The sequence below is a fragment of the Dufourea novaeangliae genome, unplaced genomic scaffold (genome assembly GCF_001272555.1).
Source record: "Dufourea novaeangliae isolate 0120121106 unplaced genomic scaffold, ASM127255v1 scaffold89, whole genome shotgun sequence".
NCBI lineage: Eukaryota > Metazoa > Arthropoda > Insecta > Hymenoptera > Halictidae > Dufourea > Dufourea novaeangliae.
In genome coordinates this window covers 1,467,557-1,586,023 of record NW_015373988.1, presented here as the reverse complement: position 1 = coordinate 1,586,023, position 118,467 = coordinate 1,467,557, and the positions used below count along the sequence as shown (strand labels likewise).

Sequence of the window (118,467 nt, the reverse complement as noted above, 5' to 3'; positions counted from 1 at the left end):
TTTTCTTCCAATTACAATAGACTAAACCTTTAAACACTGATTTATGCTTAATACCTATGTTAATAACATACACTCTAAAAACACTTCACTTCATACACTGTTCTTCCTTACATACGCATGGGTTATATATACCCAGGACTGCTGATTCAGCAGTACAGTAAAACCTGTTTTTATGCGGTAGATAGAAACCGCACAAAAAAATATTCGGAAATTTCATAAATACTACATATAATAAACAACTTTGTACGACATACTACAGAAATTTTTTTTTATGCGGCGGAGAGGGACCGCATAAAAAAAGTCGCACTTAGAAAATACGTCAATTATTTACGAAATACATGAGAAAGTGCTTCCAAACAAAATAAATAATTAAATTACACATTATAAAAGCATTTAATTTTTCATTGTATACATGGAGAAGTTTTCAAAATGCACATTACATAATTCACTGCTAGTCGTCGTAATCCTTAACGCGCATCTTCTTGTGATGAATTGGTTCACCATCTGCTAGTCTATTTAATATTAGATTTTTTGTTTCTAATGGAATTGTCTTTCTTTTCACTTTTGTTTGGCTACAATTATTCATTCTAAGGGAGTACATATGTTTAAAAATAAAATGAAAATCATAAAAACTATATACAAATAGAAACAAAAGTAATTAATTTATTTACCTTTAATCTCACTATAAAATGAATCCTTAATCACGTGAGTCGTGGATAAAACTCGGAATACAAAGCGTATGCTGCTAGCGCGTCGAGCGAAAATAATTGAATGTACATTGTCGGGAAACTGTTTAAACCAAATGAACACAGCGTCTTGAAGTGTATATTTATATGTACACTGAGAGAAAACATTACAGTAATGCCAACGCCGTTGAAATTCATATACCGCATAAAAAAAAATCGCACAAAAAAAATCGCACAAAAATAAAATCGCACAAAACAAATCGCATAAAAATAAAATCATATAAAAAAGGACCGCACAAAAACAGGTTTTACTGTACATGCTATTTTTGTAACAAGTGACGAAAACGTGGATCGAGTAATATAGCATTATCATACATTTGATTTCGTTCAATATCGCAAAAATATTTATCTAATTTCGTGATTAATTGTAAACGGAGTTGTTGTACGTCATTTTCTTCAGGGATGCTATATAAGAAAGTAGTTATTTGTTTTCTAATCATATACATGTAATAACATAAAGAAAAGATTACCGTTCTGCAAATATCTTTTATTCTGTATGATAATTTTAAGTTTGGAAATAAAATCAGATACAAATTAATGGAAATTTAACATTATTTTTCAAGAGAATCGTTGCATTCTGACCCATTGAGTGTTCCTCCCACAACTTTAATCCCCACGATGACTAGTATACGATGCAGTGAACAAAAAATTTTACCTTGAAATTCAAAGTCAAGGTCAGTTTTATGGCACCTTTCTTCCTTCAATCTCCACCAAACCAAAGTCTAGAATCCTTGTATGATAGCCGCAATATGTAATTTCTTGATACCTTGTACATGCACATTCTACATACGTACACTATCGTCCAGAAGTTGCCTGGTACTTCCTCATTTTCGACAAAAATATAATATCGTGTTTCCTAGTACCGTGGAATCATAATTACAGGAACAGCCACATACCACGAATCGAACTTGCAGACAATATAAAAAAGAACATATTTAGTCCATTTTCCAATCTTCCTTAATCATGTCTGCAGCCTTTTCAGCTATCATAATAGTCGGCGCATTCGTGTTTCCAGCAGAGATTTTCGGCATGATCGAAGCATCGACCACCCGTAGTCTAGAAATTCCGTGAACCCTTAATCTAGGATCGACGACAGCCATTGGGTCTTTCGCAGGTCCCATTTTACATGTCCCACTTGGATGGTAAATCGTCATTGAATAATGTTGAGCGAAACATTTCCAATAATCCTCCGATGGAAATGGGAATACCGAGCATCTTGGAATAAGGTTCGGGTTCGGTCGTGTGTTCAGCAGCTTCATTGTCGGGGTCTGACTCAGTTCGTAAATGAACTTTGCTGCATCAGCCTGCGTCAAATTAGAAAATCATTAGTGGTTTCTGATTTCTTAAATTATTAATACGTATATCTATTGGGTGTAGCACAAATCGAAATAAAACAGAAACATAAATATCTTGAAAAAGTCGACCTATGTCGGTACTAAACAGAATCGATAAAGCTTTCTCACCAGAACATTAAGATCCTGAGGATCCTTAAAATAATTGGGAACGATGATCGGGTGCTGATGTACGTCCTTGGAACGGAGTTTAATGTATCCTCTGCTTCGAGGTTTTAGTAGAAGTGGCATGATCTGATATGCATCTTGAAACAGTATATTTTGGTACATTTTTTCATAGAACTCATCGTTCACGTTGCAACCCCTCTTAATAAAAATACCACCGTCTGTGTTATCGGTTATAGTTGACAGGAACAACTGTATATCCGGATAATCTTCCGATTTGTTTGCATACCTGAATTAGGGATTTATTCGTCCAATTAGTAAAAAGTTCTGGCGTGAGACTTGATTAATAACTGCCGACGAAGAACACCTGTCCAGTTACGTGTAGGAAGGTTACAATTTTTCGTTATAGAAGTAACTCGTGAAAGGTATGCATATTAGGTATAATATTAATACAGTAAAGATGCTTTACTGGCTCGAAGCGACTTCCACGCTAACTGTCCCCGAGTCAAACCCACCACTAGGCGGGGCTCATCCCGGAACTGGTCAAACGTATACAGTGGGTAAAAAAAGTATTCGTACACTCTTTAAAACAGAACAACGCTTATAAAGACCACTCTTGCCAGAGATGGATAATTCCACATCGATTAACTTTGTAAAACTTTTAATAACCAATTGAATGTTATTTTTCGTTATCGTTTCGAAAATAAGGCGCTAAGTTACTGTCAGTTGAAAGTACACAAGTACTTAGAGCTTCCGAAATTCTCCACTGGATGATAGTGAACGAAAACTCAAATTCGTCTCTGCAACGATGGTCTGTAGTTAAGGGTTAAAGTACTAACTTGGTATTAATGAAGGCCATCCCTTCACTAAGCGGATACGCATACAGAGGTCCAGTATGATCCTTAGTAAATTCCTTAAAAGCATTCACCGTGATGGTTTTCGGCAGATTAAATGAAAAATGCTCTTTGCCCGTGTAATTCGCTGGTTTATCTATAAGGTAAACCATACCGCCTATCGATATGTGATCCTGAAGATTTTGACCCACACCAGGCGAATCATGCACCAATGGGATTGCCACTTCATTCAGGTGATCTTTTGGGCCAATACCGGACACCATCAGCAATTGTGGTGATTGTATCGAGCCAGCGGATAAAATAATCTCGCGACTCGCTTTTACCTTGTAGAGTTTTGATCCAACACGAAATTGGACGCTATGCGCGGTCTTCGATTCTCCATCTGCGAATCAAGAGAATTAATGAAAGTAAAAGAGTGACTAGCAATTATCGAAGCAAAGCCTGATCAAATTCAATTTCACTTATAAAATGATGGTAGCACGAAGAATATCACGTGCACTTGCCATTGTACACCAAAATCTTTTCTGCAGTCGACTTCAAGCTGACATGTAGATTCTTTCTCTTCGAAACTGATCGAAGAAAAGCTTTGGCAGTGCTACAACGTAGTCCGTCTCTCAAGGTGCCATGGGAAAATGTGAATCCGGTTTGTTTGGGCCCATTCGAGTCCACAACGTCGTATCCCATATCTTGGCCTGCCTTTATCAAATAGTCCGCTAGAGGAGTCCGATGCTTAAAATACTCGACAGTTAGGTATCCACCGGTACTGTGATAAGGGGAATTCTTGTACTCTTCGATTCTCATATCTTCTGACTTCTTGAAGTAGGGTAGCACGCTCTTGTAGTTCCAGCCTGGATTACCTAACCTCTCCCATTCATCGTAGCCGTTCTTGTTGCCACGAATGTACAACATCGCGTTCAACACACTGCTACCACCGAGAGTCTTGAACAATAAATGGAAAATTCAAAGAAATACATAGCATGGTTTCAAGACAGCTTTAATGTGATTATAACAAATTTATTGTGAACTCTTTATTTTTCATGATTTTGTAAGGTCACCTTCAAGTGTTACTTTTTTTTCATCTAGGTCGAGAAAATATTAAAGAAATATTCGAACTGTAATATTACAAAGAGTTTCGTATGCTACGCCATTGTACGCGTTCCGATGTTGAGCTCTTGCCTACTATAGGCTACCGGTCTGAAATGTGTTAACCTCTTGCCTTATGATTTCCTTGATATCTGCAGTCTCCAGAATTACTTTATCATCAATAATTCCCCGGAAACAAAAAGAATTTGTGTACTTATCACAATTGTAATCAGCAAACTAGAATTTAACATTGACTCAGAGAAATCGAATAATATTTTTATTCGTTGAATCCATTTTGATATCGTCACCACGAGTCTGCCTCGATGTTATAAGGCAAGAGGTTAAGACTTAAAGCCCTTTAGAACCTGAAGTAGGACATTTACGAAGTAATACCGGATTACTCGAAGTAAACATAAGGATTCAATTCCTCATACCTTGCCGCGAGGCCAGTTACACTGTCGATTGTTCATCGCTAAGCAATAACGGTTCGATGGTTCAGTTTTAAACTGCCAGTCCACTGGAGACAGCTGAAGAGACGCAAACGCCATAGGTACATCGGATACCTCTGGCTCTTCTCGACCAGCTTCCAGCAGGAGCACCGTCCAATTACCATTCTCTGATAAACGATTAGCGATCACCGAACCGGCTGACCCACCCCCGATTATCACGAAATCGTAACTGCATTGCAAGTCAGCCGAAAGTACTGGTTTCACCCTGGATTCACGGTCCACGATGTCGGGTCGATACAGATCGATCAACACCCGCAAAAGTATCAAGACTAACACATTGATGGCGGGGCTGAACCGTATTAGTATGGCGGCGATACCAGTTAGCGCCATATTTTTCGTTGGCTACCGGAATCACTGTGAGGAGTCCCAACTTGATGGCTATGTCCGTTGGAAATGTATTTGTTTTTACTATAATGTCGCTGAAAAAATGTAGGAATTTTAATATAAAACAGTAGCAATATTATTATCCTCACAGCCTGATACTGGGAATGGTAATTGTAACAATAGGATCATCATTGTCTAACAAGGGAAGTTCGGTAACCCGAAAATTCCGATTTTTTTAAAACTTTGCTGGTTTATAGGGGACTTCAAGAGAAGTATAGCTCAATTTTTGGTTTTGGCCCAATTTTAGTTCTTCTGCTGATCTTTACCCAAAAAATATGCTTAGAAGATGCCAGGCAATTGTAAACAATACGGAGATTGGGCATTGTATTGATATGAAAGCGTCGTAGAGGAAGGGTCGGGCTACCTGTTTTCCCTAGAATTTTTATGATAGCTGCATTCAAGCAAAAATTTTAAGAAGTTTTTTTAATCGAGAATTATACATGCTTAATAAAATGGATCTCATATTCGTCTACTTTACTCTATATGTTGATTGTCCAAGGATAAATGAACGCATTTTACTTATTCAACTTTTCTTCTAATTACAATAGACTAAACCTTTAAGGAATGATTTACGCTTAATACCTATGTTAATAACATACACTCTAAAAAAAAAACACTTCACTTCATACAATGTTCTTCCTTACATACGCATGGGTTATATATACCCACGACTGCTGATTCAGCAGTACTTGCTATTTTTGTAACAAGTCACGAAAACGTGGATCGTGTAATGCAGCATTATCATACATTTGATTTCGTTCAATGTCGCAAAAATATTTATCTAATTTCGTGATTAATTGTAAACGGAGTTGTTGTATATCATTTTCTTCAGGGATGCTATATGTATACCCACGGGTATGCACCATAAAACAATAGAGGTCAACTGATTAAATAAAATACAAGTGACCGGCGTCAGTATTTCAATAGAGCTTGCTATATCAGCTGGTTATGTGTCCACGTGCCCGAATGCATCCTTCGCAGTCATCCTTGCAAAACCGGCGGAAACTTACATGTAACTAAAGTATGTATAATACTACTAACAAGAAAACGGAAAATTCACCTGACCATTAGAATATCTGCCAATTTGACATGGTGATCCAGTTATGGTATACAACATTTCAGGATTGCTTTTATACGTATCCACTTTGAAAATTTGGTACTATACAATTTCTGCAAATATCATTAAACACTTCGATGTACAGAAGTAGGACAGAACTCTTCGATTGTTTCACGTGTTGGTTTCGTTTATTTGATTTTATTTCATTCAAAAATTCAACCAGGCCATCGGTCGATACCGTGTATCAGCTGGTAATCGACTGTTCATCATTTCAACAACTTCGTCATTTTTGATTTTTGTCTTATTTCAGCTTGTATAATCCACCCTACGAAAGTGTCCCACGTTTTTATTAACACTCTATATGTAAGACAAATGACGTTTCAAATAATGCTAAAAAACTAATTTGAAAATAATATTATATTTATCAGCTTGATAAATGAAATGATCCTGAAGCTAAGGAACAATAATTAATCTACCTTTTTCTCAAGAACTATAAATTTCTTCATAAAGACGTCGAAAACAAAAATTATGAGAAGGCAACTGTACAGCAAAGGTAATTAAGGTTCTCGTCCATACAACAGCAACACGCATGAACGAGAATATTCAATTGTCTACATAACTGGTCTGTTTACCCCACATATCTATTACACCTGGCAAAAGACACTTAATCGAACAAAGTATCTGACGTAAGCGTTTCCCATTACTGAATGTAAAACATATTCTTAGTAATAACAAAATGAGTGAACAGAAATAACTATCTTAATTAAGTGAAAGTATTAATATAGAAACAGATATTTTTATTTGTCTACAAAATACAGAGTGATAAGACTGTGTGTATATCACTTCACAAATAAAGTCAGCAAACTTACAAAAATATCATATTACATACGCCCATATAATGTGTCAATTTTATAAAAAAAAAATATGGTAATTATACGGAATAAGGGAGCCACATATTTAACACATTTTCCATTCTTTGGTAATCATATCTGCAGCCTTTTCAGCTATCATAATAGTCGGCGCATTCGTGTTACCAGAAACGATGTTCGGCATAATCGAAGCATCGACCACCCGTAGTCCAGAAATTCCATAAACTTTTAGTCTAGAGTCCACGACAGCCATGGGATCCGCCGCTGGTCCCATTTTGCATGTCCCGCTCTGATGAAAAATCGACATTGAATAAAATCGCACGTAACATCTCCAGTAATCGTCCGATGGAAACGGTAACGACAAACACTGTGGAATACTGTTTAGATCCGCTCGTGCGTTTAACTGCTCCATTGTCGGGGTCTCGCTCATACCATGAATGAACTTCGCTCCTTCTATCTACGACAGTGAAAAATTCATTAGCCTTTTTATATTTAAAAAATCATCAATAAGTATTCGGTGGAGTACAGCATCGAAATACTTTCCATCATTGGAATATTCTAACAGATTTAGAAATATACTTTTCAAGCCTGCATGGATCGAAACATCACACTGATGTTAGCAATATTTGAAGTCTCTGATTTCCAAACTTTAAAGGTTTGCCAAAGTGTGTCTGGTATATAGTCCTTTCGTTACTAACAATAAGGGTGATTTTAGTCACATTGTATTAATAACAGCTATTAAAATTTTGGGTAGCTGGAAATGCTGGTAGTTCCTAACAACAATTCTTGATATCCTCAGGTGTTACTGTCTTTTGTTTAGTTGCCGTAGTAAATGTGTTTATGTAACGGTATGAAAGTCAGTAAGAAAGTAGCAGTCATTACCGGAATGATCGATTATCAGAGCACCAATTTATTAAACCTTCGATTACACGAACATTGTCTATGCAGCAAAGAAAAGAAATTCCAGTACATTTAACTACGTCGTTATTATATCAGAATTTCTACATTAGAAACTGATTTGCCTGAACAAAATCGGTACGATGAAATCGATGATGCGGTTACAAATGCACGCAACTTGCTACGGTGCAGAAATTCTGGTAAACTCGATGCGATCGAATGGCTGAAATATGTCATGATACAAAAAATAACTAACGATGGAATTGATGATGAAAGTAACCATTTTTTTCTAATTGCATGAATTCAATTTTGAATAAAAACTAATTAACTCGTTGGATATCGTACAGATGACATCTCCGACAGTTAGTCGGGAAATACGAAAGCTTAAATATCTCGAAGAAACAAAAAATGACTTTTATCAATATTAAATAGAACAACTTAGTCGATAAAGCTTTTTTACCAGAACATTGAGATCGTGAGGATCCTGAAAGTAATTTGCAACGATTATCGGATGCCGATGCACGTTCCTGGAACGCAATTTAATGTATCCTTTACTTCGAGGTCTTAGCAGATATGAAATAGCCCCATATGCGTCTGCGTACGGTATGATCTCCTTGCCAGGCCTCTTCATAAAGACACCACCGCCCATATGATCGCCTGTAGATGCCAGGGCGATGTGTAAGTCTGGATAATCCGCAGACTCGTCTGCGTACCTGATACAGGAATTTATTCGTTCAATTAGTAAAAAATTCTTGCGTGAAACTTGATCAATAACTGACGACGAAGTATACGTATACAATTGGTATAGGATGTAGCAATTTTATGAAACGCGAAATAGTGCTGAATGGTAGAGACAGAAAAGATAATCGAGATGGCTATTAAAAGCTCACAAAAATGAATGGTTTTATTTAAAATATATATATAAACACTGCATTAAATTAACTTAAGTATTCAAAGTACTTACTTGCTGTTAATGAAACCCATGGCTTCACAGTACGGCATCGAATATAGAGTCCCAGTATGGTTCACAGCGAATTCCGTGATCGTATACGGCGTAATGGTTTGCAGTAAATTAAATGTAAAAGGTTCGTTGTTCATACAATCCTTTGGTGGATCTATCAAGTAATTCATACCGCCTATTATCACGTGATCCTGAAGATTTTCACCCACCCCGGGTGCATCCTGCACCAATGGGATTCCCATTTCCTTCAAATGATCTTTCGGACCAATACCAGACACCATCAGCAATTGTGGCGATTGTATCGCACCAGCGGACAAAATGATCTCGCGATTCGCGTTTACCTTGTGGAGTTTCGATCCAACACGAAATTGGACGCTATGCGCGGTCTTCGATTGTCCATCTACGAATCGAGAGAACAAAATAAATGAGATTAAAAATGACAAATAACTGCAAAAAAAGTTCGAATTTGAAGGAACAGGAGTACAAAAGAAAAATGACGATTCTCATTTCGAAGACTTTTCCAGTTTCCTACAACATACCTTCGTTGATAGATTTGTAAGAAACGTGATAGGGGATAATGGGGGAATAAATTCCATGCAATATCTATAGATCTAAAAATCGTCGATTTCAGAAATCAGAACTTTGTACATGCTACATATACCCCACCTTCTTGTACTAATGTTTCATATTTATTTAAAACGAAATTTTTGATAACACAATTAACAAAATTCACTCGCCTATGCGAACCAGAATCTTCTCTGCAGTTGAGAGCACGCTAACGTGTAGATTCGTTCTCTTAGAAGCTGATCGTAAAAAAGCCTTCGCAGTGCTACAACGTAGCCCGTTTCTTATCGTGGCCTGGGAAAATGTGAATCCGGTTTGAGTAGGTCCGTTGATGTCCACAATGTCGTATCCCATATCTTGGCCTGCCTTTATCAAATAGTTCGTTATAGGAGTCCGGTACCTAAAATGCTCGACGGTCAGGTGTCCACCGGTATTGTGATAGGGAGAATTCTTCAACTCTTCGATCCTTATATCCTCTGACTTCTTGAAATAGGGTAACACGCTTTTGTAGTCCCAACCTGGATTACCTAACTGCTCCCATTCGTCGTAATCCTTCCTGTTGCCGCGGACATACAACATCGCGTTCAACACGCTGCAACCCCCGAGTACCTTGGACATTAAACGGAAAATTCGAAGAAATACGTGTACATGGTAAGTGACAAATGTATTCGGACTCTCTTCATCATTGACACGAACGGATATTTTTGACAGATTTCATGACCCAAATTGTTGGGAATATGCATTGCATTAATTTAAACTCTCGATCGTTTATTTTCGAGACGTTATTATACACATTCGCTTAACACATCACCAATCAACGACGATGTAAGCCTTTGATTCCAAAGCATTCAGAAACAGGACGTTCGCTATGTTCGATGTTATGACGTTCTTTCTTAATAATTTAAGAAGCATCGAATTGTTTGTATAAATTTTATAAAATGTAATCGTTGTAGTTATCATAAAAGAAGTGTTGTAGGCACAGTGATGTCTGGGTCCGTTTGAAACCCTATGGTTCCTTCTCTTTAAAGATATTTCTGATCGCGAATCATTAAATAACACCTGCAGTTTTGTATACGACTAAATATGAAGAACTCCTAGCTTAAATTACATTTCCAAATCGATAAGTTAGATATGATTTATAAACACTCGTTTCCAAACGGACCCGATCACCGTACTCCAAGAATTAAAGCTCCAAAGTGGTTCATTTACGTGGTAATACTGTACCATAAAATTCAGTTCTTTCTACCTTGCCGCGTGGCCAGTTGCACTGTCCATTTTCCATCGCTTGACAATAATCTTCTGATGGTTCCGTCTTAAACTGCCAGTCAAATGGAGTCTGCTGAAGTTCCGGAAACATGGCAGGTACGTCCGATTCGTTTGGTTCGTCTGGGCCGGCTTCCAGCAAGAGCACCGTCCAGTTACCATTTTCTGATAAACGATTAGCAACCACGGAACCGGCTGACCCAGCTCCGATTATCACGAAATCGTAACTACATCGCAAGTTAGCTGGAAGTACTGGTTTCACTCTGGATTCATGGTCCACTATGTCGGGTCTAAACAGCCCGATCAACAGTCTCAGAAGTACTAAGAAACTCAGTTGCGGGCTGTAGGTTAACACTGTTCGGAAAACAGCAAGTTTGCCTCTAATCGCCATCTCTTTCGATGATCACCGGTGCACAGTTAGTAATCTCAACTTGAAAGCTGCGTCCGTTGGGAATATACTTGTTTTTATTATTATATTGGAGAAATGTAGGAAATTTCATATGAAACAATAGCAATATTATTGTCCATACAGCCTGATAGTCAAACCTCGGTTCACGAACGCCTCGGATCATGAACAATTCTGTGTCTGAACTGAACAGTACTGTGTCTCGAGTGACGAAAACGCAAGCCGTCAATATTTAAAAGAACAACATTCAACATTTTAAGACGAAGACAAAAACAAATCACACATCAGTAACATTTTACTTCCTCACCACCTTCCACTTACTCTGTCACCTCTCCTTCATACATGTACGGTAAAACTAAATGAAGTTTTCGTCTATATTTGATCTGCTTAGTGTTCTGTTTATCTTTTTCGGTGATAGATTTAATGGTTTCCATTGATTTTGTGTTAAGAACTTGTGCAAGAATGTACTGTTTTAAAAGTTTATTTAAGCAATCATCTGGGGTCCAGGTACGGATTAATCCATTTTACATTAATTCTTATGGGAAAATAGTTTTGGGTTCACGAACATTTCGATTTACGAACGATCTTCAGGAACAAATTATGTTCGTGGACCGAGGTTTGACTGTATTAATAATGGTAATTACAACAGTAGGATTTTTATTGTCTGGGAGACTAAATAAATATACATAAAAACAATAAAAGAATAAGAAAGAAAAGGAAAATTCAAAGGAAATTTTAAGTTTCAGACTTGAAACTTATGAGTCAGCTAAATTGGAATGTGCTCTACCAAGAAAAGCCAGCAAGAATTAAGTTTGAACAAAATTTTCAATTGAACTTCTTATGTTTCTAGTAATCAAACTTGTAGACTAGACTCAAATTTTGGCTAGTAGAGTTAGGTTTAAGATATAAGTCCATAGGACAATAATTGTGGCGTGTTCTTTTCTAAAAAATGTACTGTGTGTCCTATCTTACTATGATTAGCAGACATTAAGATATTTTCATTTTCGCTAACCCCCCAAACCGCAAGAAATGACGTTCCACGTGACACAAATACGGTTCTTACGTACAAACAAAAAATCATTAGGATAAACTGACATTGGTTTTGAAGTGTTAACATATAAAAGTAATTATACACAAAAAATTAGATTGTTTAAAAATGATCAAGCAACGACATTGAACCACTTCGACTGGAATGGCCCATTAATAAATATACGCTCTAAAAAAACACACTTCACTTTACGCACTGCTTGTGCTTACATACGCTTGATTTCGATAATGCTATGAGGACCCAACTGGTTAAATAAATTCCAGGTGAACGCTGTCGGCCTTTTATAATGCCTTGTATCACATGAAATTTGCAACAATCGCCGAATATTTGTGGAATAAAATCAGAATCGGTCAATTTGACAAACAAATCCAGTTGTGATAGACAACAGTTCAGAAATGCTTTTGTAGTTGTTATCTTTGAAAATTTGATATCGTACAATTTCTTCAAATATCAGAGAACACTTTTTATGTTCTTATTATGGATATATTAGGTGCCTTAATTAATAATCTTAAACTTTCGACCTCGTAGAATACTTAATTTAGGGGAAATTAAAAACCTTAAGAGCCCTAACAGTATTTGCTATATAGGTTTTTCAGTAGGTTCAATTCTGAAGATTAAATAGATGAAAGAAATTCATACAAACACATGTTTAAAAGAGAATTAAATCGTTACACGTAGACTGCAGATTTTATGCATTTGTCGTAAATATGAATGTGTAAACACAATACAGAGTATAAATTTTCGGAATGATAAGTAGAAATTTTACTTTACTTTGAACCTAGCGAAACCTTTAATAAAGAAAACGAATCTCTGATATAATTTCAATTCACTCAATTAATCCTTAAAAATCTGAATTTGTATAAGTCATGCAGTCAAGATAGAAGTAATAAAAGATTTGTTTCCTGTTAAGTAAAGTTGTACAATGCTTCTCGGTTAACAACAAATGACTGTCATCATTGTCAGTTATTATTCGCTGGAATTTGTGAAACATTGTATTATAACAGTTGTTCAAAAGTGTCTCCTTCTGCAATAATACAAATTGTCATTCGACGAAGTAGTGACGGACGGACGTTTTCGAATATTTCTGGCGTTTTAAAGCTCGTTATAAATGCATTCTCCATAACAAGATAATTTTTATAATAACTTAAGAATAAAACGGAATAATCAAATTGTTAATAATCAGGCATCACGATTTTATATACAACATGTGTACACTCAGAAAGAAGCTTCATGTTTACAAACATTGTAATGGAACATAACGTAGGTACTCCGAAACCCTTTGCCGAGAGACCGTTAAACACTAGATGGATAACTTGCTATATAAAACGAAAATGTAACATTACGTTATATAACATTTATCTTTCTGTTTTGCTAACAAGTTTTGTAAGTTTGCTATATAACATGTTATGTTGTATAGTGTAGACGCACCTATTACACTAATTCGGTGTAGTTATATGAAGGTCAGGAAATCTTGCTGGACACTCCAAACCAATTGTTTTTTATCGAAGTAGTCTTTTGCACACTCCGCAATATGGCAAATTGGGTTGTCTCGTTGAAACATAAAATTTTCATCAACAAAATAAAAAGTGTTTATGGTACTATGTTTATTCATCGTTCATTTCTACATATGGTATTTAAGAACAATGATTACTACAATGAAAATACTGAATTGGAATAGATAGTGATTTATGTAATGGTACACACATTACATTGATTCGACGTTCGAAATCGATTATTTGACAAATTATCTCGATGTTTTTTTAAATTTTCATAAACCAGTCTTTTGGTGAGTTATTAATCGCAGAAGCTTCCTGATCATTTCTTTCTATTCTATATTCATGTCGTTACTGGTCAATAATACTGATTCAATAATATTAAGAGTACCTACATAAATACGTATCATTACAATTCAATACAATCTGTCGGTACTGTCAATACACAACCATTATACTTATCGATATTACTGAATATTAAATAAAATTTTTTATTGTAATTGTATCAGGTATGCAAACAAGTCCGCGGATTATCCAGACTTAAGCATCACCTTGGGATCTTCAGGCAATAGTATAGCCGGTGGTGTCTTCAAGCAGAGGGCTAACAAGAAGATCGGACAGTACTCAAACACATACAGGACAACTTCATATCTGCCAAGACCTCGGAGCAGAGGATACATTAAATTGCGTTCCAAGGACGTGCATGAGCATCCGATCATCGTTCCAAATTACTTTCAGGATCCTCACGATCTCGATGTTCTGGTAAAAAAGCTTTATCGATTAAGTTCTTCCGTTTAGTACTGATATTTAATAAACTGTACTCAATAGTACTGTCAGTATTACTAAATGCAGTATTTACTAACATAATAAATTCATAATTTAATAAATATTGAAAGTATGAACCGTGTACAGTACACTTAGATATCACTTTTCTAACTTGTACATCATTCTTCGTATGCACACTAGCACTTAGAAGTGTCCTGGTCCTTCTTTATTTTCGTCCAAATTTAATTTATACGACAGACTGTCATAACCAAGCAATTGGTACATTTTTCGACATTACCTTGAAGTGTGTACATATTTGTCGGTTCCATGGTTTTAGCGTTCAGTGCAACTTATTCTCAGAAAAGAGTGTTTCCTTATGCCATGGGGTAATAATTATAGAAAAAGCGACGTACCACGAATCGTACTCGCAGGTAACATAAAAAGTAACAGAATTATTTATATTTACAATCTTCCTTAATCAGGTCGGCAGCCTTTTCAGCTATCATAATAGTCGGCGCATTAATATTTCCAGATACGATGTTCGGCATAATCGAAGCATCGATCACCCGTAGTCCAGAAATTCCGTGAACCTTTAGTCTAGAATCCACGACAGCCATGGAGTCGTTCGCTGGTCCCATTTTGCATGTCCCGCACGGATGATAAGTCGTCATTGAAAAAAATCGCACGTGACATCTCCAATAATCGTCCGATGGAAACGGTAACGACGAGCACTGTGGAATACTGGTTAGATTCGCTCGTGTGTTCAACTGCTTCATTGTCGGGGTCTCGCTCATTGCGTGAATGAATTTCGCTGCTTCCATCTACGATAATGAAATATCCATTAAGCTTTTTATATTTACATAATCATCAGTAGGTATTGGGTAGAGGACAGCATCGAAATACGCCCCAACATTGGAATATTCTCATCTGTTAGAAGTATACTTTTCAAGCCTGCATGGATCGAAACATCACGCTGATGTTAGCAATATTTGCAGTCTCTGATTTCCAAACTTTCTAGGTTCACCAAAGTGTGTCGGGTATTCAATCGATTCGTTACTAACAATGCGGGTGATTTTAGTCACGTTGTTGTACGAACGATAACTAGAGGCTACTCAGCGCCCGGAGATCACCGTGTATCCTACATAATAACTATTACAATCAACCATTAAAATTTTGCGCTGCTGGCAATGCTGGTCTGGGTTAGGTAACAACACTTCTTGATATCATCGGGTGTAGTTAACTGAGTTTTGTTTCGTTGCCGTAATTAATGTGTATGTAATTGGTAATAGAACCAATTTTTTTCTAATTGCATGAAACCAATTTTGAATAAAAACTAATTAACACGTTCAATATCGTACAGATGACATTTCCAACAATTAGTCGGGAAATACAAAAGCAAAAGTATGTCGAAAGAAGAACAAAATCAGCCTATATCAGTACTAAACGGAAGAACTTAATCGATAAAGCTTTTTTACCAGAACATCGAGATCGTGAGGATCCTGAAAGTAATTTGGAACGATGATCGGATGCTCATGCACGTCCTTGGAACGCAATTTAATGTATCCTCTGCTCCGAGGTCTTGGCAGATATGAAGTTGTCCTGTATGTGTTTGAGTACTGTCCGATCTTCTTGTTAGCCCTCTGCTTGAAGACACCACCGGCTATACTATTGCCTGAAGATCCCAAGGTGATGCTTAAGTCTGGATAATCCGCGGACTTGTTTGCATACCTGATACAATTACAATAAAAAATTTTGGCGTGAATCTTGATGAATAACTGACGACGAAGTATACGTATATAATTGGTATAAAATGTAGTAATTTTATAAAACGCGAAATGGTGCCGAATAGTAGAGACAGAAAGGATAATCAAGGTGGCTATTAAAAGTATTTATGCAGATTACTGAAAGTGGTTTGTTTTGACAGTATCATCTACTTAAGTATTCAAAGTACTTGCTTACTTGCTGTTAATGAAACCCATGGCATCACCAAAGGGCATCGCATACAGGGTCCCAGTACAATTCACAGCGAATTCCGTGATCGTATCCGGCGTAATGGTTTTCACAAAATCATATGTAAAAGGCATGTTGTTCATACAATCCTTTGGTGGATCTACTGAGTAAGTCATACCGTCTATCATCACGTGATCCTGAAGATTTTCACCCACCCCGGGTGCATCCTGCACCAATGGGATTCCCATTTCCTTCAAATGATCTTTCGGACCAATACCAGACACCATCAGCAATTGTGGCGATTGTATCGCACCAGCGGACAAAATGATCTCGCGATTCGCGTTTACCTTGTGGAGTTTCGATCCAACACGAAATTGCACGCCATGCGCGGTCTTCGATTGTCCATCTACGAATCGAGAGAACAAAATAAATGAAATTAAAAATGACAAATAACTGCAAAAAAAGTTCGAATTTGAAGGAACAGGAGTACAAAAGAAAAATGACGATTCTCATTTCGGAGACTTTTCCAGTTTTCTACAACATACCTTCGTTGATAGATTTGTACGAAACGTGATAGGGGATAATGGGGGAATAAATTCCATGCAATATCTATAGATCTAAAAATCGTCGATTTCAGAAATCAGAACTTTGTACATGCTACATATACCCCACCTTCTTGTACTGATGTTTCATATTTATTTAAAACGAAATTTTTGATAACACAATTAACAAAATTCACTTGCCTGTGCGAACCAGAATCTTCTCTGCAGTTGAGAGCACGCTAACGTGTAGATTCGTTCTCTTAGAAGCTGATCGTAAAAAAGCCTTCGCAGTGCTACAACGTAGCCCGTTTCTTATCGTGGCCTGGGAAAATGTGAATCCGGTTTGAGTAGGTCCGTTGATGTCCACAATGTCGTATCCCATATCTTGGCCTGCCTTTATCAAATAGTTCGTTATAGGAGTCCGGTACCTAAAATGCTCGACGGTCAGGTGTCCACCGGTATTGTGATAGGGAGAATTCTTCAACTCTTCGATCCTTATATCCTCTGACTTCTTGAAATAGGGTAACACGCTTTTGTAGTCCCAACCTGGATTACCTAACTGCTCCCAGTGGTCGTAATCCTTCCTATTGCCGCGGACATGCAACATCACGTTCAACACGCTGCTACCCCCGAGTACCTTGGACATTAAACGGAATATTCGAAGAAATACGTGTACATGGTAAGTGACAAATGTATTCGGACTCTCTTCATCATTGACACGAACGGATATTTTTGACAGATTTCATGACCCAAATTGTTGGGAATATGCATTGCATTAATTTAAACTCTCGATCGTTTATTTTCGAGACGTTATTATACACATTCGCTTAACACATCACCAACCAACGGCGATGTAAGCCTTTGATTGCGAACCATTCAGAAGCAGGACGTTCGCTGTGTACGATGTTATGACGTTCTTTCTTAATAATTTAAGAAGCATCGAATTGTTTGTATAAATTTTATAAAATGTAATAATTGTACTTATCATAAAAGAAGTGTACGATGGATATAAAACAACGGCAGATTCAAAAATGGACATTTCTAAATTTCTTATTATAACATATGAAGAACGTCAAAAGACGCTGTTCGCATTCAACGGTTAATAGGAATCTTATTATTTGACCCACGGATCAACAGCCAAGGGCCTATTAATAAACGGTTGAACTGCAGTAGCAAATTAAAATCCTGATAGATATTAACACCTCTTATAACGTTATATAACAACTTATTTTTCAGTCCCTATTTAAAGTTAAATTAATAGGCATCTTATCGACTGGCATCGACATCTAAAAGCTTGTTAAAAGTCTTCCAGTCCCAAATGTGTTAAAACTCGAAGTTCTCGGAGTACTGGCGATTTTAACGTTCGTAGGCACAGTGGTGTTTAGTCCGTTTGAAACCCTATGTTTCCTTCTTTTTAAAGATACTTCTGATCGCGATCATTAAATAACACCTGGTTTTTTGTATACGACAAAATATGAAAAACTCCTAGCTTAAATTACATTTCCAAATCGATAAGTTAGATATGATTTATAAACACTCGGGTCCAAATGGACTCGATCACCGTACTCCAAGAGTTAAAGCCCCAAAGTGGTTGATTTACGTGGTAATACTGTACCATAAGATTCAGTTCTTTATACCTTGCCGCGTGTCCAGTTGCATTGTCCATTTTCCAACGCTTGACAATAATCTTTTGATGGTTCCGTCTTAAACTGCCAGTCAAATGGAGTCTGCTGAAGATCCGGAAACACGGCAGGTACGTCCGATTCGTTTGGTTCGTCTGGGCCGGCTTCCAGCAAGAGCACCGTCCAGTTACCATTCTCTGATAAACGATTAGCAACCACGGAACCGGCTGACCCACCCCCAATTATTACGAAATCGTAACTGCTTTGCAAGTCATCCGGTAGTATTGGTTTCACCCTGGATTCATGGTCCACTATGTCGGGTCTAAACAGCCCGATCAACAGCCGCAGAAGCACTAAGTAGCTCAGTTCCGGATTGTAGGTTAACGCTGTTTGGTTATTTCCAGTCATCGCCACCTCTTTCAATGACTGCCGGAATCACTGTTAGTGTAGTCGCAACTTGACAGCTATGTTGTTGGGTATTCGTTTGTTTCTATTAGAACGTTGTTGGAAAAGGGTAAGGAATTCTATATAAAACAACAGCAATACTGTTATCCACACACCCTGTTACTAATAATGGTTATTATAACAATAGGATCTTTATTGTCCCGTGGAAAAATTAATTTACGTCAAAAAATGGAACGAATTGCTAAAATCTCAAGTGGTATAAAGGCGAAGCTCAGTCTAGCTGCATTTGAGTCGAACGTAATTAACCCTTTCGGTGCTACAATAATCTTGACGAATGGGTCGCGTGTGCGGGGAATATTCTACTGTTTATGGCACTACATACTATTTTTCATGAAATGTCTATACACGTCCATAACACTCGTAGCAGCTAATTCATGAAACGTGTATACACGCTAATTGCACCGAAAGGGTTAATAATTCGTACTGTTTTAATTTAAAACACATGCTTAAGAGAGAATTAAATAGTTGTATGTAGTCTGAAAATTTTATGCATTTGTCGTAAATATGAATGTGTAAACACAATACAGAAGACAAATTTTCAGAATAATGACTAAAAATTTTACTTTACCTTGTACCTAACGAAACCTTTAATAACGAAAATGTATCTCGGATATAATTTCAATTCGCTCAATTAATCTCTAAAAATCTGAATTTTCATAAAGTTATGCAGTCTAGTTAGAAGTCATAAAAGATATATTTTCTGTTAAGTAAAGTTAATGTAACATTTCCAAATTGTTTTGCTTTTTCACACATACCTCTTAATCAATTGTACCCAACAGCTTTCTATTCTACAGATGGCGGGAGAAAACAGAACGTTTCGGCTAGAATAATAGTTCAATATATATATAAGTATACAATGCTTCCTCGTTTGCGAACGGACAGACGTTGTTTTGTGCCACCCGCTCGCCTCGTTCGTCGTTTTTATTTGTTTCTGTGTACTAAGCTGCGTCTACACTGTATAGCAAAACAGTGTTATACGACAAATTTTTGTATAACCTTCCTATACAACAAGTTTTTATAACTTGTCACAAGACTATATTTTCCAGACAAGTCTGTAACAATTTTGTACACTAGACTCCCGTATAACGCGAATTTCTATAACGAGGCAAAAATATTGCGACTACTGTTTTCACATAACGCGAATCCTCGTACAACATGTAACTTTAGATTGTACGTGTTATGCGTGAAAAATTCTTACTCGGATAACATATAACTTGCTATATAATAAGAAAAATGTTATGTAACATCACGTTATATACAATTATTCTTTCTGTTTTTCTAACAAGTTTTATAATTTTGCTGTATAACACCTTATGTTATATAGTGTAGACGTAGCTTTACGCTCGTAGCTTAGCACCTCATCCATGCATATGCACATTATTACACTATGCAATTCGATGAAGTTATCTGAAGGTCAGGAGATTTCGCTGGTCACTTACAACTGTTTTTTTTTTATCAACCTAGGCTGTTGGGTTGTTTTCTTGAAACATAAAATTGTGATCAGCCATTGCGATTTTGAATTTGTTTAATTGGTCATATGTTAAATCAATATAATTTTGACAATTCAATCTTTTATTTATAAATTTTGTGTCTGTTGTTCCGAAATATCCAACTCCGCCCCAAAAAAGACTACTTCGATAAAAAAGGAATGCTTAGAGTGGCCAGCGAGATTCTAATCTTAATATAATAGAAAATTCTTAGGCAATATTTGGTAGAAATGTGCATTACAAAGAAAGGCAATTTTTAAATATTACAAATTTGAAAATTTGCATTCAGCAAAAACGGTCTCAAATCAGTCATAAATATTGTAAAAAATTATATAAATCTTCACCAAAGCGTATGACGAGGGAGGATACATAAAATATTAAAATAATGTTTCATAGATATTTGTAACAATATTTGAATTATGTAATATCATTTTCTTTCACTTATTTTCATTCATTTTGTTATATATTTAAATAACCGGACTTCTTTCAATTTTTTATACTAATAGGTAGTACTGTCCAATAAAATTCCATAAACGACAAATGTGGAGAAATTTATTACATAGAAATTGCAGGAAAATTAAACGGGCGTCCTATGTTTTTGTCGCGTACTTGTATTCACAGAATAAACCTAGTTATAATACACACCTATACCTCAATTCAGTGTAGTATACATATCCTGGTACTTCCTTATTTTCGATAAAATGTAATCTGTGCGATAGTCTGTCAACGACAAGTAACTAGTAAGGTGTTTAGCATTACTTTGAAATGTACGAATCTGTTCCATAGCCCTAGCCCTCAGTCCCACTCACTCTCACAAGAAAAGGTCCCGAGGTTTATAATAAGTGTTAAATAAATATAATTCCTGTTTTCAACTTTAGTGTTTCTACTCTAAACGCAAAATGTACAATAGTTTACAAAATAGAAACTGAGTACAAAAAACAGCTAGTCAACAGACTCTTCGATATTCGAACTCGGGCATAAAAAAACCACTGAATTGGTAGGCAAGCACCTTTCCACCTTCGATATTCACTTACTTGCTAAACATGCCTACGCTAACGTACATACGAGACCCTTAAAACTTTAATGTTAAATATCTTATAAACTATTAACCGTCTAGCCCAAAAGGGGGCATCATTAGCTTCAGTATAACAATCTTTATCGTTATACAAAAACTCATTAAAAACACCTAGGGACCTTTCCTTGTCAGAGTACCCTGTTTCCTGGTACCATGGGGTAATAATTATAGGAAATGCCACGTGCCACGAATCATACTCGCAGGCAGTATAAGAGAAACTATTTTATTTACATTTTCCAAGCTTTCTTAATCATGTCTGCAGCCTTTTCAGCTATCATAATAGTCGGCGCATTCGTGTTTCCAGAAACGATGTTCGGCATAATCGAAGCATCGACCACCCGTAGTCCAGATATTCCGTGAACCTTTAGTGTAGAGTCCACGACAGCCATGGAGTCGTTCGCAGGTCCCATTTTGCATGTCCCTGTCGGATGATAGATCGTCATTGTATAAAATCGTGCGAAACATCTCCAGTAATCGTCCGATGGAAACGGGAACGACGAGCATTCTGGAATACGGTTCGGATTCGCTCGTGCATTCAACTGCTTCATTGTCGGGGTCTCGCTCATTTTATAAACAAACTTCGCTCCTTCTACCTACGACAACGAAAAATTCATTAACCTGTTTATATATAAAAATCATCGCAATAGATATTCTGTCTAAGACAGAATCGAAATAAATTCCATCATTGGCGTTTTCTCGTCTGTTGTAAATGTATTTTCAAAACATCACGCTGATGTTAGCAATGTCTGCAGCATCTAGTTTCCAATGTTTCTAGGTTCACCAGGGTTTACCTGATATTTAGTCCTTTTTTTATAGACAGTAAGAATGATTTTAGTCACGTTGTTGTACGAACAATAATTATAGGTTAACCACCATCCAGCGTTTATCGTGTGTAGTGCATAGTAATTATTGTAATCAACCATTTCAATTTTGCATAGTCTTCAAGTGTAACTGACTCGAGGAAAGATGATTCTCTATCAGTTTATGTACTCAAACAATTTTTAGATAATTTTTTTAAAAACAGCGACATTCAACTAAAACTTTTACAACGTTACTCAGGGTAGTGACCTTGAAAACATATTGAAAAATCACCCACATCATTAAAATTTACCCACATCTCTAACAGTTACCGTGTTAAACAGAACAATTTAATTGATAAAGCTTTTTTACCAGAATATCAAGATCGTGAGGATCATGAAAGTAATTTGGAACGATGGTCGGGTGCTGATGCACGTCCTTGGAACGCAATTTAATGTATCCTTTACTCCGAGGTCTTAGCAGAAGTGGAATGGCCCCATATGCATGTTTGTACAGTATGTTTTCGTACATACGCCCGTAGAACTCGTTATTCACGTTGCAAGTCCTCTTCACAAATAGACCACCGTCGGTGTTATCGGTTATGGCTGCCAGGAAGATTTGTATATCCGGATTATCCGCCGACTTATTTGCGTACCTGATACAGGGATTTATTTGTCCGATTATTAAAAAGTTCTAGCGTAAAATTTTAGTAATAACTGATGACGAAATACACGTATCCAGATGGTATAGAAAGGGGTGATTTCAAGGGTGATTTGAAACAACTTTTTTCCTTAGGCAGGAGATTGGACATATTATCGAGTAAGAGCGTAATAATATTTTAAATATTTTTACAATGCATTTATAAATCCTGTACATTAAAATAGTTTCTTCGTTGATATCAGGAGTACGCTTTTGTGTGATCGTTTGTAAATGTTTCAAGTACTTACTTGCTGTTAACGAAAGCCATAGCTTCGCAAGCTGGCAACGAATATAGGATCCCAGTATGATTCACCGCGAACTCCTTGATCGTATCCGGCGTAATGGATTTCAATAAATTAAATGTAAAGGGCTCCTTGCTCGTGTAATCCTCCGGTGGATCTATGAGGTAAACCATACCGCCCATCGCCACGTGATCCTGAAGATTTTCACCCACCCCGGGTGCATCCTGCACCAATGGGATTCCCATTTCCTTCAGATGTTCTTTCGGGCCAATACCAGACACCATCAGCAATTGTGGCGATTGTATCGAACCAGCGGACAAAATGATCTCGCGATTCACCTTTACCTGGCGGAGTATCGATCCAGCACGAAATTGGACGCCATGCGCGGTCTTCGACTGTCCATCTGCGAATCAACAGTAACAATGAAATTAAGAGTAACGAGCAGTTATCGAAAAAAATTTCGAATTGAATAAACAAAGGTACAGAAGAAAGATGGAGATTTTTTTTTCAGAGATTTTGCCAGGTTTCTTCAATACATCTTCGTTCATAGATTTTTGAGAATCGTGATGTATGTGGAATTAATTAATAATCATTTCTTATGTATGATGGAGTCGGCTGTGACCCGCCGACTTTAACTCTTGGATGAATAACGTGGGTATTTTAAACACACTTGAATATTTATTCTTAGATTTCTTTCTTGTATAATAAAATAATTGCATGTGGCTTCGTGTATTCCTTCCTTGCGAATTCATATATCCAATAATGACTTCTTATGCTTAATAACAGAATAATTAAGGAAATAAGTGGAAACCAAGTTTTATCGCAATTTTCATAAGGTGGCTGTTTTATACCCATCAATTGGTTATGCATACTATAGCCCTGTATAAATTTTGTTTACACATCCAGTGGACATATGTTATTTATTTGTCAATAATGTTTATTATTTGACATTCTTAGATATCCTAGCTTAATTTCTAGTGATGGGATTCCGAGTAGACTAAACATATCCAGAATGTTGTGTTTAAGTCTGCCTCGCGTCATAGAGTACTCCGTTAGATGCAGTGTTGTCAACGAGTAATTTGGAGTAACATAATGGATCTGGCTGAATTAAATAAAAAATAACAAAAATGGGGAAATAAATTGGATATGAAAATCGGAAGTTTCTTATACCGACGTTTTACATTTATTGAAAAAGATATTGTTGATAACACGATCAGCAAAACAGAAAGTCGAAATAACTTTAATTAAAGGTTTAAGAACGGAGAAAAATAGAAAATCCGAAGTAAAACCCATAAAATTCGATTGTATTTATAAAATGATAATAATCCGAAGAAGATCACTTGCCTTCGCGCACCAAAATCTTCTCTGCAGTTGACAGCACGCTAACGTGTAGATTCTTTCTCTTCGAAACTGATCGTAAAAAAGCCTTTGCAGTGCTACAACGTAGTCCGTTTCTTAACGTGCCGTGGGAAAATGTGAATCCGGTTTGAGTAGGTCCATTGATGTCCACCATATCGTATCCCATATCTTGGCCTGACTTCACCAAATAGTTTGTTATAGGAGTCCGGTACCTAAAATGCTCGACTGTCAGATGTCCACCGGTATTGTGATAAGAGGAATTCTGAAACTCTGCGATCCTCATGTCTTCTGACTTCTTGAAATAGGGCAGCACGCTCTCATAGTTCCAACCTGGATTACCTAACTTCTCCCAGTCATCGTAATCCTTCCTGTTGCCGCGGACGTACAGCATCGCGTTCAACACGCTGCTACCCCCGAGTGTCTTGAACATTAAACGAAAAGATCTAAGAGATACGCATGCACATTAAGTCAGAAATTTATTCGGATTCCCTTCGTTGTTGTTCGTGTTCGTATAGTTCTACAACTAGTTTTTGGTTCATGCTTCCCTTATAGGGGGAGATTTGAGTCATTTAATTTTTCTATTGCTTTTGCAGCAGAGTTTGGCAAATTTTATTAATAACGAATAACGATTTTATTCGACGAAAAATTATTTCTTAGTCACGAATAAAGCGTTTTTCGTTATTCGTTATTCACGAATAACTCTTTATTCGTTATTCGTTATTCTGAATAACTGCGCAGCGAATAAAAGTCAGGAGTAAACGACACCGCTTCCCATCCATGGATCGGAACCCGAGTGGTCCGATGCGGTAAGGGAAACCCTTATCGAGATAGCGATTGATGATTGATGACGTATACTTAGCGATAGAGTGGTTCTTTTAACTTGAGCTTCTACCACTTATAATACCTCCGTTTTTTTAAATAAATTCTATTGTATTTCTTGTAATAATTTCACTACTTTGTCATAACTATGAGTTATAAACGTTTCTAAAGTTCTAACGTAGTTCTAACGTAACTGTGGGTAATTTAATAATTGTATCGTTTTTAACGTAATGCACATTATTACAGTAGGCATTCAATCCCCGCACTATTGTTACCTGCACGAAAGGACACGACCCCTACTTACACATATTTCTCACACACGTGCGCGTACCTTACTCTGCCGCCCAGCACGGCCAAGCCGGAACATATACGGTGCTGCGTTTAAATGTATATAATACTGTTTTAATAAAATGTTGCAATGTTTTTATTGGTGGCAATGTCATTGTTTCTCGTTTAAATTCGCACTGTACAAACTTCTAGCTTAGGTTATGAATACTCCTACTATTGCAATATCAAACCATTAACGTGCCAATCAGGTATGCGTAACAAAGATGGAAATATACTAACTGACCCAAACATCTCGTGATCTAACCTATCCACTCTCCCCTACTGTACCATAAAATACAATTCTTTATACCTTCCCGCGTGGCCAGCGACACTGTTTGCCATTCATTGCTTGACAATAATCTTCTGATGGTTTTGTCTCGAACTGCCAGTCCAGCGGGGTCATCTGGATAACCGGATACATGGCAGGCACGTCAGATATGTCTGGTTCGTCTGGACCGGCTTCCAGCAAGAGCACCGTCCAGTTACCATTCTCTGATAAACGATTAGCTAGCACTGAACCGGCTGACCCAGCCCCGATTATCACGAAATCGTAACTTCTTCGTAGGTTAGTCAGAGATACTGGTTTCACCCTGAATTCACGGTTCGTGATGTCGGTTCTATGGATCACGATCAACAGCTGCAGGAGTACTAAGAAGCTCAGTTCCGGTCCGTAGGTTAAGGCTATTCGAAACGCGGATAGTTTGCCAATAATCGCCATCTCTTTCGATGACCACAGTAATCACTGTTAGTAGTACGAACTTGGAAGCTATGTCCGTTGAAAATTTATTTGTTTTTATTACAGCGTTGATGAAAAAATATCCTATCAAAAATAATCCTTCAATATAGGAAATTTGATATGAAGCAGTAGCAATACTGTTATCCATACAGTCTGTTACTAATAATGATAATTACAACAATACAGGAAAATATAGTGTCAGACTAGATATACATTAATAGAATGATGGTATTGTTAATTTGAATCCCGTGATTTTGTACATGTATTTTTATTGTACGTACAAGGATATATTCATTTATCAAAACTTATGCACATATGGTGCATCGAAAATGTATTTTAAAATTTCATGATTTCAAATATGAGGCTTAAACAACAATTACTCTGCTACAATTAGGTATTCATTAAGGTATCAGCAAATTGGAAGTATTACTAATAATATTAGTAATAATGTATGATACTTTATCAATATCTTCATTTCACTGTGTTTTGAGTATTCTCATATGCTATAAGTACACAAAATCAGCAGTGAAATTCGCAAATTGCAAATATTATGAAATACGAAGAAGAATTTTATTTAATAATTTACATTAATCTTTCGTGTCGGTATTGTGATTAAATCTCGTTTAGTACTGCGATAAGAATGATTCATCATAATCTTTATGGATAAATTTCGTGAATACTGAACGCCCTTCAATTCTTCAACTTTTTCCAACTAATAGATTAGACTAGTTTTCTAAGGAAAGATTTACTTTTTTCAGAAAATCGATTTACTTTTAATATATTAATAACATACGCTCTAAAAAACACTTCACTTCACTTCACGCACTGTTTTTGCCCACGTACGCTTGATTCTGAACAAACTAGGAGGAATGAACCTGTTGAATAAAATCCAGGTAGATGCTATCGGCGTTTCATTACGCGTTGTGTCAGCAGGTTATTTGTCGACGTGCCTCGATGCATCTTTTGCAATCGTGGCAACAATCGTCGAATGTTCCTGGAATAAAATTAACTATAATAATATTAACAATAAAAACAGAACCTTCGCCAGTCAACCACGGTGTCTGGCAATTCTGAAATGCTTCTATATTTATTATCTTTGAAAATTTGATATCGTACAATTTCTTAAAATATCAGAGAACACCTTTTATATTCTTATTATAGAATACATTAGGTGCCCTATTTAATAATCTTAAACTTTCGACCTAGTAGAATACTTAATTTAGAGGAAATTAAATACCTTAAAAGCCTTAGCAATATTCGCTGTCATTCTGCAACACCTTGCACTACTTGTAAAAGTATAAATTTTTAAATGGTGAATTATATGAAATAGTTTCAGAAGCATTTCTTAAGATTCTGAAGAATAAATTCTATGAAATCACCGAAATCGTAATGCATATATTTTAATAAATACTTATAACTCTATAATATGTTAAACTTGTCGTTTTTTACTTTGAATCTTATTTGTTAATGATTAAATTTAATCAATAACAAAAAAATTTATTTCTTTTAGGATGATTTTAATACAGAGGCTCCATAGTTCGGACAGGATTCGTAATTGGAACACATACCTTACGCGTTGAAACCATTCACATCGTATTAAGTCACTTTTTTCTACTTCCCATAGTAGCAGAAATAATTTAGATGCTCGATTAAAAATTAACACTCTGTATATGAAATCCCTGGTGCACTCTGAAGCTAATAAAAACCTCAACACAAGATATAAATTCTTATCTAATATTTGTTTCGGAAAATTCAGTTATATGATATAACTTATATCAATGAGAAATACGTATATTGATCTCTTAATGATTATTTGTTTGTTGATTGTGTACGGTTTTTAGAACACGTGACGAAATAGTACGATGATAATACCGATAAATCATGGGAGCACGTACATACAAACTTCATCGATATGCCACGTGCGTCATCCTGAATCTCTGGAATAAATAAAAACGAAAGCAGAAGTGGTGGAAATAAGAAACACCATTAATCTCGATAAATTACACGGATTTGCAAGTTTTTATTTAACATAAAACTCACGGTAGCATCAGTAAAAACAAATTACAAGAAGCATTCATATTAACTATTTTAATTGCACCTAGAAAAATCACAATGAATCAGATTGGTTGTGTTCGTATTCAAACATAATTTTATGATCATTAAATATTTTAAACAATCTAAAAAAAAAGTATGGAAAATTCAATCTCATTCGACCGAAATTTTATTCTTCCATTTAATATATTATTTTATCGAAGCTGAATGTAATATCTATTAATTTTAAGTGGAATCTGAGTGCTTTCTCCTTTGAATTTTAATCAGCACTACATCTACTGGCTATTCTTGAGAAATTCCAGTGCAATCAAAATATCCGTAAAGCAGTCTTGCTTTCAGACTCTGCTTACCGAGTTGTTAACAATAATAATGCGTCGCTTCCGCCAAAACAACTACTGTACAAATACAGATAACTTCGACGTATTCATCGATTCCATATCTTAATACAACAAAAAATACCGACTGCACATAACTGACACAACAGACCGTTCAGTTCGTACGTCATTATCGCGACATCTTGGTCACGTTACACCACTGTCAAACACCGATCTACTATCATCGAAATCACATGCACGTCCAAATTTATTTCACATTTCTGTAACAGCTGATAGTAGCTGGCAATATTTACAAAAGTTTCAGTTACACCGTAACGCGTCCACCCACGAGAATCACTGTCTCGATTCTATCAAAAGTTCAGATTCCCTTTCGAATAAACACGGATTTACGAACTACAAACCGTTCATCCTCGACCTCTACGTTTCAACCAGAATTCCTTTATCATGTCCGATCCTTTCTCCCCGATCATGATAACCGGCGCATTGGTGTTACCACTGACGAGATTCGGCATAATAGAGGCGTCCATCACACGAAGACCGGTCACGCCGTACACTCGAAGCTGTGGATCGACAACTGCCTCTGGATCCCAATAAGGGCCCATCTTGCAGGTGCCAACAGGATGATAAATCGTCGCCGAATAGTGTCTGATCATACATTCCCAATAACCGTCACTGTACATCGGTACGTGCTTGCAGCCTGGGAACTGTTTCGAGTTCAGTTCGCTGCCGAAACGTCTAAACGCGGCGGTTCTGCTCAACGCAACGCCTATCTTCACTCCCTCGACCAAGGTGGCAACATCCTCCTGCTCTTTGAAGTAATTCGGATAAATCAAAGGATGATCGAACGGGTTCTTGCTGCGCAGTTCGATAACGCCTTTGCTCTTCGGTCTGAGAAGCATCGGTATCACGCTCCACACGTCCTTGTCGCTTATGGGTCCAAAAACAGCGTCGTAGAATCGTTTGGTGAGACCGTGGACCTTCCTGATCTGTCTTCCCCCGTCAGAGTTGGTCGAGCCCGATATGAAGTGCAGCTCGATGTCAGGAAAGTCGTCAGATGCGTTCACGTACTTCGTGTTGACGAAGGCTAGGCCCTCGACGCCACCCAGAACGGTTAGAGGACCATCTCCGAAGATAGCGTATTGCATCACCGCCTGGACGCTGTGTAATCGTTTCTCCACCATGGAGATCTCTTGATTGACCATGAAGGTCAGTCCACCGAGGCCAACGTGGTCTTGAAGATTGTGGCCAACTCGAAGATCCTGGATCACAGGGATTCCGTGTTGCAGAAGGTGTTCTTTGGGTCCGATCCCTGAGAGCATCAGCAATTGTGGAGAGTTGACCGAACCCCCGGACACGATCACCTCCTTTTTTATTCGTATACGAAAGATCTTCTCGTCCCTGACGAACTCCACGCCGTACGTCATCTTGGTCTTCGGATCGATCAGGATCTTCGTGACGTGCGAGTGCATGGCGACGTGGAGGTTCTTGCGCAGCCTGGCCGGTCGAAGGAAAGCCTTCGCTGTCGAGCATCGACTGCCACGTCTGATCGTTCCTTGTGCGATCATGAACCCGGTGTGATGTTCCCCGTTTATGTCACGATTCTCGTAGCCCATCTCTTGGCCAGCTTGGACGAACGCCGCGGCCAGTGGTGTGTGCCAAGGCGCTTCCTGGACGGTCAAGTAACCGCCGGTCCCGTGATACGGTGTACGCGTCAGATACGGGTTCTGATTGTCCTCGGACTTCTTGAAGTAATACAGGACATCCCTGGACCCCCAACCAGGATTACCTTGTCGTTCCCATACGTCGTAGTCTTTCTTGTTACCTCGCAGGTAGAGCATGTAGTTCAGGACGCTGCTGCCTCCGATCACTTTGCCGCGTGGCCAGTTGCAGCGACCCTGCTCCATTGCTGGAGCATGAAATTCGATAAAAGGTCAGTTTGAAAGATTGATCGAAAAATAACTGCAAAAGTGGTGTAAACGAACTTTTTGGTTGATGTTATTTTTAAGATAATTTGACGGTCATCGATGTTTTCTTAACAGTTGGAGTGCATCGGGAGGATAAAAGACGCCAGTCCCATGTTTGATCTGAACCTCGATCTTTGAAAATGTACTTTAACCCCCGATTTTTGATTATTTTAATTTATTTAGTCTTTAATCTCGACTATTCTACCTGAAAGTACAAACGTTAAAGTTCAACAAATGCTTGTACAACTTTCTTCGAAAAGTCCGTAGTTTAAGAGATATTTCGAGTTTTAAATCACTTGGGGTCACTTGTCCCCCACGTATTTACAGTTCTAAGAACTTTTAGGATCTGTGGACTCGAAGTGTTAAAATGGTATCATGTGGTTTTAACTTTATTGTCTTGTAGCTGATGTCAAAACGAGTTCAGCGTCATAGGATATTATGATCTCGTAATGACCTTGGATTCAGAAATCTAAGTTCGATCAACATAAACGTTAATATAGAAAATTATTTCATTTAGATCAAATTAAATGTTCAAAGTGATGACCTTCTGTACCGATACAAATATTTAATTGTTTTGTAAAGCTATGAAGCGTCAGTTTCAAATGTTCAAATCAATTTAAATTTTACTCGTTATATGTTTCCGTGTTGATCGAACCTAGATTCCTGAGTCCAAGGTCATTTCAAGATCATAGTATGCTATTTCACGGAATTCATCCTGACATCAGCTACAACGCTGTGAATATAAAACTACGTGACATAATTAAAAGAAAACATCAGTTACCTCCAAATAATCGTGAAAATAACATGTAATAAAAGGTTTTTTTATACCAAGCACGTATGTCCCTTTGAACAATACAATTTTTATCCTTTATTAGGACATATTCTCCCGACTTCAATCCCAATAGAGATATTTAGGTGTTCTGTTTCTCGTGATTAACACTGTGTATGGTACATCAGTTAATTAAATTGCTTACCCATGCAAGCACCTGTTTCCGGTTCCGTTTTGTATTGCCAGTCGAGTTGACTGAGCTGCAAATAACCGGCAAGAAGCGGAACATCTGAAATTTCTGTTTCATCGCCCCCAGCTTCCAGAAGAAGGACGTTCCAGTTTTCGATCTCGGATAGTCGACTCGCGACGACAGCTCCTACGGCGAACATTATAGAAGCTTCAGAAAAATTGGATTACAGTAAAAGTGAAATAATTATTAATCTGTTAAAGAACCCTCATCCTCGCCCCTTGTGTCAATTTGACACATTTTTCTGCTAGGAAATGATGTTATTCTGTCATATAAATTTAGCTGAAACTCTGTGACTTTTATTTTAAAGAAGTGGCAGATTTAACTATTTATCTTTTCATTGTATTCGTTTCGTCGCGAGGAAAAGGTAAAAAGTGCCCAAAGAGCCTGTTGAAGTAAAAGTGACCTTGAAATACATGTTCTAGTAGAACAGAAGTACTTTAAAAATCCTATAATACCGGAATAATACCGGTATTCACGTTTCGGTAGAAGTACCTGAATCTAATTACAAAATCTAAGTTGCAATTACAATGTAATTGCGAGACAATTACAATTACAATTACACTGTAATTTTTATTTTAAATTTAGTATAGTTAATTACATTGTAATTGTAATTGTCTTGCAATTACATTGTAATTGTGATTTGAATTTTGTAATTAGATTACATTTTGCCCAACTCTGTTAATAATGAAGAAAATGTACCTGCGGAACCAGCTCCTATCACGATAAAATCGTAGGTTGGCAGAAGCACTTCGGACGGTATATTAATTGGTGGCGCTTCGTTGTCCATTACTTCGTATTGGAAATACACGAGCGCGGCCGCCAGCACCGGAAAGAACCATGAAAGTCCGCTGGTTGCTGAGGTCAGGCCTCCGGCTAAAACACTCTGGATATCCATCTTATGATTTCTCGGATTATCCTTTATCGAGAACCTGTAACATTATATCAACAAAAGAGTTATTAACGGTTTATGTAGGCAGTAATTGAAACATTTACCCTACGTTTATGGTCGATAGTTTTAACGTTAACAATAAATGGTATATATTCGCCTTTTGTACATGCTAATGGGACATGTAAGAATGTACAGTACTGCTCATAATATTATACGAACAATATAAGTTCATCATAAGTTCAAAAGATTGCTAATACCAAAATACAATATAATGTTGCATAACGAATATGTTCTCCATATTTTTATAGTCTAATTTTCTAAAACCAGAACGCCACAGGAATGTATTTATCATATTTAAAGTAAAATATAAAAAATTCTTAAATTTTATATTAATTATTCATCTTCTTTCGTAACAGAAATCCGTACAGTCTAATAACGACTACGAACATATAAGAAACATCTGAAACAGTAAGCTAACTAATAATGTTTAGAACAAGTTTTGACACAACAATTACTTCACGAACGTATTAAATTGTTATAAAATTAAAATGACACTCAGGGTAGGGCGAATACTTTTTTACCCAATTCTAGGAAAGGAGATGATCCTTTGAAATCTCGAAGCTCTTTGATTCACCGTTTAAATTTTCACACAACCGCCGACGATACGAATTATTACAATTTCGTGGTTGTAATCCTCGTGGAGGACCGTCTCCGACGAAGTGTCCTTCGTTACTGTTCAACCGAAACCTATCCACGGTCCGGTAGAAATCGGTCGAAGAAAAGTCAAAGACGCGGCTACACGTGGTTCGTGTAAGCGATCGCGTGTACGAGAAGAATATCAATGACACGTGAAACTTTCAGCTGTTAAGTAATTTTCTATTAACGCGGGCAATGTGCCCGCGACCGATCATCACGTATGCACACGTCGAAAGTCCGCTAATCCCGTCGAACCAAAGGATCGTGCGTGGAATTTTCCTGAAAATCGTGGAATCGCGATCGAAACGCGTTTTCTGTGAAAACATTTTATTTTAAGTAGGGTAAACGTATCTACATAACACACTACGTGGGTATATTTACAAAACCACCTTAAAATTTTCGATCCTTAAACAGTCCATAAATACATGAAATAATCAATATTTTTCAAATGGGCGATATCATATGCACTCTTGTCTTTTGCAAAACACGATTCAAAATCTTTAACTTTATATAATAATTGTAATCTGCTGCCTATATGAAACACAAACAATTTCATTTTATCTGAGACTAATTCGATAGAAAATTATCAATTACCCTTCAATTGAAAACGATTTGAATTTGAGTAGACGATATTAGATGCACTTACTCTATATATTTTTTTTTTAATTAAAATCCTTTCAACCAATCGTGTAAGTTATACATAGTCTGTGAATCTCTATGCAAACTTAAAATTCTTCAAGTAATTCATAGAAAAAGGTATAAAAATAAATAAGGATTTTATTGGATTAAGAATAAAATAAAAAATTTAGAAAGTCTGATTGAAATTTTACATTTTATTATATTTTACATAGCCCTACGTACTATAACACTTTTTAACTGTACAGGGCACAAAACAACGCTCCATTTAGAATTGTTACAAACATTGTAAGAACAAAATAAAAATGGAAAAATCAAGCATAAACTTATAAAATAAACTGAACAGAGTATTAATCTTCATCTAAATATTTGTTTTAGTATGTCACACATATTCATATTTGCTCTAAATTCGTTAAGGAAAATATATGTATACGAAGTTCCAATTTCAGTTACTTTTCTAATAAATTTCTAAAAACACGTTACTCGAATGAAAGCAATGGTCTCATTATGAACAATTTTAAATAACACGATTTTATAACGGATGTCAGGATAAATTAACGATAAATATTTATTACAGTTAATATAACAAATTAGAAAAAAAAATACCACTTATTTATTGTAAGATTGTACTATACATTATAACCTCGATTATACGAATAGTTTAAATGACGTGATGCTCGTATAATTGAATTTTACAAATACTAACCAAAAAAAAAAACGTTTTTCTGCAGACAATACCAAGTTGTCAAGTACAGAAAGTTAAATTGTACAAATTTCAAAATTATTCAAACGTAGAAACAAACAACGCATCTTTATCGTTCAATTGAAGATACGCGGATAAAATGGTAAATTATATTTTGAGAAGAGAACACGCAGTAATGAACATTCGAAAAGGAAAGCAGTATTCGCTCACCTACTTCCTGGCCGATAGCAGGTACATGGAGTCTAGAAGTTTCTGTCACTCCAACTAATCGATGCATTTAATTATTTCCCATTGGTTCCACATTTTCGCACAATAATTTTCGTTTCCACGTTGCTTCCTCGCCATGATTTCCCGTTCTCCTAGTTGACCACATAATTTCGTACGATTGATCGTACCCCATTACTGCTATTTCGCCCTACAACTCGTCAACTTCAGCTGTCCACTACTGACAATCCTCAGTAACAACACGATTAATAAGTCTCTTGACTTCACAATCCTGATTCCAAACTTAGGAAACCTTCGCAGCTACCAATTTCCCATATACTTTCAATACATAATACATATATTCCTTAATGTTTCCAATTTTTTGCTCGATCTTCAAAAGATTGTTTCCCCAAACCGGAGTCCCAAAACGTCCATGTTATTCACCAAAAGCGAAAGAGTAGAGGCACGTCGAGTCACAGAATGATTCAAACACGCGAGTATTCGACAGGACAGTTGTCAAAATATACACACTCTGTGTTAATTGGTAAGTATGAAATGTCAATGACAGTTCGTAGCTGTGATGCGAACGAAGCAAAGAACTGGACTATCCCCTCGAGGCGACCGGTGATATCCTCTTTCGGACGTTGTTCCACAAAATTCAGATCCGCGAACGAGGCCACCGTTCATCTATCACTGCTGTCTTTTTTATTTTATTCTTTCTTTTTTTTTTTCGATCATGTGAACTGCACGAATTCTTCGTGATCGAGATGTAATAGTAGCTCGGAGGACGGTGTAACACTGACCATGACCTTGCTGGCTAGCACGAGTGTCTGCATGCTGGATCCATCGAGATCGGAGAGCAGCGGCTCGTGAACGAACAGGTTACGAACCTTTCGACGGTGAACACGCCGCATAACGGTCATCGACTTCCCCTCTCTTCCACTTCCTCGTGCTCATTCTTCAAACACTTATCTCCCACCTCCTCCCTGGGACCGTTCTTTCGGTACAAGGTTTGATCGAAAAGGTTCCGGGACTTCATCTACGAATCATTTATTATTAATTTTAAGGGTGAACTTCCGAAAAGCATCCACACTCGATAACCCTGACCTTGATACATATTATCAAGGTCATCCTCCTGAGTAATCGTTGAAAGATTTAAACCGCCGAACGTTGGTTATTAAATAGTTATTAACAAAGAAAGATTGAAACACGTACCGTAATTTTCCCAGAAATCTGAACTTTGGGAACTTAGTTTCTTCCAAAAATACTTTTCGAAACATTATGCTGATCTCAGTTGGTTGGTGTTAGGTAAGAAACAAAAAAAAAAATACTGTTCAAAGCATTATACTGATTTAAGTTGGTTAGAGCTAAATAAAAAATTAAAAAAAAAAAACAAGGGTTCAAAGTGTTATACTGACCTGAGTTATACATATACTACGTTCGTCGACCTAGTAGCCTGGCCCCTGTAGAAATGGAACTTTACGCAGGGGTTGCGGAATCTGAGAGTGAAGTTGATTCTGCACACTCGAAATGTGTAAACTGTGTAGCTTCGAGCACAGAGTGTCGATCTGGTAATCAAATTATAGTATTAGAACCCCCTGTATAAATGGACGATTTAACGATTGCAACTACATTTTTCAGAATTACGCAAGTTAAGTTTAATTCTTTGGGTATATTTTTAGTGGACAATTGTTAATTAAAAATTATCCAGTGTAAAATCCTTGATATTACGATTTTCTATTTCTACGCAAGCACAAAAAACAAAACATGTTTTTCGTACTGTGGTTTTAGTAATTTGATCGTTAGCTGTACTTTTCTCTTGGTCAATATTTGGTATGAATTTATGACGAGAGGAAAGTATATTTCCTCGGGTGCAAGGATCTTGTTTACTCGGGACGACTCCTCGGATGTTTGATGGCAGGATTAACCCAAATTTGATTGGCTAACGAACTATGTTTAACCCGTTTAACCAGCAAAGATGAGTTAACTCGTCATTTGGAAATTCTTCTTTGCTGGAGAAATTTGGAAATTTACGCTGGTTGCGAGAGAGTCTCATTGTTTTGTTACGCTTCCAATTTATCTATCCTTAGTTTTATTATTCTGTTCATATCAGTAATAACATTAGGACATATTCATTAAGATGGAATAAAAAATTGTAACTAGTAAATTGCTTCGATATAACTTTTTATTTAAATTAGTTGCAAAATTTTAAAACAGTTTAAAATTTATCTCTGTTGATTTTCCCCTGTTTTGCTTTTTGAAAAATAAACATGTAACAAGAAACGCTTAAACTATTTTGCATATGTAAATTACAATGTAAGTAAATGAATAATGAATCATCTCTTCCCCGACTTTTCTGAAGGTTTGCATTTAACATTCGGTTTATAATTAATTATACCATAAAGCACTTATTTTACATTTATGAATCTATTGTGTTTTGTAATAAATATATGAAAAATTTAATATACATCGGTTACTTAGTAAACGCATAATAAAGATAACAGTAAAAAACGTACGCTCAGCGAATGACTAAAATACAAGGTAAATTCACTCGGATTCAGCACGGAAGAATGTCGTAAACGGGATTTGGATTACTGTAACTTACGAACGGGAATATCCGAATACCATTATCAAACATCTACGAAGTGTTTCAACTATCCTAAACACACGCAACAGCTCTAATGGTAGGTCTGTTCGCAACCATTGTTACACAGAATTCATAATCTTTTCGACACTCTCGTAAGATATCGATAGAAAAATTTTTTGTCAATTTAATGTCGATAATCATGTAAACATCAATTTTACAGAATATTCAAACTCCATTAAATATAGGTAATGGTATGAATAATGTATCATTCCAATTTCTAAGTATTGTTTTTTCTCTCAAAATTTCTGTCTATTCTACTTAATTTATACAAATTCGACTAAAACCTATAACATCATATTTTATCTGATATTTACATTTTTTCTGCTTTTTTTTCTAAAATTTCCTGTTATTCAAATTATTCGGATTTCCACCGATAATTTCTTATTCTCTCTGCTGCCGAGAAATATTTGAACAGGTGTACCGTGTCGAGAGTGAAAAAGGACCTACATTTACTACTAACGGGTATTGTCCATCGCAGACGTGACGAGTACCACCCAGTATACCATATGGGAATACCATACAGTAATCCCCGAGGATTTACTGTACTTCTTAAAAAGTTCATGGTATCTTTAATACCAATGGCCTAAGTAAGAATACTTTTGTGAACTTAATTCTGTGATAGTTTACTTACATTCCTACTTTCATTAGACTCAGTTAACATTTCGCAATAAAATTTATATCAATCGAAACTTTCATTAAAACGACATACATTCCCTATTGATAAGGATTTTGAAACTTGTGTTTTAGAAAAAATGTCAATCGCTTGAAATTTACAATTGGACGGATACGAATACGTCTGTGACTCACTGAAAATAATTTCAAAATCGACGTCTGCGAGTTGCGTGGTATTCGTCACGTCCCCGTCTGAACAAACCCGGCACTCATTTTTTGACGTCATCAGAGCGGACTTACGGTAAAGAGCGGCGTCGGCCGCTACACGGCTACGACCTACTTACCGTTGCAACATAGTTCCTGTTATGTATTGTCTTTAACGATCATTGAATCACAAATCGAATCGTGGTATTATTATAAACAACGGTCGGAGGAGCAACTTTAACGTCTCTTACGTTACAGCCGTTCGTTTCTCGTAATAAGTCACGTAACGATACAGCATCGAAAATTTTTGGCTTTCATACATGTGTCGACGAGAATTAGGCTCCCGTGATTTTTTTATTTCTTGTCTTTACACAAGAGCTACCGTGAAAAGTAGAGTAAAAAATATTTCAAATACTATTTAAACCCTGCAAGTTCGACTCACTTATTCTTCATGTTTGTATCGCTTGGTATAAATTATTTAAATACATATGTATATCAGTTGGAAATAAATAAAATATTTCAAAGTAGAGTTGCACTGTTTTCACTATTGCTCAAGTAAAATAGTAATTCTGAAAACTAGTTTAAAAAGTTAATACAACTGTTATGTCATACTGATACATAGATATAGTAGCATGGGCGTAACCAGTTTATCAGTCAGAAGGGGGAGGGAGCGGGGCAAAAATATTAACACATCGACTGCCACAGTGAAAAAGGCTGTACGTAGCCAGACTCACTTTATTCAGTTTTTAAAGTCATAAATCGTTGAAAATTTATGCGTTTTGTAGAGGCTGTTGGTCGTGTTTCAAATTATACTTGGGCAAAACTCACTTTTTTCCGTCCAGGGGAGGAGGGCAAGTGCCTAGTAACTCTGCTAAGAATGAATCGTTATTCTGTTGCAGTCAAATAACCACATCTATTGGCAGAATTCAATGTCTTAGTGCCAGCAGTTTTTTCGCGAATATCTCGTAAACTTTAGTAAGTCCCCCCGTTGTATGTATAGGGAAAAGTTGTTCAAAATGTCGAGTTTTACAACATATCCAAAAATGATCGAAATCCGAGGGTAGGCAGCTTTTTTGCAATTTGACCAAAAATACAAAATTGCCCGACATTCATCGTGTTAAAGTTGTTCGTCAATTATAATTACAGGAGGATGTTGCGGATTGATGAGGAAGAGAACCATCGTCGGGGGCTACGCCTTCACATGGTGGTTCGTCACCGACGTTCAACGACTGTCCTTGGAGGTGATGACACTGAATCCAGTCTGCGGAAACGTGGAGACCGCCCAAGGCGTCCCGCTAACCGTCACAGGGGTGGCCCAATGCAAAATTTTGCACACTGCCAGCGCACAGTTTCTGGAGAAGAGCGTACACGAGATCAAATCGACGATCCTCTCTACCCTGGAAGGTCATCTTCGTGCAATATTAGGTGAGCTTGAGAAAATCTCGATCGTGATCGAGAAACAGAACTCTAGGACACGTGGACACAGTTTTTGGCCAGTATGTTCTCGGAATGAAATTTTGAATTCGTAATTAATGTCGACATCACCATTTGTCAATGATACACATATGTATAGAGGGTAAACCACGAATCGTATGCTTTCACTACCACTATCTTTATGAACAGTCCACAATAGCATAAGATAAAAATGGAACTTTGCTAAACTTACAGGTACCCTTTCGGTGGAGGAGATATATAAGGATCGGGATCAATTCGCGACGCTTGTAAGGGAAGTCGCGGCTCCAGATGTCGGACGCATGGGCATCGAAATTCTGTCGTTCACGATAAAGGATGTCTACGACGACGTTCAATACTTAGCGTCTCTTGGCAAAGCTCAGACGGCGGTCGTTAAACGGGACGCCGACGTTGGCGTCGCCGAGGCGAACCGCGACGCTGGTATCCGAGTAAGTTTAAGCACGAGTATGTGCGCTGAATACCGCAAGAATTGATCGATCAATTAACCTTTAGAGGACGGGCAGATTTCTTCATGATTTTTTATATATACATATATATATATATATATATTCGAATTAGAACTTTCATACATTTGTTATAGCGTCATAACTACGAAAAATAGGCTTTCCATCTGGTACCATAACTGTTTTTAAAGACTCGAGAAGGGAAGAGATGAGGGAACAGAATTTATAGTTCGGTTATTTTCTCCAGAAATTTGTATTTTAATACCTTTACTCAATAACCGAATTTGTATTTTAATACTTTTCTCAAGAAATTTGTATATTAAATGTTATCTTGGAAACAACTATGTTGAGGATGAATGTGTGGTATTCATAAGTCTGAAATACTGCAAAACACATTACGCCTCGAACAAACTTTAATATTTTCAAGAAATAGTTATTGTAAAATGTAAAATGTAAAATGCTTCCATTTCGTTTACAGCAGAAAAATAGACATTCTAGTGGAAAGAGATGGTCTATATTAAATCTATACTTGACGACTCTGTTTACCAATTTCTGACAATAATTGTCACAATCGTTTGGATCACTTTAATAATATATACATATACTGGACGTCCCACGTAAATGTCGTCACGAAATGTGAAAACATTCCTTGAACTTGACAAAAAATTATGTTGAACAAACGTTGAATTATATTTTTCGTAAATCAAAAACTTCTTCAAAATTCGTAGCGACACTTATGTGAGACACCCTGTACATCGTTTCGTTGTCAATTAACTTATTCGTTTCTTAATACAGGAAGCAGAATGCGAGAAAGCAGCGATGGACATAAAGTACAATACTGACACGAAAGTCGAAGACAATGCCAGACTTTTCCAGCTACAGAAAGCGAATTTCGATCAGGAAGTGAACACAGCGGTACGTTGATGCTTAAGAGATTATCCTTAATCCCCTTTAATCCTTAATAAGCCGTTGTTTCTCTTCGACTGTACCGGAAACTATGACAGAATCTCTTTAGACGTACCTACACATCTTTTCTTCTTCCGCCATCATTTGTAAAAACGCGATTCTTTTCTTAACCCTTTTAGACCTGAATTTTCTTAGAGTATAACAAATATTTGATTACTCATTTTAACTCAGGGGACTGTTTAGATGATATTTTGTTCCAAACAAATTTTTGTAATATTTTAGAAAAGATTTGTTATTCAATTCTGAATTCATTAGATCTACTAAAAACATTCTGAACATGAAACAAAATTAAAATGTATAAGAAATACAGTGAACTCTAACTATATTGCCATTAAACATATTGCCACGCGAGACACTTCCCCCTCACACGAACTTTCGACCACACAAATTCGCTCCAACATAAAGTGCTAGTCTTCGTAAGATAAATGAAACGAGTACTGTGTGTCATAAAGAAACGTGCTACTTTTCGTAACGCATGTCAATATACAGTGGACTCTAACTATATTGCCATGGTCGGGGCTGTAGGGGAGTAAAATGACAATGTGTTTAGAGCCCCCTCCATGCTAAGTTCTATCGTCATAACCTGGGCCTCAGCGCCTGCGCAAAAGCTGGATCGTGATAATGCGCAAGTGTGAAGGGGAAGTGCCTCGCGTGGCAATATGTTTAGTGGCAATATAGTTAGAGTCCACTGTATATATACACTAGCAGTCATTGTAAAACTTACCTTGGAACGTCAGTCTCGAAAGGGTTCATGTAGCGAAGCTTTCAGTTCAATGATATTTATGTTAATTGCAGAAAGCCGAGGCTCAGCTGGCCTACGAACTTCAAGCGGCGAAGATCAGGCAACGCATACGAAACGAGGAGATTCAGATAAAAATCGTCGAGAGGCGTAAACAGATCGAGGTAGAGGATCAGGAGGTCCGTCGAATGGAGTACGAGCTTCAGAGCACCGTACGATTACCGGCTGAGGCTGAACATTACAAAATTGGCAGAGTGGCAGAAGGAAAAAGGTAAATTTTCCGTGAAATTATTATTAATTACTCTACCGTCCATATAGAGTATGTTCATATCAAATGTATTATACACACGTTATTATTTCTACGGCTATTGAAAATGCAAAAAAATGTTTCTCTTGCTTGATTTCATAAAGTGAAGTTAATAGAATATTTGAATTTTTTTAATTGTTATTACAGAGATTTTAATAATAATGTAATTTTTATTATTCTCATGTTATTAAACATTTCAAGACGAATTCAACGACATATTTGGTAACGAGCATCTCTTTAAGTAACGAAATAGTAATAATAATTCGACTTTATTACACAATATAAAATTATTGCAACAAAAAAATAAAGGGAAAGAAAAAGAGACATAAATAAAAATGTTTATTAATCGAGGTTCAGATAATTGTAGTATGTCGCTATTAAGCCTAATTGTAACAATATTCATCGAATATTCAAGTACGCGAAAACAGTTAGTCAGACTTAGCGGGCAGAACAAATGAATTGATTTCTCTGCTGATTTGCAACGTTAGCATGCTTTAATTGGTTTCGTCGTTTTTAGAACGCAGACCGTAAATGCGGCCACAGCCGAGGCTGAGAAGATTCGATTGATCGGAGAAGCCGAAGCTCACGCTCTAGAGGCGATAGGGGTATCGGAAGCTGAACGTATGCGGATGAAGGCTGCCGTTTACAAGAAATACGGTGAAGCGGCTATTCTGAACATCGCTCTAAACGCTCTGCCAAAGGTGAGGAATCTTAATTCCCATATTAATTCCCATATTGTTAAACACTGGAGGATATTCTATACAAATACCGGTGATTGTTTTGAAAGAACATAATTATGAAATGCCATAGACTTTTGCCCATACCATTGGACCCTGTATCTTTCGTGTGCTCGACGATCCAGAAATGATTCATTTTATGTTCTTGGGAAAGGAGTATTTAACAGCTTGTGATGCTTTTAGTCCCATCACCGACTATCCCCATCCTTACGACCAACAGATTATTATTATCGAAATACATGTTTTGAGAAGTATCAATATCACAGACAATTATTATTTACGCAGGTTATAACCCAAATGAACGATAAAGAATATGCTTGTTTAGAGGTTTCATAATCTTTATAAGGAGTCCTTGGTCTGGAAAGTATAGTTGGTAACAAGCAACCGAAAGCATAGCATAATTTCCAGTCGGTCTTTACGATGATGTTATCAGTAGTAGTAAATTATAATACATTATAACTAATTTTAAATGCACGTATGATTATTTCCTTGTAATTTTCTTGAACTAACTGTATTCACGCTATGTTAGTTCCGATAACGATGTGTTATGTATTTCAGATCGCAGCAGAGGTAGCAGCGCCATTGGCCAGAACGGAGGAAATCGTCCTTCTGGGAGGTAGCGACACGACCAGCGGAGAAATTACACGCCTTGTGGGGCAAGTACCTCCAGCTGTTCAAGCACTGACCGGTGTAGATCTTTCAAAAGTATGTTTAAAAGGCCTTCAATCTTCTAAAATGTGTATAACATGGAAAGATTATCCTGTAAAAATTTGATTCTGTTTAAATTATTGCTAATACACGGTTTGTTCCAAAAGTTTTCGGGCAGAAACGAAAACAATGATTTTTCGTAATGTAACGATGCTTTTTGTTATCGATTATTCAAAATAGTTTCTTTCTGAAAAGATACCCTATTTAAAGTTACTGTACTAACTCTGGAATCTACTCTGATACTCTTTCTTCAAGATGGCGGAAAGAGCCACGATCAGACTTAGCTAGTTTCATAGATTAATTTTTTGACGCCTCGAAGCTTAAGCAGATATTTCTTGGATTATAAATCTACGCTCCAAGTTTGATAACTGTAGCCACCAGATAACAATTGCGGATGAAGCATCGGTTATATTTCCATAACCGCGAATAGAATTAGATTTTGCACTGTACGTCGCTGTAGAGCTTCACACGCATCTTTCCACGTTTCGACAGTATGTTAAACGACATTAAAGCGTAAGACGTTAATGTATCGGTTTCTCTTTCGACTATTTCAGGTATTAGGAAAAATACCGGGTGCGAAGTAATGGCGAACAGAGCAACAAATGGAACGGCGGCCAGGCGATCGGACATTTGGAATCAGCTGAAGAACGAAGCAAAATTCTCTACTGCCAAAGGTTTCTCTGCTATTCAATTATCCACCCGGTGACACTCCAATTTTTTCTCATTCCCGAATTACTCTACCTCAAACGTAGATAAAACGACGCTGAACACAACCGGTCGGATCGGTCGTGTCTCCGCTATTGACACGTTTAACACATTCAGTACACCTTAACCCACGGCTGGAACACTCAGTGATACTCTATAACAGAACGACGTGTTCTATCGGTGGGTTACCCTCTAGCTATAGCTTAGTTTACCAATTTGCAAATTATAAAATTATATTATAATTATCTTGTAACTAATAAGTATCTGCCATTTTGTCGAGCTGTTGAAGAAAGAAAGCACACAACTTTGTTCTCGACGAGAAAATTTAAAGACGGAAAAGTAAATTGTTAATAATGAAAAACGTTCCGATGAAATCGAGCTGTTTCGTTTCAAGCTAGAATATTTCTGTGAATTCGCTGTCGTTCTGAATGTGTTAACGTCGATCGCGCTCACCGATGCTTGTTCCTCGCGTTACGCATTGTCACGTTAAAGCGCACATATTGCCTAGTCAGTCTTTATCACCATCGTCGATTTCCCATCATTTTCAACGGGTTCCACTATTCTCTCGCAAGCACCAAGCCGAGCAATCTGATTAACGAATGCCTCTCGGAGGTGGCGACATCTTTAGCCTATCGAAGCTACAAGTCCACCTCGTATCCTTCAAGTCGCCATTTTGGATGCAACAAATTTCCGTCTAACTTTTACTACCGTTTTCTGGTAGTAGCCTCTTGGTTACCGCAACCGGACACGACTGAGATTTAAACAACTAGAAATCTGTGGTTTCACGATTCAGCTGTTAATCGTAACCTCCGTTAATCAGCATATTACTCAGTGGCCTGCAGACTGAAGAACAGATCTTTCGAAGTCTTCATCGAGAAGCTTTCGTCGGCTATCAGTTTAGAAATGATGTAGACACGAACACCGCGGTTGGAAAGAAAAATTGGTGGAAGAATGACACAAGGACGAGAGGAAGCAACGGTCAGCGGCGGATAAGACGCAGAATTGATGATGCAACTTGTGGTAGCCGCAATTCAGCCGGGAAATCGAATTATGTGTAGGTGAACGTACGCAGCAGTCACGTTCGCGTAAATCAATTGTGATTGAAAACTTTCGATCATTGTGTTCAAACATAACATAAGTAACTTCACAAAAGGAGGAAGAAAGAGAGATGAGTGAAAGTGAGAGAGAACGAAAGAGAGAGAAAGAGTAGACGTTTGCGTGGAATAGGCGACGTGGAAGTCAACTGTCCGTTAGTCGTTGTACATACTCGTAGTACCGCGTGTATAATAGAATCGAAAGGTATCCTTTGCCTTGCTTACTAGAACGACGCGCGACGAAAGGACGTGATCTGAACAATAGTTGGTACTCATTCACTTGATCCCTCGATATTCAAACGGAGTATCGATACGAGATTCTCGAAATAAAATTTAATTAGAACGTATTTCAACCCCGAAATATTCAAATGATGCATGTAGATTGATCAGTATGATACTGATAAAATTTTAAACCTCTTTCAGCAGACTTATGTATATTTATACATATGTATTATGGAGTTAATACTAATTCCTAAGGGTATAGAAAGTTAATGAGCACGAGTGACAGTCGTTCGTCGCCGTTCGTACTGGAAATTCTCTCGGTTGACCACGCATCGGAACAAATAACATTACCGACAACTGTATACTATTCCAAACCGGAGAAAGTGCCAATTTGTAAATACAATATCGTCTCGCCGCTATAGCAACAGAATTATGGTATTTATATCGCGTAATGAGCATTCCGTTGTCATGCACTTTATTATTCAGTTCGTAGTAGGACCCCGCAATCAAGCTGATCTAAAGACAATGTTTGATCCCAGATAGCACATGACGCCCAATGACGCCTTGAAGGCGGTTTAATGGCGCCTAATCAAACATGAATCGATCCAGATTCTGTGGGACGTTTTAATCAATTTTAATTTTTTATTTTACTTATCAAAAATTATAATTAAAACGTATAAACGAAAGATTGCTTATTTTTCGAAAAAGATTACGGATATTGCAATGTTATTACACATTTATACATTTTTATTCCTATTTAATATTGTGCAAAATTATACAACTATAACATATATAACAATTCAACATTTACATCTTTTTAATTCTAATATTTAGGGTCTTCTAATTCAATCATAAAAAATTAGATTGAAAACTTAAAAAATTGTTTTCACATAATATGAATTTTATTGCAACATTTTCTGCAATTTAGAAAATGGCTCAAAATTCTTGATTAATTAAAATAATAACGAATTCTTTATTATATTTCATGTTGATATTTGACATCAATAGTATGAACAACGTAGAGTCTTCGAACCAATGCAAAGGATACAAATTCTTATTCTTTCCTTTGCAAACTGTCGTGTACACTTATTTAATACAGGAAAGGGAAGTGCAAGAAGTCGTCAGCCATTAAAGAAAAGTCTTCCCCTCCCCAAAAAAGAAAGAGAATAAAAATGAGAGAAAGTATAGTACACTCAGATCAGTACAAAGAAGATGACGGAGAAGTAATTTCAAGATGATATATTCAATGTGATCGTTAAAAATGATCATAATCCATAAGTACAAGGTCTATGTCGGTATAATATTTTTAATAATAAAACGAAATCGAAGCTATACATGTCGATTGTATTAAAAGTAAAAAGGATCTATTGCTATTAAGCAGATACTTTACGCAAGATGTAAACAAAATAGTAAAACCCGAAACTGCACGATCTCTTCTGAAAAATCAAGCGGAAATCCGAAACAATTTTCTTGTTGCCGAAGTTACTAGGCATATCGAAATAAGGAAATGTCGAGTAACAAGAAAAAGCACAAATTATTTAAACGGCAACATGAAATATCACAAATCGAGGAATGCCTCCGGCATTGTAAATTAAAACTAGAATTATTATGAATTAGTCGGATTGTTTGCAAAGTTTGCGTCATTATTATGAATAAGGTATCTCTTCAGAAGGAAACTATATGGAATAATTTCAGAACCACCATTATCTTATCAGAAATTATTGTTTTAATGTCAATGCGAAATCTGTGCATTCTGAAAATAACTTGAGAACAGTAATTAGAATTTATGTCCATTCTGGGCTGTCTTTTTCTTTAGAGAGAATCGCCAGTTTTATAGCTAAACTATGAATTTGTTGGCATCTTGTTTAAGCTACTTTTAGCGATATTTAGTGCACCCTTTCCGATGGGTAGTCAATGCGAGAACGCACCCCGTGGCAAGACTTTTAATAATCTCGAGAAGTTCTTTCTTTCGTAATCGTAGATCAACGGAAGTTCAGATACTTGCTATGTAAAAATGACGAAATGAAATGTGAAGAGAAAAAAGAAACATTGACGTCCACGTGCTTTAGTGAATTGTCTAACGCCGATCGAAATCAATTTGTATTGCATCGTTCGATTTTTATTCGTGACCGATGGTGAACCGATCGGAGCAATTAACACATTCAGGAGGATATGAATAAATTATAATTAATGATGGAGCACTGCCATTATAATTGAAGATGTTAAACTGGTCGGATGTAGGTGGGTCACATTTTGCATGAATTATTAAATGGCCTTGTTGATAGCCTGACCCACCACTAATTATCCTGCCATAATTAATCCTTAATTACAGACCACTAGTCTCAGAGAAGAATTTGAATTTTTCTTTAACTAGCACAATCTAGCGGAGAATATTGTCAGCTCGAGGGTTTGAATTTTTTTTCCTAAAACGATAACGAAAGATGTCAGTCAGTTGGTTATGAAAAGTGTTACAAAATAGTCGACATCGAATTATTCGTCTTTGAGACGAGTCATCTGTAATTAAGGGTTAATTACATATTAGAATATGTAGCTTGTTTCATAGGTGTGCCGTACTATTTTACATTTTCTATTTACAAACACGCACCTATGTTTGTTTTTTTTTTGTTTCAAAGACAATTACCAATCCTTGTAAAATATTTATAAATAAAGGACGTTTCGGTAGAACCGAGACCTGAGAGTTGAACTGCAGATTTTTTGCATTTATACGACACGAAAATATAAAAAAATAACGTAGACTCGTTTTTTTTTTAAATGGACTAAGTCCATTAATTGACAAAATACATCACTTGATTTTTGTAAAATTGTTTATAAAAGTGGATACTTGCACAACCATCTGCAGTCCGCTTATAAGATACCTGGTAATAGGGTCCTCAGAAATTCGCTGTCGACCTGAATGTATTAAAATGTTTCGTTCACCGTCGAAAAAACATATGAAAAAACGTAGATAGTTTTCGTGTGGTTCTTGGATTTTTGGCGAAGATCGAAAAAGACGTAAAATCATAGAAAGGTTTGCTCGATGATTGTTTTGTTTTCAAATGATTTTTCCTTCGCCCGATCGAGCTTCAGTTGATTTCATTCGCTTTTATTTACGTTATTCTTTAATGTAAATCATCAGGTTCATTCTCGAAAAATGAGAAACGAAACAATACTCCGATCGTACTAACATAACTCGGTGAACCGTTTGCCATAAGTTTTGTATACATGTATTTGTATTGATATTACCAAGCATTAATAATAGGCAGTTTTTATTTGAGATCTGTAATATTTTAGAGTTCTAACGTAAGGTGATGTGACTATAAAATGTGACCTTTGTCACATTGGAACGGAACGTCGAGAATTTCATTACAAAAGTATTCTTCGATTATTAAAGAGGTAAGAGATTAACAATTCAGATATGTTTGTTCGATATATTCATATTTTAACAAGTATCGGTATTTTAGTAATCTCATTTTCCTTTTTTTTTTTCTTACTATCAAACACATAAACACGGATAGTATCACGACTCAGTATATACATTGTAAGAAGTTTATTCGTAGTGGATTGTAATCGAAGTTTGAGATCCAGACATTTTCTCGCTTTTCACTAATAACTATATACACATAATGATTCTATATAGTGAAAATAACAAGTGTTGACTAATTAATATGAATATTAAATTCGCGTAAATTTCGCCTCGAACTTCAATTGCGATTCGTGAGAATTTCTTCATTCCACTTTTGAGAGAGTTACAATCTCGTCAGGATTTCGTAATAATATTACAAAGCATCCCAACGTGGTGCAAAAGAAAATGAAAAAGAAAGAAACGGAAATGTTTGTGACAGAATCTTCGTGTGAATAAAAACGACGAATAAAAGATAGAGAATTTTTGTCTACACCGTTTTTCACTTCCGTTGAACAACGATAATTCGATTACACGGAGTTCGAATAATAAATGAAAACGAACTATCTTTTATTCGATTCTTTTTGTTTACATAGAATTTTTCAATGGATTCTGACACTTTTTCTTCAATTATTATATTAAGATGTTTTATTGTATACTTATATACCTAGAGGCGGATCGTTTTATTAATATTTTACTAACAGTATATTATTAATGAACAAAGAGAAACGGTTATAATAATCGAGAAACGTTATGTTTCTTCAGAACAATTGTTAATTAACTAACTAATGAAATTGTAACGTTAGTTGTTCGATTATATTCGATTTTATTAAAACAATCGACATAATAAGACGGAACACATAACAGTTACTTTGTCACTTGCGCAGTGTTAAGTATTATAGTTATTGCATATGAAATGGCGTGTTTCCTTTTCTTTTTAATAATACTTGATATTCTGTTGAACTTTAAATAATTTTATTTGTTAAAGTAAGGAGCAGCTACGTTTGCCAACGAAATTCATGTATATGCACAGCATTATGTATTATCAGATCGCGTATTTTTCAATAAAAATCATATTTTTCGTCGGCAGTTACATATACAGAGACAAATGCTAACCAGCAATTCCTTTCATAAAAGGTTTTATTTTCACCACATTTTAGAACTTTCCTTTACAAAAGTGTAGTGTAAACGCACCTAATATCGCCTACCCGAAATTCAAATCGTTCTCAATTATAGGAAATTAATAATTTTGTGAATTATAAACAATGAAATTGTTTGTGTTTCGTGTACGGCAGATTAGAATTGTTAAACCTACAGATATTCAATCATGATTGGCAAAAGACATGGCAACCAGAAATCAAGATCGTGAAAAAGTGCACATGATCTATCGCCTACCTGAGAACATATTAATTAATTCATTATGGTTCAAAACTATTCTTACTATAAAATTAAAGAAATACAATTTGTAAATATTTATGTCATTACATATTATTTTTTCTAGCAAATACTACACTGAAAGGTAGGCGATATCGAATGCATATGCCGACTCAGACGCAGAAAAAACTGTTTCCGTTAACAAAAATATGGAAACCGATTAAATTGCTGAAGCATGTCATTAATTAGATACTGTCACTGAATATTCACGCATTCGTAGAATTTTGAAACTTGTCTTCTCTCAGGTCACGATTCAGGAAATTTTTACACTTTCAAGATTCACTGAAATACTTCTCCTTTGCTACACTGTTACTCACATAGCATTGCAACCATAGTATGTCTACACATGCTTGACCGCTAGTTTAGTTAATTACCAACAGATTTTAGCACTTTTTTGTAAAATATTACGAGTGGTGATAATAGGTGCAGTTACCCTATACCAATCAGATGAACAGTCATTTCATGCGCAAAACCCTGATAAATTAATGGAAAACTATACTTTTAATCTGTTCCGTTTATTGTAATCTCGATTCAGCGTTGTAATTAAGGCAAGGAACACGTAACAGTACCTCTCAGTCGTATGGTCAGTGAACCGCGAATCGCCGATCGCGTTCATGAGTTCGAGAAACACGATCGCAAAGTTTGATTTTCGTTTCTCGTTCGTTTCAAATGCCATAGGCATGCATTCGAAAGTACCTTTTTGATACAGAGATATTTAATATATTATGTTTTATTGTACTCTATGTTCTATTATGTTATTATCAGGCGTACCAATGAGTAATCCACTGTTTCTACCAAATGGAATTCTGATTACCAAAGAAATTCATAACAATTGTCAAGCACAATGGCAACCATATGCATTTACTAGGACTACTTACAAGCAATTCACAACTTCCTGAAGAATTTTGTGCTTGTATCACAATACTCGTACCCTGGCAACCATTTATCTACGCCATTTTGCCTAATAGCATATCAAACAAGTATTCTACATTTATTCTGTATCATAATCTTATCGAAACCACGATAGACTACTTTGGTACACCTAATATGTATTAAGTTAAGTCACAAGTAACTTCTGCTTTCCTAGTTTTTTTTTCAAATTAATGTCCGATTTATCACATTTTACACTAGTACAAATCAATGGAAACATTTCTCATTATCTCTAAACTGAATTATTGATGTTCAGTTGAACTTGAGTTATTTAAGTCATGTTTTCGTATCTATGATGGAAGTTATTTCTAACTCGACAAAATATTTATACTCCCAAGGAAACGATGAATTACTAATTTGTACGTCTAATGTTTTTTTTTATTTTAATATGTTTTTATTTTTAATACTCTCCTAAGATAACATTATTTCGAATATCGTACACTGTTAATTCTAAGTCCGTAAATGGTTCTCGTTTGAGAATCCCGTGTACCTCTTAAATGCGATCGCCATGTAAAGAGTAATATGCAAATGTTTTATTTACGTTACACGATTTATTGCGAAATTTCATTACGGTCCCTGTCTGTGTCGAACTTAGCCTCGAATAATCGCTTTTAATCGCCGCAGGAACTAAAGCTCATGGATTCGAAACTCCGTTAATGAGATCGCTACAGAGATGTACAGGTTATTAGACTCAAGTTACAAGAATACATAAGAAATAAGTTCATTTTCCGTACATGACGTTTTATTTACAGTATTTTTACATGAATTTCAGTAACTAATGCGTATTTGCCATACTATTAATCAGCAAAATATATTTCTTTTTTTGTTTGCATCGAAGCTTAAATGTTATCGAAGTACAATGAAGATTGTACAAAACTGTAGTCAATTCACTGAAACAACAGAAAAATACTTAAGATAACAGTTGACGGTTATTTGTGAAAAAGACAGTTGTTTTATAAGTTAAGAAAAAGAAGGAGTAAAATATATCTTCCAAGTTTCCTTGTTCTTCCGCGTTTTTAATCTGTAATTTTCTTCTTTCGGAAGATTTCCTTTCCGAACGTTTTTCCTTCTGCATTCTTGATCTGTAACTCAAAAACGTCTCCAAATTATAAATGTATATATGACAATAATTTCTTGTTACTGAAATTTTTATATATCTCCGTGAAAAGACTACATCGAATCTAATAATTTGCATACCTCTGTAGTCTGTGAAACTGTGCGAAAATCATTTCGAAAGTCCTTCGAAGTAAACTTCAAATTTTTTCAGTTTTTCTCGAACAAACGTAATGTTTAATATTCAAGATCATCCGACGATCAAGGTACAATCGACGAAATATTCGACCATACGAAAATATTCTAAATGGTCCAGTTAAATGGAACACTTTTCAGAACGTGCTGTTTTTAACAAACTTTAAGTAAATATTGAAAACTACGAATTCACGAAATTTAAAGAAACAAAAGAACATAATTTCAGAATATCCCAGACCCCAGAATCCAGAATCACTGTGGATGATCGATATCCAAACTGATCCATGAGTTTTGGTCCAAAAATCGAATGGATGCGTGGATGTGTCATCGTTCGAAGAATTATACAGAATTGTAAATCTCCGCGAAACTCATAGCCATTGTATACTCTGTCTATATGTATGTGTACGCGAGATGGAAAACGCATAGATCTGCGGGAAACGAGAATACCTGCGAAGCCGACCAATAAGATGAACGACGTTTTAGGGGGAAAGGGAAATCGCGAAACGATAAAGGAAACGAAAGATGTTCAAGTTTCTAGTTAGAAATTCAAAATTTACCGACGTGTCTAGGAAGAATGGATCTGGTCTTTTGTAAACGACGAACCCGTGAATATTGTATATTTTGAGAAATTACTATGCTAGAGGTGTCTGAACGCGTAGATAGAGGACAATATTAATGATCGTGTCATACTCTACTCTAATTGAAAGTAATGAAATATACAAATACATACACAAAGAACAAAACACAACACACACATACACCATTTAATGTGAATTAGTGCATATTTTTAATAAATGGATGATGAAATTAAGATTATTTTTTCTCTTACTCGCCGTACGTATGTATATATGTATATGTTTATACATTGTATTACGAGAACTATTGTAACGTGATGTTTCCATTTTCTTCTTCGAGACGAATCCGTTGTTTTTAATACTAAAAGTGCGAATGAACAGTTACTCCGTATGTGGTAATTGTCATGGAATATCGCAGTGTGAAAATAAACACGGTTTTCAGTTAAGAAACACGTATTCGACAGTGTTATCACGCTTAGTATTTTATAAGACGAAAAGAAATAAATCTTTATGGAAGAAAGGCTGATTGTCAGGATTAACAGTCATTAGGTCTTAATCTGTATTCTTTCAGCCTTAAGTCGCGAGCTTGATGACGAGAAAACTCCTACTCGACGATCAAAAAATCAATTCTTTTCACGATCTTTTCATCCGGATGAAGGAACCCATAGAGATCAATCGTGATTTTCAATGTATATTGGATATCTAAAAAATTATCAGAATATCCTATCATTAATTTTAATTAATCGTTACCGGCGTTTATTCTGTATCTCCTAAGCTTTCATTTAAGAACTTATACAACAAAAGGCTCCACCGGAAATGGTAAAAAATAAACACATGTAACAAAATTGCAAAACGGTAACAATCTCCTTGACAGTGTAATATAATTACATTTTACGTTTACAAGATATACGAGACGGTTTCGTACCTCGGTTTGACCACTAAATGGAATTCACATGTTTGTGGAATACATAACACTTTTACTAAAATCTAAAAGATGTTTATTACTCATCACGTGTTCATTTCGCCAATTTTTGGCGGGCACATATGTAGTTCGTCTGTTCTTCGCTAGATGACGTCACTAGAGCGCCCTCGATATGACGTAATACCTAACCTTTATGCAACAACAATATTTCGTTTGCTCCTCGTTAATAAGTTGTGATTGAGATATCTGACTACTGATTATTATAAAACAAATCAGGAGCTATTTTTTGATGCCATAATATTTGTATAAAAAGGCCATTTACTACCTAAATTGTAAACAAGTTTTTGCTTCTTCTTTTGCGAATATCTCAGTAACTATAAACGGTGCTGTGAGAGTAATTTCAGATTCGGGAGGAGCAAATTGGGAGCAATTTTTTGAGATATAAATCGTTAAGATACGTTAACATTCGGCGCCAACTATTTTCCGATAAATGATTTCTGCCACTAATTTGCACTACAATAGTTGATTTTCAAGTTTTCTGCATTTTTGAGATCATTCTTTAAACTCGTTAATAAAATAGTTTAGAGGTCTGGCTATCCTAATTGCCATTTGGGATACGAGAAATGTTGTAAAATTTATTTTGTACAATTAAATTATTAATACAAATCGACTGCACGAAGAAAATGAAAATATCCGGCATCATACCTCAGAGATTAAATCGACGTGCAAACGGGTATGTTAACATATGAAACGTGCTATTTTTTGTAAAGTACGTCGAAATATTTTTTACCTTTGAAAATGGTTTAAAGGGTTAAGATTGGTTTACATTCACAGTAAACATTATTTTCATGGAAATGTAACTTAAGGTTTTCCATGCGAGGTGTGAGGTGTGACAGAAAGAAAATGGTAGGACGAGTGACAAGCATGGTACTGTCAAGTGAAAGATTGTTGTATTGCTTTATCAGTTGAGCACTGCGAAACAATCACTTCAATAGTTTCTTTAAAATACATTCTCGATATACTAAATATCGTAACGTTTAAACTTGTTACAAACTAACCATGTTAAACGACGTACCAAAAAGAATACTGAAAAGCTCGGAATCAACGGAGGTACGATTACAATAACAATTTTATAATTTTACGAATCAATAAATTTTACTATAAAAACACTGAAACAAAAGACATTCTTCTCTGTTTATGTGGAATTACTTAAATGTTGTATACTACTACATGTCAGTGATCGAACATGTGACTACCGCTTAATCTCCGTATACAAAGTGTCGCTAAAATGATTGTACAATTCAACGATATATAAATAACGTATACGCGATAAACTTTTGTCGCCGACAAAATATTTTAAACTACGTTTCTGACCTATTTTTATGTACAGTCAATTCTTATTAGGTTGTGTCATTACTTCGGTAACACCTTATATTATCCTGCATTCCAAGATTTATCGTTTCTATTTTCCACCCTATGTTTCTTCTGTTATTATTTTAATTTATGCTTAAATCTTTTACGTATTTGTTTATGCTATGTCATTTCACCATTGCTTTTAAACATACGTATCGTTCTGTTTATTAACATTTCTTATACATATAGCGGAAGAAAAAAAAAAGAAATAAAATTGTTACTTAAAATCCTAGAAGCCATCTGTTACAGATTTCTTGTATTAAAAGGCATGTATTAAACAACGAGCGGGAAATTCAAAAGAGTGTTGTAAAATATTTTCAGGCTGATGTTCGTGAAGATGAGGAACAAGCGAAAAAATTTCAAGATATAATTGATTTGCTTTTGGCGGCAGGATATTTCCGAGCTAGAATAAAAGGTTTATCAAATTTCGATAAGGTACATAAAGAAAAAACTGAAAAAAATCGTATAATATATTTTAAAATGTTGCATTGAAGTAAAAAAATACAGAACTAAATTAATTTTTAGGTAATTGGTGGGATGACTTGGTGTATAGAATCCTGTAATTTTGATATAGATATTGATTTACTATTTCGTGAAAATTTAACTATAGGTCAAAAAATGTAAGTATGGGTCTGAAATTATTTAAAAGTATTTAATACTTGATTCGAAATAATGTTCTGTACATATTTTTAGTTCCTTAACTGAAAAAATTGTAGCTATGCTACCCAAGATGAATTGTCCATATAGAATAGAACCACATCAAATTCAAGGTTTAGATTGCATTCATATCTTTCCTGTCATTCAGGTATTTATTGTATCTTGAGATATGATTTTATGTTTTACAATCATTCTAATGATGATCCAAATTTTAGTGGTTAGTCAAACGTTCCATGGAAACCAGAGATCAAATGGCTGATTTTGTTCGATCATTTGCGCTTAATCAGTTTCATAAAAAACATTCGTTTATTGAAGATGCTGGTACTACATCAGCTGTTAAAGAAAGTCTAACACGAAACATTCAGCTAGTTAAAGTAAGAAGACCTATATGTAAAGTAGGGTGCCCCACCAAAAGATACTTGAAAAATTATTTTAGACAACATTTTTCTTCTGAAAATGATAATATTTCAATTTTTGGCGAGGCATCTTGTAAATTGACAAAAGACGACTCTTTTGGATAAACTTGAAAACTGTAATAAGTAAAGTCACAATTATTTCTTAGAAATCGTATGAACCACGACGTCTTTTCAAACACAAAGACGGTTCTATCAGAGATGAATCTACCAGGTTCCTTGGCACAGTTCTAGAATATGAAGCGCCTTTATATTATTCTACAAAAACATCGCCAACGACTGCCGTATCAGACGATATCAAGGATACTGATAGGGAGAATGAATTAAAGGAAAAAGTAAGCAAGTCCTTTTATAAAAGATTTTTTATATATATTTACAATACATTAATTATAAAATATGTATAATACAATTTTCATGCGTGGTAAATACAGGATACCTCACATAAGGTGAGTTGTCTCAACATTGTTTTTCCAGCTTTTTTGTTCACATTGGAATGATCGAAACACAGACATTCATTAATGTTTTTCTGTATGAATGAGTAAATGCAAAACGGCAATGATATTATAATGTCCTTTGAATTATTTTTATAGGAAAACACAGAACAATTAGCTGGAAATCTAGCCGCTATTGAGGAAAGTTCGGTAAGCAATTATATTTACACATTCTCACGTTAATTAAATATGTATTAGTCATGTGTTTGTAGGCTCGTTTAAGTGTCACAGCGGTGGGCAACATCGTTGGAATTCAGGCTCAAGAAATTGCTAAAGTTGCTGAAAAATATGCAACGATGTCAACGTCCGGAACGGAGGTAAATTTCTCCTTCATAAATCAGCTATCAGGTGAAATTTATAATTTCGTACTCATTTGTGATATTGTTCATATTATTATCTATTTATTTTATTTTTATATCATTTTTTTCATTATAGATCATGTTGACTTTTAGATGACCTTATAAGTCTCATCAAAATAATCTACACGCGTTAAGCTTCTATGTGATGTACTTCCGAACTTTAAACGTTCAGTAGTTATTTTTTTCGACACAATGTACTTTGCAAAATACACGTATTTGTATATTAAAATCAAACACCTCGTACATAATAATGGTAATTATATCACTGTTTAAAAGTTTCTTTTCGTTCTTTTAAAAATACGTACATAACTATGCACTGACTTAATATATTGACAATCGTTACACAAGTTGTAGTTATTTCTGAATATAGAATCTATAGAGACAATGGATTTATAAACGATTTGAATGTTAGATTTCGTTGATGCTATCAGACTTATTTTCATCAGTCCAATTATTTAACTTTCTTCGTTTATAGAATTACAAATTGCAACTGTAATTTTTATGATACTTATAATCACAGGACCATAGTGCTACGAGTTCTTCAGCAGCGTTCATCGCATTACAGAAACAAAAAGCAGTACTTCAAAATCGAGTACGAAAATTGACCAAAGATAGAGATAGTTTATCTACTAAAGTAACGGAATTAATTGATAAGTCAAACGAGTCTCGTTCGAAGCGGCAGACTATCGAGCGTTCGTTAAAAAAGGCAGAAGAAATGGGAATTAATGAACATGATAGGTAATTCCTTTATTATAAATAGGAAGTTAATTCTTTCATAAACAAATGTGGTGATTACTTATGAAAATATTACATCAAAATTAACTTAAAAAAAACACTAACTTCAAAATTAGCTGTTTCAATAAGCAAAATGTTTTATCTTTCATGGATAATCGAATATGCTACAACAGTACCATACCTTAATTTCTGTATTTTCTTAAAAACATTTTTTTCCTCGAAATATTGCAGCATTTGTATTCTTGCTATACTTTTGATAGTATTTTTATGTTCGAAAGAAAAGACGTAATCAATGAAGAAGCATTGAGAATAATCACTCTGCAATCGTATACAGCAAGTTAATTTTGGTCCCACTATACTGAAATACACGAAAATGAAATATTCAAGCGTGATTGTCTGGAAAACAAATTGATTATACGATCTTCAATAACTATCCTAACTGCTACAACAACTATATCTTTGTTCTTTTGTAAACTTTTTAGTGTGTATAAACGTTTGGAAGAACTACTCTTAGTACACGATGGTTTGAAGGAACAAGAACACAATTTTCGTGAGCAATGTAAATCAGATTTGAATCTTTTACGTGGTAAATTGCAAGAAATTGAAAGCGGTACGTCTGAAGAGGAGGAAGATCGTTTGAAAGAGTATGAGGAACAAAAGGAAGCAGTTACAAAAGTAAGATTACAGTTGGCCAAAAAGAACAGAGCGATCGCGTCTTTGACTAGACAGTTGGATGATGTTCCTGGTCGCTCTGAACTTACACAATATCAAAGACGGTTTATGGAACTTTACAATCAAGGTTTGCCAATCTATTCTTACTCATCAATATTTCTTAATCCATTGTGTTAATCAGATGTTATTTTTATCGTCAAAATTACAGTTTCAGCCAAACACAAAGAAACGAAACAGTATTACACATTGTATAATACGCTTGACGATACAAAACTTTATTTAAGTAAAGAATTATCATTATTAAATTCCATCCAGGATAATTATAATGAGTGAGTAGTTCGCAAATGCTGCATTTACATTTCTTCTTCGTTTAAAAGCTATATTTCATATCTCTTTTGTTTACGTTCATCAGAGCAATGGCATCAGCGAGTGGTAAGGAACAATTTCTGAAGCAATTTGAAGCGATAGTTGCAGGTGTAAAACGCAACAAAGCTAAGGTAATAAATTTTACTTGGTAAAGAAAAAAAAGCAAGAATGATTATTAAAAGTGAAATACGTTTTAATAAAACTGAACTACTTAATTAAATTTTATAATAAACGCTATCGGAAGTGAAAGCTACATGAAATTCAATGCATTCTGATGTGTTAATTAATTCTCAGAATTACGACGAAGCAGCTAAGTTATTTTTATGTAGTTTGATCCGTGGATCATATTTTCCAGGTGGAAAAAAGATGTGCTGATGAGAAAAACAGAAGGGATGCTCTTAGCCGTCAACTTGCCACTTTGATAGAACAACAACGCAAATACGTTGCTGCGGTCAGGCAACTTACTATTGAATGTCGTAAAAATGAGGCTTTGCTTGCACAGCTGCGTGGTCCGTAAATAATAGTCTTCGTTCTACTACCTCCAAACGTATCAAATACTCCTATTTTTACTGCAATATCTTATTCCATTAAAACACTTTGATATATATAAAAATTTAACCGACAAATGTTAAAAAGTGTTGTTATTGTCGAATATTACGTTATATATGTTGTATAATATTCATATATTATAGATGGTGTCTCCTTTAAACAATTATAAATTGTTTTCTATAAAACTATTAATATATAAGTGTATGGCATAACCATACACATATGTCTTTGAAACTATTCACATATCAAAAACCGTTTCAGACAGAAATTGAATGGTGTTTGGGGATTTAATCTAAACTCAATAGTCTTTTTGTGGGTGAGGAATAACAAAAGCATTTACTTTAGAAGACATTTTAATTTTAATGTGACAAAAACCAATACTCCAGTATTTCTTTACAATGAATGGTAAAGAAAGAATGAAATGAACTGCATTGACTAATACATTAAAAAATATATGGTTTGTAAAAGAAAACCATGTTATAATTGATATTTCGACCACACCTCTATCTAGAAAGAACTATTGATATCAGATTGTATCTTCAATAAAGCTGTTCAACTTGTGTCTAAAACACTTTTGCATTGTAATACTAATAGTTTCAAAGGTATGTATGACAACTGATTTATATTTTACATCCAGCAATACATGCCAAATATTCCTACTTTTCAGATTCGTACGCGCGAGGATAATTTGGAGTTACAGAATTAAAGAATAAAATTTAAAAATAATATTGCTCCTTTTTCCACCGTTAAAATATAAATTTTATAGAAAAACTTTGCTGAAAATCGATAATTTGTGGTTTCCCATCCCTCACATTTTCTTGCATTTATGAATGTCCCGCATACACATACAGTTTTGATGTTTAAAACAGATGAAAGAAATTACTCGAGTTCGAAGTCCAAAGGATGCCAAAAAATTGTTACACGTAACAATTGCAACCGTACGATTTAAAATAGTCAACACCGAAGTCACATGACGGTTTTGTTCGGTGTAGAGTATAGATAGATGATATGTGCAATATACATATATATATATATACATGTTATACATATATACGTATGTATGTATGTATATACCCATATGTACAGCATCTCGGGATTGCAATTTTAGCCCGATAATAGATTACTACTTACCACTTACCGTTTGTCTGTTTTCCATTTCACGTTCAGTAAGTCAGTGTTTTTCCTCGTCGCTCCGTCAGAGCCCTCTTCGTTCGTTACTTTATATGAGCTATCGCCATTGTTCTTTTCGCAGTGTTTAATGTGTTCATGTGTTTTATCCGTCTTCCCGAGGATCTATCGTAGCCATTATCGGTGGTACGATGATCAGTGATCTGTTTTGCTAACGTTCTTTAGAATGTAGCGGGCATCCAACGTTACGTTCTCTAAAGATACGTAATATGACAATCGCATCGAGTGGAAGAACCATCCAATCGAGCTTGTTCCTTTCAAACTAGGGGAACATGTGCTATCTATACAGTGGATTTTAATGTGATATTCATATGAGAGAAATATTGAGTGTAAGATGGCAAAAGACGAAGGAGACGACCTCTTGCCGGACAAGGACGCGGCGAAAGGATTTTACGCGAAATACGAACCCAAAGAAATCCTTGGAAGGTTCGTCACGTGATATTTGAAAAAAGAAAATAACAACATAGCGTACTATTTTTATTTGTTCAGCCAGCACGCGTAGCATGATAGATATGTTTGTATTTATATTATTAGACCCTGATGCATTGCGATTACAATGAACGAACTGAGAAATTCAGCGCCTCAAATTGAACAAACTAACCTGTACAATTACATAATTCTACGAAGTTAAATACATAAGATTCAACGATGACAAGTTTTTTAGAGATGAATAAAACAATGGAGATTGTTGGAAGTAATAATTTTACTCATAAGCAGAGTACAACACTAACCAGACATGCGAGAAGTTCGCTCGTATTATGAATTATTAATACTCTCAGCATTATCAGAAATTAACATAAATAAACACGAAATAAGGCTATAGTACGCATATATTTTGTTGGTTTTTAAGAATTTTCTTATAAAAGATTTCATACACGCAACAAATCACATTGAAATATTTACTTACTATGTCTATAATCAATGTCATGTCTAATAAAGTGTATATTCTAATAGAAATCTATATTATTTTATGTATATACTGATCTTCTGTTGCGATCATAATGCTAAAAAAATAAGAATTAGCTTTTTGTTGAAGAATTTTCAGTTTTATGATGATTTAAACTTAAATTACTGTTTACAGAGGAATATCTTCCACTGTTAGAAGATGTATAGAAAAAGAAACAGGTGTAGAATATGCAGCTAAAATAATAGATATTAGTATTGAAAGTAATGAGGATGGAAATACAATGAAAGATGCTACATTACAGGAAGTGCATATTCTTCGTAGAGTAGCTGGTCATCCTTATATAAGTAAGTTCCTACTTATAAGAAACAAAAACTGAATATATAATGCATTATTATGAGAAGAAATGTATATATATGTAAATACAGATATATAAGTTTCAATTGGTAGTATCTCTTCTTATATGGTTTCAGTTGAATTGCATGATGTGTTTGAATCAAACACATTCATTTTTTTAATTTTTGAAATTTGTAAAAATGGGGAATTGTTTGACTACCTCACCTCTGTTGTTACACTCTCTGAAAAAAAGACACGTTATATTATGAGACAAGTGTTTGAAGGAGTGCAACATATACATAATCAAGGAATAGTACACAGAGATTTGAAGCCAGAGAATATATTACTAGATGATAATCTAAATGTAAAAATAACTGACTTTGGGTTTGCTAGATTATTGACAGGAGGAGATAAATTATACGGTTTGTAATTATTTTACAAATTATAATTACATAATGTATTTGTGTGGTAATTAAAAATGACTATTTTTTGTCATTACCATTATTTCGCAGATCTTTGTGGTACTCCTGGATATTTGGCACCAGAGGTATTAAAATGCAATATGTTTGAAAATGCAGATGGCTATGGATATGAAGTAGATGTGTAAGTTGATGTATTTTAGTATATGTATGTTATTTTTAAATTTGCATAATATTTTGTACATTAATTCAAATTTTATAATATTATACAAATAATATTTTAACTAATATATAATATTTCAATTAATTATCTGGTCAAACAATTACTATTTGTTTCTTCTTAGATGGGCTTGTGGAGTAATTATGTTTACTTTGTTAGTTGGTTGCCCACCTTTCTGGCATAGAAAACAAATGGTTATGCTTAGAAATATTATGGAAGGGAAATACTCATTTACATCCCCAGAATGGGCAGATATAACAGGTAATTTGTGTTTAATAAACTAAATAAAAAAATTTGAAAAGGAGATAAATATAGAGAGCATGCAATAGATATTTGTATAAATTTAATTAACAGATTGCATGTATAAGTATGCATCATTTTCAGAGAACTTCATCCTTAACTTTACACAACGTTTTTTAAGAGATAGATATTGTCGCGAAAAAGGGTACCAATTTATAAAAATAGAGTTGCATTATGATTTGTGTATTGATACACTATAGCAGTTTTTGTCTATTCAGAAATCAAATTTGTGTAAAATTTTCGAACTCGTACAAGACGGATACCTAAAATTTTAGGTGGAAGCTTTTGTACTTGATTATTAATGATATACAAGCATGAAGTAAAATCCATGGTAAAGTCAGAAAAGTATAATCATTTTAAATAATCAAAGGTGTATTACCTTGAACTGAGCTGCTTCATTTATGGAATGATATTTAAGGTAAGACTTGCTACTAACAATTCTTTGAACATGATGCACATTTCTGTTTCAAATAATTAAAATATACTTGTCCATGCGTTTTTACGTATTAATAACATTTCGTTTTCTGATACCATTTAAATTTGTTGTTAAATTCTTATAATTTCTAGATTTTAATCATATTTTCAGAAGCTCCTAAAGATCTGATAAGAAAGTTACTAGTGGTTGATCCTAAAAAGAGGTTTTCTATCAAGGACGCATTGGAACATTCTTTCTTTCATACAGTAGTAAGCATTTTAATACTGTATATTTATATTAGTAGGAAAGAAAAATAGAGATTGATTTAAATCTTCATCATTTTATGCAGTCTGGGTACAGCTATTAGTGCAATTATAATTGTACACATTTATTTCTTTGTTTCATACGTTTTCCATTACATATCTGCTTCAAAAACATATCAGACATTAGTTTACATATTTTTTTTTTCATGATGATTTTTTTTTATCATTGATTTGATAACGCATTTCTGTAATAAGACAAGATGTCACAATATAAATGTAAAATAGATTACTGAAATTGCAGCTATGGGATCAAGACATCGCACCTCTAAAACGTTCACTATCATCTAATTCTCGACGTCTGAGTAGGATATCTCAGTTAGCGTTGGTAAATTATTTTTGTTTTTATTTTGTTTGCCGTTAAATGTGGGTTCTCTGAACATACCTTGTATATGGTTTAAATAACAATTAACATATCAGGTTTAATTAATATTTCAAAAAGTCAGATAAAACTGAATATAATGTGGATCTTTATTTTGTTTTCGTTTTTGTTTTATAATTTGGACAAGTGCTATGTATTATCATTCTTTCTTCTCCAAAAGTGGAGACGGAGTACCTGAACCTATTAATATTGGTTACAATTATGTGTCACTGATATATTACAAACAGCAATTTAAAAAAACGTATTTATTTAACCATTTCTTCAGCATGGGTATATAAATGAGTATAAAGATTAATTAACAGTAATACAAAAACATTAACTATTATTTGCATGACAAATTAAAAACTTACAAGAGTACAGTATTTGAAGCCTTATACACACACACCAACTTTCCTCTCATTGTCTACTCTATTGTTTGTGTCAATGTTATAACAAGATTTATTGCAGTTTATAAATAAAGAACACTATATAGTTCTAGACTTGAATGCCTTGAAAGTATTTCATATACGGAAAATTGTTTCTTCAATATATTACATAGTCTTACTGTTGTAACTTTCTTTGGTAACAGTCCTTCGTTATTCTGTTGTACCATATGTTATATTTAATAATTACTAACATTTTTGTTACAGGAAATGATTTAAAAATAATATATAATTTTATGTCACATTTAGTATTTTCTTATTTCTTATCTTCTTTTAAATATTTGTACAGGAATTAAAGGCAAAGTCATTTAACGCAAGGAAAAGATTCCAATTGGCTATTATTTGTGTTCGTGCAGTTGTTCGTATCAAGCGACTTCACACAACACCCGAACCTCTTTCAACACAAGTGGCATGCACTGATCCTTACAGAATCAAAATTTTACGAAAGGTATGAGCTTGAAAATTTATTAAAAATACTAGGTATAAAATGGAATTTATAAATGTGTTTAAATATTAATCCAGATTTATAACATAGCAAATATTTCAACTTCGTAAAAATTTACATATTCAGTATATTTGACTAATGTGTTCCGTCACTTAATCTAATATTTTATAAATTCTTGTAGGTCATTGATGGTTGTGCATTCAGAGTTTATGGTCATTGGGTGAAGAAAGGTGAAGGACAAAATCGAGCTGCATTATTTGAAAACACACCAAAGACGGAATTGAAACATCTTTATGTTACTAATTTGAGCAGATAACCAATGCTCTAATGCATGCTTTTAAAGCATTATTTAGCGAAAATTGTTAATTCTAATGTTAGTCGACATTTACAGTATCTAAACGAAATATTCAGTAAGACAAAAAAATGAAAAAATAAATAAGTTATTTAAAAGGGTGGTATATTCATAATGCTTTCTCTTGGTTCTATCTATGAAAGAAATAATTCTTTAAATGTGTATGGTAACTATAAAGTGTTCGTAAACAATGTCCATCAAATTGCGATATCATAAGGAAAACTTTAAAATATATTTGTTGCCTTTAGATATTTCAAAATATGAAATATTAATTGGATGGTTCTGTTTCCAAATTCTTATGCAGAAATATTTGAATATTTGTTTTCGCAAGAGCCCTACAGATGGCAAAACGGTTTCTACCTAAATACAGTGCTGCTCAATATGTTTAATTTATATAGCCTTTAAAAAAGTGTTATAAAATATGACAGTTTCATTAGCGATATGCTACAAGCAATTAGTACCACACCTTTAGAGTGTGTTTTGTGCGTAGGCCAAGTATTATTTTGAAATCTGTTTGTGAAATTACTTTTTGAATGTTTTATTTTAAATTAATGATAATTTCTCCTTTACAGTATTTTTTGTTTTTTCTTTTTCATAGCACAATATAATGTAAAAGAATTTATTGTCAGTGTTACGGATAAGTTTCAGAACTAAGTTCTGCATGTGCTAAAGAAGGAAATAAGACTCTTAAAATTATTGTATTTCGAAGATAAATGAAGGTGCTTATAGGTACATTCATAAAAATCATTATTTTATTCCATGACCATACTTCTTATGTTTGTACAACACTATAAAATATGTTCAGTGATTATGTGTGTAAAAATACATAATAATTTAATACAAATCAGCAACACATAAGAAGTAAAATTTATAATAATACTTTTACTGTAGTATATTCTTGACATTATACTATGTACAAGATTAGCAACAATTATGAGTAAAAATTAAACATAGCAATAATTGTAGTAACAATTTGTAAAAAGCTGTAAATCTTAATATAAAAATGGTCTATCTTGTATAAAAATGATTGAGAATATATTATTTACAGTAAAAGGTATAGAAATGTTTATAAACAAATTTTACATGTAAATTATGTGCGATTCCAATTTGATTCAAATTTGTAATCAAAAAATCGTATTCCATAGTAATATTATTTACTAAGATCTGTATGTAGAATATAGTACATCATATTTTGTGCAAATTCTAGTCATGTTTTGTACTGCTGAATTTGTTTTAGATTATAAATTATAAAGAAAAATTTGTATAACATGTAGTTAATTTTTCTTAAAAAAAAATATGAAACAAATTGTAATAATGTCAGTTTGGCATTAGCACGAGTGAAGTGCTGAAAAGTCACAAAGAATAGTTAAATAAAAATGAATCTGTAAAATCATGTTGATACTTTATGCCTATAGGATATTTTGTGTAAAATGTATATTTTGAAGTAAAATATTTTTTCAAATGCATAACTTATGTTTTCACTCCTTACATTTAAGAAATAATTTCTACTATTTATAGAATAGTTTAATTTTATAATCAGTTACAAAAATAAATATTACATTTTGTTTATGGTGAATTTGAATTTATTTTCAGTGACTATATAAATGTATCTATGATGTACAGATTATGATAATATACTTTCTAAAAAGTGGAACATTAGTACTGTCATTAATCATTATAAAATGGTTGTAAATACTTAATTTTACGATTGTCTCTGTATTCTTAATTTTTTAGACACCATTCACGTTTGACAGTGTATACATTTTTAATTTACCTTAGTTGATGTTTCCGTTTTGTACAGAACTGGTACTACTTAAAACTATTACATTAGACAGAACACAATAATTGGAAAAAATGTTTATCTTACATAAGATATTTTTCTTTAATTGCAATAACATCAATGTCCGACTCGCACCGATTTATGCCTTTTTACAATTTTCGGTAAATATAAGCTATAAAACATATGCGACTTTTTTTTATATACATATATAAAAATGTCTAAATGTTGTATCAACGTTTTTATTGATTATATATATATATTTTCAAATATACCAATGTATGTTACACACTTGTCATCCTGTTAATAAGGATCGTAAGTTCACAGGAGCGCAGATTTCATTAAAATTTAAACACATTGAAAAGAAATTAATAAAATTAGCTTTCGAAAAAATGACGGTACGCAGTTTTGGCGCGCGCGCAAAGGTAAACAATGAACTGTATGTTTCTGTAGGTAGAAGTGGCAACACCGTACAGATCCGATCCATGTGACAGAGAAGGAACGTGACAAAAGGTGGCAGAGGGTGACGCCGCCGAGATCGGAGTGAGTGTTTGCCCGGGCGAGCCGGGTGTCGGGTGTGCTGTGTGCGATTATCGCGATATTCGTCCGTTCTGGCATCTACCGGAAGGTAAGCCTGTTCGTGAACGTTATCGGTCGGTTCCGAAATCTCGGTTGTATATAGTTTTCGCGATGATACCGAGAGAAATTTAAGAAAATCGCGAAAAAAGTGCACTGACCAACAAGCAATATACAGCAGCTCGACACTTCTCTTACACGCCCAGCGGAGTGCTGCGTCACATGGGCTGCGTTCATTGGTCGATACAGCCAGGTGACGTCACGAACCGTCCTTTGATTGGTCTATACCTCGGATCCCAGACACGTGAATCGTGGCCAAGCAAGCATGGCTGTTGATGCGCAGTGGTTAGCACTTGTAAAATGTTTCTGCCACGCGCTAGATCGATCAGGTTATAACCGTCGTATGCCGTGAAACGTCGCGAGATCGTCCGCTGTTCGAAAACTTACGAGTGCCTCGTGAATTCCGCATGTGTCGGATGTTTGACAGCGGAAATACCGCAGAAAGTCTTGCGAAGAAATTGATTTCTACCGTGAAAGTGGGTTCCAGCGTGTTTCCATTGTGACCGAAATACAGTTCCGGTGTTCCTGTAAGTTTCTGACCACTTTCTATGTATTTCTCGCGTTACCACACCCGTTTAAAAGTCTTCGCAGAACATTATCTCGACAGGACTATTGCCTATTTAATTAACATGTGTATAGGTGGTTGCGTGGCGTGTTTTCCGTGCCATAATAGACCCAGCCAATCGCACGGTACTTCAACTTATGACGTCACGTTATCGCAAGCTCCTATTGGTCAACGGTGCGTGCGTCGCCCGTCTAACGTGTGTGCTGCTTTGTCAGTTAAGGAGTTCGTTCGGTGTATGGCATGCTTCTTGACTTTTCATACTCTTCTAAACAGCCTCTCCTTCGCCAAGTCGGCACAGTGATTCGTTTTTCTCTCTTATTTAGTCGTGGTTATACACACTACGAATTCAATTGTACTTGCTCGTTGATTATAGTACGCTTTCGCGATTACGGTGCCCGGATTATATCTGTTTTTCAAATCATCGACGAAATCCCGTTTCTCTGTTTCGCCTTTCCCGCCTCTGTCCCATGAACCTTGTTTCTTCGCTGATTTCTCGGATTGCGCAGCCGATGTTCTATATACCAATATACATGCTTGTATTCGCGAACACGCTCTTGCGCGTACGAACGCCACGTAACGACTCTCGTGTCTGCTTTTGGTGGTACATCACGAGGAACAGTCAAACTAATCTGACTCGCCTAAATGCAGCACTGTTTCAAAAAGATCTAATACGTACGCATGTTGTTCTCATATTTTGCAATAATTACTTTGATTACTCAAATCTTTCGAATTTTTGAAGTATAATAAATACTTAATCACTCCAACCCGGCTAAACTTTAAGTATTTGAATTTTTTTCGGTATTGAATCGTTGCCAGTTCTATAAATTTCGGATTTATTGTTTCTCTTTCATTAGACATTACGTGTATTTAAGACAATTTATTTATAACTGAGTAATGCTAACAAAACTATATCTAGTGTATTTAAAAGTCTTATGTGAGTAGATTGATTTACTCCATTCGTTTTTTTTTTTCGAAAAATTTTCAAAATTTGCAACTCAACGTTCAGATTATAAACAGTACTATACAAACATTGTTCTTTTTTTATCGCATATTTTGTATCAGAATTTATCAATTTTTAACTGAAATTTCGATAAGACAAAAAAACAGTTTTTTGCGAGAATATTCACCATTCGGCTTCGTAACGTAAATATAAATGTATGTGCCCTAAACAGTGTACGGTGTTTTTGCGTTTTATTTTCTTTTCTGACTGTTGAGATTGTTTCCAGCGATCAGAACTCAAGATGCGTGCTAATGTTCTGCGATCTAGGAAAGCGCACGTCGCGCTTGCGCATCACCATCGTGTGGCATTACGAAGACGGTACGTGGGAGGGGATAAAGCTTCCCGCGCGACTGCGTTACGTCACGCGTACGTCACGTGACGTATACTCGGAGACACCGGTCGTGCCTGTACCGTCTGCAGCTCTGTTCAAACGGGCTAATAATATTGTCGAATAACAAAGTTTTTGAACAAGAACAAACTGATCACGTAGTCGGGTTATCGTTGAATAACACGGACGTTCTGTGTCTGTAAATCAAACGAGATGTGACATGTGCGATTTCTCCGCGGTAACTGAATTTACATTGTTTTTATGACGTCCGATTAGTGTGTCGATCGTATTTGGTTAATCGGTTCCCGCTCGTTATCCTCTTACAGCTTTCAGTGTATCAAGTGATTGTGTAGAATGCGAGCGAGAAAAATCGATGCGATTATTGACTTTATTACGACCTTTTTTCTCGTGTTTGCCAAGGTCGACGAATTAAGAACCGACGGATTACTATTTCCCCCACTCGTCTCACGACAATGACATCGTGCTCTCTGTTGTACGTTCAGTGTAACAGGAACGTTCCCTTTTTTTTTTTTGTTGTTCGTGCGCAGATTGCCACCCGCGGCTGGCAGCAGCAGAAAAAGAGGAGGGTTGAGACACGAGAACGGGCTCTCGACTTCTTCGTCCTCGCGAGTCGGCGACGGGAATCGACGGTCCGATCGCAGAGTCTCAATCTCCCCAAGGATCTTAAAGGAGAATAGTCGTGGAGCGACACGGCAACGTCAGGATGAGCCTGGAAACGCTGCTGGAAGCAGCACGGTTCGTGGAGCAGCAGGAGAAGAAGAGGGAGCGCCTCGCCAGCAGCTCTTCCTCCTCCTCCGATCATCCGCTGGCCGTCGCTCCCCACTCCAACCATCACAACTCGAACGAGCCACGTGGTGAGTACCACGCGCCACTTTTCAGTGACCGTTTGCGATATGTATGAACATGTCGAACGGCTTAAATGCACTGGATCGGATTTTCAAAATGTCCCACCAATTTCGCGGATTTAGGACAGTATTGAATTCTCCAAAACGCTTGTTACCTATCATATTTGTTATGACCACACTGGCATTATTTTTGAATATTTCCAATTTCAAAGAATACTTTCTCAGAACTCGGACTAGAGAATCATTTACATTCATTAAAGGATTTATTAAGTTAAGAATAAAGTAAAAGTTCTGCTGAAGTGTTTACTTCAGTATGTTAGACACACACGTGTATGTTTACTATAATTGCACACTCTCTGGAGTGCTGATCGTAACTGAATAGGACGCTCTTTCCAGACAATTTTTTACAGTTACGAATAATCTTTCTTCTTGAGTTTTTTTGGACGATTACGTGCCATCTACTGGAGTTTTTGCTAATTATGATAGGATGATTCATCTTTGTGTTATGCTGCATAAACACGTATCTGTTAATTGTGGCAAAGTGTCCCAATGTTGATCACGTTGTTCTAATTATGAGGCCCAAAAACTTGTCTATAAAAATGGCACCCAAGTTTAAATATATATACTCGTTTCATCTAGCCTACTTTAAAAATCTGCAAAGAATGAAAAAAATTCTATCTTGTGATTGTGAATGTCATTCTGTAATCATTATTTATAATTAAGATTTTGATATGGTATCTGCAATAAAGAAGGTTATTCATTTATCGGGTGATTGCGGTATTTCGGAAGAACACTGGTGTTGGTAAACTTCTCTTCGTGACGAATAGTCCTCATGTGTCCCTCTTTGATCCATATTGATACCGCTTAAATAGAATACAGTCTAATTAATAATTCCACTCATATGCTTATTGCTGTTGCGTATACAATTACAAAGTAGAGCATTTTTAAAATTTACAAAATCAAAAATGTTTTCCTTTAAAACACGATTCGATGCGTTAATTTGTTAAGCTATTTCGTCACGAATACTTATATCAAGTATGCACGACGAATTATCTCATTGTGAGAATTTTAACTCTTTCAAACAAGCAATACGTTTCCTTATTGGTTCACTTAAAAATCGTTGTACCTAGCTACGTCTTTACATCAGACGTCCAATCAAATTTTCATCAAGTGTATTTGCTTTGTACGTGACATATATAGTCGTCACCGCTTATTTCTGCTCGCGCATTCCGTGTGTATGTGTGTGTGTGTGTGTTTTAAAAAAGCAACGACGCGTTTAACAGGTTTAGAGGGTTCTGTCGAGGCGACCGACGTTTCTGTAGGAGAAGAAAAGGATTTTCTTATTTCACACGGAATGAGAAACACTGCAATGTACATACGAACAGCACGCGATGACCCACGCGTTCACCGCCTCCAAATTAGGTATGATTTCCCTCGCGGCAGTGATTCTCAATACGCGCGTGATCTTTTGTGAAACGAATAGCGGAAAGTTCCACAAAAATGGTGTAACAGAAGCGTGGGTAGGTTCCTTTTGCATTCGATTTATTCGATCTGTTCATTCCGACGAGAAATTGCTGTTAATATTTTTATCGTTAAACTACTCGTACCGTGGAGATAATTAAATTACTAACTGGCCAATTACTCTAGGGGGCCCTTTAACCGTGGCAATTTTTTCGATTCCCGCGTTTTCTCAGGTCAATGACTCAGCCAGCCGATCTTGTGAAGCAAGTCGTCGTTGCGCACGCGAAAGAGTACCCGAGCACGAAACCCGGTGACTGCACGCCACTATGCCATCGGTCTCTTACTCCGAACCCACCGTTGACTATACTAGTTAAATGATCCGCACGATAACCTTCTCGAAAAAGAAAAACTCGTGGAACGACCTGACTCCGGTGATTGCGAGCTATACGGTACGATCATTGCCGAGGTGAACCGGTAACGGGGGGGCGCAGCTAGCTCGATTCCGCGACAGGGACCCCTCCGGGAACCTTTCACAATTGTTTTCGTAGCTGAAACCTCCGGAACACGGGAGACACACCGCCTCCTCCTCCCCAGACTGCACGCACTTCATGATAATCGATGTATCTCGGTTTATTCCGCGGCGTGTCGATAAAACGTTGTTTCTCCCGTCGAAAGACGCTACAAACTCGGAAGGTACAATCGTACCAGCGGGGAATTATCAAAGGCGTGAAAGTGTATCGCGATTGACAAGACGGTGAAGTGTTTACGAGTTCGAAAGGAGATAGAAGGTTGAAAAGTCAAGAGAAGGTAAAAGAAGTGGGAATGGGAAAGCAAGAACGATTTAGATGACCATATGCATCCTGCTCCCCCTTCCCTTCCCCTCCCCCCTTCCAGTTCTTTGATGATACAACCTCTAGCAAGCCTTCGGATACGTGTGCGCGTACAGAGGGACCACTGGACATGTATAAAGGCAAAGAGAGCCACCGAAGGGTGGCGGAAGTTAGGTGGGAGTGTGTGTGTGTGTGTGTGTGTGTTGGAGAAGGGTACACGTTAGAGGATATCGCGGGTGGTGGAGAATGAGGGGAAATGAAGTGGCAGGGTGACCGGGTGAGGAGATCGCGATGATTAGAGAGAAAGAGAGAGAGTTAGTGAGGTGGGAGAGGTCGGTACGTATCGCTTTTAGGAGGGGTAACGGTGGTGGTGACCGTGGTGCTACGGTTGACGATGGTAGGAACGAACCTGGATACTGAAAGGTAGTGGGGGGAATCAGTGGGACCCCGGTCACTGACTCTAGAAACTACGGACAGCTTTTGTGCTTCATTCACGAGCGCGCCACCTACTCGCGCACGGGCGTTATGTTTGCCAGCGCGCGTGGTCTTTCCCTTTATCGTCTTGTGTCTCCTACGAGAACCCGTTCTCTCCCCCCCGCCCTTTCAGCGTGCTTTCATCTTTTTCTATCGATTTCGTATCAGTGTGTTCGTGTTCTTTGCAGCTCACGGGGGCGCTCCTTCTGTCATTATCACGCATGCATCTGACTTATCGCCGCGGCGAATCGTCACGATCATCGGCGATTCTTGCCGTGGTGCCTGGTGCTGTACACTGTGCGCACTGGGAAAGGTAGCGGACAGAGTTGTCGACGGAGGGAAGGGCGGCGGGGGGGGGGGATAGGGTGAAGCACACACGTAGCTAACCATACGAGGCGTATTGTACGTCCCCGGAAGGAAGGAAGGCAACAAAAAAAAAATGCACACGATACAGGTCAGATCGATCTTCCCGTTTCGTTGGTCCTGTGTGGCGCGTCGACGTCCCCCCCCCCCGACTGTAAACGTGTGTCAGGTGAGCCGGCAAACGCGTATCGAATATGCATTACATTTTGTATGCCACTTTTCCACGGGAATCGCCGATAGTGTTGGATATTCAGGGGAACACAGGGGAGCGGTGAATTCTGTTTTCCTACGGTGTTGTATGGGTATAACGGGGCCGGCTCTTTGTGCCAGCGTAATTAGGCGCTCGGATACACACGGAGCTGTACGCGAACACGGTTTTTCCGTTTCGTACGGCATCAGGCAGCGAATGGTTAACCGTTTATGATAGTTCCATTGTAAATCGGGGTTCGTGTTCAGCGGAACGCCAGGGGATCGTGTGTAAACGAAGACGTTACAGCGACTTCGTACTGCATTCAGCGATCCTCGTGATGAAACCCGAAATGAAGGTGAATATCATGGAAATAGAGGTACGATACTAGTTGCTGAAAATGAATTTTCCATGATTCACTACGAGCGTTCATTTTATTCTGATTTTTGACAATGATATACAAGTATTGTTAACGGATTTAATCCTTGTGTAGGCAACCGGGTACCTGGGTATCCACGTACCCATTTCTAAATTTCCTTTCACAATTTTTTATGTTCTTGTCTAAAACAGCACTTGGTATGTTATAGGAAGGGAAAGCTAAGAGTTTCGGAAAAGTATGAAAGTAAAGTTATCTATGTTTATCTAATCTGTCAGAATAGTATTCCGATTGCTAAATAACCGTGAATATTTTGGTTCTCCACACAAAGGTTAAAAGTGACGAAAAGAACGGCCATCTGTTTAGGTTTTTTTTTTCAATTATGGCAATCAGCTTAGCAGATAGGAGAATTTTTCGGTAGTTTACCGTTGGATCACGTCATCCTGAATATGTTAAAAATGTCTAAATTTACGCTATTTAAAATCAGATTTGTTTACAGAGTAAAAAGGCCAGAAATATCCCACAGGATATTTTGCACAAAAAATACGAGAACGAGTCGGGAAGTGGGTAGGACAGTAATAAATTGTCAGGTCGAAAACTGAGTACCGGTCTTGCACACACGAGCACGATCGTAATACGGATGATTTAAACGTTGTAATTCGCTCCCTATCTCCGCGCATCCGGTCTGTTACCGCGTTGCGCGTGCTCGCTGGCACGGCAGTGCGTGATATAACAGGCAATGCGCGTTAACGGATAATTTAAGTCTGTCTATCGTGTACTTAAATGATGGTTTACAATTCAGTTTTACAACTTCATAACACGCGTGGCGTGCACACGCGTTCGTACGAGGGATAAATCCTACGAGGGTGTCTCGTAGATCAATTTGAGCGTTTAAATTTCCTTGGTTTGCGCGCGTGTAATCGACTCGAGATTTCATCAGAGGTAAATCTCTTAACTGCCAAGTCTTTTTTATTCAAGATACCCACGTCCTCGATGTAGCATTCATTAAAACAGTATCGGAAAATTAAATATCGACAATATCGATATCATAATCGGGGTAAGCTCCACGGAATCCCCCATGAATCCCATCCCCTCGCCGAAGTGCGCCGGCATTTAAATCAGTGCCGTACAGGTTCACTATTCGGGAACTCCAGGTGCACGAGATCGACCGCCTAGTATCTCCATACCACTCCTGCTGCATAGCATCAGGCTATCTCGCTGTATACTATTTCGTGACTAGCATACGGCGCGCTAACCCACTCGTAGTCACTGTCAGCATATTCGTTACACCGACCGGGAAGTCGTATAGATTAGCCAGCCTCGTGTGCAACAACGTTCAACGGAGGAAGAAAAGGAGATGACGAATGTCCGGAAGAGAATGAGTCGACAGTGAAGTACATTGGGAAAATGATAGGACAATCTTTCGAAAGGGGACACCGCGGCGGTGTACACTCACTAACCAAAACAACAGCACGAGGGAGGGATGAGGTAACCGCACCGAGTCGGATAACGATCGAAACGATCGAGAGACGAAATGAAATAGGACCTGTCTAGGACGGAGTAAATAATAAGAAAGTAAAGCGGAGCAGAGAGCGTAATGCACTCTGTGTGTATCTGCGGACGACGAGCACGCGGGTAAATGAGCTGTGTACGAGTGCGCATGCGCTTTGTCCCCGGCGAACCCCCACCACGCGTGTCCGGCCGCGTGGCGTCCTGATCAATTGCGACGTTGCCGGGTCCTGGGCTGACCCGAAGAGATAGGGAGCGAGAGAGACGAAGCGACACGAAGCTCCCCGGCGCGATTCCTCCTCTCCCTCCCACTCCACCTCCACACGGACGTCTTGTCGTTACCGCTCACCCTGCTGACCTAGGGGAATACCCTTTCCCATCCCCACCGCCGTAGCACGTGGAGACGCGCCTCTTTCAATTTTTCATACCTTATCGACCTGTGGATTCAGCCGCGTCTATATGCGGCCCCGAGAGATGCGTCCAAGAGAATCTAAGGAAGGATCAGGGAGAAGGATGGTGGAGACGCGACGAAAACGGTGACGTGTTGCGCATCGACGACGCCGTCGCCACCGCCGTCGACCCAGACGGACGATAGATCTTGGAAACGCGGCCAATACCAATTTCGGATTTATTTTACGTGTTCGGTTTTCTTTTGGAACGAGAGTGAGTTATGGTTAAAGCGTTATTAATAATAAGGATGCGGTTCTGAAAAAACTGGTTCCGAATTCTACCTTTTGATTTTGGTGAAACTTGATGAAATTGTCTCGAATACTCCCAAATGAATATATGTAAAAGGCTTTTTTTACGTACATTCATTTGGGAGTATTTGAGACAATTTTATAAACCATTCTTCGAAAAGTTCATGCCGAGAAAGATTTTTGCATGGGTCTATCTAATATTGTCACGAAAGAATAAGTCGAAAATGTAGAATACAATTTTTTCATATGAGACTTCGTTTTCGAGAAAATCGACTTTGAAAAGTAATCTGAAACGCGTGCATTCGTGGTAGTAAGTAGAAACGGAATCCAATGAACAGACGCAGTAGCCAAGTCTTATACAATTGCGCGCATGTCCCACAGAATTTTATATCTAGAAAGCTAGATTTTGTGACATGTAGGGGAAAAACTAAAACAAACATTGTGTTCAGCAACCTGTAATTAACACAAAACATTAGGTTTAGTTTCATCATTTTGGGACTTGCTGAACAGTGTAATTAAATTGCTGCAATAGTTGCGACTCACTGTTGGAATGCATTCGAAAGGAATTTAATTATGTTAAGAGATATTTGATTTAAGATTTATAGTGTATGTGTACATCTTGGAAGTGATCCTGTTTCTCGAATATTATTTTGAAGGGCAGATCCTGAGGATGAATACTACTTTTAGTGTTTATAAACTGAAAAAAATGGCGGACAGAGATTACTTACTTTATTTCACTTGTAAAATTTAAAACTTTATTTGATGCCTGTATCAATATTAAGATGTTAAATGGAATAGGAATATTAAAGTCCCTTTTATACGGAATTTTATAAAAATTCATTTTCTGACAGAGTCGCAGGTTTATTGCCAGATTTTTTAATTGTGACATATAAAATAATGTTAGAAGTTCCTTTTAACGTTTTCATTTCCACTGTTGTCATATGGCTACGTAATCTAAATTACGAAGTAAAATATTAGTATCATGTATTTTTTCATATCTGCAAGTAAAATGATCATATTTTGCAGGTATTTACTAAGACAGTCATTATCTTCAAATATGTTATCAGCTGATTAACTGTGGATATAGAACCAGATGTCTTACGCTTTAATAAATTTTGACCATGAATATTTAAAAATACGTCACTGTGCAACACCGCTTACTACTTTCCTCGTTGTCACAGTTGGTGGTTTACAGGTGACATTGCATACTGAGAAAAAAAGGAAATAAAAAATTTGTCGCATTCAGATATAGGAACTTGTATATTTAAAAATATTTTTAAAATTGACTGTTAGATATTTTTATTCTTTGGTTCTGGACATTTAGTTAATTTTGATCTGTTATGTGTGTTTCAGGTGCCAAACTAAAAAGGGACCGCACAGAGCAGGATGACTTATTCTGCGAAGAAAAAATGCTCATTATTGACGGTAAGTGTGCTACAATAATATTTAAAAATATTCGTTAATATTTAAACGTAGTATCCAAAGGAAAAACAAAATTCCAGTAGGTCACATATTTTCGATTACAGATCACTTCTTTATAATTTCTTATATTTTTTTTAAACTTCTGTTTTTGGCCATCTAAGCTACTAAATTTTAATTCTGGACCACAAAATTATTTTACTAAACAAATACTTCGGAATTATTCTCCAAACAAATCCGCAAACTAACGAACGAAAAAAAATCGTTCCTTTCTTCCTCACGAAAAAACGAAGAATTTTCTTAGGTTCGATTACGCTTTGAAACGCGGGCGATTCACGAGAGCAGCAAGTTTCGAATTTCAAACGTGTGAAGGTAAACCTGTGAAAGAGAAGGGTGGGGGGCGATACTCACCAACGACGGAGTCCGTTCCCTCGGGCGAGAAGGACAGAGTGTCACGGGTGACTGGAGGCAGTTCTCGCGAGAACGGAGATGTCACGGAAGGTGGCGGCGGTGGCGGCGGGAGGGGATTGGTCGCCGCCGCTACCGCCGTCGCCACTGGCGGCGTGCTCGTGTCGTCGCGGAGGGGCGGGGTGGGGGGCCAAGGGAGGCAGGGGATCGTCATTCTCAGGTTGGAGGCGGTGGCACTTACGTTTAGATTTCAGTCGGCACCCGCGACTCACGCGGCACGAGCATCAGCCTTGCTTCGTCGATTGGAATTGTCCGCGTCCCACGATCGGTAATACGATCCCGAGGATTTTGTTTTATCGATACACATCGAACACGTCCGCTGTCGGGGACACAGTTGCCTCTTTTCGCTCAAAGTACCTACCGTAAACACGTAATTTCACAGAGAAGAATACGACGCGCAGTCCAATCGGTAGGATACACGCGTGAAAGGTCGCTGGTCGAGGTTGCACGTCGATGCAGACATATGTCGATACTCGAGACGCTGTTTTATCAGTAACGATTACACAAGACGTTAGTGAGATTATCCGTTGAATTAAAAGAGCGAAAAAAAAAAACAATTGCGTAGCAATCTACAGATCGTCCATACGGCAGGACAGTGGTCCTCTGGGACATTTCGATACGAGGTTTTAATGACTGTAGAAAGATTGTGAAGAATTGTCTACTGAATGAAGTGCAGTACACTCAGGTGCTCTTTTATATTATTCGAAGACCTTGATACAGAATGGACAAATGGGAATAATAATTAAAAATTTTCGTATACTCGAGGAATAACTCGATGTACAGTCTATGGGGGTGTCGCTGTCGAGGAACGTGATTGTAGATCGTCTAGATCGGACAAATGGATCCGCTAAGATCCCGTAGGTCACGGGTGTCGCGCGAGTGTTTCGAAAGTTCTTGATTTTTTTTTTCTTCTTCCCTGTCAGTATACACAGACGAGCGACCTCGTCGTCGTATTCATTCGTCGTAACCGCGCCTCCCCTTCCCCTTTCCGCGAAACTGTGACGGCAGCCCTCTCTCTTTTCCACGCGCTTCGCATTCCCGATCCGTTTCCCACTTCTTTTCGACTAGAGTAGTCTCGGTCGGGGCTTGTCGCGTCCTACACGGGGACAGTTTTATCGGTCGCGTCGCAAGGCTACGCGTGCACGGACATCGGGATCGGTCGAGACGAGACCTGTCGATTCACCTCGATTCCTTCGTGTCTCCTCGGACCCGAGTATATTAACGAAAAAAGATCCTCTGCGAAGGTAGCCGTGTGTGTCCGTGCCTTGTAACCGTGCGTACACTCGGGAACTTGTATCGAAGAAAGTTTCTCTGGTATCGACCTACCGGGAATCTATATCGTTGGCAATTACGTCGAGCTGCGCCTGTTACTTCTTCGTCTGGTGCAATCTTCTCGACGTGTCTAGTTCTTGTCCCCCCTCCCCCCTGATGTCGTCGAAAGAAAATTCGATCCCAGTTACTGTCACGATTCTTAGCTCACGGTTCTGATCACCCGTTGGGAGGATCGTAAAGTAGAACGTGGACGAAAGAAGATAATAAGTGGATCTGGACACTGTTCCGCGAACGTGTTGACAGAAGAGGCGGTGGAGCAAAGTAACGCGTCTTTTTCTTTCCAGTGTATCAGAGTCGTCGTGTGTGTGTGTGGTATGTGTACGTGCGTGCGTGTGTATCTCGAATGACCCTGCATAGGCCTCGTCTAGTGTGCTCTTTTTTCGTCTGGTTTATTGCGTACGCCAAAGCCACGCGCGTTGCAATAACGCCGAGAAGTTAGTGCGCTGGGAACATGGGAGTTCTATTGGTCGCGGATGGCACAGTGGTGATTCGACCCCGCATGAATTTGAACGCGGCCAAAGCCGCGGCGGCGGCGGCGGGAGCGCAGCGCGCGATCAACGACGTCGGTCACGAGACGAACAACAATGTGAACGGGCTCAGAGACGCGAATAGCCGGCGGCTGATGCCGACGACGCAGGTCGTCGGTATAATCGGCGTGGTCGTCAACGACGAACCGGTACGCAGCTGGATGCCGCCCCCGCCCAAGAAAAAATGGATACGGCACTATCTGCTCGGTGAGCCCCCAGATCTCCTATTCCTACTCCGGCGAACTGAAAAAGGGTCGTTCCACCGCGAGATCGGACACTTTTTCGAGCAACATTTCGAATTTTCTGGACACTTGTATATGTTGTAGTCTTTGGTGGTATACAAACGTTTCTAGAAGGATTTTTGAAAATTTTCAAAATTGTTGATTCTGTAGCTGTTTCGAATATAGTGTTAATAAGTCACAACTGTTGAACTAACAAACTGAGAAAAATCAGTTTTGTGGGTGCTTATAGTAGAGACATAAGAGTACTTAATAAAAATTGTTTCAGATAAAAAAAATATTTTTTAACCGTTTACTTTGCAATTGTTTTAAAGAAATGCAATTTTATAATAGCAGTCCTATTTGTTGTGTTTATGGTACAGTAGCACAAGTAATGTGAAAGAAGGAATTGAAAAAATGTTTAATCATTTGTTTATTTTATTAACTTAATTTACTCATTTTTATATATAATGTTTATTCACTGGCACGCGTTCATTCACTGGAGCATCTACTTTGTCATCGAATTCATTAATTCCTTAGAGATTCGTAGATTTTTGCGCGGTATCCATGGGACTAGAACTTCCTGTAGCATTGAACGTGGTTTAGGATACGATAAAAGAGGATGAAATTTTCTCTGGTCTTCAGACATTTCATAAATTAATCGAAGAAGGCGGGTTTACCCGCTATTTCTTATTTGTTTGAATAATAATTTTAATAAACTCCGTTTGTAATTCCACTTCGTTGACTTAGCATTCCTGAGTGATTCTACTGTTTTCGTAGATCTTCACTCAGGGGGATAAACGGGCGAGAGGCAACAAGGGAGACACGAACCAGCAGCTACTGAAACGATTGTAGAATCGTGCCCATTGCTTTCTATAATCCCATTGTTAGTCTCGAGCGATGCTGTTATAGGGAGTGTATGTTGAATCTTGTTAATTGTCAAACCGATTGCATTCGTCTTTCATTACGTCTGCGTAAATATTTGTGATCGAAAAATAGTTCAGTGTCCTCAGATTTCGATAGTCGTTCACAGAATACGAACTGTTCTCTTTTATTCTTAATCTTCAGTCGCCATTGCTATTTATTTGTCTTCCTTGACACTTTGACCACCGTTTTACCCACATATGTATAGGCTATGCACAATTCTGTGGCTCACAATTAACGCGTTGATTGCCACAGTGGAAAAGGCCGTACGTAGCCAGACACATTGTATTTTGTTTTTTAAATAATAAATCGTCGAAAATATATGGGTTTAGTTAATAGAGGCTGTTGGTCTGGGTTTAAATTATATTGCGATATTAATTTTACGCAAAAAATTTGTAACGTTGGTTAACTGATCCACTCTCTTTGTAATGCACATGTCACCCATGTTAGGGTGACGTGGTAGTCAAAGTGTTAAAAGACAATCTATGAGTGCCAAGAAGATTAACACTAAACCTAACGAACCCTTGAAAAGGGTAAGAAATAGAACGATAAAACTGGTCATTTAACCAGTTCTGGTAGTTTTAATGTCAAACTAATAATTACTGTAATGAATCTAAGTTTATAAAATACAGTTTCATTAAGAAAAATAGCCGTGACTTTGCAGAATTTTGGTGGCGTAACGGTCTGGCGGTTAATGTTTTAATGATGCAATTCTGTCGATTATATGTATATGTATTTAGTATTGAAAATTATATTAACGATATTGGACTCATCGTTTTACTTTCGAGTTGAGCAAGATAAGTATAAAATGTTCGCAGATAAAGGGGTAATCGGTTAAATGTTTTGATTCTTGTGTCACTGGACTTGCGTATAGAACCGCATCGAGTCGGCGCAGTTGCACATTTTGAACAAATTTAAGACGTTCTTTTTATATTTCAACGTGTTCCATCAGTGCTTTATATTTTCAGAATTACAATAAAAATCTGGTAGATAGTATAGTCATGTAATGATAAGAACGCATGGGAGACCCTGTGTATAATTTCTGTTTGAAACGATGGCAGAAAACAAAGTGGCAAAAGCTGTAAACTGTTTTCTGCAATAATAACAACGCAATATCTTCAGTATTTAAAATGATCGATCTCTTTTTGTACATAATACATATTATTTCGTATTTTAAATCGTTTCGAGAATCTGTTCGATTTTTATAAGACACCCTTTGCATAGAGAACTTGCAGCACGTTTTTCGTTCAAACGTTGTTTCTTTGTTTACTGTGCAGAGTTCTTATCAGCGTTCAGTTTCTGATTCCAGCTATCGCAAACTACGAGCAATATTTTTTTTTACACTTAACGGGATGTATCGAAATTACGGAAAGAGCTATTTGCACGATGCATATCGTTAGGCGATTGATTTATTAATGGTTATTGAGCAAATTACGTTTCACAGTACGACTACAGTACTGATAACGAATAAAAGCGGAAACCATTATGCGATTGCTGGAATCATGTTGAAGTTCACTTCACAGACGTGTGATTTTCCTCTGCATTTTTTATATCCGTTTGTGTTGCACGTGTAGGATAAGGAATACAAAATTTTATTTCGTAATTTCTCTGTACAATCTCGGATACCTGATTCAGGCTTTACGATTAGAGAGTGTTTACTTTGTAGTTTACCTAGTCTTGTTAAAACGATATTATATTTAACACTAGAACTACCGACGATAAACGCATGTTTGCTTCGATCGGTGGATAAACGTGAAAAACTTTTGAAAATTTAGAAATTTAGTAATTTAGAAATTGACTAATTTCTTCACTTTCATATCGTAATAAAAAGGTGCAAAAGATCTGAGAAAATGTATTGTCATAATATTTTATTCGTCGTTGTAAGAGTGTATTGACAAGTCATTTTGACTTGCTTGGTAGTTCTAGAGTTAAATGACAAGCCTAGATTCTATATTTTTATACGTACACAGTAGCTGTTTCGGCAAAGTTTGAAAAAACAGGCATCGATAATTCCTGTGTATTAAGTTAAACACTGCAAAAATTAAATTTATCAGTATAACAAAATAAAATCACTTATTTCGTTCTTTCTTTCGGAAATCACTAACCCGAGAGTAAACAAAATTTCACAAAGGGGTTTTAAGAAGAGTTTAGGTAACAAAAACACGAAAGTAGCAAGTACCGACTTCAAATCCCCGCAAACGTTAAATTTCAACAGTTTCGATTATTTTGAAAATCTCAGCCAATTCAGCTAAAACGAAGATGTAATGCGACAATCACGATCTTAAGTCACTGACAACACGAGGAAAATTTTTCTTTTTCTTCCCCAGAGTTTAATCATCGACATGTAGGTCAGTTCGTCAGGCTTTGGATTTCTCATTGCCACTTCGATCTTCAGTTTGCACGTTCGATTTGCAAAATTCTCGCGCGGTCCACGGGGCTGCGTTCTAATTATAAATCCCGGCCACGTTTGGCGTGACACCCAAGGCAATCTTGCGTGCGACTATTGAAAACTGCGTTTCCCCCCCTTCTTCGTAATTCACGCGAATTTCCCATTTCATGTTCCACCACGGAACGTGTCCCCCACTTGCCCGCCCCGTTATCTCGCCGCACGTGGTCGCCTCGGCGTGGTATCGCGGCCGTGACACTGCACTTAACCATCGATTTGCCCGCAACGGGTACATACATACACCGTCATCGTTTGTGTGTAGTTTTCTACGGTACCGGGTCGCTGGCGAATCCGCTCGTGGCGAAACGTGTACAGGGCAGTGGTTCTTAACCCCTTCGCCTTATAATATCGTGTCTGGCACGTGATGACGATTTCAAATTGGATCTAATAAAAACATGTACAGTGACCGAAATGATGACAGAGTCACTATCCGTGTCGTCTGGTTTACTGTATTTATTTCTGTTTACGTTCTCGGAAACGTACTGTGCCATTTGTTATTGTTGCACAAGAATGTGCCCTACCAACTGTGTAAGCAGTCACTCGAATATCAAAACCATTAGTGTAAAGACGTACTTCTTTAGGAAACATATTGAAAAGTATCGTGTACAGGACACGAAATAATCTTAGGTTCACGGTGAAATATTTAAAAAATACTTTTGTCAGTGCGATTTTTTGACAATTTTTGTACGGTAAGTACAAAGATTTATAATCTTCAAACAGTTCGAAAAATAATTTATGTTCGTTCAATACTTTTAAATCATAATGGAGATTCAACCTGACCCGTGATTTAATAAGAAATACGCATCGGTTCGAAGTGATACCGCGAGCGTATCCACTTCAGACGATGATTTTCACGGCTAGGCGCCATTCTTTTTTGTTCTAGACCTGACGCGCAAGTTATTTTTACAGCCTCGGACTCGGTTGTCAGGTTGTCGTAGAAGCACGTAAGGCTGTGGTTCTCACCTGCTCCTACGCGTGTTAGGCTCAATAAAATCTTTCTTTTTTTATTTTTCATTTCACGTCGAATCTACATCTAGGTAATTACTGACGCTAAAGTATGGTAGGCTCAGTGTTGGGTAATCAGATTTTGTGGTACAGGTTAGCGTCTTTCAGATAATGCAATATATTCTCTTAAGGCCGTGTCTGACTTAAGTCCTCTGGATAAGGAATCTTCAGTATTTCATAAATAGATGGTTAGTCGTGATTTTAGTGTTACATGGAGTACACTAGAAAACCTCAATTTTTTTCATTAACCCTCGGACGGCGGATACTTTTTAATGTCCGTACAGCAGCGGTGTCTATGTCCATTAGGACCCCTATGCTTTCTACATTTTGAACATATTTACGTACACAGAAGACCTGCTTTTTTTTGATACGACTTAATATAAACTAGTGTTAACTCTAACTCGATTTCTACGTTGATGTGTTCTATGGAGCAGTTAAAAACTTGGGGCAGTTAGACCCAGGCACCGTCTTGCGAGGGTTAAGCATTCGCATGTCACTTTAGAGTGTCCAGTTCAGAGCCTGGGGATAATGATTGTTTCCTTCCTGTTTATGATGTTTTGTGTGGGTTGATAGAAATCTTAAATTATGTCATGTATTTTTGTTTTATTGATAGAGGACCATATTCTGCTCCATTCTTCAGTAACATTGGATTTTTCCGAATTTTGGCTTTTATGTTCCACGGGACGTTAGGCTGTGCTTTTGCGGTTCGTTTACATTTTGCGAGCCGATTTCTTGCACGGCCCGAACGATCGGGTGCGGTTATCGATAGCTGGAACAATTAACGAAGGGTTCCCGCGATTTTTTTAATTGCGAAGCGCAATTAAGGCTGGCCCCGTTAAAGAAGGCGTCCGTTTCGAGAAAGACGCCGTTAAAAGGAGCCGTGTCTTTTTTTCTTCTTCGGCATCGAGGATGCTTCGACTTAAAGTGGTTACGCACGCACAGACTATAAATATTCTTTAGCTGGACGTTGGGTTCTCGCGTTACAGCAGGACCATTGATTGAGCTAGCGCAGGCCTCGATTGGCCGAAACTTTAAATACGAGCACGATCGAGTTTTACGATGTGTCCCCTAAAATATTCGATTGTCGAACGTCTCATCCTCGGATGATGGGTCGTTTGTCAACTGACAAGGGAACTGACAAGGTAATCGGAAAATTTCGATTTTTTTTTTACACTTCGCAATTTTGTTGGGGATTCTGGAAGAAGTGTCGGACAAATTTGTTTAGATACTTTTCGGTTCTTTATGGTGGAAACACCCCTTAAAGGTTAACGTGTTTTCCTATTTTATTCTTCTTGTGCTCTGTAAAACTGTGCAATTAAATCGTTAAAATTTGTTGGTTTAAACGAGTAAACAAATTTTTACACAATTCCAATGCACAGTTTTGTAGAGCTTCAAGAGTTCTGGTAATTATTTAGAGGTTTGACACCCTTACCGATTTCAGTGACCTTGAATTACATTGTCGAGATCATCATTCTGAACAACTGTTTCACTATACGTGTATGTTACCGACGCTCGGTGTTAGTTTCCGACAGTTCTTATACAGGAAAATAGAAAACAGGGCGTTTTCATCTCGATGAACCAAAAAGTAACAAAAAGAAAATAAATATCTGATACTTCTATCGAGATCCCCTTCAAGCCTGTAAAATTAAAAAAAAATTTGAATTTTCCGGTTACCTAAGTGCCTTTTGAGCGTAAAGTACATGCATGATCAAGTTTTATTTTTGTTATTGTCTCATGTTATTTTCAGGGTTACCTGAAGGTCATCGATGATGTCACGACGAGTTCAGCGACCTAGTATGCTATGACTTTGAAATGACCTTGGACTCAGAAATCTGGGTTGGATCAACGGAAACATTAACGTGTTCAGTTTGGTTTCTCAAACTATCAGGTTCCATTCGTAGCGACAACGTGTGTATCGTCTCACTGAAATTTGAATTGATTCGAATATTTGAAATTGAAACCACACTTCATAGCTTTAAAAAACGATGAAATGTATGTATCGTTACAGAAGATCACTGCTTTAAATGTTTAATTTGAATAAACATTTAATCTAAATAAAATACTATTCCATGTTAATATTTATGTTGATCGAACCTGGATTTCTGAATCCAAGGTCATTTCAAGGTCATAGTATACTAGATCGTTAAACTCGTCTTGACATCAGCTACAACACTACGAAGTTAAAGCCACATGATGCTATTTAAGAAAATATCGATGGCCTTCAAATAACCTCGAAAATAATAGCAAACAAAAAGTTTGTTTAAACCACCACCGTTTCTCTTGGACATATTCTCCTATTTTCAATCCCAACAGAGATATTTTGGTGCTGTTTCTTGTGGCAGACAAGGAAATGGTCACGATGGTTCGTCTACCTGTCCGTTTTAGCTCGTCACGTGGAATTACCATTCGAACGTACGTCGAGAGTCTAGACAGACAGGTTTGCCTGTTTCGATAGTCTTCAGTCCAACAGTGCAGTTTCTCTTTCGCGAAGGATTTAATAGTTTCTCCTGCAGATGTTCAGTTATCTCTGTGCCATAAATTTGGTGTCTATCCGACGTACGGGACATTTCTTACAATAATGAATGATGGTCGTGTAAAATATTGAAATATTCAAATTCGCTTCTCCTTTCTTTCGTTACTGTGATTCTTTTATGCGAAACATCTGACGGTATAAATAGATCGATTAAAAGTTCTAGTTCAGATCGGTGCGACCCTCGATTGAATTAACGGATAGGGATCACCTATGGGTCATCCCACTATAATTAATAAAAGCCTTTATTCATACCGTGACTCAGTGCTTGCTCATTCTGTGATAATTAATGAAGTGCTCGTGAACGACGTAACCTGTCTGTAGCAATCATGTCATGCGAAATGTATTTTACAAATGTTCCAAAGTAAATTTAATTTTTTTCGAAGATACCTATTGGTTATTATTAGTCGTGAATTATTTAAAGTAACTCCCCCTGAACAAATGCAGAGTATAAAGTAAGTTATACAAACTCTGAAGAGCTCTTAGAATCTTCTTTTCAAGATGGCGGAAAGGAATGATGCTCGAAATGTTTTGCTTCTCGAGCCATCAGTTTCCATAACTTTTCGCCCAAAAACAATCTGGTACAGGTTGTATTATGACTACTTTTTGTTCCACAAAATAAAGTTGCAAGGAACACAGTTCGGTAGAAAATTGTACATTCGAAAGCTTCTGTCCGCCATCTTGAAAGGATTTTTCAGATGCTAGGATGATCAGAGCTATTTCCAGAGTTAGTAACAGTTATTTGAGCAGTGGTTCTTTTCAGAAGAAACATATTTTGAGCAATTAATAACAATATATTGTATCGATTAGTGTTGCGTCGATTTCGGACTGTGTGCCTCCCACTTTCTGGCATCCTACCGGATGAACGGATGGTTTGAAATCCGAAATTAAAATAGATTTACAATCTACATTCGTGTAGTTTTCGTCGGTTTCTTCGTCCATTTATTCAGATTAAACTGTGTAGGAAATACAATTTTTGGAAATCGAAGCATCGGTTTCCTTAAATTATAAAACTGTTATTCTAACTACTAAACTTTTTATTAAATGTTGATTTCGAGATCAATATAACTGCTCTTTGTGAATAGTTTGTTAAGAAAATAAATATAATGTATTTATATTAAATTTCAAAATACAACCTTTCCAGCAGATATAATCTCTCGGTTTGATCTTTCCAATTTGATTCACCGCGTGTGGTGGTATACGAGGCATGTATTATGCATTCTGCGCGTGGAAAAAAAAACACACGGTGAATGTATGAATGTTTGCAAGAAAAATTCCAGTTGAACCGCGTTGAACTGATTGACATATCATTTGAATGGAAAATTAAGGTTGATTTATGCCGGTTCTACATCTAGATATTCGTCGCAGCTCGATTTAACGTTTAGCAAATGTTGGAAAAATATGTTCGAACAAATTTGTTGAATGGATAAGTAGGTCACTGTTTTTTGTTGATTATTTTTACAGAAATTTGATTTATGGGCTGGACAATAAATTTACAGTAATCCTAATATTATTTCGTGATCTTATACAGGGTGAATCGCCTAACTCTACCAGATTAACTTATGTGTAGATTGTTTGAAAAGGAAAAGTTATACGGTTAAGGGGGGGGGGGTACAATATAACAATTAGTTTTTTGTTATTTTCTTCTTTTATTGAGATATAAAAGTCACCTTGATGTTTTTTTACATGAGTTCAAAAACCATTAACGAGGCATTCTTTAAATGATTTTTAATGTAACTCTTTTATAAATGGAAGTTTATGGCAATGGTCAACCACTTCTACCTAAACACCTTGGCAACCAAAGGTGTAGACCTGTCTCTTTCGCAACGTGGAACTGAATAATTCACTAGGAAGATCTATTGTTAAAGATGTATTCATTTTGAGGGTCAAATATAAGTAATTTTTTGTACAAGTCTGAAAAAGTATTTTGGATCTGCAATTCCATCCACACAGTCATGCACGTTTAAGGAAGACTCGTGAATGTCTATATTGAAAAAGAAGTACAATAATAAAAAAAACGTTCTTGACGCATTATCTAAAATAATTTGTTCGCATTTCGTAAGTTTTCGACTTATAAACACTGTATCACGTAACTAGAAAAGTCTTCAATAGGGTCTCAATCTAGATTTGGAGATGGTTGATGCAGCACAAAAAATGCTTTGTGTGTTGATCAACATTTTACAACGCGAGAAGTGTGCTTTTTTGTAACAATAAAGAAATCCAATTATTTGTCGATAATTTACAGGATTCGTAACAGAATTCGTTTAACCCTCGTGCAGAGTTCAGTAAACTATTACATTACTACAAATTAAATTGAGCCTGAATTAAAATCCAAAATTCAACTCAATATCAAATCGCACGAAACTACCGGTCGTCGCATAACGCGCGTAAACCCAATAGGGTTAAGGTAACTCCTAAGTTGAATTTTAAACTTCTCGACGGAACAAAATAACGAACAAATGAAATAAAGCCATGGAAAACTTGTTACTCACCGGTTACATTATCTCGTCGTGAGCGGGCACGTTTCGGCGTTACTCGTCGCGAGTGGGCACCCGATACAAGCGTGCACCGAATACAAGTTGTATACAGGGTGTAACAAAAGTGTTGTAGGTCTCTGAAATGGGTCACTCGTGAGATGATCTGAAACAAGTTTTTCCTTGACAAAAATGTTATCCGAGATTTTGTTAACGAGATATTAACAAAAAAAAACCCGACCAATTACAGTCGGAGTTTTTCGTTAATATCTCGTTAACAAAATCTCGGATAACATTTTTGTCAAGGAAAAATTTGTTCCAAATCACATCACAAGTGACCCATTTCACGGTCTTACAACACTTTTGTTGCACCCTGTATATCGTCGGCGCGTTTTCTTGCTTCTTGTTCTCATGGTACCGTACACGCCGTCTTTAAGCCCGAAATAGATTTAGGAAGCGTCGAGCTATGCGACAGGGCTTTGCCAAGTCGCCTCGGTGGTACATGAATGAGTGAGCTGCATGTGCGTACACGTGCTCCCGCTAATTTATAGCGTTGCGACGAATGGCGCGGAGATCCGAGCGCGAAAATTGCGAATCCTGTAGTATCGTCAGTAGCGAAACGTTTCGGTCGTTCGAGAGCACACGGTTCGGTAACGTTTGAACGTCTGCTAAGCCTTTTCATTTGTGGAAATGTGATCTGCAGTTCCTTTTAAGAAATTCAATATTTCCTAATCAAGAAAAAGTAAATAGTGGCGTTTCAAAAATGAATACAATTTGAAATCACAATTATCTCATAAATAGGATATGCCTTTTTGTCTTTCATTAACCCTCATCAGGATAGAATGAAGAAGACCCTCAGAGGCTCTAAGTACAGACTATCTGAAGTTAATAATTCTAAAATATTTGACTTTTAATTTAGTTAATTTATTTTGTAAAATAATAAATTTAAATTTTCCATTATTTATTGTATATATTATATTTTTCATTATGAAATAATAGAAGAACCTCAGAGGCTATTCTATCCGGATGAAGGTTAAGAGGCAGCTACTGATCCAAATGGTGGACACTTATTATTTTATGAATCACAATTATCGTATCGAAGGTGCGTTTTTGTTCGACCCATTGAACCGACAGTTTCATTTAGGACAACCTAATACAATAATATTTGTTACCTCTCAGGATATCTCTGTCAATGGAATAATTTGAAATCTCAAACAAACAGTTTATACACTAACCTTTTTGTCGTTGGGTTCGAACAAATCTATGCATTTTTTTTACCGAGACCAAAGATGTTCTCTTGGGTTCTAAAATTCAGACTGCAAAAATCGTCGTGTTCTGAATGGAACAATACGATACTTGACGTTCACGTGTGCGTACAATTGTGTGCGTGACGTTATGGTTGCCAAGACTGCGGCACGTATCGAACCCATCGCCACTCCAGAGAGGCATCCGCTAATCTTAGGCGAGAAACGTAGCCATTCAGGTTCAGGCGTAGAATAGAATGGGCAAAGGGGGGGGGGCTTTTGTCGTTCGCATCGTAGACCGCAAGGAATTGCGGTGCCTCCATGAATGCCTACCAGAATGAAACTTTCGCGATCGCCCAACTGTGCTCGGCAATTACCGGCTGTAAAATGTTCGGCATTGTGAAGCGCCTTTCGTAGAGAGAACCACTCACCTGATCATTTACCTTAGAGTTTCTTGACAGTAGTATTCACGAATGTACACGGTTTCGCCGGTAAGTTCCCGGAATAATTCAATGTAAACATAAATTTTGCACATAAACAAATTTTATTAATTCAATTCTTTATAAGAAACGCTTCTCCTCTCAAGACACTGCTTGCAGCGTTCCAAAAGTCCGTCAAAGGCCCTAGAGAAATAAGTTTTCTTTCCATAAAGTGTGTCGAATATTTTTGGATTCTTTAGTTTTGTTCAAAATTTGATCAAAGTCTCTGTAAATCAGTGAAACCGTTAAATCTGTGAAAATCTGGATCAGAATGTGTGAAAAACTGTGCAAAACTTAATCAAAATTTGAGATAAATCTATCGATAGGATGATGTCCCAAGTGAGTGAAAGAACAGAGCAGATTCCATATAATATAAAAATTTGTTAAAATAAAACTTTACATCTACAATCTCCAGCCCTGGCGCGTAATCGGATCGCAGCTATTGACCAAAAAATTCATGCAAGTTTTAAGCCGGCTGACGTGGTCAAACTGATGAAAAGTGTTTTCCACGCTTGATTTCGATACGTGGAGGATTTGTGCAGATTAAACAATTTCACTTAGCTGTTGATCCTTAATCATTACGAATCGTTTTGATCCGATTCACCTTTGTCTACCCTAACGCCAAAAACCCAACAAATTTTGTTCGCCGGCCCCAAATATATTGAGTTTGAGAGTATTTCAAATGGTATTTTTATAAAAGTATAATTTTACTTTTTCCAGAGGAGGAGCCGCTGGAAAATAACAAGACGAACGGGAATCACTCGACAGGTTCTAGAGGAAGTCCCGTGATCTCGAGCACGCGAATAACACCACCCTCGGCGACAGCAAACCCGAGCCACCTGACAGCCCTTCACACCGTGTCCCACCATCATCTCCCTCATCACCAGCAACACCAGCAACAGCAGCAACAACAACAGCCGACGCCGCCACCAACACAACAACAGCAACAACAACAGCAGCAGCAGCAGCCGCCACTTCACCATCACCATCATCATCACAATAATCACAACAGCACGCATAATCCGTACGTGGAGAATCACAATTCGAACCACACGCAGCAGAACGCCGGCAATCTCGTCGTCGACGTTGAAACGAACCACGACAGCAAGAAGCACCGAAACGGGTAAGAATACCATTGTCTTTTCTACTTAACCTTTTCATTCTCAGATTATTTGAAAATTACCAAACGAGTATTTTGTTGTCTTTTTTGTGTACATTATATAATATATCAAGGATTCACAGCAAACATTTTTACATTTTGGAACCGTCTAATGCCACTTTTAATTCGTTGCCACTCGGCAACTTTTTTACTTTTATCACAGTTATACATAATAATCCCCATTACAGACTCCTCTTGATTATTGTCCCGAATTCGGGTCCGCGTCGGGATATCTTATAGGAAGAAATGCTTTAGACCCTCATAAATTCGTTTTTTTGCCCGATGCCTGAGCCTCGGAAACAAAAACGAAGGGGCAACAAAGTATATGCTTGACAGGTTCCACGGCCTCCCCCTACCACTGGCCTGGACAATAATCGTATAGAACAAGCCAGACGATAATCGAGAGGACTCTGTATAATGTTATTATACATAATAAATCCCAATTTTTCTTACCTTTGATGACTAAACCTTCCTGAAATATTTGAAAGAAATTAGAGTTTTGTAAGTTTCTACTCAATTTGTAACAATACTCAACACTTGAATTCAATCAAAAGAAAGAAACAAAGGGCTAATAATGTCTTAGTTTACCGATAAGTCTTTAAAAGCATATCAAAATTTTTATCGTGTCATATATACAAAACCAGAAAAAAGTATTATATATTCACAGATAGGAAAAAATACACGATACAGTAAATCCTCGATGAGCGCTCCTCATTAAAAGGTCAGCGTTATCTCTGGGGATCTCCTTGTCAGTACCGAGGAGCCTTTGAATACTCATCGAGGATTTATTTAGTAGTAATATTTTATTTCATAATTTAGTAGAATACGTAGCCATATAGCTACAGTGAGAATGGAAGGGTTAATGTCGTCCCCTTTATGCTAGAACCATAAATGTGCGGATTTGATCGATACTGGGAAGTCATAGTTAAATGGAAGATGTAATAAGATAATTCTGGAGATTTAATTTTTTGAAATTTTCTTACAGATATCGGTTTTTACGTCAGATTTAAGTGTAACTGTAAAATAATTTTTTATTATCCCCCCCCCCTCTTCGTTTAGTGTCTTATTTAAAATCATAAATTACATTTATTAGAATCATCAATCCCATTTTTGATTCTGGTATAATAACAGCAGAAAGAAATCACACAGAAGTACAGGGTGATCAGTAAGTCATCAGCAACTGTGATTCAAAATACAAAAGTAATACAAAAAGATATCAAAATAATATTAAAGAATGTTGCCATTTTGGCGTAAAGTTAGGAACAAAAAATGTCATTCGACACATATTTTTAATAAAAAGGTGAAAATTTTCGCATTCATGGTTCTGGCATAAGGTGGACGAGATTAGATTGACGTATAAAATTTATTCAGTAATTTTTTCTTCCCAAAGATAAGACGAGGAAGTGTCATATATTTTGGGAAACTGACCGTACATGTATTCAGGTCGTACCAAATGAAATTGTCGGTAGTAGTAAATTAAATATGATCTACATTGTTTGTTGTGTTAATCAGAAATTGTACCATTACCATCTTTCTTTATCTCTTTTGATTATTGAATTCTTATCGTGATTGTTTGGCTACGTGACAAAACAATATGGTATCAATGGAACAGTTTTGAATATACTTTTCTAATATGAATTTAAATCGGGGCATAGCTGAATTAAATTATGATGCCTTCCGTTAGTCACGACATTCGCCAGATGTTTCCCCGACAAAAGATCACGTTTTGTGGTATCCTGAGCTGCTTCTAAAAAAGAAAACATTGCCTAAACGAGAGTCAATGGTTGTAGAGTTTGAAGAATTTATGCAGTCAGAAAATGCCACTTTTTATAAAAATTCAATATGGAAAATACTAAATCGTTTGAAGAAAACTATTAATCGTCATGGCGTATAGTTCAGTCGAATAGAATTTATATTTTCAAAAATAAGTGTTTTCGTGTCGATCTATAGACATGGCAAATTCATATGGTACAACTTAATATTATTTCGAAAGGATAAAGTTCAGATAATCAATTTCGAAACGGATTTTCTTTAACGATGAACTCTATAATATAATGTTATGGTCTGTAATACACTCAAATATGTAGAGAAATAGATTAAGTATAGTTTTGAAAATGGGATGTACAGTCCCCCATTAGTCCTTTACAATGGGACCATATGTCCCAATAAGTCTCACAATTAATGGAGACATACAAAATTGTAACTACCAGGACATAAGTTTGTTCAATGAAATCTCTTATGAATGGTAAAGTGTAAAACATTTAATACAGATTACAATCGTACAGCTTGAACGTACAGTTCAAGTAAAATACAAACTCCTTCTTTTTTACTTAAATTGCTACGTAATGCATTCTAGAAAAAGATAGAAGTTCTACAGCAACTTTTTCATTATTTTTTATATCATTGGACTGCGGATCTTATGCATTCACAGTAGAACGTCGATTATATCGGAATGGAAGATGAGTCGTGTGTTTATGGCATCAAAAGTCGTATGCTAAAATTGTGTACGTTCTGAAACTTGTATATTTGTTATTTGCCGACTACAGTGATCTTGGGAGGCTTAGATTTTTTTTAGAAAAGAATTAATGTAAGAAGTTAGGTCTACATGTTAGGCGAATCATGGGAAAATGTACCATTTATTAATCGTAAGCGAGTTTATGGTGAGCTATGCAATGATTTAAATAATAATGCAGGCCAAATTGTAATCGATCGTAGCGAATTCAGAGGTTTGCATGTGACATGAAAAATGCAATTATGACAATAATTAGTAGTGGTTGTGGAAGTAGATAAAAATAATCGGGCGCATGAAAGAAATTTGGAATTGATATTGTAAATAAATTTGTTACAAAATTGATTAAAATTATGGACGACAATGATATTGTTTCCTTTATGTTTGTTGAAGAGAATAATGGCACCAATGAAGCAATGTCGGGACCATGTACTATCTTATTAAATTGCAAAGCTGAACATGCCTCGGATATTCCACTAAAATGAACGAAAATGCGAGAAGAAATAGATACCGTTCGAATATTTATTCTTTGCAGAAATACAACGCTACGTATCGAAGATTATTTCATTTTTTACATTAAATTTACCGCGTGTTTTTTGAGACGGTGAACATCAACCTTCCTAAATTGTGTCCTATTCCTAGTTGTGTTATGATATATTTTTCAACTTTGGTGCTTCGAGATTGATTATCTAAGCACACTGCTTGTCACAATGGATTTTTTATGTCCCTAATTAGTTCGCATAATCGACGTTCTACTGCATAGAACATACGAATACGTGAAACACAATAAAACAAAAAGTTTAACAAAGATCAATGATGTTTCACCTTTATTTTTACCTTAATGAACTCCCTAATTTATGTTCTTCTGTCAGTCTAAAACATGTAAAATAGACTATCAGAGTGAAAGTTTGCATAAATATCTGCAGTCTAGGTATAATTACAATATAAATATTTGAGATAAACAGACGATGCTCCAAACTTCAGAACTGTGTAATGTTCCCAAAATCATTATCTTATATTAAAAATACTCGACAGGTTATTTCGACCGAAATATTAACTCAACTTACGTCAAGTCACAGTTATCAACGAATTATTTTTACAAAATGTTTTGACAATGATTACTTTGTGTTGAACCATGTAACGCTCCATAATTAATTCGCCATATATGCCCTAAACAATTGCCACAGCAGAACGAAAAACAACTCTCTTGGTTCCAAATAGCGGGATATTCAAGTCAGTCCGTTATAAGGGTGTCTCACCTAAGACTGAAAACTTAATATCTTTTTTATTTTTAATGATATGAGAAATGTTTCAGCCACAGTTTCAACGGTTTCAGAAGGGGAATATTGTTGGGAATATTCTTTTTTATGATCATTTTTTTTTTTTCGAATTTTGTTTAGGTCGCCAGTATTTTTTGGCCAGACAGCATGTAAGGTATCACAGGAGATGTTAAGGTAGGACAGCATATGTTAAGGTGCATTCAAACATGTCTAACATGTGACCTTGGGGTGACATTGAAAACATAATGAAATTTTGAAATAATATTAGGATTATATGTAAGCTTACTTTCTATGTTGACAATGCTCAAAATTATGCTTCGTAATTTTTTATTTTTTGAATGTTCAAATTCATCCCAAGGTTATAGGTAAGATATGTTTAAATTCACCTTAACACGTCCTGCATGATGAAAAAAAAAGTACATGCTGTCTGACAACAAAATACCAGCAACAAAAAAAGAATTCGAAAAGAATGACCATTAAAATAAATGTTCCATCTACGGTACTCCCCTTCTGAAACCATTTAAACTGTATTTGAACCATTTCTCATATCATTAAAAATAATAAAAACATTTGAGTATTCGATCTTACGTGGGACACCTTGTATATCATCTACCCTGTACATAGCGAAGAGCAGCAGTATCTAAGATCGTTGTCCCGACCTTTAAACGCTTAACAGAATTAAATAATTGTTTGCCAAGTGTGTACCCGTTTAAGAGAAAGTATCATTTTATTATAAAAATTGGTATTTCTAAATTACATTCCGAACAACCCAATAGATATCTAGATTATAATGAATTTGCCAATCTATGCTTGTACGCTCCCCTCTTGTTCCCTGTTCTTTCCTCGTCTGCATTTCTTCTCCTTGTCTCCGTTCCTCAGTCTCTTCGTCCGATATGTGTCAGCCTGTTGCTTCGCTCACCCTTTCTCTCTTCCCCCTCGCCCCTCCCCTTCTCCGCGATGACTCCGTCTTGCCCGTTCTCTCTTTTCTCGATGCACACGGGCAGTGGCGGCGACGAGGCAGAGAGTCAGAGTCTGCTGCTATCCATTCACGCGGTGCACGTGTCCAGGGTGAATGGCACGTGCACGGTGCGTTCGCTTACCCGCGTCGCATTACCGTGAGAGACCGGCGAAGACGTATCGTGACGCGTCGGGCTACGTGATCTTCGCGTAGGGCTAACTATACAGTGGGTGATCAAATTGTTATGAACACTTCAACCTACCACTTATTTGACTTTTGATCAAGAATGGAATTTAAAAATACACTTATAGTAGTAGGTACCTTCTTTATTACAAAACATATTGTTATGTTTTCACTGACATACAACAACGATTATAATTTCTCAAATATTATGTTTATCAATATTTCGTCATGCTACCCTTTGCATCCTGTAATTGCTTGAATTCTTCTCGGTATACTTTCAATATTTTGTTGATATAATATAATGCAAATATCTTGAATGAATTATCAATGGTAGCACAATTTGGTAGATTGTTATTCGACAAGTATGCGTCTTACTGTACACTGATTACTGAACATACCAAAGTATAGTTAAAGTAGGTGTCTGTATATTAAAAAAAAAGAAGCTAATACTTTATTATTATTGAAGTCATAATAACACCGAAAATATAAAGTGGAGTGTTCAGAAGTCAATCAGTGTAAGTCACTCTTTCATTAAAAATGACTTATGCCGTGTAAATACAATTTCATTGTTTATTTTATACGCAGCTAGTTTCATATGTATTTATCGTATACATATGAATTATTTTTTATTTGTTAGTTGCGATCTAACGCAGATAGGCAATGGTCGTAGGTCATGGGCCGTCAATACGGTCAGCAAATTGCCATAAACGGGGATTCCTGAACAGCTGCACATCACGTGCAAATATTCACTGTCCTAAAAACCATTCTTCATTGTATTTCGACGCTGACTTTCAGGAATCCCAAAAAATAATACATACACCACGCCCCACTTCTTCCATCTTTCTAACCACTCCTTCACCATTTCTTTCACAACATACACCAATCAAAGTTCTACATTTTCCACCATACAACCATCAGACAGAATACATTCAACCATGAAGCAGAACACATCCCTCGGTCAGTGCAAACACAACGTTAGTGAAGTTTAAGTGCGTTACCGAGTCGTGTTAGATTATTCAAGACACATCAGATCATCATACACAATCACACCATTTCACAAGGAGCTTTGCGATATTCATTTACCAACGAGCAGTGGGAAATCGCGACTTCATCGTAAGTACGCCGCAGCTATGAGTTAAAACGTCATTACTGTTTTACTGTACCATGGAATAATTTTTTACTCTTCTGCTGATATACCTGCTGAATATTTCATTCAATCATGTCGAAACGCTTGTATTAGTACAAGTTAATTACCGAAATTCATTCAAGAATTTGCGTTTCTCTTTCGATCTTCGTTTTTCAGAAAACAATCTAGTGTCTAGACTGTCTAGTGATTTATAGATGGGGGTTTTCGTTTCGATTTTATGAATATTTGTAGACCTATTCCTCAATGTTTACTATTTTTTAATATTATTATTTATGTAAGTTTCCATTCAAGCTTCTTCCAATAAGCCAGACTTAGAAAAACCCTTGGACCATAGTATCTAGACTTTTCATAGTAAATAGAAGTCTGCTGGGCCTAAATAAAGTGAATAGGGTGGATCCAGATTTACTGTTCGCATTTATTGTTTCTTTTTGCGCAACAACGCACGGGCACATACTTTGACAATTGTGAGCCAATTTTTGGCTAAAAAGCAGGTGACAAGACTTTCACATTCACCCTATTTGCCGGATTTAACTTCAGCAGATTTCTATTTATTCCCAAAAGCCAATTTCCACCCCATAGTCAAATTTCAAAACTTTTGCATCCACCTTATTCGCCGGATTTAGCTCCAGCAGATTTCTGTTTACTCCCAAAAATCAATTTAAACCCCATAGTCAAATTTCAACACTTTTGCATCCACCCTATTTGCCGAATTTAGCTCCAACAGACTTTTAGTTATTCCCAAAAGCCAATTTGTACCCTATAGTCAAATTTCAAAACTTGCATTCACCCTATTCGCCGGATTTAGCTCCAGCAAATATCTGTTTACTCCCAAAAGTCAAATTTTCGACGAAGGGAAAACAGCATGAGTCCTTTTTGGAAATTCAAAGAACCGTAACGAACTGTTCTAAAGCAATCCTCCAAAAACGATTTCCTTAAGGTCTTTGAAGGACTTCTGGATCGTTGAAATCCGTGTATTGACAGGGGAAGCGTTTATGTAGAGCATTAAATTAATAAAATTTGTTTACGTGCAAAATTTATGTTTTTATTGAACAATTATTCTGGGAATTTTGCGGACAAACGATGCCCATCCTAACAATACTGCTGCAAACATACGCGAACTTCATTCAAAAATATGACGCGATATAAAAATATACAGAAGATTTGCAATGTTTCTTTTTTTTTTTTTTTTTTTCATTTTCTTTCCTCGTAATCAGATCATCTCGTTGCGATTTCGTACGAAAGTGGCGCAAGAGTAATACACACGCTCTTGCACGATGGGTGCCAGAATTCTACGCAAATCGTTTTGAAATTGTATGACAAATTCGACGGACATCTCTGTCAGATCATCGTAAACACATCAAACGTTTGCACGGTTTCTGTGCGAGTGTCTTATGCGTTAACATTTCAGTACCATTAATCCATGTAAATTATTCCTGTTCGCTTGAGACACGAGATAATAGCATTAAGGTATACAGCTAACAGTTGATAGGTCTCTAATATTTGGACTGGTTCCGAAATAAAAAGCAATTGTGGCCACGAAACATCGTGTACCACATCTGTACGTGTACGTTTCTCTATTCTAGGCCGTGCGTAATCCGATCTGGCACGAGGGAGGTGCACAATAAACTGGAGAAGAATCGAAGAGCGCATCTGAAGGAATGCTTCGAATTGCTAAAGAGGCAGCTACCCTCGCAGGACGAGAAGAAGTCTTCGAATCTTTCCATTCTTCATGCAGCAATCAGGCATATACAGGTATGTGCACGTCCCTTTATTGTGTTGAGAACAATATATAGACCTAACCTATCATAACCTAACCTGTTCAGCAGTACATTTTTCGATCGGAAGCGCCCCCTAGTTGCGCAGTGACCTACGACAAGGGGTCCCAGTTAAGGCCCCTCTTTCCTATAGCGGCCGGAAAAAAGGTTGACACTTAGGAATTTAAAAAAAAAAGCGAAGGAGATATGGTAAAAAAAACTGCCTAGCCTTTATTTATTGTATAATAAATGAAGACCAGGACGTTGTCTTTGTCTGTGGGTTAAGATTAAAAAACGGTCTATTAATACTATAACTATTACACACCATTATAGAATTTTCAGTGAAGAGATTGTTTATGACGTACCTTCATACTAATTTGTATTAATAAACCCATTTTTTACTTGGATCCAGTTTCTCTACATTAATCCATAAAATCTACTGGATGTTTTCAAAATGACGATACAGCCCGTGCGGAGATTATTCTACATGCAAAAATGAATCGAAAATGTAGAATAAAATTTTTTCGTATGATGCTTTGTTTCTGAGATAATCCAATTTGAATATCCGCTAGGTACGCGTACAATTGAAATAGAAGTTATCTGACGTGTCTGTTCATTACATTCCGTTTCTACTTGCATGCCGGCACGAATATACAGGGTGTCATGTAACTGATGGTGCAACAGAATACGGTGTTATTCTACGTGAAATAATAAGTAAAAAATGTAGAATATAATTTTTTTATTTTAGACTTCGTTTTCAAGATAATCAACATTGAAAATCTGTTGGATACGCGTGCAAATTGAATAGGACGTGACCTAGCGAGCCTGTTAATTGCATTCCGTTTCTATTTACTACCATTATGAATACACGCGTTTCAGATTAATTTACAAACTTGATTTCCTCGAAAACGAAATTTCAAATGAAAAAATTTTATTCTACATATATTCTCCTCTTATTTTTTCACGTAGAATCACCCCTCTACCAGGTTATACCTCCAGTTATAATATCACACCATGTTTAGAAACATTTATTCAATTGCTATACAAAGAATTCTCTTAGGTCGATCAGAATTTTTTAACTGAGTACAATGTATGATATTGTACAAGTTTTTGGACGGTAGTGTACTTGTTTGTTTGTGTTTAATTGTACATTGACACAATAAATGGATTTACTTGCATCCCGGTGTCGTAGCATTATCATTGATACAGTAATTAATATACACAATTTTCGGTATATTTCGTCACGCGTCAATGTATGTAATTGATAAGATACGGCGAATTAACAGATTTCGAACGGTAACGACTTTCTCCAAATGCTCGATTCGGACAGTATTTTGGAATAATCTATAACTGAATCGCTCAGAGTATTTTTGTATCGTCAATAATTACCTTTCTCATTTCTTTTTTATTTCTTTGACTGCAACACTATGACGAAGGACTAGCGTGGCTGACCATTACCAACTGTTTCTACTTTTTAGTAAACACGTTCCGTGACACGATAAAATCTTCTACGGATTCTATTATCGCGTACCTATCTATTTATATCAAATGATTACATAATTTGAATAATACCATACTACCGTCGGTGTTTATAAACATATTAATTTTCAATAATATAAGTAGAAATAATTGGTGATAAATGATAAGCTATAAAGTGTTTCTACCATAACATCCTTGCTTTCTTTTGAAGAAAATTCCTGAATATAACTTTCTTTTCCGTCAGCTAAAGGGGCAAGGGGCCTTAAGACTTATCCGACAACCCAATAGATTACGCATTACACCTACTGAATGAGTGCTTGATTGCCAAATTGCTGGAAAATCATGAGAAATCATTGCTACCTCTACCAATCGCCATGGTTCAGAGCTCTCTCTGGCGGCGAGAGCCCAGAAGTTGCCCGCCACACCGTTCGTATCTTCCATCTCACGTTTTCTCCCTGGTTGCGTTCCCATCTTTGCGGTTTCGTCCTCCCCACCAGATCCTCTCTCTATCTTTCTCACCACCTTCTTTCTGTTCCCTGTCATCCGTCTCACTCTCTCTCGTCTTAGCATTGTCCACACGTACTTTTCTGTCTCGTTCTATTTTTGCCTTTCTCCCTTCGGGTCATCCTTTTCTTCCCGACTCACGCAACACGTTCCTCAACTCCGTTCGTCTCACCGGTTCTAATCGGCCTGTCCTCTCCGCGTGCGTGTTTTGCACGAACGTTTCTTCGTGTTTGCGTGTGTATGTGTATGTGTGTGCAGTCGTTGTACCTATATTGGTTCCACGTGACTACGCGGCCATCGGTGTCACGCCGCATGGCACGTACGGCACACGCTGCTATCCGAACTTTTATCGTTCGACGCCATTGTCGGTGGCTGTTAAGGTACGAAACAACGCTGCGCTTCGATATTTTCTAGATTCAGGGAATTACTGTTAGCGATGGGCGTTTGCCGCGAAAGAAAATAATCGTTCCACTGGTGTGGAAGATGGAAGCGGGATGTTACTCTTCAGAAAAATGTCAATAAACGAAACTCAGACGTAGTCACCAGATATAATTTCAAAGCACAATGTCACAGTTATTTCTAAGAATGATTTCAAATAATCAGAACATTATTTTGAAATGAAATTATTGAAAATAATATTCCGAAATAATATTTCAAATAATATCATTTCGGAAGTGCCCAGATCTGCTTCGAGGTATAGAGTGTAGCAACAAAGACAGTTTCCCCAGGATAGCGTCGAAAGTAAAGCAGTTTTAATCGCGTTCGAGTTGAAAATGTAATTCCTAAATTCTGCCTAAAAGTCAGCGGCATTTAAACCGCACTCCTGCGATTAACCGGTTGCAATAATAACTTGGCAGAATGGCTGGCAGATTTTCAAGATCGTTAAGCAAACCGCGGTATTATTTCCGAGATTAGTGTAGGCATCCGCTTGGTGTCCGGATGCGAACAGGAGATCTGCACACAACCGGTGGAAACGTTCCGCTTTTATGTGTCGGACTTCGTTAAACGCGGATAAACGTACTCTCCTTGAATATGCATGGACAGCGCCTGAAGTGCAATGTAATTATTATCGTGTGACACTTGAGTGGCCACGATAAAAGATTGATGTTCGATTAACAGCCGCGGGGTTAATAAATATTAGCTTGTGAAAAGGACGGTGAAAAAGGTGGTTATTTCGGGAACAAGGTGTTGGGAATCCGAGATTTTTAATGCATTACTTGATATAGCTTTTCGTTTACAGTAAATCCTTGATGTGTGTTCGAAGGCTCCTCGGCACTGAACATTAAATATTTCATAAACTAAGAAAAAATAAACTTAAATTTCGGTTATCGTCTGGCTTGTTCTACACGATTATTGTCCAGGCGTTATCCCCGTCACTGGGGAGGGGGAGTGGAAACTGTCAAGCGCATTCTTTGTTGCCCCCCCCCCCAACAGCTTTGTTGCCGAGGATCGAGCTTCGAGCAAAAAAAAAAATTTACGAGAGTCTGAAGCATTTGCTCCTGTAAGATTATTGTCCCGACACGGACCCGAGTTCGGGACTATAATCGAGAGAAGTCTGTATCAGTTTTTATCCCTTTTCAAATTACTAAGGAAACGAATCCCTAAGTTACTTTTGCCTCAGCCTGTACACAGGTACACATTCTATGGATGTTCAATTGGGGATGGTCGATGACTTCAAACCCTTAGCCACATTAAGTTACTCTTACCGGTTCATTTCTTTTCGGAAGATTCTAACCCACGTCCCTTATCATGCCGCTGATCTATCATGGTAACTCCTTTGTGAATCCCGGCTAGGAGAAGGCTAGGTGATCCAACAAAGATACAAGGGAGCAAGCAACACACGCACACATACACAGCGTGCACTTTGTCGCCTTCAGGCTTGGTAGGCCCTCGCTGTTGGTCCCTAGGCTATTACACAGTGAAATTTCATAAAGTAAAACGATCCGTCGTGACACTTGCGACACGGCAGATAGTGCCTCGATAAGGTAGAAAGAAACGAAAGCATTATTTGCAATATCCGTGGCGTGTGTTATATCGTGCTCGCGGGGGCTGTGTGTTGGAGGCGGTTTAACCACGTGCTTGCAGGCCGCGCGTGCGCCTATTCATGTAACGACCTTCGTTCTCCTTCCCCTTCGACCCCCTTCACCGTCTCTTTCCGATCTCTCTAGGCCCCTGCGCCTGCGTGTGTGTGTGTGTGTGTGTGTGTGTGTAAGTGTGTCTGTCCTCTATTTCTGTTCTGTATTTCCGTCTTTCTCGTGATCTTTCCCCCTTCCCCGATACGCTCTTCTTTGTCTCGCGTTGTTGTTTTGCTCTTGCACACGTCTGGCTATCCCTTGCTTTCTAGTAGACGTATCCCCTTTCCTCGGTAGCACGGTTCATGCTCGTTCCAACGACAAAAAGGCCTTCTTCTCCGTCTGTTTATATTTGTGTGCGAATAACCCCTTCGATCATCTCATCTCTGTCTCTGCGTTCTTCTTCATGCACGGCTGCCTTGCTCTCCTTTCTCTCTTTTTAAACTCCCCCTTCCCCTGCCTGGCACGTCGCAGATTTCCGCTTTTCTCTCCGCGGCCGGCTTACCTTAATAATCTTAGGCTCTCTGGTGGAGCACCATGTCGAGTCTTAACCACGTTGCAGAGGAAAAAAGAAACGAAATTACTTTTTGAAAAACCCAATATTATATTTATACATATTAATAATAAAAGAATCGCGTGGCGAGTGAGACACACCGTCAGAGTGCAAAGGGTTGAATGCCCCAGCCTATGTAAAAATATTGAAATTGAGTATAAACAGAAGCAGACCAAGCGATAAAATATGGCGACGATCGATGACCGGTGGCCAGGGGCTCGTGGGTTTACTATGTTGGTGTTGCACGGTCACCAGGCCTATATGGTTAACCAACCTCTACCACGTGTACCGTATCAGGATCGCGTTGGTAGCGGGTAGCGCACGTTGTCCCGTGCATTTCTTTACGAAACCGTTTCGCTGATGTCACACGACACGCTTATCGCCGTTTTAACGCATTCAGGACAGCTAGCGAATTCTTCGAAACACCCGCCACAAGCCAGAGCACAGTGGTTTCGAAATTACTAGACTGCGGAGTTTTATGTAAATATAGACTTTTGCCCGAAACACATTTTTTCGTACCATTCATAATTTCCAAAATAAGTGTCCTCAGATGATGACACACTGTATATTCCAGCTATTGACCCGTAACAGAAGAGCATCCATTTTTGAATTTCAATTTTTCGAGCGTTTTTACCACGTTTTCGCGATTTCAAACCACTGTGCGGCGTCGCTTACCTGGTAGTTATTATTAAATTCTTTTATCCAATAAACCACACTCTGTGTTTTTCAAGTAATTCACAAATTTTCATAATAAAACTTTAAACAAAATCGACTACACATTCAACAAAATTTCAACTTTCACATGGAAATAAGACTACGCCGCAGAAGAAGTGGAAAAGCAAGATATCATTAAGGTCTTGGTAAGGTTTCATCGGAGTTCTTAATCAGGCTCCAAGAGAAGTTTTTACATTACCGAAGTTCGTATAATCCACGTTATAAGAGTATAGAGGCCAGTAGTCCGATTATCATGAGTTCTCAGCTTCGATCTGCGTGACTTGTCGAGCACCGGTCGCGATTCAAACGAGGCACGAATCGGGCCGCACTTGATCAGATTTGAATTACACACATAAAGAATTTCGTCCTTGCATTTTCCTCCTCACCCCTCTCCCCCCCTTCGAGCTTCCGTGGAAGCGTGTGTATCGCTTGGTGGCTAGTGGTCATGTGCACACGTTCCTTCACGTGTCACTGTGTGCAATGCTGACGTCAAACGCAAAGCCTTATCGTATTTCGAGGGAGAGGTGTCCTGTGTCCGAAGGAGTATCATGTGACATTCGCGCGAACGTGTGCACGCTTTTGAAAATGAGGCGAAAATATTTCTATCGGCTTTCTCTTGCTTTTCCATGCCCGCGTCTCCGGCAGTCGATCTTAGAAAAACAATAACGTAACTGTTACTCGCGGTATGTAACTCTTACCCTTCTTAAAGGGGGAATTCTCGTGTCATGGCTTCAAGAAATCAGTGTTTGGGTTCATACATTGAAAGTATAACGCTTGAAAAACATATTCTCAAAATTTGATCTAATTTGTCAAAATAACGGAGTTACAGCCGATTTTGTAAGACGTGACCATCGGCCACCTCGTTTCACCAAATGTATTGAAGGTCATTTGTTACCGATTTAGCAAGACTTATCGAAAGGTAATTTATTAGAGCGATGCTTGAAAAACACCTGAAAAATAAAAAAAAAATTGTTCTTTTGATCTTAATATATTCGTCCCTGAAAAGGTTAAAAGTGTCACAAAATTGTCGGATTATTTATCTCGGAGACGAATAGTCTACAGTGAAGGGTTAAGATTGAGCCAGGTAAAGAATAAAAAAGGTTTTCTATCGTTTAACCTGAAATATAATACCTCAAACTTCAAGAACAGGGAGTATCGAATTATGAAACTTTATAATTTAGATGTTCCACTTGTACTCGTCACAAAACTCTAATGCCTTTGGTCGTACCGAAAGCCAATTAGTAAGCTACCAATGGTGGTAATTTCTTTTAATTAAGTTTGTGTACATTCTAAAGTTTCCTTACTCTATGGATTATTTCTTTTAGGATCCGTTAATTATCCAGAATATTTACCTGATCTAGTCGATGCAAAATATTCCAGATTCGTTTAATAACACTGTCAAATTGTAAAAATACGGAAAAACTTTATTTTTCAGAATTTAATACACTACTTTTGCCGATTTATATTTTATGCACTATACAGTTGGATTGGTCTGTTTCTTTAACACTGTTAGAAATATTCAAAAGTTTTATAATATAAAATTAAATCATGTCGGATACTTAGATACTTCTTATACACCTTAACCCACCGGTGCAGTTAAAATGTGCAATTGTGTGATCAAAGCTATTAAATTATACGAAAAAATACCTTTAACTTCCAAGCAGCGATATTTACAATCTTGTAAATATAATTCGCCACAGAATAATTATCCAACTGATGAGTATACAAGCCAACACGCAGTATACTTTTTCTTTCTCTACAGCGGAGTATAAAAAGTATTATTTTCAAAGTTACGTTAATTGGAAATATCTTATATAGCGTAATATCTGAGAATGAAACGTCAAACATTTATCGATGACGAAAATCAATCTATTTTTTCCGAGCAAACTTACAATTGAAAGAATTCTAAAAATGAGAGTTTTAAAGCATAAATATGATACCCCCTGCTGCCCGAATTAATTTTTATTGTGCAAAACTTTTTTTATTCGTATATACCGTTCACTACTGACCCAGTTGAACACATGGAAGTTAAATTTTCTATTTCGGAGGGTTCAGTTTTTTCAGCATATTGGATTGTCTAGAAAGTAATCTCGGATTTCTGCAGTAAATGATACTTTTTTCATTTCAATTCAAAGCACTGCTTCTATTTAATACACTATATACATATTCTTCAACGCGTCGTAAAAAAAAAAAAACATGTTTACATTGGTCAAGAGAGAGAAACATTCCCATTTCTTTGATAACAGTAAAAACTGGAATATGACCTCGAAAGTTACGCTGGGCAGTAGGGGGTTAATCCAGTTTTTCGTAGAAAAAGTTTCGGATGAATATAACAATACTCTCGGGGGCGGAAATGATGTTTCTACAACGTTGCGATAACTCTGTTGTAGACGTTGAGGAGGAAGGAAAGGGACTACGAGCACGAGATGGAAAGGCTTGCCAGGGAAAAGATTGCTGCCCAGCAAAGATTATTAGCTTTAAAGAAGGAGCTCGCAGCTACCTGGGATCACATTGATTTTAATACTCTTCTGCCGGAACAGAATTCGGCTACCGACGTAACAGCTACGAAAAGCGGTAAGTTTCCGATTGTAACAGGTACAATATGCTCGAAACAATTGGAGGATCGTTACCGTGAACGGTCCTGTTGCATCTAGCCTACTGAACAAATTCTATAACTTTTTTTTAAATCGATACTAATACCCAGTTTTGTTATAAAAATCTTTCTGTTAATAATTATTTGGCAACATATGAGTATTTCAGAAACCAAACTGATAAACTAATTTTCCGAAAAAAAGTAAACTATACAATACGATGCCATATTGAATTTTCAAACTCATAATATGAGTTATAAATTCTAAGTACATTTAAATCGGGCATACTGTAGATATCGACCCTTTTGTTGTTGTTAGCGTATATTATTGTTTTCTTGTAAATTTTATAGTTTCTCAGCTTGTAATGTTCTTTCTTTTTATGTTCTTCTAAGCTTACCACAATCTTTACGACGAATCCTATCGTGATGTGCAATACAATATAGGCGTGGAATAAATAAATATTAGCTTAGTGGGAAAGCAATAGTCGTCTGAACATATGTTAAGCTTACCGTTGTTGCTGCTAATAATCACACAATATACATATAATATAACATATATAATAGATTGAACATATTAAGGAACCGAATAAAGTAGCAGAAACTAATGCCTCCGATATTTAGGTACCTTACAAATCTGCAATGTTTCAACAAAAAATTGGTATTTTCGAATCATCAAAGTTCCCATTACAAGATGTGCTCTACCGGTAGTAATTAGTTCCGTTCGGTTCTGGCGCAAAACCGCGTCATCCGCTAGTATGGTTTTCAAAAACAATCGTAATCGACCCGAATCTCGGGACATCTAGAGTTAAAAATTACCGACCAATCGTGAACTCCGACTGTAAAGATTTATTTTGAATTAAGTTCTGTTAAAGTTTCAGAAAATATGGAGGTCGACGTTACGGGGCTCGCTCGGGGCGGCACGAGGTACAGCAGCACCAGCAGCCTGAGCAGCGCGGCAACTGCCAGTTCACCGCAGACGCTTCAAACCACCAGCAGCACCGCTTCCAATATTCATAATCAAGTCGCGACCGCGGCTGTTGTCTGCCAGACGCAGGGTCTGAACCTCGCGCAAAGTTCCAGGGAAAGTCCACCTGCAAGCTCAAGTCCTGGAACGTCTACGCCTAGCATTCCTACCCCCGCGCAGGTAAATCTCGAACACCGAAGGAACAAAGTGTTGTCCGCTGCAGAAACGTTATACCACACATGATGACTCGATTAACGTGCCCAACCAAAACGTTAGATTGTTACGCGTATGATATATACAGGGTATCCCAAAATAGCTTCGACTCTCAGAAATGAGGGGTTCCTGGGATGATTTGAAACAACTTTTTCCTTAGCAAAAATGTTATCCGAGGGTTTGTTAACGAGATATTAACGAGAAACCTCGACCAATCAGAGCGCGAGTCTACTGGCCGAGTAACCAACGCTACCACGGGTACTTGGGTTTAATAGTAATTGTATGAAGATACGTCTGTAATTTTAAACTGAATTTTTGAATAGAAAATACCACGAGAACATAATCTTACAATTCAGTAATCAAGAAGGCATTATTAATCGAAGTTGCTAATTTCTACGTACGATTACATAATATTTTTGTTTTTACTTTCACTCAAAGAAAGATGATTTTTCTGTGTAAATACTTCATCGACGTCCAAAACGCTTTTCACCGCGAGAGCTTGTAAATAAATATTATTCGTTCTGCGATCACCGCGGTGAAGTGTTTGAAACAAGGATATATTTCCAGAGGGAAATTTTTGTTCGTCATTCAAACTGGTATGAATTTGTGGAGCATTGAAAACTATTGAACGCGTATTTTGTTTGTTTTTGCTAAAAAAAAAAGGTTTGAAGAGGTGAAACAACCCCTTCAAGTTCGCCACTCGAAATACTTTTTACGATTACGTGTAAATTGATTCTCGTATCGAAAAATGTTTGAAAGGAAAATTGCGCAATTTTTAACGTAGAATTATATTGGCCGTCTCACCCCCTCAAACCGTTTTGAAGCAAAAACAAAAAAACACGTGTTCAATCATTTTTAATTCTCTACAAATTCATGCCAGTTTGAACGACGAAAAAAAATTTCGCTTTGGGGGTGATATTCCCTGGTAAAATTCACCAAGCTGGACCGAACGAATAGATTAGTCCCTAAACGATTCGGTTTTGACTTTGCTTCCAGGAGAAAGTGAACACATCGCCGACCGGCATAGTCCAGCAGCCGCATCAGCTGCATTTGCCGATCAGCGCACAGATGTTGAACACGAACCAGGGCCTGGCGACAATCGTCCCGACGTTACAGCACCTTGGGCCGAGCCTGAGGGTGATACCAGGCGACACCAGGCAGCTATTGGTCGCGCACACGGCCGGCAACAACGAATCTCGACCGTTGACGTTGGCCGTGCAGAATTCTGCGGATCAATCGAGGCCGCTGATCGCCGTGCAATCGAACACTGGAAGCGAGCCAAGGCCCGTCGCGTTGGTCGTTCACTCGTCCACGGCCAACGACAACAGGGTGACGTTCGTGCATTCTAATCTGTCCAACAACGACAGGTCGTTGGCCTTAGCCGTGCAGTCGTCCGCCAATGACGTCAGGCCGGTCACATTTGTGCATTCGGCGAACGAGGGAAGGCCGTTAGTTCTCGCCGCGCATTCTCCTGCGTTGAACGTGTCGAGTGAGTAATATAGAATTTTTCGGGGCGACGATCCGATTGTGGACAGTTTTGCCGGATAATCCTCCGACGTGGACGATGATGCTCGACTGGAGCCGATTATTCTTCGTTTCAGTTCATTAGTGAGAACACCAAACACGTTGTGGCATAGTGTCGGCTGATTCATAAGCAGTTAGAGCAGTTCTAGATTTTTTTTTTTATAGGTACTTTTGGTTTCTTGATGTATAATGTATGGAGTGTGCCGTCAAGTTTATACGTACAGAATAGCGTTATTGTTTGAAGTAGTAAGGGGAAATGCTGTTTATGAAAGTTTTGAAGATTTGAGGGGGTTGTAATATTGTCACGAGCGATTCTTTATGGGTGGATGCGTTGGAGTATTTAAAAGTCAGTGTCAGTTTTTGTGTGGTCTATGCCTGTGAACATTTTAGGGTAGTTAGGGGTTAATACATGTTACGTCTCCCTCAAAACAATGCAGCGTCTGTCTATAACATTTGTTTGTATTATTTAATTTATGGTATATAGAGTTGATGGTGCATCCTACTTAATCATTTTGTTTCATCTGAAGTTTAACGCGAGGATTATCCATATTATTGTCCTATAATAAGTTGCAGTCTAATCCTTAATAATGTCTTCAACGTAAAATTCTGTTACAGACGCTCAAACAAGGATAAGAGCAGGAGACGCACAAACCACGCATAAAATGGTCGGTGGTGTGACACTCGTCGGTGGAAATGGATCAGAGCTGACTAGATTACCAGGTGGTGCCGAATTAAACATACTCCCAGCAAATGGTATGCTTGTGTTTCAACATATTCCAATCCCGTCACTCGTCTAATGTTATCATTTCGAGGAACATATTCGTATTTCTTTCAACATATACAAGAGCAAAAGATTCTGTGTTTTATTGAAAATTCCTCGAAAAGTTTGTTCAGCAATACCCTCATACTTGTCTGAAATTCTGGGGTAACAATATACAATGTAGCCACAGAAATGTCGAGAATATCGAAGCGGAAAACCTTTTTTTGTGCCTGACCACGCGTCTATCATCCGATCAGGATGGAAAACATGACACATGGAGGGTCAAGCATATTAAGTCGTCGAAAACAGCCTTTAACTTAAAAGTTGAATGATGTAATCATTTAAAAATCTCATGAACTATTAGATTGGCGTATATATCTCTTTGACGAAATATTGGTCCACAAGTAAAACGATGTACGACATGTATAAACTTGAAGATATTGCAATATCGATAAAATGGAAATGAAAATGTATTTTAGTGGACAACAATTTGATTTATGTATATAAACTTTACAAAGTTGTAATGTTGATGATGTAAACGGTGGTCGTTCATTTATTTCCATCCGTCCACCATCCCAATAGTAAGTGGTAAAGGACACAGCGAGGTATATTCCCAACTTGTCTATAAAAATGCAAGTTAGTTGATCCAGTGCTTTATCGGATATATCTATGTGGCCAGTTTGGAAAAAAAGTTATTCGTGCTTGTGCAGTAATCTGGACACTACGTCCTTTAAACCTTTCTAATATTAATACTTCTTTAAATTTGGATAAAAGGATTTGTAGTCAACAATTTTCCACAAAGGGTTTATTTTTTCTCCAAACTATAGAATGTTTCCTTAATCCTTAATTATAGACCACTCGTCTCAGAGACGAATTCGAACTTTTCCTTCATTAGTACAATCTACTGGAGAATTTTGGAAGCTCTCTAACGTTTGAGTACCTTCAATTGACAATAAGTGGCACACTATTGTCGAAATTGAAATTATTCTCTCTGATACGAGTCGCCTGGAGTTAATGGTTAACCCTCTATAACGCCATATAACTTTGCTAGTCATACCAATTTTGCTATTATTGAGCATATGAGGATGTTTTGTTTCCACAATCGACCAATGTAGCTCGAATATTACAATATGGCTGCTCATGTGAAAATACGCAACTGTCCAGTGTGACCCGAAGGTCAAAAACTTATTAGGGAGAAACTAAAACCTTTAGAAATGTAAATTTAACATAAATGTTTTTAACTGATCAGTAGTAAACAGTATATACAGATAAAAATATTTTAAGCAATAGGAATTATTTGAGTTATACAGGCATAAGTAGAATTGGAAAACTGTAGAAAGTGGGAGGGTACAATGGCTATGGTCGTTAAGGCATAGGCCAGCCAAAGAGATCTCGAAGGGCCGCGGGTTCTAGTCCCGCTTGCCCGGTCTGAATTTCTCCTTAGGATTTTTTTTCTGAAATATAAAATAAAATAGCATCATATACCAAAGGCAGAGTCGCACTGTTGCGATTTTGTAATGAATGATGCAAAAATAAAATATTCATTGCAGAACGATCCGTATGTATGTTCTATACGGGTCGCTTTGAAGATGATTGACATCATTTTTTGTAACATTATTTCTTTTCGTAGGACTGCGGAAAGTTGTTGTTCTTGTTCTGGTGGGCTGTAATTAAGCAATTTTTCAACTAAATAATTTTATTCTAAAATATCTAACATTATATTTAACAATCGCTTTAAAAAATTATTCAGATTGCATACAGCATTTTTTGCAGTTTCCAGTTGTTTTAGTTACATTATCATCAATTATATCGTGTCAATATCTACACGGTGCTTACTATACACAGCCTTGATTAACTAATTAATTTTCGGTTATGTGAGATATTACAGATAACTCCTATAGTATGTTTATTACGAGCTGGACTGCAGGACGTGTGTATTAGTAGCTTAATATTTTTAAATATTATACAAGTTGTCTCACCTAAAACTGAACACCTAAATACATTTAACAATTCTCATATCATTAAAAGTAAACAAGCTACTTAGGTGTTTGGTCTTAAGTGGAACACTCCGTATATTTACTTATGAAATAGGCAATGAAAGTTGATCGAAACTTATCGTATCAAGAAAAATGATATTGAAGCTGAATAAAAATCACGTAAAATAATAAAATTTCTGTTACTAATACCATACGTACAAAGAAGAAAAAAAAACAGTCATTTGTGCTTTAATGTACCATAGTTCGATTATTTAAGAAAATTCGATTACGAAGGTTCGTTTCGAGGTTCTACTATATCGTGTCTAATTCGTTACGTATTCCATCTGTAACTCACTTAACTAAAATAATACGATTATCTTAAAGACGGTTAAATAATGAGTCCATTAAATATACGATATTCTGTATTCTTCCGAAACATCAAGACACATGATTCATTCCTGAGAAGACAAACGCGTGGAAGGCGTAGCCGGGTCATGTCTGATCCATATCGAAATCTCGTGTAAACGTTGTAAAAGCTGTTAGCCTACGTTTTAACGTAGGCTTAAAGTCTGTGTCTCGGGTGATGCACATTGGTCATCCTTCAGTTAAAAATGGGGCAAACTTTTCGCAGTACCTACCTAATATACCTACACTGCGTGGCATAACTATAAAACCACCCTAAAATTTTCAATTCTTACGTATTGTGGTAAAAATAAAAACAACCCAAGTATGCTATGCCCGAAATCGTGTCGAAGAATAACGTTTCTCCAGGAAGCGATAGATTCCCAAAAAAAAAAAAAAAAAAAAAAAAAAAAAATGGTTTTTATTTTAACCGCAGTGCATAAGGATTAGCAAATGTTAGGGTTGTTTTTATAGTTACGACCACGCAGTGTGTGTTCTCGTAAGTCCCATTTAATCTAATCGCCACGCAGCGCAGCTGATCGTGTAATTTACTCTTGCGGGTTACAGGATTAACACTGAGCCACGCAGGTGTATCGCTTCAAGCCACGACAGGTAAACCCGGCTCGACAGTGATGCAGAATGCTCCGTCCACAGAGGGTATAGCGCACATTGTTGGCCCGCACACACCTATATCCGGCCTGACGCCAATCGTTACGCCGATGACCGTCGTCTCGCAGGGGAATCAAGTGACCGCTCATATCCTGGCCCCGTCGAGTCTCGCCGGTAAAATTGTCACCACGCCGATCCTGAAATCGGTCGCCCAGATGCCGATCGTGAACGCTCAGTACATCAACACCACGACATTGGTGAAGCCTGTCGTTGTGGTCAGCTCGCCGTCAACGTCCGCGCCACAGTCGACGACGGCGTCCAGCACGCAACCCTCCTCGACCACGCACTCGACCGTCTGACAGAATCAAAGGAAGTTGAAATTCGTTTGAGGAAAGACTGTCCCGTATCGGTGTGTCGAGGTACCCACCAGCAACACTGGTGATGGATCGGCTGTGTTCGATCGACACGACCCCGTGTTCCGTCGTTACGCGACATCTTCGACGCGTATCGGTTCGATAACCGCCGCGTGAAACGACATCATCTGGTCGCGTAGGCTAACGCGCGGATTCAGACGAACGCGACTGCAGAGTTAGCATCCTGGATAGAGAGAGAGAGAGAGAGAGAGAGAGAGAGAGAGAGAGAGGAGGGAACGGTTTTATCCATCGCGCGCTGTACTCCCCCCGACATCGAAGGAAGGAAAGTTATATTCTATTTTTTAATCGTCGAGCTTGCGCTCCTCTTGATTCACATTCGACGCTTTTCAAGCTCTTCCAAAGAGTTAAACCCGACTGAGATGCTGTTGGAAAGCCTTTGCTCGACTTGCACGATTGCGTAAGGTACCCCGAGGACTACTTCGATAGAAGTAGACGCTACCACTCTCACCTCTTGCGGTTGAATGTATTCGAACATTATGAAAATGTTGCGATCAGCCAGCTGTAAAGTACGTGAGAGACACTGACGGATACCTGGCCTATATGACAAGATATAGGGGGTGAATCCGAGATTTCACTCGAAGTATTGTTCGTACTACATTACACGTGAAACGTTCTTTTGAAGCTTCTGCGAGAAACATTCATTCGGGATTGATCTTATATATGTGTTATTATATAATATTGAAAATCCCGTTTGTTCACTCCGTAATCGTGTGACGGCTTGTTGCGTCGTCACTTTGTCCGTGCGATTTTTTTTAACCCTGCCACGGTCGTCGGTTTACAGCAATACATATGAAATAACGACGTTGCGTGTTGGCAACAATGTTTTTATAATACTCGTCGCGAATATAAGAACATTTTTGAACGAAATAGAACACGGTTTGGGTGAAATGGGTTTGTTGGAAAAGCGTAAAAATTGCGATCGGATCGATAAAGGCCCGTTAGACTCGTGGCAGGGTTGAATCGAACACGGGCCCGTACTATTTTCCCTTGGTATCATGTCGCAATTGGGGAAGTTCGGCAAAAGTTGGACAGGACATAAACGACTGCGTTTAGAGTGATGTTAAATTAATGAATTTTTAACGATAAGATTGGTTTAAATGTTTTGAAATTGATCGAAATCTTGAAATCGGATGGATGATATATGCATGTGCTTATTTTTGTTTTTTTTTTTTTTTTTTAAATTATCGTATATAGTGGCTGTGGAGAAACGATTATCGACGAGCATTATTAATACGCCTGCGTTTACTTTCGGGAAATTCGGTTCGTGAACAAAAAAAAAAGAAAATTAAGGTTCTCTTTTCGTCGTAATTACGCCAAGGAGCACACGGTGTGTACATTTACAAACACGCTCAAGTATTTATTATTCGCTTATATTTATTTTACAAATATATTTGAGCATGCATCGTGCGTTCGCGTTGGCCCACCGAATACATTCAGGACTTGGTGGTTGGTTAGTCATCCGGCTGTAAATCAAGAGAAGTCATGTATCTGCAACAGGACTCACTGTGTGGTCACCGTACCCATAATCAATGAAACGTATAAACATTATGATATATCGTTCATCATCTTATTAGAATGAATAACACATTCGAACAGGTAGGATGACTCCACCAGTGTTTGTCACATTATTTTATTGCTCTTATCAATAGACCGCGAAAGTTTATGCAAATTCAAAATTTTCGATACTATTTCGTAGAATGAAAAATTGCATCAAACTTTAAATTCTATATCAGAGGCTTTACCGCGTTTATAATAATACGCAAGCAGCGTTACAATTGACTAAAACTTGTATTTTATATTGCGTTTCGTAAGTCGAGGAGTACTGTAAACGCATAAACTTCCGTTAATCCATTTATTAACACGTTCCATGCACCCAGGCCTTCTAGCGTGACGTTCCGTTCACGCCGCGAAGGTCAAAACTGGAAGTCTGTCATGTGCCATCGATGGTCCCACTCGGTCAAGGAACGTGTTAACACGTTCACTGCTATGCCTATTGCGGCTGACTTTCCGTTCACGCTGATCTTATTATTTGACATTTGAATTTCTATTTTGTGACGGTCACCGGTGACCGACGTGGAGGTGAACGTAAAGTATTATGTCAGTAATCGTCGTGGTGGTAAATGTGTTTAAAAAAAGATCTATGTGACCGCTAGTGAAATAAACAGAGGAAAGGCAATTAATAACGATAAGGATCGTTTAGGGTAAAATCGAGAGAAAAGACAGAAATCGACAGAAAATTCCTTTGTTTTTTTTTTTTTTTTTTTTTTTTTTTTTTTTTTCAAAAATTTTCATCGGGTTCATTTCAATGACGCTCAGCTGTGACTTGATAATATCAACAAGAGTAACGTGATCGCGGACGGAACATTATTATTTTGCATAATAATCGAAGCTTCTTCGTCGTGTTCGCAAAAGAAACCCTGGGACTACATACTTGTACACACGTAATCGTTTACCGTACTAGTTTAAATTGCTTTCTATGCGTAAGTAGAAATTTATGTTTCATCATGCAACGTTAATTTTCGAGCTTTCATTTGATATACTCGATGCGAGACCGTTAACGGTTGGTATATTTTCAATTGGTACGGACGGTTTGCCCCAAATGCGTGTACGAATATAAATTGAAATGACAATTTTTCATAAATACATCAAAGATCTTTATTACGAATAACACGAAATAATTTTCTTTTTGGAGAATACACTGTGCTGAACTATTGTATAAAGTCTGTGAATGGTTTTGATATTTTTCGAAGATGACGCGACAGTGAGAACGACGATCGAAATTTTGGTTTCGCGAGTCACTTAGTTTATGCAATTTTAGTCACGAGGACTGTTACATAGTTAAATTTAC

At 37.1% G+C, this 118,467-nt stretch overlaps 8 protein-coding genes across 10 annotated transcripts; 4 read left to right on the top strand and 4 right to left on the bottom strand.

The window, feature by feature from the left end:
• Window positions 1-1,654: 1,654 nt before the first annotated feature.
• On the bottom strand, window positions 1,655-4,979 carry LOC107187437 (glucose dehydrogenase [FAD, quinone]-like). The gene is made up of 5 exons (XM_015575542.1): window positions 4,575-4,979; window positions 3,561-3,996; window positions 3,043-3,439; window positions 2,210-2,492; window positions 1,655-2,050 (listed from the first exon to the last, which is right to left on the bottom strand). The coding sequence occupies exons 1-5, from the start codon at window positions 4,977-4,979 to the stop codon at window positions 1,682-1,684; spliced, it is 1,890 nt and encodes a 629-aa protein (XP_015431028.1). The 3' UTR covers window positions 1,655-1,681.
• A 2,068-nt stretch (window positions 4,980-7,047) lies between these two features.
• Window positions 7,048-19,212, bottom strand: LOC107187436. The gene is made up of 11 exons (XM_015575541.1): window positions 18,486-19,212; window positions 17,050-17,485; window positions 16,316-16,712; window positions 15,832-16,084; window positions 14,811-15,177; window positions 14,324-14,449; window positions 10,628-11,037; window positions 9,555-9,990; window positions 8,821-9,217; window positions 8,317-8,569; window positions 7,048-7,416 (listed from the first exon to the last, which is right to left on the bottom strand). Exons 1-11 carry the CDS (start codon window positions 18,876-18,878, stop codon window positions 7,048-7,050), a joined length of 3,837 nt encoding a protein of 1,278 aa, XP_015431027.1. The 5' UTR covers window positions 18,879-19,212.
• A 2,503-nt stretch (window positions 19,213-21,715) lies between these two features.
• LOC107187611 (glucose dehydrogenase [FAD, quinone]-like) lies at window positions 21,716-26,459 on the bottom strand. The gene is given in 5 exon segments (XM_015575745.1): window positions 21,716-22,090; window positions 22,668-22,950; window positions 23,243-23,639; window positions 24,581-25,016; window positions 26,052-26,459. Coding segments are annotated over 5 exon segments (1,899 nt in total).
• Window positions 26,460-29,268: 2,809 nt separating this feature from the next.
• Window positions 29,269-32,742, bottom strand: LOC107187612 (glucose dehydrogenase [FAD, quinone]). The gene is made up of 3 exons (XM_015575747.1): window positions 32,547-32,742; window positions 31,803-31,973; window positions 29,269-30,770 (listed from the first exon to the last, which is right to left on the bottom strand). The coding sequence occupies exons 1-3, from the start codon at window positions 32,740-32,742 to the stop codon at window positions 29,269-29,271; spliced, it is 1,869 nt and encodes a 622-aa protein (XP_015431233.1).
• A 6,739-nt stretch (window positions 32,743-39,481) lies between these two features.
• LOC107187435 (flotillin-2) lies at window positions 39,482-44,395 on the top strand. The gene is made up of 8 exons (XM_015575540.1): window positions 39,482-39,498; window positions 39,562-39,863; window positions 40,107-40,339; window positions 41,150-41,269; window positions 42,116-42,330; window positions 42,884-43,067; window positions 43,662-43,808; window positions 44,366-44,395. The coding sequence occupies exons 1-8, from the start codon at window positions 39,482-39,484 to the stop codon at window positions 44,393-44,395; spliced, it is 1,248 nt and encodes a 415-aa protein (XP_015431026.1).
• Window positions 44,396-55,259: 10,864 nt separating this feature from the next.
• Window positions 55,260-60,683, top strand: LOC107187546 (coiled-coil domain-containing protein 93). 2 transcript variants are annotated; one of them, XM_015575669.1, is made up of 14 exons: window positions 55,260-55,451; window positions 56,076-56,189; window positions 56,280-56,374; window positions 56,448-56,559; window positions 56,627-56,785; window positions 56,974-57,159; window positions 57,415-57,465; window positions 57,528-57,632; window positions 58,195-58,412; window positions 58,892-59,208; window positions 59,290-59,410; window positions 59,494-59,578; window positions 59,803-59,956; window positions 60,664-60,683. In XM_015575669.1, exons 1-14 carry the CDS (start codon window positions 55,401-55,403, stop codon window positions 60,681-60,683), a joined length of 1,788 nt encoding a protein of 595 aa, XP_015431155.1. In that variant the 5' UTR covers window positions 55,260-55,400. The 2 variants fall into 2 exon arrangements, with proteins under 2 accessions (XP_015431155.1, XP_015431156.1); XM_015575670.1 differs by lacking the exons at window positions 55,260-55,451; window positions 60,664-60,683 and adding an exon at window positions 55,698-55,762 and having other exon boundaries at window positions 59,803-59,991.
• A 533-nt stretch (window positions 60,684-61,216) lies between these two features.
• On the top strand, window positions 61,217-65,681 carry LOC107187554 (phosphorylase b kinase gamma catalytic chain, skeletal muscle/heart isoform). Its single transcript, XM_015575679.1, has 9 exons — window positions 61,217-61,610; window positions 62,266-62,435; window positions 62,562-62,846; window positions 62,937-63,027; window positions 63,188-63,324; window positions 63,950-64,047; window positions 64,343-64,426; window positions 65,192-65,350; window positions 65,529-65,681. Exons 1-9 carry the CDS (start codon window positions 61,519-61,521, stop codon window positions 65,661-65,663), a joined length of 1,251 nt encoding a protein of 416 aa, XP_015431165.1. The 5' UTR covers window positions 61,217-61,518; the 3' UTR covers window positions 65,664-65,681.
• Window positions 65,682-68,033: 2,352 nt separating this feature from the next.
• Window positions 68,034-116,026, top strand: LOC107187619 (flocculation protein FLO11-like). Of its 2 annotated transcripts, none has more exons than XM_015575761.1 (10): window positions 68,034-68,104; window positions 70,554-70,880; window positions 78,123-78,194; window positions 92,556-92,958; window positions 100,655-100,823; window positions 108,538-108,721; window positions 109,610-109,881; window positions 110,911-111,403; window positions 112,054-112,191; window positions 115,144-116,026. In XM_015575761.1, the coding sequence occupies exons 2-10, from the start codon at window positions 70,730-70,732 to the stop codon at window positions 115,542-115,544; spliced, it is 2,283 nt and encodes a 760-aa protein (XP_015431247.1). In that variant the 5' UTR covers window positions 68,034-68,104; window positions 70,554-70,729; the 3' UTR covers window positions 115,545-116,026. The 2 variants fall into 2 exon arrangements, with proteins under 2 accessions (XP_015431247.1, XP_015431246.1); XM_015575760.1 differs by lacking the exon at window positions 68,034-68,104 and adding an exon at window positions 68,459-68,639.
• Window positions 116,027-118,467: the final 2,441 nt, after the last annotated feature.

Coding starts and splice junctions, on each gene's coding strand:
- LOC107187437 (XM_015575542.1), bottom strand. CDS start 4,979: ATGGCGCTAACTGGTATCGCCGCCATACTAATACGGTTCAGCCCCGCC. Junction 2,493..3,042: donor ATGGCCTTCATTAATACCAA/GTTAGTACTTTA, acceptor TCCCTAATTCAG/GTATGCAAACAAATCGGAAG. Junction 2,051..2,209: donor CTCAGGATCTTAATGTTCTG/GTGAGAAAGCTT, acceptor AATTTGACGCAG/GCTGATGCAGCAAAGTTCAT.
- LOC107187436 (XM_015575541.1), bottom strand. CDS start 18,878: ATGACTGGAAATAACCAAACAGCGTTAACCTACAATCCGGAACTGAGC. Junction 16,085..16,315: donor ATGGGTTTCATTAACAGCAA/GTAAGCAAGTAC, acceptor TAATTGTATCAG/GTATGCAAACAAGTCCGCGG. Junction 9,991..10,627: donor GCAACTGGCCACGCGGCAAG/GTAGAAAGAACT, acceptor TTAATGTCCAAG/GTACTCGGGGGTTGCAGCGT.
- LOC107187612 (XM_015575747.1), bottom strand. CDS start 32,742: ATGGATATCCAGAGTGTTTTAGCCGGAGGCCTGACCTCAGCAACCAGC. Junction 31,974..32,546: donor GATAGGAGCTGGTTCCGCAG/GTACATTTTCTT, acceptor TGTTCGCCGTAG/GAGCTGTCGTCGCGAGTCGA. Junction 30,771..31,802: donor GGAAACAGGTGCTTGCATGG/GTAAGCAATTTA, acceptor TTCATGCTCCAG/CAATGGAGCAGGGTCGCTGC.
- LOC107187435 (XM_015575540.1), top strand. Junction 39,864..40,106: donor TCATCTTCGTGCAATATTAG/GTGAGCTTGAGA, acceptor CTAAACTTACAG/GTACCCTTTCGGTGGAGGAG. Junction 43,068..43,661: donor CTCTAAACGCTCTGCCAAAG/GTGAGGAATCTT, acceptor TATGTATTTCAG/ATCGCAGCAGAGGTAGCAGC.
- LOC107187546 (XM_015575669.1), top strand. CDS start 55,401: ATGTTAAACGACGTACCAAAAAGAATACTGAAAAGCTCGGAATCAACG. Junction 57,160..57,414: donor AGAATGAATTAAAGGAAAAA/GTAAGCAAGTCC, acceptor TTATTTTTATAG/GAAAACACAGAACAATTAGC. Junction 58,413..58,891: donor GGAATTAATGAACATGATAG/GTAATTCCTTTA, acceptor TAAACTTTTTAG/TGTGTATAAACGTTTGGAAG.
- LOC107187554 (XM_015575679.1), top strand. CDS start 61,519: ATGGCAAAAGACGAAGGAGACGACCTCTTGCCGGACAAGGACGCGGCG. Junction 63,028..63,187: donor TATGGATATGAAGTAGATGT/GTAAGTTGATGT, acceptor GTTTCTTCTTAG/ATGGGCTTGTGGAGTAATTA. Junction 65,351..65,528: donor GAATCAAAATTTTACGAAAG/GTATGAGCTTGA, acceptor AAATTCTTGTAG/GTCATTGATGGTTGTGCATT.
- LOC107187619 (XM_015575761.1), top strand. CDS start 70,730: ATGAGCCTGGAAACGCTGCTGGAAGCAGCACGGTTCGTGGAGCAGCAG. Junction 109,882..110,910: donor GCATTCCTACCCCCGCGCAG/GTAAATCTCGAA, acceptor CTTTGCTTCCAG/GAGAAAGTGAACACATCGCC. Junction 112,192..115,143: donor AAACATACTCCCAGCAAATG/GTATGCTTGTGT, acceptor TGCGGGTTACAG/GATTAACACTGAGCCACGCA.